The 126,234-nt window shown below is 49.5% G+C and overlaps 5 protein-coding genes across 8 annotated transcripts; 4 read left to right on the top strand and 1 right to left on the bottom strand.

The window, feature by feature from the left end:
* Positions 1-2,315: 2,315 nt before the first annotated feature.
* On the top strand, positions 2,316-5,858 carry Prg2 (proteoglycan 2, pro eosinophil major basic protein). The gene is made up of 6 exons (XM_057755534.1): positions 2,316-2,355; positions 3,156-3,246; positions 4,181-4,485; positions 4,832-4,963; positions 5,401-5,512; positions 5,688-5,858. Exons 2-6 carry the CDS (start codon positions 3,168-3,170, stop codon positions 5,744-5,746), a joined length of 687 nt encoding a protein of 228 aa, XP_057611517.1. The 5' UTR covers positions 2,316-2,355; positions 3,156-3,167; the 3' UTR covers positions 5,747-5,858.
* A 5,668-nt stretch (positions 5,859-11,526) lies between these two features.
* Prg3 (proteoglycan 3, pro eosinophil major basic protein 2) lies at positions 11,527-16,467 on the top strand. The gene is made up of 6 exons (XM_057755702.1): positions 11,527-11,535; positions 11,905-12,039; positions 12,512-12,795; positions 14,942-15,073; positions 15,793-15,904; positions 16,324-16,467. Exons 2-6 carry the CDS (start codon positions 11,979-11,981, stop codon positions 16,380-16,382), a joined length of 648 nt encoding a protein of 215 aa, XP_057611685.1. The 5' UTR covers positions 11,527-11,535; positions 11,905-11,978; the 3' UTR covers positions 16,383-16,467.
* A 5,235-nt stretch (positions 16,468-21,702) lies between these two features.
* P2rx3 (purinergic receptor P2X 3) lies at positions 21,703-54,405 on the bottom strand. Its single transcript, XM_057755499.1, has 12 exons — positions 54,287-54,405; positions 46,005-46,140; positions 45,596-45,667; positions 45,324-45,387; positions 44,689-44,782; positions 44,369-44,446; positions 43,529-43,670; positions 42,956-43,092; positions 23,444-23,537; positions 23,123-23,188; positions 22,275-22,352; positions 21,703-21,829 (listed from the first exon to the last, which is right to left on the bottom strand). The coding sequence occupies exons 1-12, from the start codon at positions 54,403-54,405 to the stop codon at positions 21,716-21,718; spliced, it is 1,194 nt and encodes a 397-aa protein (XP_057611482.1). The 3' UTR covers positions 21,703-21,715.
* Positions 54,406-56,271: 1,866 nt separating this feature from the next.
* Positions 56,272-66,505, top strand: Ssrp1 (structure specific recognition protein 1). Its single transcript, XM_057755488.1, has 16 exons — positions 56,272-56,408; positions 56,858-57,033; positions 57,430-57,615; positions 58,775-58,880; positions 59,156-59,346; positions 59,446-59,780; positions 59,866-59,994; positions 60,233-60,454; positions 61,104-61,176; positions 61,568-61,706; positions 61,975-62,020; positions 63,500-63,629; positions 64,813-64,983; positions 65,100-65,188; positions 65,651-65,837; positions 66,046-66,505. Exons 2-16 carry the CDS (start codon positions 56,980-56,982, stop codon positions 66,115-66,117), a joined length of 2,130 nt encoding a protein of 709 aa, XP_057611471.1. The 5' UTR covers positions 56,272-56,408; positions 56,858-56,979; the 3' UTR covers positions 66,118-66,505.
* A 910-nt stretch (positions 66,506-67,415) lies between these two features.
* Tnks1bp1 (tankyrase 1 binding protein 1) lies at positions 67,416-92,597 on the top strand. 4 transcript variants are annotated; one of them, XM_057754690.1, is made up of 13 exons: positions 67,426-67,512; positions 67,848-68,017; positions 70,270-70,369; positions 71,361-71,985; positions 73,427-73,496; positions 77,067-78,449; positions 80,710-82,799; positions 89,161-89,530; positions 89,774-89,924; positions 90,029-90,165; positions 91,159-91,316; positions 91,533-91,608; positions 92,195-92,597. In XM_057754690.1, the coding sequence occupies exons 2-12, from the start codon at positions 67,853-67,855 to the stop codon at positions 91,591-91,593; spliced, it is 5,310 nt and encodes a 1,769-aa protein (XP_057610673.1). In that variant the 5' UTR covers positions 67,426-67,512; positions 67,848-67,852; the 3' UTR covers positions 91,594-91,608; positions 92,195-92,597. The 4 variants fall into 4 exon arrangements, with proteins under 4 accessions (XP_057610675.1, XP_057610673.1, XP_057610674.1 ...); XM_057754692.1 differs by lacking the exon at positions 67,848-68,017 and having other exon boundaries at positions 67,416-67,512; XM_057754691.1 differs by lacking the exon at positions 67,426-67,512 and having other exon boundaries at positions 67,895-68,434.
* The last annotated feature ends 33,637 nt before the right edge of the window (positions 92,598-126,234 follow it).

Below are 126,234 nucleotides of genomic sequence, written 5' to 3'. Positions count from 1 at the left end.
TTCTGAGCTAATGAGGTTGTGGAAGATTTCTGTTTCTTGTGGGTATGGCACTGAGGTTCCTGATTCCTCACTGGCTGCAAGAAGGGCTTCTATTAGGTCCTCAAGACTGCCCACATTCCTTGTCATGGTGCACTCCACTCTAGAAGCCAACAACAGGTCCCTTGTGTTAAATATCCTAACAAGAGATCTGTGACTCCAGGAAGAGCCCAGTAGCTTTTAAGGGCTCATTTGCTTAGACAAATTCACTCCATATGTCTTTCTGTTCCTCCTACCTACCTCTTTTCCTCTTTCCTCCTGTTTTCCTCTCTCCTCCCATCTGGTTTTTCTCCTCTCTTCCATGCCCCTTTCCTCCCCTCCCTCCCTCCCTCCCTCCCTCCCTCCCTCCCTCCCTCCCTCCCTCCCTCCCTCCCTCCCTTCCCATCCTTCCATCCATGCTGGGGACTGAACCCAGGGCCTCATGAATGCTGGGCACCACTGAGCCACAATCCCATCACTATCCCCATCTTAAAATTAGCTCTGCTGTAGAGTATATAACACGACCACAGGAAGAAAGTCCACATCAATAGTTCCAAGGATTTTTGTAGAGTATACACACTGGGAGGTGGGAAGGGTGAAGATCTTTAGAGAGCATCGTAGGATTCTTTTCATCACAGGAGCCTGGAAAGTCATTTCTGGTTCTTAAGGAACAAACCATTTAGTAAAGTTGGCTGCTTTTTAGACTTTCGATAGGTCATAAAAGAACCTATCGAACATCACACACGACCTATCTATGACTGTAGGCTTTATGACTCCTGGGGCATTTTTCAGTGTCCAGGTTAAGAAGATATGTCCAGGTGCTGGGAATGCAGGGGCATGCTGGTGATGCTGATGAACAGACAATGTGAGTGATCTATGTTTGTGTGTGTGGATGTGTACAAGTGTGCGTGTGTGAATATATAGATCAAGGGATATTATTAGTTCACTTCCCTTTTTAAGGATTAGGGATGGGAAGATGACTCAGAGGGTAGAATGCTTGTAGTATAACTAGGGGACCTACCTCTGGATTGAGTTTGGTTTTTGAGCATGCACACATGTGCACACATATAAACATATGTTGCACGCAAAGATTAAATAAGCCAATATTTCCACACACAGTATTGAAATATGCAAAGTTTATAATTATGAAGGTGGTAGATTGGCCAACCAAGGTGTCCAATTCTGAAAGCAAGTAGATGGCTGTATGAGAATAATTTCTGTTCATTGAGTTCCTCAGCTCGGTGACTTCCAGGCCCATCTTCATCACCATAGTCTGGACACATTAAATGCTCTAGAAAAACTAATTAATCAGAATTTCCCAGAGAAGGTCTTATGTGTTTTAAAAACATCTTTAATACAGATTTTTCCACAGATAGACTGTAATCCACAGGGCCATATAGAGTAATAAAAGAAGGAATAACTGCCTCCCTTCTCACTCATGGAGGCCACCAAGGTCCAGACTGGTTGAATTCTTTGCACATCTAACTATGGTCTCGATGAAGACTCACAGGAAGGAGCTGCCCAGGTTTCTTCTTGGAAAGCTGTGTTCTCACACTGAGTATTTTCTTCTTGCTGGTGTGGAGGCAGCACAGGCCTATGGTCTCAGTAGTAGAGAAGCTGAGAAAGGAGGATTACCACAGGATTGAGGCCAGCCTGACCTACATAGTGAGTATCAGGCCAGCCAAGCCAGCAAGACCTTGTGTCAAAAACAAAAAGAAAAACCAGAGCGGCAAACAGAGGCAATGAACAAAGAAACACAAGCAAAGCCCTCAGATGTTTTCCTGTCTGTCTTGCTTTCTTCCCTTCCTGGTGTGGTCTGCACACAGCTCCTCGGGCTCAGAGGCACAGGGGTAGCTACAGGAGATTCTCTACAACAGATGTGACACATTTTAGTCGCCGTCCCAGGGGTGGGTAGCCCAGTTGTTGAGATGGTACAATCAACCAATCAGCAACTTTGTGAAAGTGCCTACATTACAGGTACTTTTCTGTCTAACACAACGGTCTACAGAGAGGGATGCTGGTCAAAAGTGAACCTTTAACTCTAACAGACAATGAATAGGCTCCCCCAATGCCTCAGGTAAAGTGGGGAAGCCTTGAATTGGGGGGAGAGTCAGAACTCTTAGCTCAGGCCAAGAACTCAAGGCTTCCCTTCCCCACGTGTGGGGGAGTAGACTCCTCAAAGAAGTGAAGAAAGGGCTCTTATCAGCCCACCCTCTCCCTCTGATTGAGGCAAACCCTCCTTTGGCCAGGGGACTTCCTCCAAGGCGCCTATAAATGTGGCTGTGAGATGGGCTGAGGGAGGACCCAGCTTTGGAAACCTGACACGACCCAGGAAGACCTGTAAGTGTTCTCTCTACTGGGGATGTCCAGCTTCTGGGGAGGACCCTGATGTACGCAGAGGGCTGTGGAAGGGTGGCAGGCTTTCATGGGGCTTTCAGCTTCTGCTGGTGCTAGTGCAGTGATCATCACTTCTGAGCAACAGGCAAACTCTCCTCGTCAGGATGAGGAAAGGAGAAAGCATAACTGGCTTTGGGGAAGGAACCCACGATTTAAGCCCCGTGCATTTCTAGCAAGCTCGACAGTTGTTGCTTCTCCGTTCACTCATATTGCAGATGCTGCCAAGCTCATTAATGTAAACAAAGGAATCATCAATCAATCAATCACTGATCTTGCTTGCAGGCTTACAGGAGAGCAAGGCTGAGCTGCTTCTTATGGTCTGCTTCATTTTGTCCCGAAAGGACTTCTTGGGGCTGGGCTGGGGCTCAGGCCGTTGAATGATTGCTCAGCATGCAGCCAGCATTGGGATCAACTCCCAACAAAGCACAAACCAGGTGTGATGGTGCAAGCCTGTAATCTCAGCACTTGGGCAGCAGAGGCAGGATAGCCAGGAACTCTATGCCCTCCTCAGCTACATATTGAGGTCCAGGATGCTTAGGCTACATGAAACCTTGTCATAAGCAAAGCAAAACAAATGAGTTCCTTGGAACAGCATGGACTAGGCTCAGCCTTAGCTCTTCTGGGTCATTCTGAGTTCTTGCCTTCTTTTTCCACACTCCCCTCTCATGAGTCCAAAATGGTCTGGCAGTGCAGTGTGTGTGCGTGCGTGTGTGTGTGTGAAACATCTGTGTTCTCTATTTCAGGACAAAGCCAAAATGAAATTCGCTCTACTTCTGGCTCTTCTAGTCGGGGGCGCATCTGCTCTTCATCTGAGTGAATCATCAGGTCCTTCAGGTTTGCTCTTCCTCTTTTGTTCCTGTGTGTAAAGATGATGGGAATCACATGATCACTGATCATCCCCAGTTTCAGAACCCCTGTACGCTAGGGGTACAGGTGTTGAAATAAGAGCGGCGGGGCTGTGTTCCGCCACCCGGCTGCCCGCACAACTAGCTTATTCCCCGAAATAATTACACGGAAACTGTATTCTTTTAATCACTGCCTGGCCCATTAGTTCCAGCCTCTTATTGGCTAGCTCTTACATATTGATCTAACCCATTTCTAATATTCTGTGTAGCACCATGATCTGGTGGCTTACCAGGGATATCTTAACCTGCTTCTGTCTGGAGTGAGAGAATCATGGCGACTCCTGACTCAGCTTCTTTCTCCCAGCATTCTGTCTGTTTACTCCACCCACCTAAGGGCTGGCCTATAAATGGGCCAAGGCAGTTTCTTTATTAAATGAAAGTAATTCCTCCATCATACAGGGACTCTGCAGGACTCCCGAGAGCACCTGTTATGTCTGTAGTCTTGATTCTGTTGTGGTATTTCCAATTTTGTCCTTTTTATATAATTCTAATGATGTCTGCAGTAACAATGCTTCTTTTCATTTTGAGTTTACTGGGGATTTTTCTCTGCATGTTATGTCCTTTAGGCCCTAGATCACCCTCACTGGAATTGTATACCAATTTTACACACAAAGAAATAAAGTGAGTTGTTGCTGTATCCAGGACCCAGACCCAAAAAGAATGGACTCTAAGCTACTGTGGCTAGCCTTCTTGACCTCGTGTGTGAAATAGGGTGTCTCCTCATGGAGATGTGCCTGTGGGTTCATTTCTTTACAGGCAGGGTTTTGCACACTGGTGTTTGGAGTGGGGTAAGAGATACCCATAGTTCTAGGGAGAATAGGGGAAGGTGCCAAGGAAGGACACTTGAATTTTCTACTTGTCAGGGCCTGAAACTTCTGACTTCAAAAGTCCTTTGGGAGATGACAACTTGACTAGGGATGTGGAGATCTCAAGACCGGAAGTAGAAGAGTGTCCTCCTGGAGAGGAGCTAATATCACTGGAGGAAGAGGAAGGTTCTGGAAGTGATGACACTCCTGGTGTTGAGGGAGCTGTCTCAGGCCAGGATATGGCTGATGAGGATTTTCAGTGCCCCAAGGAAGAGGATACAATCAGTCTGAAGGGCAACCCTGGATGTAAGACCTGTCGGTTCCTCCTGGTGAGGCGGTTTCTAAAGTTTGACAAAGCTCAGGTAAGTGGCTTATGACTGAGGCTGAGAGCAGGGACAGACAGGAGACATGCCTCCATTTCCCACAGCAGTCCACACCAGCAGAGTGTGGGGTAGAGGGGTGGAGGTGGGGCATGTGGAAGCATTTGGGGGGGTGGGGCATGTGGAAGCATGTGGGGGGAAGGGCGTGTAGAAGCATGTGTTGTACTTTGCTTGCTTGTTTTCTAATGGTTATGGAGGGAGGGGAAAGAGAATAGGAGGGAGGAAGGGAATGGATTTTGGAGACTCAGAGACCATGGCTGTGATCATGGGAACTGCTGTTAAAGGGGTGAGGGACCTTCCTTTCTTCCTCTTTTGTTTTGTTCTGCAGTCAGTTTGCCGGAGATGCTACCGGGGCAACCTTGCCTCCATCCACAGCTTCAGCATCAACTTCCAAATCCAGGCTTCTCTCAGGGCACTCAACCAGGCTCAAGTCTGGATTGGAGGCAGGATCAGAGGCTTGGTAAGAGGGGTACCAAAATTAAACGGGAGCATCTCTTCACCCCATCCAGTACCAACCTTTCTACAGCTTTGTCTGTATTCCCCCTTTACTGTCCCCCAAAGAGCTGGGGATAGAAGGCCACTCACACAGGACACTGAGGTGCCACCAAGGCTTTAGAGTCAGGTTTGAGTCCACATTCCTCTCAGCCTCTCTATCTTTGTGATCAGGGGGCTGTTTCCTGACCTCTAGGTTGCACCTGGTTTCCCTGGCGCCATTTCTTGTTCATGATGTAAGGATGATCATGTCATAGAGAGGCAGAGAATGGTGGCGATCCCTATGGGCCAATACTTCAGCTAGTCAGTCTCCGTTATGGCCTTGTGGTCAAGGACCTTAGGGATAGTGCTAACTCCGTCTCTCCCTCCCTCCCTCTGTATCCCTTGGCCTCCTCCCTTCTCTAGGGTCCCTGCAAACGCCTTCAATGGGTTGATGGAAGCTCTTGGAACTTTGCATATTGGGCTTCTGGCCAGCCCCGCTGTGGTATTGGCAGATGCGTGACTATGTGTACTCGAGGTGAGGTTGGTTGGCTATGGCAAGGGAAGGGCTCAAGAAAGAGTGCCAGGAAGTGAGTCTGGTCACTCAGGGAGAGGCTTTCTAGGTGAGGTGTAGGGCTGGTGGGAACTATGAGCTTCCTGGTGTCACGTGAGGGTAGACACAGGACTGAAGTTCTCCTGTTCTCCCTTCACAGGAGGCCACTGGCGTCGATCTTTGTGTATCAAGAGACGTCCCTTCATCTGTTCGTATTGAGCTGGTCCCAGCCAGGAGTTCAAATCCATGCTCTTCTGGGCAACTGCCTCTCTTTTCCTGCCAGATGCCCCCTTCTTTCTCCTACCTACAATAAAACGGCTTTACTGAACCAGATTCCCTCTCTCTTGTGATCGCTGGTAGCTCGGTCTCATTTTGAGTTTTCTGCTTTATCATCTCGTCCTGCCTGTCAAATAGGATGGTGCAGTGGGGTGCATGAAGCATTCTGACAGTAGGAAAATGTGTGCAGGTGGCTCTAAAGCGCCTATGGAAGACCCAATGACATAGCTTCTGTGTATGGGGTACTGCCAGGACCCCGCCAACAGCTTCCAGACATGTGACGGTTTTGAGTGAACTCTCACCCACACCAGCTCTTCTTTCCTATTGTATTAGTGGCTTCCCCTGTTGCTGTAACAAAATATCTGACTCCGGGAGACAGTTTACTTGAGTTCATAGGTCAAGGGTACTGTCTACTATGGCAGGGAAGTCCTGGTAGCCAGGCTCCAGGCGGGTGGTTACATTGTATCCATAGTTAGGAAGTAGTGGGACAAATGCTCAGCTGCAGCTAGCTTCTTCCAAACGCAACCCAGGATCCAAACCCAGGGAATGGTGGGTCTTTCCAGCTCAATTGACCCAATCAAGATACTCCCTCCCAGACTTGTTCAGAGGCTAGTCTCCTAGGTAACCAGAGAGCCGGTTGACACTCAATAGTCACCATCGGGCCTATCAAGCGGAACAAACACATAGCATGTACTGGGCACCATTTCTGTTACCTATTAAGGTGGCTGGCATTACAGCAGGTATTTTATTGGCTGCGTGCCTCTCCCCAGATGAATCTTCTCTTCCTCTAGCAAGGTTTCTGCACTTCCCCAAGTTAACTCTAGGATGTGGACTCAAATCCTTGTCTCAGGCTCTGTTTTGGAGAAAACCCCGTATTAAACTCTTTATTATGAGTCAAACTCTCAATAAGGTCTGGGAATCTAAGGCGCAGTGTGTGTGTGTGTGTGTGTGTGTGTGAGAGAGAGAGAGAGAGAGAGAGAGAGAGAGAGAGAAAGAGCATGAGCACGTGCTGGTTGTAATCAATGATTGGGCCCTCACCTGCTGTGGCAAATGTCTTGCATTGATCACATTACGCCAGCAGTATCATTATTTCTGCCATGCAGAAACAGGTTCAGAGAAGTTATACAGGGATGAAAGACTTGCTCAAGACAGAATAGCTGGCTGTTTCCAAGGTGGAGATTTGACTTTCTCAGCTCCAAAGCCTGCTGCTTCTGTATCTATTGTTTCCAAGCCTGTAAGTCTTGAGTGATTGCCTTCACTCTTGACTTCACCTTGGGGCATAGAACTCAGCCCATCTGGAGGCAAAGAAGCCTGGTTAAAGACAGGGAAGGACAGCTTTGATATTACCAGGGAGCTAAGCAGGATGCAAACGAAGATGTGGAGCTTCTGAATGACTCAGAGAAGGAGGACCATTTGCTCAATGTTTGTTACGCTGTAAGCTGAAAATGAGACAGAGCCACATTTTTGTTCATGCAACCACTGTGTCGTCTGCTGTTGGTTTTATCTATGGTCAGCTTCAGAAAGTCCATATGTTTGGCTCTTTGTTTGGTGCTGGGAGGATACAGCTGAGGCACCACGAGCCCTCAGGGATGCCATCTTCTGCTGTGGAACAGCACTGTTCTTGTTTGACTCTTAATAAAGATTAGGAGGGGGGCTGGAGAGATGGCTCAGAGGTTAAGAGCATTGTCTGCTCTTCCAAAGGTCCTGAGTTCAATTCCCAGCAACCACATGGTAGCTCACAACCATCTGTAATGGGGTCTGGTGCCCTCTTCTGGCCTGCAGGCATACACACAGACAGAATGTTGTATACATAATAAATAAATAAATATTAAAGAAAAAAAAGATTAGGAGGTGCTGGGACCATCAGTCTGTGGTAGAGCAGCTGCCTAGTGCACATAAAGCCCTGAGCAGGCTTCCAGCTCTGACACAAATGAACGGATTAAAAACTGCAGGAATAAGACACGGTTCTCCCCACCACCATCACTAAGCATTGCTATACTCTGGGTTCCAGGCTGAGAGTCAGGTAGACTTTTCGGTCTTGCTTCTCAGATTTGGCTCTCTTAGCGGGGTTTGTGGCACCCACTCCATCAAAGTCTTTTTAAAGGATGCCAAGGAAAAAGCAGGTGGAGGCTCCAAGGTGGTTTACTATGTTCTCTACATAGTTTTGGTCGTGCTTGTACAGGTGCAATGACTATAGTTTTCCTGCCCAGCTCACTCACAAATACTCCAGGTGTTCTCATCAGTGAGTAAGTATCGGTCTGTGTTTGCTCAGGAGGCTGAGCTCCTAAACACTGCTCTGACCTGGGGATTTCATTCCTTCTCACACTGATGATGAGAATCATCCTTTTGGTAAAATGGGGTTGGACTTGTTGTAATATGAGCGGCGGGGCTGCGTCCCCGGCACCCGGCCGCCCGCATGGCTTATGCCCCAAAATAATTACACGGAAACTGTATTCTTTTGAACACTGCCTAGCCCATTAGTTCCAGCCTCTTATTGGCTAGCTCTTACATATTGATCTAACCCATTTCTAATATTCTGTGTAGCACCATGAGCTGGCTTACCAGGAAAGATCTTAACCTGCGTCTGTCTGGAGTGGGAGAATCATGGCGACTCCCGACTCAGCTTCTTTCTCCCAGCATTCTGTCTGTTCACTCCACCTACCTAATTTTCTGTCCTATTAAAGGGGCCAAGGCAGTTTCTTTATTACTTAACCAATGAAACAACAGATAGAAAGATGACCCACCTCCATCATGGACTGAGTTTTAGTACAAGATGAATATCTAGAAATCCACATGAAAAACAGATTTATTATTGTTACATAAAACTGTTTTTTAAAGTGAAGTGAGTCTGGGGATGAGCATAGTTGGCACGGTGCTTGCCCAGCATGCATGAAGCCCTGGGTTCTGCCCATGGCACCACACAAAGCAGGAGTGGAAACAGATGAATCTAGAATGGCTGAAAGACACTTAAGGAAATGTTCAACATGCCCATCCATCAGAGAAATGCAAACCAAAGCAACTCTGAGATACCATCTTACACCTGTAAGAATAGTTAATATCAAAAACACTGATGACAGCTTATGCTGGAGAGGATGTGAGGTAAAGGGAACAGCCCTGCAGTGCTGGTGGGAGTGCAAACTGGTACAACCGCTTTGGAAATCAGTATGGCGATTTCTCAGAAAATTAGGAAACAACCTACCTCAAGAACCAGCAATACCACTTTTGGGTATATACCCAAAGGATGCTCAATCATATCAGAAGGACATGTGCTCAACTATGTTCAAAGCAGCATTGGCTATTGGCAAGGTTATTGAAGTCATTGGAATGCCTTTTTTTTTTTCAGGACTTATGTGCAAGGAAAACAGGATCCGTGTGAATGAATAAATAGGGTTGGAGAAGACAGAAATCCAAGAGGAAGGGCAAGATGGGGTGCGTAAGGGGCACAAAACCCTGAGTTTCGGCTGGTTTCTGTCCTGCCATGGGATCTTGGGCAACTCCTTTAAGCACATGGAGATCTGTAAAGAGAAATAATGCCTGCAGAACTTATGAGCTATTGGCCCATGAGAAGAGAAACCCCGGGACTCATCCCAGCCATCCAGTGAATTGCCACCTCTGTCATGGGCTCCACGGTGAAGGAGAGCAATAGGGAAGGGTGTCTGCTTCTCCTTTTCTCACTGGGGCAATCTCAAACTTGAAACTTATAAACCAAGTTTTATAGGTCCTAGAATTGACCAACCTTCCTGTTGTCAGGTAGATAAGTGGACAGTCTGGTCTGTCGGGTGGAGAGATAAGGGCCAAGACCGTTACTCTGAAATCAGGCCAGGAAATGGCCTCTAATTACAGGTCCCTTGGGAGAGCAGAGGAAGTCAAGGCATGCATAGCCCATCTTGCCCTGTAGATAATTTGTGTCTGCTTCTTTGGACGTGTATACACACAGCAAGTATGCACTTTCCAAGATAACACCTCCAAACTGCATCAACCTCACTTCCAACAACCCACAAGCTCTTGGCAGGAAGATATGGCAAAGCCAGGTCTACACACTCACTTTTTTCTCTTTGGGCAACAGTGAATGAACTGGAGCTTGGTTATTTAAATAAAATTAGTCATTGTGAAAATATTTGCATTCAATTTGATTTCAAGAAAGTTTGCATTAAAATATTACTTATGCTTAATATTGAATTTTTAGTGTCTTCTTAAATTTGTGGTCAGAGATGAGCGTTTCATTGCTTGATCCTACTCCTAACCCTGTTAGTGGCAGAGGGCTGGTAGGAGGTAGACAGTGAGGGTGGGGAGGGCAATGTGGTCTCCATGTTGACCGGAAGACCTAACATGAGGGTTTTCATCCCAGTTCCTGTTTCTTTGCCAGTCCTGGAGCTGCGTTTAGAGGTTGGGATGAAATGATGTCGTCTAGGCCAGCGGTCTCTAAATGATCCGAAGGACATTAGGAAATGAAACATATGGAAATGGTTTTGATGGCTGCCTACTCAGTGTGTGTGTGTGTGTGTGTGAGAGAGAGACATCAGACATCTCAAGGATACAGACAAATAGTGCTATTAAACTTTAGATAATGCATAGGGCAGCCCCCACAACTAATACATGGTCCTACATATTAAGAAGATAAATGTTGAGAACCTTATGCAGGTCCATAGTACAGAAGAAACCACATACATATTGAAGATGGAAACCACAAAGGTCCTGGTTTGTGAGGAGGGAAGGAGGGAGGGAAGAGTGGAAGGGATGGAGAGAGAGAGAATATGAGAATATTTAGGACTTAGAAATCCTTGCCCCTTAATTTCTTATGAGTCTTAGTTAGGGTTTTTATTGTTATGATGGAACACCATCATCTAAAGCAACACAGAGAGGAAACTGTACACTTCTATATAACTGTTCATCAGCAAAAGCAGTTAGGGCAGGAACTCAAACAGGACAGAAACCTCGAGGAAGGAACTGATACAGAGGCCACGGAGGGTGTAGCTTCCTGACTTTCTCTTCATGGTTTGCTCAGCCTGCTTTCTTATAGAACCTAGGACCAGCAGCCCGGAGATGGCAGCACCCATAATAGGCTGGACCCTCTTGCATCAATCACTAAAAAAATGCTTGCCTGCAGCCTGATCTTACGAAGGCATTTACCAGTTGAAGGTCCCTCCTCTCAGATGATGTTTTTGCCAAGTTGACATAAAAATTGGTGACCTTTCCTTCTCTGAAGCCTATTGCTTACATCTGTGAAGCAGGGAAATCCTACAGTCTCAGTGGAGATGGGTGAAGGCAGGCATCAGGGGTGTGCTGTCTATGAAGCACCTCGTGGGAGTGCTGAGACTACCTCCTCTCTTCCTCCTTCCTGCACAGTTCCTACTGCTCCTTGAGATCTGCACATCACTTCCTAGAATCGTCACTTTGGAAAGCTGCTTCTGAATTAAGGGGTATAATTCAGGCTGGGCACTAATTAATACTAATTACATTATCATGTTATACATGCCTCTCAAATAAACTGGTGCAGACGGGCTTCTACTTAGGGCAGCAAGCTCCAGACAACAGGACTCTGCTGTGTTAATAGAGAGCAGGGTCTGGGGTGAACAAAACTGAACAAATTTTTTATCAGTTCCATTATCCCCAAGCCTGGCCTGGAGCAATCACCCTGGCCTCTTTCAACTTCCCTAAAAACACAGTATAAGGCTGTTTGTGCAGCAGTAGCCACACAGCCACTGAGTGTGGAGACCGCAGACTCTCACTCGGTGAGTGTTGTGCTGGGCCAGGATCAAGGAGGAAGCAGGAGGACATGAGCAAGCAGACAGCTGGGGAGCCTGTTCTTAGGGTCACCACAACTGCCTTCATTGCCTTGTCTTTCCCCACATAAGTGAAGTCAGTTCTGACTCGGGAATGGTCTGTCCATGCAGGTCAGGAATCTGGGTAGAGTGTTGTCTTAGAGAATGGCCATGGAGATCTTAATAGGGGTTTCTGCAGCTCAGTTGCCTATCCTGTCCACCCCTGACTCCTGTTTCAGATTTTTAAGCTCAGGGAAGAAGAGGGAAAGGAGAAAGAGGAGCTCTCTGACTCTCCCTTTAATCGGGTAATTAAATGACAAGTATCATGTCATGCACCAGAAGCTGTGTTGGACACAGACAGGACAGTTGTGAGGACAAAGGCAGAATTGCCTCTACTGCAAGATCAAGAAGACATGAAACAGCCCCTGATCCTGTCCCTTCTCCTGCTGGGGACAGTTTCTGCTTCTTATCTGGGTAAGTCCTTCCCTTTTGTTCCCATCGATCATTCTCCCTTCCCCTCTCTCCCACCCTTTTGGTTGTTGTTGCTGTTGCCATAGGGCCAGGGTCACAGAGTGTTCTTTTAGGTTGTTCACTCATCTCTGGTTAGCTATCTCCCAGACCCAGAACTGGTTCCTTCAGAAGGAAACAAACAAAACCAAAGCACCTATATTATAAGATAAAGGGCCAGTGATCATTTCAGGCTTCTCACACAAGGTCTTCCCACCCATATACAATACCTGTGGTGACCATCAGTCAGAGTTCAGGCTATTGTCCATCTATGAATCTGGTGTGAGACATCTCTTTTTGCCCAATCTAGAGGAAGTTTCTTCTTAGTGTGTGACTCCAGATTAGGACTCAGGAAAGCTCAAGTGGACGCTTAGAGCTGTCTGAGGTGCTGGAGGAAGAGGGACTCTGATGTGATGGCACGTTACCATCTTCTTCCTAGAGACCACTCATCACCATCAGGAGAGCCCAAAGAGAGAGTCAGACCTGTGGCAGGATGCAGATGGTTCAAGGGATCAGGGAAGAGATTTGACTTTGACCCCAGAGACAATGTGGACAGAGGGAAAGGAGACTGAGGGTTCCGAACAGCAAGACATCTTTGAGGATGAGGAGTCTGACTCAACATGTCCCAGAGAAGAGGACATAGCTCATTTGCAGGGAACTCCTGGGTGCAAGAGATGTCGCTATGTGCTGGTGAGGACTCCCAGGACTTTTGATAAAGCTCAGGTAAGTGATAGGAAGACATGGTGAAAGGTCAAGGAGAGGGAAAGGCACGGTGTTAAAACTTGTTCTGTATACATTTAGAAAGCTGCAGAAATGCCTGGTGGTCTTATTAAGATATAGGAATTACAGCTCCACCTTCACAGTCTTTGAATCAGGAGGCGGGGGTGGGGGCGGGTGTCTCAGGGAATAAAGATCTTCTTGGTCTGAGGACTGCAACTTTAGAACCAATGATCTGCATTTCACGGAAGAGGAGGTAGAAAATGTGTAAGAGAAAGATGTTGGGGGTGGGAATTGGGGTGAAGTGAAGCAGTTTCTTCTAGACATGACCGAGATGTTGCATTTGTAAGCCCAGAACAGTTTCAATTGCCTGTGCAAGACAGGATCAAGCCAGTCAACATCCCATGTGGGTGTGCAGGGGTCCACAAGCACCATCCCTAGGTGACGAGTTATTGGCAATTGATGACTGCTAAAGCAGAGAAAGTCAGTTTTCGTTAGGGTTTGGTCACTAGTAGGTTGACTATGGCCATGCATCTAGGGGCAGTCATTAATTAGTCTCAGTGGGTCATATGTTTACTAAAGAGAGGCTATGAGGATGGAAAGATGTGTGTGTGTGTGTGTGTGGTTCAGGAAGAGCTAGAGGAGGGAGTGGGGAGATTAATATGATCAAAACACATTATATGCATGTATGAGAATCTCAGGGTAAATAGAATATTGTATTAAACCAGATAGAGCATTAAAAAGCAACTCCTATAAGAGGGAAGAGTCAAAATGACAGACATACCCTTCTGTGCCTCACTCAGATCTGCCGTGTGTGTGTCTGTGTGTGTGCATGCATGTGCATGTTAACTAGGAAGTTTTAAGATCTGACAACAGTGCTGGATGAATTTTAAAAGAGTAATCTTACCCCCAACAAAGAAAAGAAACCACTGTGCTAAAACAACACTCCCTTCCTTGATTGACAATTAGTTGTTTTGTGGGTGACTCTCTTTACCTTTCAGAGATCAGGCTCTTCCAAATAAAGATATATAGCTGCCCCTTAGTCTCCATGGGATGTCGGTCTTAGGACCCTCCCAATGGACACCAATGTCTATGTTCAAGGTGCTTACAGAGAAATGGCATAGTATTTGCATATAATCCTTGCCCATTCACCTGTATTTTAAACTTTTATGTGTGTTTATTTATTGTGTATTTGTGGGGGTGCACAAACTATGACACATACATGTAGGTCAGAAAACAGCTTACAGCAGTTTGTGTTCTCTTTCCTCCATACGTGATCTGGTATCAGATTCATTTGCCACTCACTGAGCCCTCTCGTTACCCCTCGTGTGTTCTTTAAGTCATCTCTAGATTATTTATAACACTGCGGTGTAAACGCCGTGAGAATAGATCTTATACTTTATTATTTGGGGACTAATGTCAAAGGAAAGAGTATTGCTCAGTGTAAGCATAACTAAAAATATACCTTTTTCAGGGGCTGAGGAGATGGCTCCGGGGGTAAAGTGAGCTTGTTCTGCAAGCATGAAGGCTTGAGTTCAAATATCCAGCGCTTATGGGAAAATCTGGATATGGCAGTGCATGCCTGTAACTCTAGCACTAGGGGGCAGAGCCAGGCAGATCCTAGAAGCTCACTGACCAGGCAGTCTATCCTGTATACTGCTTCAGAGAGAGTCCCTGCTCAAGACAGTAAGGCAGAGGGTGACAGAGGACACCCCACCTGATGTCTTGCTCTGTCTTTTGCATGTGCAATCCACACTCGCATGCACATGCATGCAATACTCCCAGAGCCCCACATACAAACATACAGACATTTTCAATGTATGGTTGGTTGAATATGTGGGCAAGAAACCCACGGCTATGGAAGGCTGACTGTATGGTACCGGGGCTTTTTAATTGTAATGAAGGCTGGACGAGATTATGTTTTTGAATTATCATATGGAACAGTCTGTACGTGGGGGCTATAATTATAATTAGGATTACTATTTCCTATAAGGATTTCCTGACCACTGGCAAAGGAGCAAAATATAGGCTTGAGGGAAGCAAGTGGGTTCCTTATGTTGAATCTGTGAGTAGTTGTAGGGATCTTTCTTGGCGATTCAGGATCTTGAGGCAAAAGAGAGTGAATTCTGTCTCCCATTTCTCCCCTCTGCAGTGCGTCTGCAGGAGATGCTACCAAGGCAACCTTGCTTCCATCCACAGCTACAGTTTCAACTTCCAAATTCAGTGCCTGGCCAGGAAGATCAACCAGTCCCACATCTGGATTGGAGGCATCCTCAAGGGCTGGGTAAGTTAGGGCCCAACTCAGTATAGAAAGCTTGGACTGTCTTGAGGGCTCATTCACCGACTCCACAGTTAAGGTGTCCTGTAAGTGATAGGCAAAGAATGCTGGAGTTGCCCTGCACCGTCTTGGGAGAATTGATTACCCACACCTCTCACTAATTCCATTCAGCAACTTCAGGTTTGTGCTCAAAATTAACCATGGGAAATTTACACCAAGAAAACTGGCAATTGTTATCAATTGCTGTCACTGCGACAAAATGCTTGAGAGAACCAACTTAAAAGGAAGAAAGGCTTATCTTGACAAAGTTTCAGAGGCTTCAGCTTACACTCACTTGAAGGTGTTGGTTTGGACTTGACACACAGTATGTCATGGTGGGAGTGTGTGGCAGAGAGGACTACTTACTTCGGGTGACAGGGACATAAAGAAGAAGGAAAGGGTTCAGCATCATCACTTGGTAGCTTGCTAGAGATGCAGAATAATAGGCCCATGCCTGAGCTCCGGAATCTGAGTCTGCATGTCAATTATATCTGTACAATTGGGGAAACCTGCCCTATATGGTGTCTGGGAGCAATGGTTATTTTTCCATTGCATCCCATGCAAACACTGAGAGGTGGGTGATGAGAGCATTTGGCTTCTTTCCAGGCAGGCAATGTGAGGGGTCAGCAGTGGCATGGATCTTCCTGCCTTCTTTGGTTCTCTGATCCACTTTCTCTCTTCTCTAGTTCTTCTGGAAGAAGTTTCGGTGGACTGATGGGAGCTGTTGGGATTTTGGAAACTGGGCCCCAGGACAGCCTGGGAATGGGGGAGGACACTGTGTGACTCTGTGCACCACAGGTGAGAGGAACAGGCTCCAGACAAGGAGATGCATTGATAGAGTAGAATTTTAGCTGCTGTTGCTTTGAGCTGCTTGGACATAACTCTTCAAACCTACTGACTCTATGTGGAGAACTCAAACTTGGTCTGTGGGGAGAACTGAGGTACACAGACTTCTCAGGGCAAGACCAGATTATGGGATAGTGGGGGAGCTTGTGGAGGAGGTTGCTGGGAACTCTGTACATCCTCTGATTCCCCGTGGACAAACTGGAATGACTTAAGAGCAGCAGTTGTGAATGTAAGGAGTGGATGCAGGCACTGGTGAGGGCTGAGACAAAACGCGAGCTTCTGATTGCAGATGGTGGGGACACCACTTTACTGCAGTGGCTGAATGCATGCTAGAGCACGAGGGATGTGATTTACTGTGTTCTCTGCTATAGGGGGCCATTGGCAAAGAGCTTCCTGCAAGACTCGCCTGCCTTTCATCTGCTCCTTCTAAACTGGAGGAAGACCCTACCTCGGAACCTCCTGTCTCCATAGGCCTGGATGCTGGTGTCCCATCCTGTGGCATTTAGTTCTGTCTCCTGCCTCTCTTGGTCATAAAATCAGCTTCCCTCTGCATTTCCTAAGTCTTGTTTCTTTTTTCCTTCCCGGAACTCACTTTGTAGACTTGGCTGGCCTCAAACTCACAGAGATCTGCCTGCCTCTGCTGGGATTAAAGGCGTGTGCCACCACTCACAACAAGTCTTGTTTCCTCGTTGCCCTTTCTGGGAGACTCCTGCTTGTTGGAAAAACCCTGGAAGTGCAAGATGATGGGGCTAGGCAGCCTGCTGCAGGTGGGGGGGCAGTGACAGAGCTTGGGGCTTGGGGTGGCCGCACAGAGTCACCCAGAAGCTGAGCAATGCTCTCTGCAGTCTCTTTTTCACCTGAGAGGAGAGCAGAGATCTCTCTGGTGGGAGGCTCGTCCTGCCTTTGCTTGGTCTCATTATGAGGGGGAGTTGAGTGACTTTCCACAATGGAAGAGATGGAGCTTTCTCAAGATCTGGTATGCAATAATGAGATGAATGTGGGGGATACTCTGGGGGTATGGGATAAACCCTCTGTTAAAGAGGTCTGTTCCTCTAGTGCAGTGCTTTTCTCTCATCCAGCAACCGCTTCCATTACTCATTCTCCCAGGCCCCTTGGCTGTCCTGAGAGAGGTGGCCCTCTCCTCCTTCATCACCCACCCTTTCTGTAGAGAGGCCATGATTCTGAAGGGATCTGCCCTCCACTCAGAAGCCAAAGGCAGGAGACTGGCAGCAGCACAGACCCCACCCTTAGGTCTATTATCTTGGGCCTCAGCAATCCTTCACTTCCCGTTTTCAGACCTGGCATGACAGAGGGAGTATCATTGTTGCCTTTAACTTTAGGCCAGCTAGGACCCTGGGCTAATGCAGAAAGGGTTTAGAGTTGACAGAACAGGAAGTTCAGAGTTGAGACTGGGCATTGAAGGGTATAGAGAGAACCTCAAATTGTACATGCGTGTGTGTTTATCCACAATTTCTGTACATGTGCTTGTAAAGGTGTACACTTGTATTTTTGTGTATGCATAGATGTACATATCTGTGTGTGAGCCTACATAGGTGTGTGTGTGAATGTATGTATTAGTGTGTTATGTGCACACTTTTGCACCTCTCTGCGTATTTATGAAAACTTGTCTTTGGATGTGTTTGCCTGTGTAACTTTACACCTGTATGTACCTGAGTCTCTGTACATACACATGCATATTTACCTGTGTCTTTAGTCATAGGTATGTAGGGGTGTCTGTGTTTGACTGTGTACAGGTTTATGTTTGTATGTGCATCTGATGCAAAATGGCTTGAGGCACAAAAATACTAGTATCCCACAAATTCTATCTCTAAGTTTACTGGATTTGAGGGAACAGAACAGGAATGGGCACGGTCCTAGACAATGGGTTGAGGAGAAACAGTAGAGATAAGCCCTTCAAACGTGGAGGTCTCTGACCATGAATGGATAAGCTCTGGTACCAAAACACCTCACTGATGGTGGATGCCCAGGGTCTGTCTTGGTAGAGACTGTTGCCTCAGCTCCTAATCACAGCATAGAATCCTGTCAAGAGGTGAGGCTGTTTAGGAGTGGGGTGCCATGTAGGTCCCTGCATTGAACACTGCAGTAAGTAGACTCAACTCAATGCTTCTAAAGATAAAGTGGAATTGCTGCAGGGAGTAAGGAGATGAGCACTAAGGAAGACATTTCAGGGGTACACCAAACTCCCCCTCCCTCCTCCCCTCCTTCCCTGACAGAGAACGGTGTCTAACTGAGGAGTCCAACACCCTGACGACCAGAGCCATAGGCACTGGTGTGTGTGTGGGGGGCCAAGCTCCTTGTCTACTAAAGCCTCCCTAGGACACGCCTAGCTAGTCAGATGCTCAGTTCTCTGGCACTGTTTCAGGAGATCACAGTCTGCCCTTGTGTAGAAATTGTACAGTTGTGCAAAGCCTTCCACTCTTGCTTAGCTCTTGACTAAAAGGTGAATAATCTTGAGAGAAGGCAGTCCCTAGAACCCTATCAATTACCATCTCCGGGAGGCTGACTGGAAACTCGCTGAGAACAAGGTGTTGTGAGGAGGAACACAGAAGGGGAGGGTACGAGATGTCAGGGTATGGTAGGCATCTGGGGGAGGGGAGGGAAGTGACAGCTGTGTCCATGAGACTTGAGAGAGGACATCCTCGGTATTCCTTCAGTAAATTGGCTCTGCAACTTGTTCCTGAGTCTGGCCAGTGCGGGTCTAGGTACCAGATGGTTCTTATAGTTCTCCAGGTCTCCGTTTTCCTGCCACGGGGAGTCTGTGTTTCTCACCCTGCCTAGCTACTCCACAGAGGTTTCTGTTGGGACTAATTGAGTCCTGGCCTTCAGCTCTTCCCTGTCTAGAGCCTTCTAATAGAAGTTACTAAAAGCTGTGCCTAGCTTAGAGGATCAGAGGATGGGATTTTCATCTGTTGGCCATTGACTGCAGGGTATTCAAGCCTCCATGGTGCTATTAAAGGAGGGTTTTGGTACCAGTGTTTGAAGGTCTGTGTGTCGGTCTGTCTCTGCGTGTGTTTCCTCAACCTCCAGCCCCTTGCCCGAAGCTCGCGAACTGGGTTCTAGCGCATAGAGTGCAGACCGGGAGGGGATTGGAGCCCGGTGCACGGCAATTTCACTAGTCACCTCAAGGGGATTTGGGGGCTGGAGAGATGGCTCAGCGGTTAAGAGCATTGCCTGCTCTTCCAAAGGTCCGGAGTTCAATTCCCAGCAACCACATGGTGGCTCACAACCATCTGTAATGAGGTCTGGTGCCCTCTTCTGGCCTGAAGGCATACACGCAGACAGAATATTGTATACATAATAAATAAATGTTAAAAAAATGTTAAAAAAGAGGATTTTGCTTAGCCCAAGTGACACATACAGATAAAAGATGAGCCAGCAAATTTCCTGACATCCCCCAAAAGAGAGACCATGGATGCCAGCAACTCACATCCCAGCAGACAGACCACAAAGCCAGCACCTCGCATCCCAGCACATGGACCACAGAAGCCAGCATCTCACATCCCAGCACATGGACCACAGAAGCCAGCATCTCACATCCCAGCACATGGACCACAGAAGCTAGAATCTCATATTCCAGCAGCATACATCTGGGTTCACGTCAGCTCCACTTCCATTCCTTCATCTTACTCAGCCTCGGTTTATTTTGTAAAATGAAGATTGGATTAGGGAACACCTGCTGTACATCTAACCCACAGCCTGCCAGTGGTGAGCCACCCCACCACTGAATGGCAGCTTGTATGCTGAGCAGTGTGGCCTCGAGAGTGAACACGGCTTCCAGCTCTAGGACTATTTGTTTTTCTACCAAACACAAGAGTAACAAACCCCAGGACCCTCAGCAGGTGTGGCCAGGGCCTGTGTGACGACGCTGGTGACGGCGCTGAGGAAACACAGGGTATCAGATACAAGCTGGCTGCTGTGATTTCTACTATTAGCCTACAGCTAGCACACAATAGTGGACTTGATTCAGACAAAGGGAACAGATAATGGGGCTTTCCACTCACTGGAAGGTCCAGAAGAGGTGCAGACTCCTGGTGGGGGTGGGGAAGGGTTATCCTAGCCTGGGGTACAGTTCCCTTCCAGGACACAGTGTCTCCATCTCCTCCTGTGAACTCAGTCTCAGCTCAAGGGGGGCCTGTGTGCCTCCTTATCAGAGTATGTGCTATGTCCCTAACTGATGTCTCTGCTGGAGATGAAGCCTGGCCAGGTCTCTGGATGCTGGTGCTGGGGAGACAGTACCCCATTGCCCATAATGATGGGGGCTGTGAGCAATCAGAATGAGGGAAGGGTTGATGAACCTGGAGGAGGACTCTCATCCCATCTCTGCCTGGGATGGGGATCATTGTGGTTGAGTCTGCCCAGGCATGCCTATAGAAACCTCCCCACTACCCTTCCCCACAGCTCTCTGTACTTTCTGGTGAGGGGCCAGCCCTCTGTCTACATGTATGCTTATCTCTGCTAAGACCTTACCATCATGCCATGTTCCCAGAGGAGACTGGCCCTGACACTAAGGAAACTTGTACCTCAGGCCCACTCATTAGTACGAACCTCTCTGATATCTAATTCTGTATTTCCCCAGCTGGGTGATGGCACTTGCCTGTAAATCCCAAAACTGGGGAAAGATTGAAGGAGGAGGGCTGTAAAGCTAAGGCCACTCAGGGATACACAGCAAAGTCCTTTCATCAAAAACCAACCAACCAACCAACCAAAAACTTACTATGCAGCCACAGATGAACCTTCCATCCTCTCTCCACCTCCTGGGTGCTAGGACTACGGGTGCGCCACCATACGGTGTGTATAGCACTGGACATGGGTTCTAGACAAACACTACCTACTCAGCTACATCCCGAGCCCCTACCTGAGGCTTTTCCAACAATGCTTTAGACAAGGACAACTGATGTCCTGGGGCCTGGTGCTAGGATCCGCAACCACTTCTCAGCTGTGTGTGTGTGTGTGTGTTCTATCTGGATTCTGGAGCGAGGGTCCGGATGTGTGAGGGCCTAACTGGAGAAGGAAGGCCTGTTCCTCAGCTCGGGCTTGAGATACGCAGCGAGGCAAGGAAAAATTCACTGGCGGTCATACCTCCTATTTCCTTCTGAAGCTGGACTTGGCCCGGTCAGAAATGAGAGTTTGTACTCCATCTCACTGGGCTCCCCTAAAGTCGGGCCTGCATTCCTGAGAAAGCTCCCTGGTGACCTGGCCACAGGAAAGGCAGGGAAGGGCAACTGACCCAAAGGGCAGATAACCAGGGAGCTCATTCTCCCCCTAAGGATGTGGGCAAAGGACCCGGGTAGAACCCTCACTTTCTGGCCACATGGCCTGGGGCAAATGACTCCGTCTCCCTGACCCTTTGCTTCTCTTCAAAAACATAATGGAAACACCCTATAGGATTATTTCAGGACTCAATGAGATAACGTGTATGGAAACGCCTGGTACTTGTAGGCTCCTATGGGCGTAACTATAGCAACCATTTTCTCTATCCTTTGGAAAGGGATGAATTCTGCTGTCCCAGGACCCTGGGAAGCAGATGGGAGGCATGCAAGGGGTAAACATGAGACTCGGGTCTTAGCGGGAAGCACTACCTGTCTGCTGAACAGGGGGCCTGGGTACCTGGCTGTGGTCTTTGGGGTGAGCAGCAGAAATGAGAGCCTGTCTCCTCCCCCCATCCCACCCCTTTCTGCCCAGACAGAGTGGCGTGTTGGAGGTTCTGCAGCCTACGGGTGAGTGGGACCCTGGGAAGAGGCCCTAGTGGCCGATGGAGTAGGCCCCCGAGTCTGTGGACTGCTTTTCCACAGTGGCCTGGTCGCCGGGGAACACTGGGTTGGCAGACACGGTGCCCTTCAGTGTTGTCTCGTTCACCTGCAAGCACAAGAGTTGGCAGTGTCACGTCTGACGTCGGGCAGGATCTTCCAATGGGACCCATTTGACAGAATCAGAAGCTGGGGTGGGGTGGGGTTGCCTGGCCATTAGGGGAGGTGGAGTAAGTCTCTGAGAGCCCAGGACTTTGCAGGCCCCCCAAGGGAAAACTGTACCCAGGCCATGTTCAGGCAGCTTCTATTCTGCCCCAGAGGTGGACATGTGACTGTAAGCGGTGGGAATGTTGACAATGACCCACAGAACCAGCCCCTCCCAATTTTGTGCTTGTAAGGAAAGGGCTGGTGTCTATGTGCAGATACACCCAGCCCAAAGTCCCCAAAGAGTCCATTCTTGGCCCAACCCTCTCTCGGACCCCGCATACTAATGGAGGCCCACTGAACTTCCGCCATTGAGAGCCCGGGGTCCTTTGTTTTCTGCCCCGACTCACCTCCTCAAACTTCCTGGCTTTGTAGTGATCAGCCCCTTTGAGGAAATTGAGCAGGATGATGTCACAGAGGACAGTGCCCTGGAGAAAGAGAGAGGCAGTGCAGGCTTGAGCAGAGCTCGGAGATTGGCAGGGCTCAAATGGCTCCTGCACAGCCCAGCTCTTGGCTAGGACGATCTACAGCAGACAGTGAAGCGTTGTGGGGGAGGGGGCGTGAAGGGGCTGAGCCTTCCAGAGAGACCCGACTGTACAGCTCTCAGAATATTCCCAGAGGATCCTCAGGGTCCTCTATGGCTCACCTTTCTAGCTACTGAGAAATGCCCTTGGATCACAAGCACTAAGGGCGTGAAGGAAGAAACAGAGCTAGGGGAGGAGTCTTCGGGATGGGCCTTTGTCCCCCCATTTCCTGGTGACTCTGTTCCTCACTAAGGCATCCCAGGACTGTGGAAACACAGAGTCTCTCCCTCCCTTCATGGTGAGAAGCAAGATTTTTTTTTTAAAAAGATTATCTATTATGTATACAGTGTTCTGTCTGCATGTACGCCTGTGGGCCCAAAGAGGGCACCAGATCTCATTACAGATAGTTGTGAGCCACCATGTGGTTGCCGGGAATTTTTGATAAGACAGAACCACCTGAAAACAGGAAGGCAGGAAGGCAGGAAGGCAGTCTCTGGAGCCCATGAGCCTTGGGAGGTAATGATGGGAGATGCCCAAATCAGAGCTGCTTAGCAGCAGGTGTTGGAGCCCAGAAGGAGGGCTTAGCTGAACTATCTGATTGCCCCGTGCCTCGCTTGGCCCAACTCTGGCTGCCTGGGAAGAGCCCAGGAAGAGCCTGGGAAGACTGAACTTACCACTCCCACAGAGGTGAAGGCAGCCACGGAGCTGATGATGGTAGGGATGATATTGAACTTGCCAGCCTGTACGGATAAAGAGCAAGGCCTGAAGACAGAGGGACCAGCAGCGAGGGGTGAGGGCTGAGGATCAACCTGGGCTCCTGTGAGAGAGGCCATGAAGCCTGAAGGGTTTGTGGAAGGTCAGACAGTTCCGCTCTGATGGGGGATATGGCCAGTTGGCCTGTGGAAGGCCACCGCCCCGAGAGCCTCTTCCAAGGCCCAAGTGCAGGCGTGGGAAACCTCCCCTGGTCCCCTCATCTGCTGGATCCCAGGACTCACGTTCCCGTACACCAGCACGTCGAAGCGGATACCGAAAGCCTTCAGGAGAGTGCGGTACTCGCTGCCATTCTCCATCTTGTAGTACTTGGCAAACCTGGAGGCCAGGGGTGAAAATGGGTCTGTCTGTGAGCTCTCCTGCCTGAACTCTCAGGGTTCTTTAGAGCTCGACAGCCAGTATCAAGCAGCTGATGGTTGGTAAGATGCCTGCCATAGTTCTTCCTGCACTCATGTGGGGACTCCAACGGTAGACTCTGGGGTCAAAACCTAGAACCTACCTATGAGTGTGTGTGTGTACCTATGAGTGTGTGTATGTGTGTACCTATGAGTGTGTGTGTACCTATGAGTGTGAGTATGTGTGTACCTATGAGTGTGTGTGTGTATGTGTATACCTATGAATGTGTGTGTGAATGAGTGTGTGTGAGTATACCTATGAGTGTGTGTGAGTATACCTATGAGTGTGAATGCAATCGTCTATGCATGTGTGTAGCTTGAGGTCAACATCAGGTGTCTTCTCTGATTGCCTTCTACCTTATCTTTGAGACTGTTTCTCAGTAAACCTGGGGCTCCTCAGTTGGCTAGATGGGCTAGTTAGTGAGACCCTGGAAAGCCCCATGTCCATCTCTCCAGCACTGGGACTATGCACGTGTGAGTGCTAGGAATGGAACCCAGGCTGTTAGGTTTGAGCAGCAAGTACTCTACCCACTGAGCCACCTCTGAAAACCTCTCTCCCCATGAGTTCTATGTTTATGAAAGCTTGAACTACAGCTGACCACAACTGGCCTCAAGCTTCTTTAGTTCTATTTGTTTGGGTATCACGGGACCCAACTTTAACCTACCTGGGCTCAGAGCCTGACTCATATAACTGTGGACCAGTCTTTTAATCTGTCTGAGACCCAGTGGCTGCATCTTGAGGGGCAACAACAGTTCTGCTCTATAGAAATGCAATGAGAATTGAAAACACATGGCCATGTTCTAGAACATCCCTGGGCCCATGAAACATATACTAGTGTTGGCCATGGTAATTTGCAGAAGAAATATGCTTACACGAGAACTGAGAAAAGTGTTTCCTGACGCCTCACCTCATTCCACCCTTGCCTCCATCCCATAGCAGAAGGAAGTGATTTTCATATTTTCCAAGGCTCTGTGAGGTTGAATGACTCACCCAGGATTTCCTACTGGAAACTCAATGCTAGATCTGCCCAAGTCCTTTGCTTTGTCTTTTGCTCCTCAGCTCTGGCTGTTGGGTGCCTTTGTGGCGAGCTCGGGGCTTAGAGGAGCAATCACATTCCATTCTTCCCACTGACTCAGCTGGTGCCCACACAGAAGGGTGGTGTTCACACCCCGATTGGCAGACGCCTATGATGGGAGAGAGTTGCCTGTGGTCTGGCAGCTTGTAATTGCTGGACTTGGGATTGGAACTGCACTGACCGTTTGGACTCTAAATCAAGTGCACTTCTCCCGATATGGCTCTGCCTACCACAGGCCAGGCTCTAACATCAGCACAGTGTAAACTCCCTGGGCAAAATCCCACTGCTGTGAAGAGGGTTCCTGATGTCAGGACTCAGTGAAGCGATGGAAATGAAAGGGCCCAGAAAGTTCTCGGTGTGAAGCTGAAGCTGCGCTCGCTCAGTGCTGGCTACTTCCTCTGAATGAAATGGTTGAGGCGGGAGAAGGAAGCGTCAGCCTGAGTGGAGCGGAGCTGGAGGACCACAGGTGGGGGAGGAAGGTGTGATGAAATGCTGGCCACTGCTTTGGCTGCCTTTGGGGAACTCCGGACTCAGGCAGAAATGAGTCTGGATTTACAGTCATGCCCTGTGATGTTCCTAGCCCTCAGGGTGTCAGCTTCAAGTCTATAAAGATGGGGTGCTCCTGTCCTGTCAAAGCTCTGCTAGCAGTAGCAGGTGAGTACTCGCTGAGACCGACTCTGAACGCCACTGAAATCCTGCAGCAGATATTCTGACCGCTGGACACCGTCTTTCTCTGCCCAGGGAGCCTGTCTCTTGCCGCTTTTGCCAAGCAGTCTGCTCAGACTTTAGGTGGGTTCATCCAAAGGAAGAACCAACAGGAGAGCAGAAAGAATGGGGTGTTTAGTCTGCTCAGCCTTCAGCAGTGGCTTAGCTCCCACACAGGCCAAGGGCTGATAGAGCAGCGTCAGCTTCGTCTGGATTCTGTGCTTTTCTTCCTTTGCCTGCCCATGCTAGCACTGGGACAACAGCTTCCACAGCTGGCAGTCTTGGTCCTTCACCATCCAGGTTGGCTCCTCTTGGCTCATGTGTACCCTTGTGCATTGTTTCTTCATGGAATCACACCTTCTGAGGCCACCCATGCCCCCTTGAGATGCCTACTCTAACTGTCCCCACTCTGCAGACAGGGAAGCTCAGGCCAGGGGCTTTTGTCACCAGGAAGCAGTACAGGAAAGTTCAGGCAGCAGGCTTCTGCCCGCACCCGTGCCTGGGCAAGAGGAGTGCTGCACCCGCCACCAAGTAAGGCTGAGAACCTTTCAGTGGAAGCATTCTCGGGGGTGCCTGATGCGAGGTGTTCCCTGTGGGTTCTGCAGTTGAAGGGACAAAGCAAGGGAAGACGGGAGAGTTCTCCAGAGACTGAGACCCAGGGTAAAAGTGACAGTGACCCAAGGGGATGCTGAATGAAGAACAGCCACTGAACAGGAAGGAAGGAAGGCTCGGAGGTCAAGGAAATGTGTGGGGAACGAGACCATCTTTAACTCTGGTAAGTAATGTCTGGGTAGCAGTGGAGAGCTCTATTCAGGTCAAAGCAGAGCAAAGTGAATCCAGCAGCAGCAGGGGGATGATGGAACGAACTGCAGAAAGGGAAACAGTTCTATAGCTATGGCGAGACCCAAGAGCCCGGATCTTCAAGGTGACCTCCAGGGATATCTCAAAGAAGTGTTTGAAATGAACAGAAGATTTCAGACACCCATGGCTTTCAGGCTGCCTTGAGGGTATGTAGATCAGACAGACCACAGTGTGTAGATTAGACAGACCGCCGTGTGTAGATCAGACAGACCACGGCCATCTCAGCACCCACTATTTATAAAGCCCCAGAAATACATGCAGAACACCTCAGCTAACTCATGAATAATGCATGGCTGTTGACCCATTTTACAGATGAGGGAGATGAACAGGTAACTTGCTTGAGTCAGGATCCTGATGACTTCTGAGTCTATGACTTGGAATCTCTGAACCATCTGTCTTCAGCTGGCTGTTAAGAAAGCAGGGCATCCTGGTGCAAAGTCCTAGAGTTCTTCTAAATTCTATATTCTCACATCACTGGAGGATTCAAGGTCCCTGTCACTGAGTTGCACTCATAGCAACTGGGCAGGGGGAGTGGGGACGAATCACGGATGTTTGGGTAGGGCAAGGGTCGGGCCTGCGGTCCTGCAGCCTTCGTGTACAGCCCAAGGCTGCGTCCATGACAAGAGCTCTGACATGGACTCAGAGAACAAGAAGTTGGCAGCCTGGGCTCCACTGGTTAAATTTATCCTGGGAAAAAATGTGAAGGGAACAGGGAGAAAAATCAGAGCGGACTTGGTTTTCTTCCAGCACCTGCCTTCCAAGAGGCAATAAGCGTGGTAAGATCATTATCTCACCAGCCACCCACCCTCAAGGAGGCTTGGCAGGGGAGGCTCCTCTTCCTGCTGGGAGGGAGGAATTGCAGAGCCCAGGGAGGAGGGTCTAGGCTGTGAACAGGACCAGACTCTGCTCTAGTGAAGCCAATGAAGATCATGGAAGCTGTGGCATACCTGAGGCAGGGGATGACTCAGGGCACAGGGGCTTGGAGTATGATCTCTCGTGAGGCACGCTTGGACCGTATTTCCCAGTCCCTCGTACCTAGCTGGTGCTCCATCACTGACTCTTCTAACGGAATGAGGATGGATGTGAGGCTCGTTACCGTTGGCTACGATGGTTCACTGCAGTGTACCTTCTGTGTTCTCCTTTTCCCCATCTAATGACTAATTGTGAAGGAACCAGGGGAGATTGATGAGGCAATCCTGGAGGAGACTAAGTCGAGATGACAGCAGGCTAGGGCCCAGAATAGCCGCACAAAGCCCTCCAACATCACTGGCCCACAATGTTAAGTTGCCGATGAGATGAGAGGACTGTTTGTTATAGCAGTTATCAGTACTTACTCTGACTGTTACATCCTCCCCACTAGCTTTATCACTGAGAAGACTGAGGCACAGTGAGAAGTGCTTTTCCAAAGGACAAAGAATAAGTTAGAGCTGACAAGGACTGCATCAAATGGGTCATTCCGAGGGATAAGCCCTCTAAGAAGGTCCGAGATCTGAGGATGCTACTTGGCTCTTCTTAAACCAGCATTTTGTCCCTGACAAGACACTCAATCTCTCTGAGACTTTACCTTTACTGAAAGGGGGCGGGTTGTGGGGAGAATGAATTAAGAGAGTGGAGTGTCTTATCCTAAGGCCAAGATAAAGAATAGCAGATGCCTTTAACCCCAGCATTTAGGAGGCAGAGGCAGGCGAATCTCTGTGAGTTTCAGGCCAGCCTGGCCTACACAGTGAGCTCCAGGACAGAGCTATGTAGAGAGACCCTGTCTCAAACAAACAAAGATTGGGTGTGCTATGACAGCAGGTCAGTGGGTCTATTGAACATCACCTGTCTGTCACTATGTGATGTCTCATGCTGCCTCAGAGCTCTGACAGCAAGAAGACTGTCTCCAGATGTGTCCCCTCTACTCTGACCCATCTCCAGATGTGTCCCCTCTACACTGACCCATCTCCAGATGTGTCCCCTCTACACTGACCCATCTCCAGATGTGTCCCCTCTACTCTGACCCATCTCCAGATGTGTCCCCTCTACTCTGACCCATCTCCAGACGTGTCTCCTCTACTCTGACCCATCTCCAGACGTGTCCCCTCTACTCTGACCCATCTCCAGATGTGTCTCCTCTACTCACACTCAAAATCACAAGTCAAACGAGCCCCTTTCTTTGTCCATACCCAGTTATGGTATTGCTATTAGTAACAGAAAATGGGACAGGGCAGCCAGAATTCTAGATTGTTCTCCCGCTCCCTGATTTATCTCAGGTCCTGACTCCGGACAGTACTTGTGCACCTAGGAGGATCTCTTCCACTTTCTGGTGTCTGGACCCCTGGTGTCATGGACTGGGTTGCACAGGAAGCCCAGGAGAGCCGCTCAGAGTGGGAAGAAGGGACCCCTCCACCTGGAAAGGGGAAGGCTGGCCTCTGTAGATCCCCATTCTCATCCCTCTAGTCTTGAACTTCTTGGCTAGGAAGTGCGCTTGGTGATAAGAACACTGCCACTTGACACCCTGGCCTGGAGTTCAGGCTCTCCTAACATGAGCCACAACACACGTCCTCCCCACCCCAGCACATGCCTGCCTTCTCGTGAGTCCCGAACATGCTCCACATTCAGACCCTGGAGCTTTGGCTCATGCTGTACCCCTTTCCTCCCCTCTCCACTCCGTGAATACCTTATCTATTCATTAGGGCCCAAGCTCAGACAACCTCTCATTTTTTCAGTGGTCAGTAAAGGCTTAGAGCACCTACTGGGTGCTGGGCACTGGGCTAGGTACCACGGATATGCTGATAAGCTCTATTGTTGTTAGAGGGAGAGAAGTGTCCATCACAAAACCCAAAACAGGGCACAGAGAAGCCTGGGAAGCTGAGGCACACCAGTCTAAGAGCACAGGGTCGCCGAAGACTTTTGGCCTAGGCTCGATTTCAGGCAAAGCTCGGGTGGGCTGGGCGAGAGGCAGAGGCGGCAGTCCTGGTTAAGAGAGCAGCAGGCTCTTTTGTGGAAAGGACATGGTGCTTTGGAGAAGCTGAGCGTGCGGCTGGACTGGAAGGTAGGGATGGACCGAGGTGCCTGTGGCTGGATCCGCCTGCTCTGGCTAGGTCATCACAGCGAGGGGCTGAGCAAACAGTTACTGGAACAGCAAATGAATTTCTCGATTCTTAACCACTCAAAGACTGAGTTTCTCAATGCCAGCCCCTGGGCATCCTTCTGCTGGCCCGGCTTCTCCAGATTCTCCCAGTTTGGCAGATGGAACTAGGATGGTGGTAACAACATGCTGTTTTCTCTCTCAGACAGAAAACATTTAGATCCGGCAGCTGGCTAGGTGGGAAGGTATGTGCCACTGGTGGGGGACATGTTGGGAGGAGAGAGGACATAACGCGTGTGGGACACTTACACAAGTTCAGCCCGGTGGGGAGGCTTCACACTCAGGACTGCCTCTGATAGCCCTAGGTAGCATAGGGACTTAGACCTGGGACAGTCCTGGAGTCTGAATTTTTGCTTTGCTACTTGAAGTACTTTATACAACCGTGCAAACTCTACACCCCGCCCCTCCACACACAGATCACTTCCCTGTCTGTAAGGTGGAGACATCAGCATCTGGTGGCTGAGGGGATTAACTAGTGATGGGGGGGGGAATACTTAGGGAGAGCCAGAAGAGGAAGAAGGGAGAAATAACACTAAGGATGTTTTTAAAAGCTATAGGGAAGCACATTGCTTTAGAAGCTTACTTAAAAATACATACATAACATGTGTATATATACATATATGTACGTGATAAATGGAGTGATAATGCTTCCCACAAGAGCTATAGACTATCTAATAAAAACCCCAGTGCCAGGCATGAGAAACTCCCTTTGAGTCCAAGAGGCTACTGCCATTGTCCTTGGTGTCTTCTAGAACATGAAAGTAAGATCCAAGTGCACTCTGAACACAGGACTTGGAAGCTAGAAGCGACCCGGAGCCTCTTTCCTGAAGACTGTGGCTCTCATAGTATCTGAAAGTGCAACACAAGTCGCCAAAGGAGAAAGGCCATCAATAGTTCTACCCTCTATAAAGCCCATGAACCACAATGACATCATGGCAAGGTACCCTAAAAGTGAAATAGTGGTGCTCACATCTTGGTGGCCAACAACTGTCTGTCTGGACTTAAGGCTTGCTGAACAGGAAGGAAATCACGCCTCATGCTGTAAGCCTAGCCAACCACCCAGAGCTAGTGAGGTCACAGATTTCAGAGGAGAACCGACCACAGCCACTTTTATAAGCCAGGGTATTTCCTCACTGTATTCTAAACACCAGTCCCGACATCTACAGGTAAGTGTGGCTCTCAGCTCTCATCTCAGGAGTTTCTTTTTGCAGCAATAGAGACCATTACAGAGAGCCACAGCTAGTCAAAATAGAACAGCTCACTGTGGGTGCCTATCTCCAACTGATACAGCTACAACACAACCCTTATATACACCTAGTGCTCAGAGGACAGCATGGAAGAGGGGACTGGAGATACTGTGAGAGCTGGAGGACCAGGACTCCTGCCTGAGATAGTTCTCTAGACACAGAAGCTGTATGCATGGAATCACAATGCGATTGACTACACAAGACCTGCATAATGACACCAGCTGATGCGCCAGTGTCAGTGGGGAAATTTTACAAGGCCTCCCCACTAGGATAAAGCGTTGCAGGTTATTAATTGCTGCTAAGAGACAACCAATCAATTTCCCCAGGAGTTAGTTCCCTGATATGTTGTTCAGTCCTAAGTGGCCATCCTTAAACACACGTATGTATGAGCAACACAAAATTGATTCAGTAGGCCGTGTGTGTGTGTGTAGCCTGTTTATTTTCACTTCCTTTACTTTTTGTTTGTTTATTTTTGAAACGGAGTCTCGCTGTGTGTCTTGGCTGGCCTGGAACTCTCCGTAGACTGGTTGTGGCACTCTTCCTGCCTCTGTTCCCTGAGAGTTGAGATTACAAAGTGTATACCACCACCCCAGACTATTTGTGATTTTATAAGCCACAGAAAACCAGAAATACTATCAGGTTAAGGACATGGTGGAGATCCTAACTCAGGCTGTTCAAATCCAAGGTCTACGACTTCTCTAAGACAGGAACTAAAAGGGAGTTGAATACAGCCTCAGAGGAGGCAGAGAGTTAACCAGATGTTTCCAACAGCACCTCAGCTGTCGAGAAGAGCACCCATGCCTGTGACTTGATGATGCTTACGTATTAGAGAAACAGCTCCAGCAGGTGCCAGTGCCGAGCTGAGAAGAGGAAGAAGGAGAGAGGAAACAGGGCTAGAGCTGTCAGAGATGAGAGGCATCACTACCAGGCCAACCTAGAAAGGCTACCGATGCCAGACACAAGCAGGAAGTTGCTGTGTGGTACTTCTCTCTTCCCTTTTGAGCAGTGGTTCTCAGCCTGTGGGTTGTGACATCTTGGGGTCGGGGTCGAATGACCCTTTCACAGAAGTTGCACATCAGATATTTATATTACGAGTCATAACAATAGCAAAATTACAGTTATGAAGTAGCAATTAAATAATTTTATGGTTTGGGGTCACCCGAACATAAGGTACTGTATTAAAAAGTTGCAGCATTAGGAAGGTTGAGGGCCACTGAGCAGAGCGAGTCTCTCTTCTCTGGGGTCTGCTGTCTTGGTCTCTGGCTTCTGGAGATGTGGCTGATGGGAGGTACTGGCTGGGGATCAGAAGGCATGCAAGAGGAAAAGGTGGGCATTTACTCTGCCTGCTGCTTCCCAGCCCTGTCTTGCTTTTCTTAGTGGCTGTGTCTGTTTGTGATGGCTGCTCCTGCCCGGAATCCTGGTCTAAACCACGTGCCTATTCCTCCCTGCAAATCTACAGTGGCAATGGCTGTCTGTGTTCCTCCCTGTCTGCTGCAGCTCCCATGTTGGTGCCTTGGCTGTACACTTCTTCCCAAGTCTTGGCTCAATGTGCTTTCTTACTGAGACCTCCACAGAGATAGCTGTTCCGTGAGCAGACAGGACAGCCCGACACTGGACCAAATTGAGCCGTTTTGAGGCCTGCCAGTACGGCGAGGCTTCACGCGTGTTCCCTTGTGCCATCAGCGGGAACGGATAAAGGATGAGTAAGTACGAACGCCAATTGCTGTAATAAATCATTTGTCAGATGTGCTTCTGTGGGGCGGGACTGAAGCTCCGTCCCAGCGTGGCAGGGCTATAAATAACAGTGCACACTTCAGCAGCCCCAGCTCTCAAAGCCTTCCCTGGTCCCAACCCTATTTGTGTTAATTTAGGCTGTCAGAGTTCAAAAGGTTTTATAGCCCATTTTACAGCAAAGGAAACAGGCCCACAGAGGCTCTGAGACTTGCTTTCAGTCGCACCAAGTGTCCCTGATTTGAATCCACTTCCTGGATTCTAACTACCTCCCCTTTGTTTCATGATAATGGTGAGGAGAACTGTTATTAGGACAGGGTCTCACTATGTAGCCTAACCTACCCTGGTTGACCTGGAGCTCACTATGTAGACCAAGATGATGTCTAGTTCATCGAGTTATGAATGCCTCTGTATCCTACAAGTTAGGTTTAAAGGCAGATTGATTCTTTTTGTTTGTCTTCTGTAGGCCAGCCTGGCCTCAAACTCAGTATGTAGCTGAGAATGTGCTGTGGGATGTCTTTCTGTATGCATTTACTATGTTACAATGAAAACCTCAATTTTTGGTTAGCCAGAAGAGGGGGAAATGCTGTGGGATGTCTTTCTGTATGCTATGATATGTGTTGTTCTCATTGGTTGATAAATAAAGCTGTTTTGGCCTATGGCAAGGCAGGATAGAGTCAGGCAGGAAATCCAAGCAGAAATACAGGAGAAGAGCTGAATTTAAATGTAAGAGTTAGCTAATAATAAGCCTTAGTCATGGGCCAAGCATCTGTAAGTGATATTAAGTAAGTAATATTGGAAGCTGGTGGGCAGGAGAGAAACTCTAATTACAAAAATGACCTTGAATTTAGGATCTTCCCCTCTACCTCCCAAATGATTACAGGTGTGCACCGCCATGCCTGGTTTTATTCTGTGTTGGGCATCAGAAAACAGAGCCTTATGTATACTAAGCAATCTACAACTGAGTTACATACTCAGTTTCATCTTAATTATTCTTAGTCATCCTTTAGTAGTTCCAAGAGGTTGATTCTAGGAGCCTTGTAGACACCAAGACCCATTTTTATAAGGCTCAAGCCCCTTATATAAAACAGCATGGTATTTGTCTAAACTGTGCACACTGTCCTGCGTCTGTCATATCCTCCCTAGATAACTTATAAAACTCACCAGTGTGTATTCTGTGCAAACAGTGGTCATGCTCTATTGTTTAGGGTATAAGAAGGAAACAAAGCCTGCTCTTCTTTGGGGCAGGTATAATTGCTTCCTCAAATATCTCTGATCTATGTTTGGTAGCATCCACAGATGTAGAACCCACAGCTAAGGAGAGCTGCCTGCATTTTCCCGTATAAACAGGTTTTCTATTTGGGTTTAGGTTTATCGTTCTCTTGATCACAGGAACTGGCCTCATTCCACTCTCCGTCAGCCCCGCAGCTCAGCATGTGAGAGAACCAGCAGCTGAAAGAGACCTTCAAAGCCATCGCCTCATTATCCGCAAGAGTTTTCACTCTTGAGGCCTCAATACTCCTGTACAAGGAAGCATGCAGCCAAGTTTAGCTTTGAGTAGTGCCAACCATTACAAGGGCTTCCCCATGCTGAGCTGACACTCAAGAACGCTTGCTGAATGGAGAAACGTTTTTTTATCACCAAGCACAAATCCCTTGGAAGCACTCATATCTGTTTAGAAATGATTTGTCCTCCCATAGAGTAGTGGGAACTCCTTCCTAAACCAGGACCCAAAACTGTTACACCAGCAGGAAAAACAGCAACAAATATGCAGGATCCGGGTTGACTTGGGAGGGAAATTTTGGGTCTGGGATTTGGGTTTCTCTGTGAAGGAGGTGCTGTTCTCAGCAAAGCTTTGCCTGCTGGGAAGTAATTTTGCCAGCTGAAATACACTTTTACAGTTGATTCTGTACAGATAGGAAAATATTGCCTGGCAGTCTCTTTGCATCTGGGACGGGGGCCACATCTTTAGAGCCTGCTTGGACTCCTCCCCTGGGAGACAGGCCCAAAGCCAAGCTTATTTATTTAGTCTATGGACCTGATAAACTGCAAAAGCACCCATTTAAAAAGTTGCCTGTTGTTGATGTTTAAGAACACATCCTGAGCTGACCGTGGTAGTCTGCACCTGTCATGCAGCCCTAGGGGAGGCAGAGTTACTGGGAGGTAGCAGCTAGCCTGGCTTGCATAATGAGCTGCAGGCCAGCCTGGGCCACAGGGAGAGGCAGGGGCAGGAAACAACAGTACTGGTCCTATAGTTTACTAGCAGCTGCAAGTGCAGGCTGTGGGGCCAGGCTGCCAGTCTCTGAATGTCTTCCCTGGAACTATATAAGGGTATGTGGCTTTGCCGAGGTAAAAGGGACCACCCAAAACCCAGAGTCTCTCAGAGGTGAAGAGATAACCCCTTTGGCTCTTTGGTCAGCACTCAACAAGTTTTAGATGATATTTTCTATTAGTAACATTGCTTTCTGTGCTGACAGGCTGGACATGGATATTAGAAAGGGCTATATGCACCCGGGACCACTGGTCCACTGACATGGCAAGAAGGTGAGGAGGAGAGAGGACCATGGGAACATGCAAACACCCCATGGGAGAGGCCTTCCCAATAATGGTTTTCTGTGGAAATGACTGAAGCAGCTGCCTTTGAAACCCAGTCTCTGTGGCGTCTGAAAGCAGGGAGGGAAATCCAGATTGCAGGGAGAGAGGTGAAAGCCAGGGCCCACTTCAGCTCTGTCTGTCAGCTGGCCTGGGAGCTTGGTGAGCTGCGTGCTGTGAAATGCAAGGGGAACCAGCCAGATCCTGAGCTTCAGGAAAGCTGCCACGGGTGGTTTTCCAACATGGAAAGCCTGCTGGAAACACCTAGCACAGGAGGAGTATCTAGCAGATGAACAAGTGCCCCCCCCCCCTTTTTTCGGTCCTAGACACCAAGAGAGGAAATCCAAAACTGCGTTGTCTTTTAGTAGCAATGCTGTCTTAGGAACTCTGAGAGCGAAACTGAGAAATCAGACATCATTAAAAGTGAGTCTGTTCCCTTCTCCCCAGCTGTCAGCACTGGGTATGTCCCTTATGGCTACTGTATTTGTCTGTTGCTGGGCCAGTCACATAATGGTTGAGGGTATGCCAGAAGAAATAACATAGACCAGGCTTCTGGCTTTGAGGCTCATTGAAGTTGGGTCATTTCTGAGTGGGAGGGTGTGGTGGTCTGTCAATGAGGTCAACGCGCCAAGCGTGAAAGGGCTTCACAGATTCAACATTAAGAACTTCTTTAAAAAGTAAAGATTTATTATCCTTTTATATATACATTGGGGTTTGTCTGATGGACGTCTGTGTTAGGGTGTCAGATCCCCTGGAACTGGAGCTACAGACAGCTGTGAACTGCCATGCAGATAACAGGAACTGAATCCAGGTCCTTTGAAAGAGTAGCCGGTTCTCTTAACCACTGAGTCATCTCTCCAGATGAGGACCAGAGGGAGTTTTTGAGGTGTTCAAAGACCAGGAGTTTTAGGTTGCATGTGTATAAATGTATAACTGACTGAAAGGACGACCCTCCTGCCCCAGCTGCCATCTACGGCGCTAACTTCCTGTGAGGGGAGCAGGACTGAAGGCAAAGGGACCCATGTTGCTGCCCTGTGTAGCTCTTGTAGACAAGTATCCCTTAGAGGCACACTATGGACTGAACCCAGGGCCGTGCACACGCTAGGAAAGGGCTCTACCACTGCGCTACATCCCTAGCCTAAAAAAAAAAAAAAAAACATATTTTAATAAAACTTATATTTGTAGATAAAATAGCCTCTAAGAACAAAAGCAGCAAAATTGCTCATGGCTGGGAGTACACAGTCTTTTATTGGGCAATGGTTCATGCTTTCACCAGGGTTCAGAGACCTCCACAAGGCAGCAGAGGGACTTTGACTGGACCTCACACGTGTCCTCTGACCCTAGCTTCTCCCTGCCTCAGTGGGCTGCTTTGCCTCTGTTCTGGCTGCTGGGGCTTCGCTCTCCATGCATGCCCACATCTCTAGCTCTAGCCCCTTTCCACAGGTCCTGTAGCTCCCTGAACCCTGCCCACATTTTCAAAGCAGTATCTTTATTAAGCTTTCCTCAAAATACCTAATTTGGGTCTGTCATTTGCTTCCTGCGAGGCCCGCATAGATACGGTGTTATAAATCTGCCATTATCATCAATGCCTACATACACACATACACACACACACACAGACACACGCATACATATACACACATACACACAAACACACATAATACATACATATACACACATACACACATGCACGCATGCACATACATACACACATACACATACATGCATACACATACACACACGCACACATGCACTGTACACATACGCAGACTTGCTCTCTCTTGGCTTGTAACATTTAATCACTAACAAACACGTGTGCCTCACAAATTCACCATGCAATACGACAATTAGCCCAATTCAAAATACTGAGCTGAATTTTCAGAGGGAATTGAGGAAAATTGAAGGTATATACCTGGGATGCAAGGTCCCACCCCATTCCTGTGTCTAAGCTACAGGATGCCACCTCCTGCTTCTGGGGGGTCCTTTGTCTGTAGACTGTTGAGCTGTTAGTTCTTTTTTTTTTTTTTAATTTATTTATTATGTATACAACAATATCCTTTCTGCATGACTGCCAGAAGAGGGCGCCAGACCTCATTACAGATGGTTGTGAGCCACCATGTGGTTGCTGGGAACTGAACTCAGGAACTCTGGAAGAGCAGGCAATGCTCTTAACCTCTGAGCCATCTCTCCAGCCCGAGCTGTTAGTTCTTATGTTTAGACACGGCGACACTTTGTCCACCACACACCCAGACAACCCTATCAACTGCACTCTCTATATGCTTGGAAAAAAGCTCCAAAAACAAACAAAAAACACTAGGAGAGCCTTAGAATAGTTAACTATGCAGAATAGACAAATCTAGGTATAAAAACCAAACATTCTTCTGACCAAACTGCAGGTGGAGAAAGAACAAAAGCCTTTAGAAATCACACAAAATTTTAGATGGAGAGAACCAAGTCCACTAGGTAAGAACTGAAGGGAGATGTACCGAGGCCACTTTTCTAGTAACTGGATCTGACTCATGACCAACAGGACACCTTATGAAGTATCCTCTTGCTTGGGACTGTGACTTAAGAAAGCAGATGCCAGCGTCTTGGACAGAATGACCTCTACGGATACACTAAGATGCTCTCATGGTCTTAGACCAATCACCTCCCCTTCAGAGCGTTTGTTTTCCCTCCGTAAAGGGACAGCGTTGTCTAGATGTGCTCATGGGATCTTTAACACCTAGACCATCTCAAAATCAATGATTCTGCAGGCAAAGAGCTGCACAAAGTGGGGAGGTAGGGGCATAAAAATGAGCCGCAGAAGTAATTAGCGATGGAAGTGCAGGTCTCCAGCTGCCCCTGGGTATCAGATGTGCAGCGAAAAGCAAGGCCAATCTTGTCTGAATAATTCCACTCTCTCCAGAGCAGACGGCAACAATAGAGTGGGGAGAAATCTGGCTTCTGTTGGAGGGGAGACGGATGAACTTGTTTGAGAGGCAAAAGGCCAGACTGTGGATTGGGCCGCCGGCATCTGCTAGTATTTTCACTCCCTGGGAACCCAGGGTCTTTGTTTTTCAGCAGGGTGGAAAGAATCAACCACCTATGCATGCTTTACTGAGGATTCATGAGTGTGAATGCCACAGCTTTCCTGGCTGTGGCAGGCATCCCTCAAGAATATTTATCCACATCCGGGTCCCTGCATGGACTGGATGTGTGAACTCAGCGAGCCTGCCTTTTCTCGTTAGGACTGGAGGGATTGTAACATCTACCCTCTAGGATGGGTGAGGAGCAATCAGACACACAGCACGCTATGCACGTGGGTAATGAGTGCCCGCCCTACTGCTAAGTGGCTTTGTGAGGTTCAAACATCAACATCAAATCACCTCGTCATGGAAACTATGGCAAGTGCCCTCTTCTTATCTGAGCATCCAGAAAGGCGATTCTGTGGCCTTGAGTGTCAGTGTGTCTACCGCTGTATGAGAGTGGCCGGTGGGGACCCGGGTGGAGGGAAGAGATAGAACTGTGCCCTGCTTGGCAAGGATGCCAGATGTCTCCTGAAGGCAGTTTTCTTTGGCTCTCTGAAGACTTTACCCGGGTTCAGCTGGGTAGCTTTGCCTGCCTTGTACTTCTGGTTCTGTTACAGAGCCGGTTATTTGGGTTCCTCAGAGAAGCCCATGCCACTCAGGTGGCTCCCCTAGATCCTGATGATTACACTGTGGAGTCCGGGGAGATCCTCTTCCCAGTCTTGTCCAAATAAACAATCTAAGCTATCTTTATTTTGAGACGTGAACTCATATAGCGCAGGCAGACCTTGAACTCTCAACGTAGCCAAGGATGACCTTGAACTGATCCTTCTGCTTCTGCCTCCTGAGTGCTGAGGTTACAAGCAAGTGCCACCATTTCTGGTTTTAGGTTTTGTGTAACTTCTTGAGGTGGGGCTGGAGCCCCAGGCTTCTTGTGTGTTAGGACCACACTCCACTGACTGAGCTACATCCACACCTTCAACCAAAGCTTATGTTGAACTAAGTGTATCTCCGGTCCTATTGTGCCTAGCCAGGGCACAGCCACTGCACAATCAGCTGGAGCTACAGTACTCCAAAGCAGCTCTTCCTCAAACGAAAGGTACTGTTCCAAACTGCATGACAGCAGGAGGTGGGGTCTTCACAGCAGACCCCAACTTCACACAAGCGTTCTGTCATTGGAGTCGTTTAGAGGACTGAAGGCTTCCTAATGGCCAAAGGGGAGTTATAATGTGAAAACTTGTATTTGAGATTGAGAATTTTATTAAAGTATATAACTATTTTAAGCCACCATACAAATATCCTTTGTATTGATCTCAGTGAGATGAACTAACTGAATAAATATGCCAATTTCTTCCAGTGAGCCAAACAGTATTTTTAACCTACTTTAAAATATGTGTTGTTTCCTAGGGTTTTTCAAACTCTGGAGTTGATTATGAAAGCAATTTCAATTTTTAAAAATTCTTCTTTCCAGAGAACATACATATATATTTTAAACTACCAAATGGAAAGCCTAATGGGAGGGGCCATTATTTTTTAAAGTTGCAAAGTAAGGTGAAAAGGAAAGCGGATTATTGTGATGGTTAATAACGACTGTCAATCTGATCTGATTTAAAACACCCAGGGCGCCAACTTACGGGCATGTCTGTGAGGACTTTTCCAAAGAGATTTAACCGAGGAGTGAAGACCAACCCTGAATGTAGACAGTACTATCACATAGGTTAGAGTGGCCACCAAGTGAAAAGGAGAAAGCAAGTGAACCAGCAGTCATTTCTCTGCTTCCTGACTGAGCATGCAATGTGACCCGCCACCTCGCACTCCTACCGCCAGGCCTTCTTGTCATTATGGATTATGCCCTCAAACCACAAGCCAAAAAAAAAAAAAAAATCCTTCCTTCCTCATTTGCTTTTGTTGTGTATTTTGCCACAGAAGCTAGAAAAGTAGTTAATGCAAGAAATTGGTATCAGGAGCAGGGTTACTGTTGCAATAAACATAATCACATGGGGTTGCGTGCTTTTGGGGCGAGTTTGCTGGAGGAATGCAAAGAATGTGGGACTCCAGACTAGAGAAGCCCTAGAATGACATAAGAAGAGAGAGTAAAGGGCCACTGTGTGTCAGGGCCACTGTGAGAACACAGCAGGAACAGCAGAAAAGCCTGGCGTGTGCAGTAGATGAGAAAGGAGTACGGCAGGTTTAAAGCTGAAGACAAAGCAGATGTGGAAAAAGCTAGAGCTGCTGTATAAATCAATGCCACTCAAGAGAAACTGGTACCCTAGGGCAGTAGGAAAGGCGAGGTCTCACTCACAGAGCACTTCAACTTGTGAAAATGCAAATTCGCTTGAAAAAGAGAAAGCCTACATTTAGAGTGCTAATCGCCAGAACCAGAGGGCCACATAGGAAAGCATTTTTCCCAGGGTCTGCCTCCAAGGCACACCAAGGTTGCCATACTTTTGTCTGAGGGCTTATGCTACATCTTCATCTGGCAGCGCAACTTGGCAGCATTTTCCATGAGGCACTGGTTCTGCAGGCATGGAGGAGTCACAGACGCTAACACCAGAGTTCTAGAAGCTACTGAAGCCAGGCAGTGTGGAGCTGGGTCAGGTCAGACTTGCTGTGAGTAGGCATTAAGAGGCCGTGGCATGAAGCTGAGAAGGTGAAGCCTAAGTTGCAATGGAGACCCCAGGATATTGGAGATGCTAGCAATGGGGAATGCGTTCCAAGAAGAACTGCAGCATGAAGCAGAGCTGGCCTAGGTGAGTCTGTGTGTATGGTAGGCACCAGAATCAGAACTGCAGCCACCCAAGAGAACTGCAGCCAGACAGTGCCATCAAGAGCCCCACATCCCAGACTACAGGGTTTGGTGTCGGCCCTGTTGTGATCCAGTCATACCTTGCCTGAGTCTTTGCTTGTTTATTTCCATTCTTCCTTTGTCAGAAGGAGAATGTTTTCTTCGTGATATTGTATAAGAGAAGTGTACGACTTGAAGGCTTGATTTTTATAGGGACTCATATATATGACATTCCCCAAATCTCACAAGAGAATGTATTTAAACTTCTGAAATTTTAGAACTGTTGAGATATTGGAGACTTTTATTTATTTATTTATTTTTTTGGTTTTTCGAGACAGGGTTTCTCTGTGGTTTTGGAGCCTGTCCTGGAATTAGCTCTTGTAGACCAGGCTGGTCTCGAACTCACAGAGATCCGCCTGCTTCTGCCTCCCACGTGCTGGGATTAAAGGCGTGCGCCACCACCGCCCAGCCCTGGAGACTTTTAGAAATGAACTAAATATATTTTACATTACAAAATGAACAGGAGATAGGGATCAGGGATGCAATGCTATGATTTAAAAGTGATACGCTCGGGTGTCAAGCTGATGAAATGAAGACTTGTGATAGTTAATCCTGATTATCAACTTGGCCGGACTTAGATTCACCTAGGAGACACACTTTTAGCCTTGTGTGATGGAGTGTTTAATTCAGGAGGAAAGATCCACTCAGATGCGGTGGCTGAGTTTCAGAGGAGTGTAGAGCAGGCAGTGGGTGGAGTATCTCTGTTTCTTGACTGAGGATGCCATGTAACTAGCCACTTTACGCTCATGATGCCATGACTCCCCTCATGATGGACCTGACCCTCAAACTGTACCAAAACAAACCTTCCTGCTTTAAATTGCTTTCTTCTGGAATGTTTTCACAGGAGGAAAATGAATAACTATATACAATGTAGCATTACACTGAAGACTGCTACAAGGTGAAGCTTGAGCAACAATTCTTCACATCTGTAACAAATGTATACCCCATTGCTGCAAATTCGTTTTCTTAACTTTCTTTTTTTTAAGCATATAACGTTGTGTACTTAATCAGGGTCCTTCCGGGAATTTGGGATTAAGGCAAGGACTGGGGATATAGCTTATTTGGCATAAGTGCTCAGTTCATAGGCCCGGATATCTGAGTTCACGTTCCCAGCACACATGTAAAAGCCAGATGTATGGCACAGGGATCTGTATTCCCAGAAGCAGAGACAGGGAAATCGCCACAAGTGTATAGGCCAGCTGTCCTGATGTGTGGGAATGAATGAGTAGGACCCTACCTCAAACAAGGCAGAGAACAAACATAGTTTGTAGAAAATTGAGAGTTTGTTCTCTGATCTCTGAACGTATATGTGTACACACATGCGTGTGCGTGCGTGCACACACACACACGAGAGAGAGAGAGAGAGAGAGAGAGAGAGAGAGAGAGAGAGAGAGAGAGAGAAACTCCGCCCTTTGGGTGGCTAAGCATATTCTTCCAGCATTTCACAGATGGGGACCTAACAGGGAAGAGGCCAAGGACTTGTTCAAGGCCCTGCTGTTCCAATCAGTTCACTCTGGGCTTCCTCTCTTTCCCTTTTGCCTAGTGGGAAAACTCCCCCAAATAAAAGTCCTTCAGGCCCCACAGCTATTTGGAATACCAATTAGATGATATTTAAAAACCGGTTTTCCCCCAGAAGAGCATGAAAAGAACTACTGATCACTATAGCTGCTGCCTGTGAATCACGGGATTTCCTGGTTTTAGAGAGAAATGTCAATTTCCCGTTTTGGAAGAAGAAACTGTGGCAGATAATGCGCTTACTGTGGGAGTGAGAGCCTCGGAAAATTCAGGCACAGGGCAGGGAATGGGGCTGGACATGAACCAGGCACACCAGTGTCAGGGACAGAGCTAAAAGCAAGTAAAAAAATGACAGAAACGAGTACTTCCAAAAACCTTGGCCAGCTGGTGTGACTACTGTCCTCAGCAGATCCCAGGTGGTTGGATTCCTTTTAATGGCAGGAATCCACACCTCACACCACAATTCAGGGATGGCCAGCTCTCAGGAAGTCCTCCCCAAGCTTGAACTGAAACCTGGTGGGGACCAGACGAGGCACATGAGGCGTTCCCTTCCCAATGTGCATTTCTGTTTGACAGGAACGTCTTTAGAGCTGCCTGTGGCTTCTGCCCCTGCTCAGCCAAGGAGGCTTACCTGAAGTTGTAGCCAGGGGAAACGCTGCTTTTCTCAGACACTCCATCCAGCCGGGTGAAAGAATATTTGGGGATACACTGGTCCCAGGCCTTGTCCAGATCACATACCCAGCCGATCTTAATGCCCAGAACGCCACCCTGAGGAAAGGGCCAGGTATGAGCTCTCCGCTGTCCTCAGTCAGGGCTGAGGGTTTGTGGAGAGGGATTTCTTTCTCTTCTCTACAAGGGAGGTGGCAGTAGGAAGGGGGTGACCTTAAGGGAGGAACTGGGAGTCTCAGAGTCTCTGAGAGACAACACAGGAGAGAGAGAGCACTGTTGCAGATTGCTTTCCTGTGGTATGGTGCTTTTAAGAGACCAGAGGCTTCTTCTTGGGTAAAATGGGAAACTGAGGCTTGGGGAAGTAGAGGCAAGATCTCTGGGGGAAAGATGGATAGGATTTGGGGATCTGCATGTCTGGGGTGCTTCCACCAGAAGGCATTTACTTCCCAGAATCCCTGGGGCTATCCCTGAAGTCTATGGGAGTGCTGAGCTTTCTGGGTAGGTAGTGGGGCATGGACAAGAGACAGGTTCTCACCGTGCGGGCCAGCTTGGCAAAATCTTGCCCAGCAAACTTAACCACATCCCCTACCCTCAAGATGGGGCAGAATGGGGCCTTTTCAGGGTGGAAGCGGCATGTCTTTATGTCCTTGGCTGTCAGGTTGGGCAGGAGGTTTCCCCTGGGTAGGAAAGAGGAAACAGGTGAGGACCAGAATTAAAGTAGAGATAGTTATGCCTAAGTTTTCTCCAGTCTTCTGGATGCTTCTGACCCTCGACACAGAGGTGGGGACATCTACTTCCACCATTGCTCAGCCCCTCCCCACCTACCTCCCTTCTCTCCCCACATGGCTTTGTAACCCTTGTGTTCCATCTCATGGCAGGGCTAGGAATGTCTTGGCCAGGGTCTCCAACTACCAGGCTGGGCTCCTGGTGACCAGAGTCTCTCCTGATTGCTCTGTGCATCTCCATGGTGCCTGGCAGGGTCCTTTGCACAAGGTTCACTGCCACTAGGTAGTTGCTGAACGTATGAGCCAATGTAGTAAGGGCAAACTAAGACAAAGCAAGCAAGCAAACAAAACAAAACAAAAAAAACCAAGCAAACCAACAGTCTCCACTTGAGGGCTGTAGGTGGCAAGAAATAAAAGTGACAGACACTTCACACCCCAACTGCAGGTGGCCTCCATGTCCACAGCCAGGCCATGCTGTCTTTTCTCTGATGCAAGAGATTCCTATGTGGGTTCAAAGCTCCAAAGCAGGGACACAGGCAGAAAAATTTGCTATGTGACATTTGGGATAGGAGCTCCAGGGAGTTGAGTAGATGGAGAGAAAGAGGGGGGCCTCTGTGGCAGGCTGAATGAGGGGTGAATCAGGGACTCACTTCTCGAAGTTGAAGAGAGGGAAACGGATGCTGTTCTTGATGAAAATGGTGAAGTTCTCCGCTTCCATCATGATAGGCCTGCGGGCGAGAACGGGTGACTCAGCTCTCAGGAGAAGGGAGACAGGGGGCTTTTCTCGGGAATATTCCTTTGTGGGTGCCTCTGGAAAGGAGACATAGATCAAGGGCCTATGGGAGCAAGGGTGAGAGGCAGAGGCAGGGCAGGGAGATGACACCCTAAGAGAACATTCCCACTCCAAGAAAGAACATTAATTGGGGACAGGCGAAGCCCTCCATATGCTTGGGGATGCTCAGAGCCTTACATCTCCACGGTGTCCACTTCGGTGGGGCACCAGCCCTGGATCTCACAGGTCCGGAGAACAGAGCTGTAGTTCACACAGCGGCCAGTGAGGATACCTGGAGGTGGAACTGCATGTCAAGGTGGCTTCCTGACCCTTGCCACTCCCACCCCCCCATCCCCGTCCTCACCAGGGCCCCAGCAGGTGAGCGAGGCAAGCATGTGTCCCAAACACCCCAGGACTCTTCTTCCTTGCCTCTTAGTCTGAGCATCCCTTCTTCCTAGAATACCCTTCACGAAGCTCCCTCCATGTTGCCGAATCTTCCCCCAACTTCAGGTCACCTCCAGGAGGGCTTTGGAGCCACCTCTCAGAACCATCCTTGTTCCCTCTCCTGGGCTCTCTGTATTTTTTTAATACTACTTGCTACTCTACGCTGCCACTGCAAAACCTAGACTGAACCCTTGGGGCAGGAACCATGCACCTCCACAGCCCTGACCGCTTCTGGCACCCAAAAAACTTCTTGTAACACTGGCAGAATTCCATAGAATAGGCTTGCCCCCTTTCCTGACTTGGGCTTATCCCCATGGAGAGTTCACTGCATTTAAGAGTCCCATGAAGGCTTGGGGTTGGGGTGGGATGGAGGAAAGGGCTGCACTCACCCCCACCCGGGAAGCGCTCAGGCCCACACTGGCTGTCAGACACACAGCGGTACTTCTCCTCATTCTGTGGAGAGACAGGGTCACAGGTGTATGAAGGACCCTCCCTTGGCCCTGGGTCAGCCATTTGTTCCCATTGCCTCCCCCAGGTTCCCACAGCTGTGGCTTCTGGTGGGTGGCAGGTCCAGTCGCAGCTCGGAGGCTAGACCAGGGGCCTCAGTTCATACCCGCTGCCTTGCTTCTGCCGGTACGCTTCTGTGACCTCTTCCACTCACCTCTGGACAGAATCCTTGCATTTGATTTTCAGTGACGATCATCTTGGTGATGATGACAAAGACGGAGGTGCCCTTGGGAGGAGAAGGGAGAGGGAAAAAGCCCCGTCCCAATCTGCAGGGCAGGAAGTGATTTCTGCTCTACAGAAGAGGAAGCCGCAGTCTGCCTGTGATTTGGCCAAGGTGGCAGAGCTAACAAGAGGTACAGCTGGCATTCAAACTTTTCCTAACCACCTGGTGTCCCCTCTTGCTCTCCTTCTGATCGCTCTCCATGAAAGCACAGATGTCACAGGGCTGGGGGGTGGGGGAGTCCAGCTTCTTTATGTCCAATCCCCCCCCAACAGTGCTGTAGCTTCTGCCCCATGCTCCCCAGATGTGGGCATGCACATGTCCCTAGGGTAGGGCACCGTACCTGGGGTGGGGTCACATAATCTGAGACATCCATGACTCTGTTGGCATAGCGTCCGAAGCCTTTCACCTTCGTCACTACCGAGGACTCAATGGCGGTGTCCCGCACTTGGTAGGCCTTCTCGTGCAAGAAAACCCACCTGCAGCAGAGAATGTGGATAGGGAAAGAGCCCACAGGCTCACGAGACGGGGTGGGGAATCCTCCTTCCTGCCAACATTAGAGTTGTAGGGGTGTGCTTGGCAGGGTCATGCGTTGGGATGAGAAACAGGGACGAGTTCTTGGTTAGTTAGCAAGTCTTCATAACCAGCTCCGGTGAGCACGTCTGGGCTTCTTCTAATTGTTCTCCTATGAAAACTCTTATTATTCCAACACATACCATATGGAGTACAGCGTGTGCATGTCTGGAGGTCAGAAGTTTGGTGCGGCCTCCCTTCTCCTACAGAAGTTGATATTGGTTCTTTTCTTTTTGAAACAGAGTCTCACTCTAGTCTGGCCCTGCCTGGACTAGAATTCATTTTGTAGACCAAGCTGGCCTTGAGCTCACAGAGATGCACCTGTCTCCGCCTCCCAAGTGCTAGGATTAAAGGCGTGAGCCAGCCGGGCAGTGGTGGCGCACGCCTTTAATCCCAGCACGCGGGAGGCAGAGGCAGGCGGATCTCTGTGAGTTCGAGACCAGCCTGGTCTACAAGAGCTAGTTCCAGGACAGGCTCCAAAGCCACAGAGAAACCCTGTTTCGAAAAACCAAAAAAAATAAATAAATAAATAAATAAAAATAAAGGCGTGAGCCACCATGCCTGAAATCAGAAGTTGATACCGAGACAGACGTTTGGGCATCACCTCTATTGCTGTCCACCTTATCTTCTTGGAAACAAGGCCTCGCTGAACCTGGTACTCGGTGACTGGCTAGGCTGGCTAGCCATGAGCACTCTACCTACCTGTCTACCTATCAGCACTGGATTACCAGTATGCACCGCCATGCCGGGCACTGCTTTTCTTAAAGACCGCACCAGGGACTCTAGAATGCTAGGAAATTGCTCTACCAATGATGAGCTACAGTCCCAGCCTATTTGTGATTGACACATAGAAAATGTCGAGCTATGTTTGACTCCTTAGGAGGAAGTTCCACCCCTTGTGGGCTACATGCGTGGCAAAAAGTAAGTACTGCTGATAACAAGGTTTCCCCTCTAGCAGGCACCAAGGAGAGTGGAGACAGAGGTCCCCGGCTGTAAACCCTGAGCAGCCCAAGCTTTATTTATGGTTGTGCCCTGCGTGTCAGGAACACAGCAGACATTCAAGAAAGAAAACAATGAAAGGTCCTTGGAGCGGGCTTCTTGGCAGTCTTCACCCAGCCAACACAGGCTGAGAAATTAGGAGGAGGTGGGGGTGTGGGCAGTGGTGGTGCCTTTGCCTGGGCGGCGAACACCACTGGGGAAATGGGGACACTAATCTTATTCCTTGCATTGTGCTTCCACCTAGTGGTCATTACCTGTCTTTCCATAGTTTAAAGCCGTCATATGACCTTCCTTCCATCTCACCTGCTTCTACAGACCCTCCCAGACCACCCTGGGGTAAAGGAGAGACTCAGACTGCTGACTCCGCCCATCTGTGAAGGCCCGCCTCCCCGTGTGAAAAAAGCCACCACAGCCCTCAGGGTGCAAGGTTTCCAGTCCCTATACCTGTCCCAGCCTGACACCTGGGCCTGGTGGCACACTGGAAGGTCAATGCAGTTACTGTCTTTATTGTCTTTATTCTGTAGGTGAGAAAAATCTATCAAACAGGTTTGGGAAAATTTACACACACTCTACAACAAACTGGTGATTCGCTAAATTTTGGTAACCTTATCATCATCATAATCATCATTATTACCACTGTTATGGCTGTTGTGTTGCGGTGCTAAGGATGGAACCTGGGGCCTTACAGGTACTCTATCACTGAGATATACTCGTAAGCCTGCTGACCTTACTTGACCACAGAAGCTGTTTGGGAGAGAGAACTTAGGACAGTTGGCCGAATCAGACAGAATACTTCGGGAAGGCTGGGTTAACATCATTATCTGCCTCTACCAAACGTTGGGAAGGCACATCAGGAGATGACAGAAGGAGTCTGGGACAGTTTAGCTCAGAGAATGCTGTGGGCACCCCTGGGGCAGCTGCAGAGGCAGTACAACCCCTCAGAGGGTTGCGAGTGTCCAGCCCAGGAATTCCTGTCATTAGATTGGCCATGAACTGCTGTTTCAGGAGGTGATGGACACTACATGGCTGGCAAGACTGGGAAGCTTGCTTTTCCGTGTTTTGTGTAAGATGAGGAGATATTTTTCTTGGGTGGAGGTTGGACTGTATGATCTTGAGGTCCCTATACTGTTAGAAGATTGAGAAGGAAGCAGCGTTCAGGTCACTAAGGGAGGTAGAGTCACTTGGAGGATAGACACACTGTTGTTTACAGCAAGCGTGGGCTGGTCTTTGTGAGGTCTCTTCGTTTAGTGAGTCATCCAGTACCATACCTATGACGGGGCTTTACTTACTGAAGTTCTCTCTCTCTCTCTCTCTCTCTCTCTCTCTCTCTCTCTCTCTCTCTCTCTCTCTCTCTGTGTGTGTGTGTGTGTGTGTGTGTTTGTATGTAATTCCTCAGAAGCTATCTACTTTTTCCTTGTGTGGGAGTGAGTATGTGTATGCCATGGTATACGAGGGGAGGTCAGAGGGCAACTTGCAGTTCTCTTCTTGGGGACTTAACTCAGATTTCCAGGCTTGGTGTAAGGTAGCTTGACATAAAGACTCTTGCTGGTATAGCATCTATCTGTCTGCCTGTCTATGTACCTATCAGTCTATCTATCTCTCATCTGTCTGTCTGTCTATGAATCTATGAATGGCAAGGTCTCTCCCTTTTACCTGGCACTCACCAACTAAGCTACATTGGCTGGCCAGCAAACCCCAGAGACGCACCTGTTTCTGTTTCTCCAGCCCTGGGATTAGAAGAATGTGCAACAATGCCAGGTCTTCTTCACACACGTTCTGGGGATTAAACCTAAGTGCTTGTGCTTGCGAGGTAAGCACTTTATGCAGTCAGTCATCTCCCCAGCCACTCCGTTTTAATATGTAATTGGCGAGCAATCGTTTTCTGTATCTATGGGACATACTGAGAATGTTTTGGTGCATGTATACATTAGAGAATGAGTCTATTAAACTGATTTGCATAAGCATCTCTTTATACTTCTCTGCTTTTTTTGTAGCATCATCCTCTTGGATTCTGAATGCTTTCTTGCATGAGAGCAAGAGGGTGGAGTTGCAGCTCTGCCAAATGGCTCTGAACCTGTTACCTGCTTTATTGTGGCTGCCGTGTAGCAGCCGGTAAGTTGATTAATGCACCATTAAGCGTTATCCACATGCTTGTAAAATGCTCTTCTGAGCACCACGCCTTTAGAGAAGTCTGCAGTGCTGTCTGCATTACTGATCTTTCCATAGTTTCCTTTTTTTTTTAAGGGGAGGAATTTCATTAAGGTCTCATTCACCATGTTATGTTCTAACGGAGACGAAGGCAGCATCTTGTTACAGGATCCAAGGAAGTTATCCGAAAGAGAGCACCATTAGCTCATGGCCTTGTGCCCTCTGGAAGGATGGGGAATGAGGTCTGGGGGCCTGACTCTCTAACTCAGCTAAGATGCTGGCTGCTGCTGAACACTTATCAGAGAGTAAGGCACAGTCCACACGAACTTCTGGAACTCCGGGGAGCCTTGTCACAGGACTGACGTGCTTCTAGGTGCTGAGCTAAGGAAATGGTTCTCTGAGGCCAGTACCCCATCCTTAAAGCCAAGACACATTTGTAGATACAAAGAGCATTCAGACTATCATATCATATACCAAGACTATGACACTACATGGACCCAGTCCATAAAGCCTTTGTGAGACGGCTGGACATGACCATTGTGCGACAATTGGGAAACAGATACAGATGGGTTTCTGACCTGCTCAAAGTCACGTAGCTGGGAAGTGGGTTCCAAACTGGAGTCTGCTCTGGACCATTCCCAAGCACACCATTGTAGGGTCTCCAGCTATATCTCAAGTAGGATCCCTGCTTCACTGAAGGCAAAGCATCCCCTAACTCAGAAAAGTCTCAGAGGAGGGGGCTTGGGGTGGAGAAACAATTAACCAATCTCTTCTTCCTCCTCTTCCTTTAAGACTCCCTGTATGCCCAGTAGGGAGGAGAGGCCACATTAGAATTCTCTCTGAGTTAACAAATGGAAGAATTTCAGTGGCCCCATGGGGCTGAGAAGTCATCGGGGTAGCTAGCAATGGGAGGTGAGGGGTTGCTTCATTTCCAGAACAGAGGGGCTGAGGCTGTCTCTAGAGGCCAGGGCTCAGGAGATGCAGCAGGACTAAGCCTCTGATTCTTGGCATTTACTCGGCTGCTCTGATTTCTTTTTTTTTTTCCCCTTGCATTTCTGGTTCATTATTTATAGAGCGGAAGGTGGTGGCAGCTCCTTGGCAGGTGGGAAGTGCAGGAAAGAGGCCCAAGCAGCATCCCAAACCCCTCCCATCTGCCCCCAGAGAGGCAAGGAGGAGGAGGAGGCCAGGGAGTGGGTGTGAAATGTGTGCAGTTGTATGTGTCAGAGGAGAGGGGTCATTTTAGGAAGGTGTGAGCTGGGTAGAGGGAAAGTCGGAGGCACATCAGGGAGTCGAGGAGCAGTAATAGTTATCACACGTAACACTACTGAGTCACCGTCTCCGAGAGGCACCCAGCATGTGTCATCTCTTGTCCACGACAGGAGGTGCCCTTACACCCCTTTCCTAGACCTTGTGGACTGAGACTCACAGGTCTGTGTCAAGGTGGTATCAAAGCAGGGATGTCAAGCCATGGAGTCCCTTCATCCTAAGGCTGTGGTATAGGAAGAAAGCAGGCAACAATGGGTGTCACTTTCCTTGTATCTAGAGGATGAGGGATTCCAATTGATCCTCCAAGGGTGTCACCTAGTGTGCTGACAAGGAGTCTTGGGTGGCCGTGGTGGAGCACACCTTTAATCCCAGCATTGGGGAGGCAGAGGCAGGTGGATCTCTGTGAGTTCGAGGCCAGCCTAGTCTATAAGAAGTAGTTTCAGGACAGCTAGGGCTATTACACAGAGAAACCTTGTCCCAAACAAAACAAAGGAGCCTTGGGTGCCAGCAGCATGGTATCCACAGCCTCTGGCACACTTAGGGCGGGTGAAGGGTCTGGGCAAAGTGTGTCAAGCCCAGCTGGCAGATGATTAGGTGGTGTGTTGCTGTGAGTGTGTAAGATGAATACTTGGTTCACGTTACACACTTAGGTAAAGCTGTGTGTCCTGTCTCCCTGGCAGGAAGTTACAGGGGAAACACTGAGGAACTAGTGAGTGCGAACACCACAGCAGTCAGTAAATATCCTTTCAAGGGACAGCGGCAATTTGGCTCCTTGTCAAGCCCAAGTCCCTGTGGTGGACGGAGAGAGTGGAAAGCCCCCCAACTCTGTTGATCTCTGACCTGTACACATGTCTATGCTCTACTATCTCACAAAACGAATAAAATGAAATGCAAAAAATAAATAAATAAAACCCTTTCAAGTTCTATTGAGTCTAGGTAGTGCTGACTCTCCTTTAGGCTCTCGCTCAGCTGCATCTACTCCTGTTAATCCTTGGCACACCAGGAGGCTCAGATCTCACCCTAGGACTCTTCCCTAGTCTCAGTCACACATAGGCTGACGGGGTAACTTCTTTCTCACTCTTTACTGTCCTGTGAAAACACAGGCTTCTGTGGGACGCCAGGTCTGACCTCTGTGCTTCCAGGGGTCTTCCTACGCGCTAGCCTCTACTCCCATAGACTCCTTTCCCTCCTCCCCCAAGACCAGGCTCTTTCCCTCCACAGAGGTGGGTTCTCTCTGCCTCGGGACTTCCTTCTGCTTATTTCGCTGCTCCAACCCATCCTTCAGAACCTGGGCTGGTTGTGGCATTTCCAGAAAACTCCCCTTGGGTTCTGGATGAAGCCAAGTGCCTCCACAGTGGCAGCGCTTCTGGTGCTGTGCATATTTCGGACACCGTTCACACTTTGCATTTGTCTGTGGGGATCACTGGGTGAATAGCCACTTCTTGCCACATTCATGGGTGTGATGTGGACGGAATAAAGACCCTGTCTGCTCCTGTCCACGGCTCTACCCTCAGTGCCCGATGCCTGGCACGGAGAGATACTTGATGCCTTTTTGCTAAATTAATCACAATGGATTCATGAAGTCACATGGTGTCTGGGCCCCTATAAACAGCTTGGGCCGGGGGGCTGGGCTGCCGAGCGTGCTGATGTAACTGCAGGGCACGGGTCCACGGGGAGCTGTCAGGCTGGCAGATGGATGGGGTTGCATATCAAGACGCCAAAGAGCCTCTCTCCTGCTCCCCTGAGCAGGCTGGACTCCAGTCCCCAGCACTGGAGAAGTCAATCTGATCTCGATGAGGGGCAGCCAAGGGCAGTGCAGGGCTGAGGGGGGCTAGGCTAGTCCAGGAGACGCCTGTCTCTGTTGTCCATCAATGCCCTGCCTGGAGCCAGGAAAGCCGGGCCAGGTTAGGAATGCGCTGAAACAGCTTTTGTACTCATTTGGACCAATACAGCATCCTGTGACTATCAACAATTAAGGCACCGAATACATGTGTGAGCACAGAAGACTTCAGGACTAACTCTGAGGCTCAGGATGTAGCTCAGTTGGGAGAGTGCTGGGTTCAACCCTCCAGCATCATATAAAGGATGTGGTGGCCCACACTTGTAATTCAAGGTCATCTTCACCTATGTAGTAAATTTAAGGACAGTCTGGAATACATGAGACTGTGTCTTAAAAAACAAAACCAAGGCCGGGCGGTGGTGGCGCACGCCTTTAATCCCAGCACTCGGGAGGCAGAGGCAGGTGGATCTCTGTGAGTTCGAGACCAGCCTGGTCTACAAGAGCTAGTTCCAGGACAGGCTCCAAAGCCACAGAGAAACCCTGTCTCGAAAAACCAAAAAAAAAAAAAAAACCAAACAAACTAGGCAACCAAAAAGGAACCAATTTCAAGCCACACTTTGGAGACAGGGATACGGAACATTTCTCTACATCTTTCACAAAACAATATAGGAAAGGAGTTTCAAGGCCATTTAGTCCTACTCCATAGCTTGGATTCTTTCTAATGTCCTCACAAGGCTATATAGCCCTGTTATACATGGGGATACACACATCCAACCTCTCCACATTGCTTCACCTTTCAGCTCCAGCCCACAGGCACACAGGATGTACTCTTTGATTTGCCTGAATTAACTCATGACCTAGTCAGTGGCTTTCTGTCTTTCATAGACAGACTCATTGTCTCAAGGAACAGCAAGCGACCACAGACCCGAAAGCCAGGAAAGAAAACCCTTGAGGTTTTTCCCTGCACTTCCTGGTGCCGACCAGGGTGTAGTACTGACCGCAAGAAGGACAGACCTGTTTTCCTCCCAGCCATTGTTTGCTTGAACCCCTTTGTGTGTGTGTGTGTACGTTTGCGTGTGTGTGTTGTGTGTGGGCATGTGCGTGCGTGCGTGTGTGTGCGCGTGCGTGTGTGTGTATCTTGCTGACCTTTGAGCAACCCCTAGCATGAGTCTTACTGCATAGAGTCAGGTAGAGGGGAGATTTTATGCTTTTTAACAATGGATATCATTTCTGCATTCTTGAGGGAAGAGCCCCACACTAAGTCAGGAAAGGTACCTTTCTCTTTAGCAGACTCTTTCAGTGAATTTATCTGTGCCTGCGCCTCTCTCTACCGTGAGGGGCACTTTCCTCCTCTGTCCTGATCTCCAAGAACAAGGGGTTTTTGCCTTTTTTAACCTCTCACCATCTAGTCCATGGTAGGGAGGAATCCCCAACTCTATATGAAGCCCAGAGCTCTCCTTTCCTCCCCAGCCGGTTCTTTTCCCACACAACATCAGCCCATTTCCCTGGTCCCAGTGCCTCCTTCCTGTGCTCCTGTATCTGAGACTTCAAAGACTAAGGGGAGCGGAAAAGTGTGCGGAGGGCTCTGTCCCCTCACCGCCCCCTCTTTTTTGGGAAGGACCGTGTGGGTCCTTAAATGCCTAGGGAATGCACCTATCCTTGAAGCGTGTGTCTAGACTGATTTTCCAGCCCTGGAAGAATTACTGGGTAAAATAATCCACCTGAAGATGAGACTGGATGGGAGTGGCAGAGGGCAGTCCCGAGGAGAAGCTCTGGAAGCTGCAGAGCAGTCTTGGGAGAGGGATGGAAGGACATCAGGTCGCTCTCCTATCCCGGGACCTGAAGGACCATGGACTCACCCCACAAAGTAGGAGATGATCAGCAGCTGGACGGCTCGGTTGATGATCCCGATGGTCCAGCTCTTCACAACCACCGACTTGGTAGTCTCGTAGGTGAAGAAGTCTGATATACAGTTCATATTGAGAGAGTGCTCACGTTCACTCAGAACAGCCAGCCGTAGATGGCAGTCCAAGGAGACGACCTCAGGACAGGGAGACCAAGGCCTGGAGTGGGTCGCTTAGTGGGACTTGAGGAATGGATCCTGTAAGCCAGGCAACTGTAGTCAGTGCGGTCTCTCTCCCCTCTTGACACTCTGGCGGCTGCCAACTGTCTAGGGCCAGGGCGGACCACCTTTTTATTCGTCTTCTTCGCTCCACTCCCCTGTGATGTCACAGCAGGGGTGGGGTCTCCAATCCCGGGCTCCAGATTGCCTGGGATGCAGCTGGCTAGGGCCCTCTGGGACTCGTGTTTTATCTGCACTCTGTCTACTGCTTCCATTCTGTTCTCTTATGCGGTGTCTCCACCACACAGCTCACCAGCTCCTCCGTATTCTCCAAAGCCCCTTGTAAGGGTCCATTCCTGAGTTAGCTGATCTGCCCTAGCCAAGGACTCCACTGCTGTGTGTCTGCTGATTTCTAGCTAATAGCACAGATGGGGAGAAAGAGTTCTTGGGTCTCCTGGGAGGAAGAGTCACATACCCCCTCCTCTCTGCCCTCCAGAATCTCATTATGTTCCCGAGCTGGTCTCAAACTTGTTTATGTTCCACACTCACAATCCCCCTGCCTCAGTCTCCAGAGTGTTGTGATAACAGGTTTGTACCACTGCAAAGCGGAAAGTCACTTAATTTCCAACTCCAGTTGGCAGGGGTGGTTGAAACTCTTCTGGATGTACAGAAATTACCAAATTTCCTTTTTTTTTGCCCCAGGTTATTTGGATCTTTTGGTAAGGTACCTGCTCCTGAAAGTTTGGGGCTGTTTTAACCATCTTCCACAGTTTCCTCAAATCCTGGAACTGTGCTGCGTTAACAACAGGTTCTCATGACATGTCTTAAACCCAGTTTGAATTAGCTAAATAATGCTAGCAATAGCAGTATTTAACGCGGAGGTTAAAGGCACAAGTTCTAGAAGCCAAGAATGCATTTTGACTGTCTCATATCCCAGGACCGAGTTAGCAAGTCAGTGCAGTGATTGTCGGGAAAACCGCGAGTTTAAATATCCTGTCTTTATGCAGGACACGTTCTTTCAATTCCTCTAAAGGTTGGACCCTCATGGTTACAATGAAAGGCTGATGTTAAGGATTCTGAGTTCTAGGATTCTTTTGTAGGCCTCACTTTTCTCATCTGTAAAATGGGGAAGGGTGAGAGAAACTCAAGCACCTTTTTCAGACCCGGCTTCAAATTTTGCAAGATGCACCCTGGTGCTATGTGAGGCCATCTGGGTTCTGCCAACTCAGACTGATGTGGTTTCAAGTAAGTTCTAGCTCAAAGGTAAATCTGACACCAGCACTTGAACTTAATGCGGCCATCTGTCAGGCTCTTCTGGAGAACCCACAAATTAGGGATATGGATGGGATGGTGTTGGCGGTGGAAGGTGAACTTATCTCAGAGAGGATCTGATGCACTTGCCAGGGTACAGCGGGAAAGCAAGCCGAGTCACCGACTCCTGCATTCCCTTTGCAGCAAGTGGGGGCGTCATTCTTGCCCACAGCTCTGTATTTTTCTGGTTCAACAGACTCCTTCCCAGACTATTTTACAAGAGGGAGGGACGTGAACGATTCCAACGCACAAACAAACCTGAAAGCCTGATAAAACTGCATAACTTTTCCTCGGAGTCTACGCTTTGCAGAGCGGCTTGTAACTTTCTAAGCGGAGCTCCCATCTGCTAGCTAAGAATCGCTTTGATTGCAGAAGGGGACCGGGAACTGACGCTCTAGGCGCCGTCCCGTTGGTCGGCTCGGCGGGCGTCCTTCTAGCCACGTCTTCCTCTCTATGATCGGTGCGCGACTTCCGGTGGCGGGACGCGGGACCGCGCACGCGGGAAAAAGCTTGCCCGGCGGCCCCCTCCCCCGTGTCCCTGCCTCCTCCCCCGCGTCCCCTGCGCCCATAGCCCGGGCGGTGCCGTCGCGAGGCTGCAGGTCCAAGAGGTGGGTGGTCGCGATCCCGGGGTCCCGGGTGTGCACGGGTCCCGCTCCCCCGCGGGACGCTCGAGATGGGTCGTTCCGCGTTCAAATTCGCCGGCAGTGGGCGAATCCATGTTCCAAGGAGGGGGAGCAGCATGGGTCCAGGGGGCCTCGGGGTGGTGGGATCGCTGGGATCCGGACGCTGCCCCCTGGGCACAGCGGAGGTGCCCTCTCCGGGCTGGTCGCGGGGTTCCGCCGATTGTTGCCGTGCCTGTCGGTGGAACGTCCCGAGAGGGTGTCGGTGGGGTGTGAGCGCCACGACAGGCCTGGTTCTGCACCTAGGGTCCTGGGCCTTGGCCCCGGTCCCCAGGCAGTGGAGAACTTGAGACTATCCAATCCAGACACAGCTCCCCATGGGTGTGCGGAGTAAGGTGGCGCCTTTACTTGTTTATCAATCTCCTTCCCGAATTCAGATTCCCACCCTGCTGAACATCTTCACATCTACTCAGGAAGTGGGGCCCAGCTCCCAGAAGAGGGTTCGTCTTCTCTGGTGCAGCCTAGGGCTCTGTGCTCAGGCCACCACGGGCAGGTGACTATGGCAGAGACACTGGAGTTCAACGACATCTTCCAGGAGGTGAAAGGGTCCATGGTGAGAATTGCTTGGCCTTTTATTAAAGGCAGAGAGGTTGTGAAGAGTTTGTGTCCGTTGGCAAAAGCTTAACTCTTGACTACTGTTTTGGAAATAGTGTATCTGGTGTTTCCTCAAGCAGAGCAGCAGCAAAGTCTTAAGAGTTGTGATCCTGAGTTTGAAGAGACTGCCTGTGCCGTTCTGTCTTGAACCCCTGTGTTAAGAACCAGGAAACTGGATCTCTTACAGGTCTCTGGGTGCCATGGTCAAGCTTGCAGTCTCGATTCGATGTCTCTTGTCTCTTGATCACACTACTTGTTGCTTTTCAATTGATGAATCTGTTCAGCCTGCGACACCACACCAGTGAGGGGTCAAGTCGACCTGGTACACACTGCATCCTGTTTGTGTTTTGGGCAGAACGATGGGAGGCTACGATTGAGCCGCCAGGGTATCATCTTTAAGAACAGCAAGACCGGTAAAGTGGACAATATCCAGGCTGGAGAGTTGACAGAAGGAATCTGGCGCCGGGTAGCCCTGGGCCATGGACTTAAACTGCTCACAAAGAATGGCCACGTCTACAAGTATGACGGCTTTCGAGAATCGGTGAGAGATATTGTTGCTGTGACCCTCTCCTTTTTTAAAAAACTGTCCTGTCTTGTTTATTTTTAGTCTTCTAGAGGCAGTTGGTACTCTGATAATCATGTCATTGCTCATATGGGCTCCTCAGAGCAGGACTGCTGGAGACTATTGAACCAAAAACTAGTGTTCCATGTTTTGTGAATTTCTTTGTGCCTGGACTCTGGGTTTATCTAACATCTTAATATAAATAGTGGTTTCACTTGCTGCTTTGTCCTGGTTCAGAATCTTGAGTCTAGAGCTTGGTGCTCTAGGAATTTGTTTTAACATTTTGAGTTGCTTGGTTTTAATATCCACTTTCATCAAAAGAGCACCTGCACAGTTTAACACTCTGCCAGGTGATTTCTACATCTGGGAATGGAAGTTCCTTTACTCCTCTCCTAGCCTGGGACATTTTTATCTTTTTAAAAAATTAGTTATTTTGCTGGGCAGTGTTGGTACATACCTTTAATCCCAGCACTGCGGAGGCAGAGGCAGGTGGATTGAGACCAGCCTGGTCTGAGAGCGAATTCCAGGACAGCTAGGGCTAAACAGATAAACCCTGTCTTGAAAAAAACCAAAATGAACAAAAACACTAAAGCTAATTTTTATGTATATTAGGCTTTGCTGGCATGTATGCCTGTGCACCATGCACATGCCTTGTGCCCTCAAAGCTCAGAAGAAGGCATTAGGTCACTTGGAATTGGTTACAAACAGTTGTACACAAGCCACCGCCATGTGGGTGCTGGGAATCGAACCTAAGTGTTTTGCAAGAACAAATACTCTAGACCACTGAGCCATCATGTCTCTAGCAATGTTTTAAGCAGCTGGGTGGTGGTGACACTTGCCTTTAATCACAGCTCTCCAGGCTGATCTGCAGGGTGAGTCCAGGACAGCCAGGGCCGTAAGACAGATAAACCCTGTCTCTGAGAGTGTGGCTGAGGGCATCTGCTCTCGTAACAAAGTAAAATTTGTTTTACAACAGTTTCTGAGTTGATGTGCTAAGTTCCTGAGCACAGTTTTAGCTGTGGTTTCTGATAAAGGATATATCGCTGAATTTTTTCTGAACTAGAGATCTCAGGACTTTTAAGTTGTGTTAAGGTCCAGAGGGTTTACTGGGATTTCACTTTCTCCTTACAATTTACAGGAGTTCGAGAAACTCTCTGATTTCTTCAAAACCCACTATCGCCTTGAGCTAATGGAGAAGGATCTGTGTGTGAAGGGCTGGAACTGGGGGACGGTGAAGTTTGGTGGTGAGTGAGGAAGATTGAGGTTTGGGGAGAAGGTGGGGTGAGGGCTTCGGATGGTACCTTGCTTAACTCTTTGCCCTAATTTCTAATCCCAGTTTGTGTGTCTAGCTTGTATTATTTACCTAGCGTGTCTAGTGTAGCAGGCACTGTGCCTGCTTGCAGTATGGCGTGAACGAAGTTCCTCTGGTCCTCTGTCCTCACGGAACCCAGAGCTGGTGGGCATGCTTCTGCAGACTCCCAGGGAGCAGTTTGTGGCTTGAATAACCCTTTTCTCACAGGACAGCTGCTGTCTTTTGACATTGGTGATCAGCCCGTCTTTGAGATCCCCCTAAGCAATGTGTCCCAGTGTACAACAGGCAAGAATGAGGTGACCCTGGAATTCCACCAGAATGACGATGCCGAAGTATCTCTCATGGAGGTGCGCTTCTATGTCCCTCCCACCCAGGAAGATGGCGTGGACCCTGTAGAGGTGAGGCTTCTGCTTGTTGGTCCACTGGGTACTGCTGAGTAGGATTCGGCTGGCTGGCCTGGGGGTAGAGGCTGTTTGATTTCCTGTGTGTGTTTGCAGGCCTTCGCCCAGAATGTTCTGTCAAAGGCAGATGTGATCCAGGCCACTGGAGATGCCATTTGCATCTTCCGGGAGCTGCAGTGTTTGACACCTCGTGGCCGTTACGATATCCGGATCTACCCTACCTTTCTACACCTCCATGGCAAGACCTTCGACTACAAGATCCCCTATACTACAGTGCTCCGCCTCTTCCTGCTGCCCCACAAGGATCAGAGGCAGATGTTCTTTGTGATCAGCCTGGATCCCCCCATCAAGCAGGGCCAAACCCGGTACCACTTCCTGATCCTCCTCTTCTCCAAGGATGAGGACATCTCCTTGACTCTCAACATGAACGAGTAAGCGTCTCACTGAACTTGTTTCTTGCGGCTGTCCAAGCAGAAAGCCAGCCTGCCTCAGGATCTCGTCTCGCTTTGTTGACAGGGAAGAAGTGGAGAAGCGCTTTGAGGGTCGGCTCACCAAGAACATGTCGGGGTCCCTCTACGAGATGGTCAGCCGAGTCATGAAAGCACTTGTAAATCGGAAAATCACAGTCCCAGGCAACTTCCAAGGGTACGAATGGGGGTGGAAGTCCTGACCCACTGAGGATGGGGTGGGTGGGAAATGTCCTGCACCTTAGTAATAAAACCTTTCCTGTGATGAGCACCCTCTAATGGAAGCCCGGGTGCACTTCTTATAACTGCCAGCACCTCTGTCAAAGCAATGTAGTGGGAGTGACTTCTGAGGGCCTGGATGATACGTTGCCATTGCTGTGGTCAGTGCTGACCGGGCCCCTTCCATCCTCCATCAGGCACTCGGGAGCCCAGTGTATCACCTGCTCCTACAAGGCCAGCTCAGGACTCCTGTACCCGCTGGAGCGGGGCTTCATCTATGTGCACAAGCCCCCTGTGCACATTCGCTTCGATGAGATCGCTTTTGTCAACTTTGCCCGAGGCACCACGACCACTCGCTCCTTCGACTTTGAAATCGAGACCAAGCAGGGCACTCAGTACACCTTCAGCAGCATTGAGAGGTAAGAGCCGTCTCCTGTTTCCTCCTGCTGTCCTGATCCTGATCCCACCTCTACTGCGAAGCTCAAACTAGCCTTGGGTCCTCTCTGGGCCCATGATTGGGCTTTTCTAGCTAAGTTGAATTTTCTTCAGGTTCTTTGTGATCTGGTCTTTTAAGTAGAAATGTATTCATCTTTTTTTTTTCTGTCCTTAGAAATTTTTTTTTTTTTTTAACATGGAAGCTGTGTGTGTTAGTTAGCTCATTCTCCTCTTTTCCCATGGTGGAAATATTATCTCTTCCTTTCCTGGAATGAGCTTCGTGCTCAGGAACAGAGCAGCTAATGTTTATTGAGTACTCACTCAGCTGTGAGTGAAACATTTTACAAACATCTTCGTGTTTAATCCTAATTACAGCCCTGCAAAGGGTGAAATGCAGACCAGTAAAAAAGATGGAAACCTCCCTTCCCACAGTGCCCCACTGTGGGTCTATTGGTAACTACCTAGACCTACGCCTCTTCTGTCCCATAACTCTTTAGGGTGTGTCTAACCTACCAACGTCCAGGTTGGTGTGGTCATGAGCTCCACCTCCACCCAACCCGTTGGTATCAGAACATTAGTCTACCTAAGTTGGTTCTAACCATCTGGTAACGACACGTTTGTCTCCCCTCGCAGGGAGGAGTATGGAAAGCTGTTTGATTTTGTGAATGCCAAAAAGCTCAACATCAAAAACAGAGGACTCAAAGAGGTATCTGTGGGCAGGACACACCTCTCTCCTGTTCTTTCTGTAGAGGAGAAAGGAGCAGAGACTTGGTGGCCTCTTTTTCACTCTTTCTTCTCTTCTTACCCTTATAGAAAAAAGAGGTGCGTGTGGCTCCTTCCCCTTCCTGAGCAGGTTCTCTCTGCATGGCCTTAGATCAGTCTGTGCAGCCTCTTAGGAGCCCTTGTGGGGCCAGGAAAGGGAGGGGCTTGGATACACTCAGTTTAGTAGGCCCTGCATGTTGGCTGTGTGGACATTCCTGCTCAGGGGCTCCTGGGAGTGGCCGCTCTGGTTTCACAGGTATGGGGAAAGGCTTTGTGGCGTGCACAGGAGTTCTGGCTCAAATATGATGGCTGAGTCTCCTCTCTTCCCCGGCTAGGGCATGAACCCAAGCTACGACGACTATGCCGACTCGGATGAAGACCAGCATGATGCCTATTTGGAGAGGATGAAGGAGGAGGGCAAGATCCGGGAGGAGAATGCCAATGATAGCAGCGATGACTCAGGAGAAGAAACTGGTGGGCTAGCCGCTGTGCCGGGGCCTGGGCAGTCAGGTTCTACCCTGTGCCTAGGCTGGTGTCTGGGTGCGGGATGGGCTAGCCGCTGTGCCGGGGCCTGGGCAGTCAGGTTCTACCCTGTGCCTAGGCTGGGTGTCTGGGTGCGGGGTGGGCTAGCCGCTGTGCCGGGGCCTAGGCAGTCAGGTTCTACCCTGTGCCTAGGCTGGTGTCTGGGTGCGGGATGGACTCCACTGGAGTAGAAAGTGATGCCGTCTGTGCTCTTCCTTAGATGAGTCCTTCAACCCTGGTGAAGAGGAAGACGATGTGGCAGAGGAGTGAGTTTTGATTGGACCCCACTGGGATGAGATCATGGCCTATAAATTTAAGGGTTTCTGAGTATTTATCATGTCCCTGTTTTAGCCAGTGTTCCGAGATGGAAAAGTGACCTCCCATGAAGTGAGACATGAAAGTATTTTTCAAGGTGTCAAGGAATTTATTAGTGCATAGCATGCTTTAAAACCAGAGACATGGAAAGAGGCTGGGGAGGACAGCTAGAGCTTCTGCATGTGGGGTGCCCTTGCCTGCAGGTGACCGTATAACAGTCGTGTGTAGCTGTGTGCTGTGCCGGTCAGGACTCCTGATTGTCCTGTGCAGGAGGGACTCGAACTGGCTCGACAGGGCTGGGTGGTTGTCTTGGTTCCTGTAACTGGAGAGTGCAGGGATGTAGTTAACCTTAGGGCCCACTGCATCTGCCTGCTCAGAAGCCGTGAGGAGTCTTTCTTGCTTCTGACTGTATTATTCTTAGGATGCTTGCTCCATGTCCCTCAGAAGGTCTAGGTAGGCTGAACGTGGTTAGCTTCATACCCAGAAGCCTCTCTTGGTGAATAGCACAGCGGACAGTGTTGTCTCTGCTCAACTGCCTTTTGGAACTTGAGATAATATGTTCAGGACTCTAATGGGTCAGAGCCACCCTCAGACCCTGCAGTTGGAATGATTCCCCCTCCTTGCAAAAAACAAACAAACAAGTAAATAAATGGAACTATTGATCTGGAAAGATTGGGCACCGAAATCAAAACCCAACTGTGAATGCCCTTCAGAAGCCCACTGGTTTGCTGCAAAGGTTGAGGCACAGATGCCGATGAACCTCGGGAGCCTGTCTGCAGGAGGCAGGTATCTGCAGCTGCGTGCGCAGAGGAAATGGCGGTTTATTGGACAGGAAAGTCAAGCACAGGGACTGGCTGCAGTTAAGCTTGGTTTCTTCCCTTTCAGGGCTGTCTTTTTCTCAGGTTGTGGTATAAACTGAGGTGGTTTAAACCAAAGGGGGAGGTGCAGTAGCCTAGGTGTGCTGGCAGGCCCACAGGAGACAGTGACCCGACAGGCAGAGGTGGGGCAGAACCCACCAGGGTTAGAGCAGAGGAGCCCACTGAGGCGTTTGCTCTTCATTGATTGAACAAACAAGTAACCCTGTGTGGTACTGGGTCTGGGAGAAGGACTGTGAAGCCATGTTCATGAAAGGCTGGAAGCTGGGGTGGCAATGAGTGGTGCAGACTGTCCTGGGACTTACTCCCTTGGCCCTTTCTGGGCAGATGTCTAGATTCCTTTTACTTCTGGCCGGGTGGTGGTGCATGCCTTTAATCCTAGCACTTAGAGACAGAGTCCACTCCCAGCAGGCCCTGTCTGTGAGTTTGCGGCCAGCCTGGTCTACAGACCCAGTTCCAGGATAGCCAGGGCTATACAGAGAGACCCTGTTTTGAAGCAAAACAAAAGATTTGTATCCTGCTGTCCTTTCCTGAGTCTAAGCTTTACTCTGGCAGGTTTGACAGCAACGCCTCTGCCAGCTCCTCCAGTAACGAGGGTGACAGTGACCGAGAAGAGAAGAAGCGGAAACAGCTCAAAAGGGCCAAGATGGCCAAAGATCGCAAGAGCCGCAAGAAGTCTTCAGAGGTATAGACTAGCTGTAGGTTGTGAGAGAGTGCGTGAGTGTGTGTGTGAGAGTGTGTGAGTGTATGTGTGAGAGTGTATGTGTGTGTGCATGAGTGTGTGTGAGAGTGTATGTGTGTGTGAGTGTATGTGTGAGAGTGAGTGTGTGAGTGTGTGAGAGTGTATGTGTGAGAGTGTATGTGTGTGTGAGTGTGTGTGCACGAGTGTGTCTGTGTGTATGAGTGTGAGTGTGCGTGAGTGCATGTGTGAGTGTATGTGTGAGAGTGTATGTGTGTGTGTGCATGAGTGAGTGTGAGAGTGTGTGTGAGTGTGTGTGTATGTGAGTGTGTATCCACTTTCTATTTCCTTTCTCCTGTCCACTCCCAGCAGGCCCTGTTGGTTGTACTGCCTTTGTAGGCGAGTGACTTTGGCAGATAACTTGTAGGCTTTCTTTTTTGGTCCTGAGATACTCTGTTTCTAGAAGATCTGGGTTTCTTGTTTGTCTAGTTTTAATATTTTCTGACAATCTTGTACACACATTTGCTGTACTGCGATTTTATTATTCATACCCCATTTCCCTCTGTTCCCCTCCATTAACTCCTTAGCTAGCCCGTCTTTTACTTTCATGTCTTGCCTCTGCTTTGCATCTGGTGAGTTTAGTTAGACTTGCTTGGATAGCACAGGTGAGACCTTACCAGTGCTGTGCTGCTGAGGAAAAGAACTCGTCTTCTAGCAACTACATGCTAGCTGTATGTAGCTCCTTAGGAGGGGTGAGCCTTGTGGATGCCTCTCCCGTGTACGCTAGAATATCAGGGCCCAGTCTTGTGTGGGCCTGGGACAAGTACCCCTAGCTGCTGATAGTCACAACAGCCATGCTGTGTCTGGGTGGCAGAGTCCATAGCTCTTGCCCTCTTCTTGCCTACCCCTTAGCTATATCCCCTGGCCCTCGATGATACAGATGTTCCGTTTAGCACTGAGCGCCCAGCCACTGATTCTCAGCACAGTCTGAATTGGGAGCCGTCCTGCCTCTCCAGGGATTCTTGGGGAAGGAAGAAGTTGCCTGACTTGCCCTTAAAGCTGTTTCTCTGTCACCAGTGCTAATCAGTTCTTCCTGCATCTCCTCGCTCCCCAGATGGTCTCCTTGGGGAAGCTTGGGGTAACTGTGATGTGTGGATGGCTGACGGCATTTGGGTTCTTTCTCACATAGGGGAAGAAGGGTAAAGATCCAAATGCCCCTAAGAGACCTATGTCTGCATACATGTTGTGGCTTAATGCCAGCCGGGAGAAGATCAAGTCAGACCATCCTGGCATCAGCATCACCGATCTTTCCAAGAAGGCAGGCGAGATCTGGAAGGGAATGTCCAAAGAGAAGAAAGAGGCGAGTAGCCGTGGATGGGAGGGATGGCGAGAAGGGCTGTGGGGTGTGGGGTGTGCGCCCATGGAGCAGCTGTGGGTCCAGATGTGCTGGCCTCGGTCTGAAGGACTGTTTGACAGGAGTGGGACCGCAAGGCTGAGGACGCCAGGAGGGAGTACGAGAAAGCCATGAAAGAGTATGAAGGAGGAAGAGGAGAATCTTCTAAAAGGTGAGTGTTAGGGACAAAATGGCCCCAGGAACTGCTTTTTCCAGGTTAGAATCGACAATTGTACATGTTTTCAATGGCGGTAGAGTAGTGCTTCTTATGCCATTGCCAAGTATGGGTGATGTATGGGGTCAGGGCATAAATAAGACCCAGTTTTCTAGATAGTTATATCTTCAAATACATAATGGGAGAGTTGAGAAAAAAGTATTTTCATGAAGCTTAATTAAAAATCCATATGACCTTTTAAACAGAATAAAAGTGTCAGGTAAGTTTTGTATGAGTTGCTTCAGGCTGTGACCCTGGCTCTTCCTGGGTACTCAGGTGTGACCCTTTCCTTTGTGCACTCTGGTGAGACCAGTGTGGCCAGTACTGGGAAGAGTCCTCCTTCAAACCGGGAGAAGTGCGGCCTGTCTGATAATATGGGGAGGCTAATGGCCTGACTTCTTTCACACTTTCCTAATCTAGGGACAAGTCTAAGAAGAAAAAGAAAGTAAAAGCAAAGATGGAGAAAAAGTCCACACCCTCTAGAGGCTCGTCATCCAAGTCTTCATCACGGCAGCTGAGTGAGAGCTTTAAGAGCAAAGAATTTGTGTCCAGTGATGAGAGCTCTTCAGGAGAGAACAAGAGCAAAAAGAAGAGGCGGCGGAGCGAGGTGCGGCAGAAATGTGGGGTGCAGGGGCACGTGAGACGGGGTGGGGTTGGTCTACAAGAGGAACGAGTTAAGAGTGGACAGGTGGATTTGTGAAGTTCCGATGAGTGCCGGAGCCATGGGAGGAACTGGGCATTAGGGACCTTTACCAAAAACTGGCTGGGAAGGTAGCTGGGCATTACTTCTTTACCTAAGAGACTTGGTTTTCCAGGACTCTGAGGAAGAGGAACTAGCTAGTACTCCACCAAGCTCGGAGGACTCTGCCTCAGGATCTGATGAGTAGAGGAGGATCCGTCCTTGCCCTGTCGCCCATCCCACAGTCCTTGGATGCTGTGCTATCTGAGCAACTGCCCTTGGTGGCTTCTACTTCTCTGAGGCATCGAGGGGAACACCTAACCTCTGCTGCTGTGCAGAGATGGCTCCTTGTGATCTGGGGACAGACTGGGTAGGAGTGTGTTCTGTCTGCTACAGTGCATTGAAGGATCCAAGTCCTGCGCTCACCTTCCTGACTGCGGGGAAGAAGCTGCTTCCTGCCTTGTTCAAGCGGCTGAAGCTGCAGCACGGGTGGGTCGTGCAAAGTCAGGCCTGGAGCTCCTAATTGGGGCCTATTTCTACTTTTATTTTGTATTTCTGGTCTGTGAAGTCAATTTAATAAACGGAACTGACTTTGGAAATGATGTTCTTATGTCTCCTTTCCCACTTTGCATGTGGTGTTTACCTTTTATCCTGACAGGGCAGGGCTGTGCTGCCCAGCCGGGAAGCAAGTCTCTAGGTACATCCTGTTCCTGCCCGCTGGACAAGCGTTGGTTTTCACCCTGTCTGGGTGGAGTGAAGAAATGAGTTCTGATCTGATTAGGAAGCCTCTCATAGTTCCACTCCATTAGCCGGCTGCGGGGGTGGGGGTGGGGGTGTTACTGAGAGCTATCCTTAATCACTTTACAAGTCAAGGGTCTTACAAGGCTTGAGATAATAGAATGAGGATCGACTTTCCTTTCTAGTGTAGAGAGTGGAAACCTGAGTCAGGAGGATGAGTTGTGTGAAGTTAGGCGTGAGAGGAAGGGAGGGCTACAAAATTCTGTGTTTGGGAACTGTATCTCTTTTAGATAAAGAGATCTTAAACACCTAACATGAGGGGAAAAGCTACCCCACTTCACACTGTGTCCCTCAATCTCAATTTATCCACGTGGGGTGGCCACGAAGCTTGCGCTCCCAGGAAGGCTCAGGTGTAACAGGAAGCCTCTTCAGTCCGCCAACGGTTCCCTTCGTGCTGCCCGCGCTCTATGGTGCTGTAATAAGCGTAGGCTCAGGGAAAGCAGTCCAGGGCGGTTTCCTCTCTAGGCCGTCATCTCGGTGGCGCTGGGGTAAAATTGCGTCAGTTTCGCCCAAGTCTGAATCGGGACCGGCCCCTTATTTACAAGGTCATGAATAATTACGTCCGAGCTGTGCTTGTTTGCCTACGGTGCGGCCGGACTCTGCCTCAGCTCGGGCTTCCCACTCCCGGATCCCTACATGAATATTCATGAGCGGCCTGGGGGCGTGGCGCTGGGCGGGGCTAGGGGAGGGGCCTCGGGGCTTGCACCGTCTCGGTCCCGCGGTGACGGTGGCGGCGGCGGTGGCGGCTGCAGCGGTCACTGGCGTCGGGGTGCCTAGCTGAGCGGAGCCCGTCCCGGTGGAGCGCGTGAGTGCGGCGGCGGCGGCTGGAGGGGGCGGGGTCCGGGGATGGGGGCGGGGAGGGGCATGGAAAGAACCGGGCACCTAACAGCCCGGATCTCATGTTGGGGCGGCGGCGGCGGCGGCGAGGGGGGGGGTGGTCACCAGGAAAGTTTGCGAGGGCCTGGGGCGCTGGGGACGCGGGAACGCTGCGGAGCTGGCGCGTGTGTGCGGGGGTGGAGGGCACTCGTGCCGGGAGCCAGAAGAAAGCGGGGAGAGGCGAGGGTGGGGCGGGGCCGGGGGCGGGCCGAGCGGCTCGAGGGATCCCCCCCCGCCCCTGCCCTCACTGGTCCCCTTCCCCAGCTCCCATGGCACGCCCCCAGCCACCCCAGGCAACCCCCACAGTCCGCGTCGCCAGTCCGCGGTCTGTTCCTTCGCGGGCCGCTTGGCATCTCGCGCTGTCCTCGGCTGCTACCGCCCCCTCCTTCTCCGCCCTCGTCTGCTCCTCCTCTTCGGCTGGCCGCTCGATGTCCGTAAGCTCCCCACGGAGGCCCTCGAAGCAGCCCCTTGCCCTGAGCTGTTCCGTCTTCCTGCTGGCCCTCCCTCTTCCCACACTTAACCCTGTTGGTCGCACTAGTCGCACGTCCAGCGGGAGACCTTTAGGGACGACCCTGCCTGCCCTTAGGGTGCTTGCCCAGGGCTGAGGCTACCCAGCTCCTTCCCATCCTTTGGGGGCAGCCTTTACTCCCAGGGTTGTCTGGCTCGCCTAGACCATTAAGGGTGCGGAGTTCTTGAGGCACTGCGATTCTGCAGCTTGTGGCCATGGCCTTGGTTTCTTGGGGCTCCTGGCTGGGGCCTCTCTGCTGTAGCCACGTCCCCTGTTGGGGACTCGAGCCTGTTTTCCTCTCTGCAGCCTCTTATAACCGCAGAGGTGTCCATCAAGCCTGCAGGTGAGAGGGTTTTCTGTTCTGGACTAGTTTTTTTCTGTTTCTGACCACCCACACCACATCCCTTGTAATGATGTTCAAGGACAAGGAAACAATCTTGTGTATTTTTAATTTTATTTTTTTCCTGTCATTCCCCCCACCCCCACGCGTTATTCTCCCACGTACCAGGGATACAGACCGTGGTAATTGGCTGGTCAGTGATTGACATTGCCAGAGTTTCTCTCCGTGCCCTCTTTGAAATAAGCTGGGACAGGGTCAAGGAGGATAGGGGTGTCTTTTGCAAAGACTGGGCACCACAGGTCGTTTTAGAACTGAGAGCTGTCTTCTCAGACCAGCTGGAGTGGGAGCGGGACTTTAGAGAGGGTTGGGTTGCCCTCCAGGGCTGTGTGCATTCCATACAGGGCTGTGTGAGGCAGCTTCCCCCTTGCTTTTGAACCAGAGGGGCAGTGCTCACGATTCACCAGGCTGCAGAGCCTGAGGGGGTCTTGTGGGTAGGAGGTTGCTTCAGCTGCCAGGGTGGGAACTGAGGAGGTGGCGTGCCTGAGGAACCGGTGACTTTTGGGGATGTGAAGGAATGGTCTAGGAATGCAGCCTAGGGTAGGGGGAGAGGTATATAGATGGTTACCAAGGGCACTGAATGTAAGTCACCTTAATAGTGGCCAACTGTTACTCATCACTTCCCTGCTTGGGATTTTGCATGCATTGTCTGGCTTGAAACTCAAGTCTTAATACCGTCTTTTTCAGATAGGGAAAAGTCGCACAGTTCTAAAGTGATATGCCTGCTTAGCGGTTAAATCTTGTAATATCGAATCCAGAAGTTCCTGTGACAGGTTACTACTGTGTAGTTATCATCTGGTTTAATTTCTTCTGGTCACTCAAAACTCCTTCAGTCTGTCTCCAGGCTAGGGATTCACACACATTTCCATTTCACAGGCTATCGGGGACCCTCCCTGACTGTCCTAGAAGGCAGAACCCTGGGGAGTTTTCCACCAAGTCAAACCCACCACCCCCCATGTAATCAAGCCCAGTCCGTTCTCCCTGCCCATCCTGGGCCGGCTCCTCCTTCCCTTTGGCTAGGCCCTGGAAATCCAGTGGGAGGCCATTGCTATGGTAACAGGACTAGGCCCTGGCTTTACCTCATCAAATTCCAAGCTGAAGCCAAAACGATTGAGAAATTAAAGGGAAAAAAATGTATTCCAGATGTTTACTTTTTATTTCTTATTTCCCAGTGTTTGGATGAGACAGCTCTGAGAGAAGGAGGGGGGGTGCAGGGATGTGGAAGGAGAATGGGGGAGAGGGGGTTAGGGAGCCACTCCCAGCCATAGGGGGAGGGAGGAGACTCGGAAGAGGGGGGCCGGCAGTGGGGCGGAGCCCCAGTTTGGGGAGGAGCGGGTTTTTCCCGTCTCCCATGAGGTGATTCCCGAGACTTGAGACTTTCAGGCCCTCTTGCCCCTCCTGGAGTGCAGATACCTTTAGTGGGGCTGCCTGACCGAGAGGGGTGTCTTGAAGACTGTAAGTAGGGTGTCACAGGAGGGAGCTCGGGGGTGGTGTGAGTGGAGGTCGCTCTCTGATGCTCCCCGTCTTTGAGGTTCGGAGCCAAGAGCTGGAGAGCTGTAGTAAGGATGTGGCTGTGGGGACCTTCCGTACCCCTCCTGTAGGGACCTCCTCGACCTCCTCCTGGAGTTAGTTCTCTCTCTTCCTGTCCCACACAGCCTGGGTCAGAAATAGACTTCCTCGGCTAAGCCTGTTGCCTCGCCCAGCCCCTTTCCTTCTCCGCCTCCCTCTTTCCTGGATCTTCAGCCACCCCAACTTAACACCGCTTCCACTTTCTCGAACAGGGTCTGCCACCTGTGATGAAAGTCGGGGAAACCACTGCCATGGCTTCCCCACTGCCCCAGGAGATGAGGGAGGAGCTGGCGCCTGCTGGCTCTGAGCCAGGTACCAATGGGTGATGGGTGCAGGGTGGGGCCGGTGACTGGGAGGGTGGAGAGGGCAGAGGCTGCACCCCTGTGCTGTCCTGCCAGGTAACTGAGTGACAGCTGTGTTCGGTGAGAGGCAGCAAGGGTGGAGTAAAGGGCCTTGGGAGCTGGGAGAGTGAACGAGAGCCCCAGCGGGTGTGGACGCAGAATCTTTAAGATGGGTCCAGTAACTTTGAGAAGGAGACACTGAGGCACAGGAGACATGGAGTGCATTTCTTTCTCCTTGTCTAGACTTCGTTTTTTCTATTAATGCTTAGCTGAATGAGTGGGTGATACGGGATTCTATTATAGAAGGGCTGTGGATTTGAGTAATCCCCAAGATCTTTTATTTGGCATTAGAGTGCCTTATATACAAGGCAGATTTCTGGTCTTTTTTTTTTTTTTTCCTGTGGCAGATTTACTTCTGTTTGACATAAGTCAATAGTAAGTTTGCATTCCTGATCACGAATCACATGACATTGAGGAGGTAGCCTGGGAGTGTGCAGGGATACGGGGGTGGCGGGGGGGAGCTCACTTAGGGTAAAATCTTCACTGTGGAAATAGGGTCCACAGGGCTCTATAAAGAAATAGAACTACACTGGGTACTGGGGCTGACTGCTTGGTGGGCTCAAACAGATGAATATCCTCATCTGCTCATTTATTTATTTGATAGGCGTCTGTGCTAGGTGTAAAACAGGGTGCTAGAGAAATCAGGTGCCGTAGCACCCACAAATAGCTTGAATTTTTAAGAAGGGGAACGGGTGAACACGGAATGAGTTTGGAGAAGGTAGGCTGCTTCTGGGATGTGAAGAATTGAGGCAGGTTTTCATGGAACAGGAAGCACATACTTGAACCGGCAAAAATGGGAGCTTCCTGGAGTTGGAGGCTGGGAGATTTGGTACAGCAGGAGTCACAGACATTTCTGTTCCACCATCCTCCTGACAATTCCAATGAATCCTTCCTTTCGATAGGTGACCCTCGGGCTAAACCACCTGTCAAGCCCAAGCCCCGAACCTTGCCCAGTAAGCCAGCTCTGCCCGCCAAGCCCAGCCTCCTGGTTCCTGTTGGACCTCGGCCTCCTCGGGGTCCCCTGGCCGAGCTGCCTTCTGCCCGGAAGATGAACATGCTGGCAGGACCCCAGCCCTATGGTGTTAGCAAGCGTCCCCTCCCGTTCGCACCAAGGCCTGCAGCTGAGGCACCTGCCGTAGAAGTTACCCAGGAATTCGGGAAAGAGGATGCTGGGAAAGAAGATTTACCCCCCTTAACACCCCCGGCCCGGTGTGCTGCCCTGGCTGGTGTGCGGAAGGCCCCTGCCCCCTTCCGTCCCTCCTCCGAGCGGTTCGCCACCAGTACAGTAGAAGAGATCTTAGCCAAGATGGAGCAGCCTCGGAAGGAGATCCCTGCTAGCCCTGACCGCCTCTGGGGCTCCCGCCTCACTTTTAACCACGATGGAAGCTCTCGATATGGCCCCAGGACCTATGATACCCCTGGACCCAGAGAGGATGATAAGACCACTGGCAAAGGACAGTTCCAAGAGGGGACAACGAAGTCTCCAGCAGAGTCCCAGGAAAAATGGAGCAAGACTCCTGAGGAGAGGTGAGAAGTCTTGAAGGGGCCAGGGAGCAAGCGGACTCCAGTTAATTAGGTGAACATGGGCCAACCGGTCTCAACCTCAGAGTATCAAATGGTGATGGTATTGTGTTCGCTCTCTTGCTCTCTCTCTCTCTCTCTCTCTCTCTCTCTCTCTCTCTCTGCGTGTATGCATGTGTGCACGCATAGTGCCGGGGATTGAACCCAGGGCCTTGGGCAGGTGCTTTATCACTGAGCTACAACCCCAGCCAACCATAATTCTCTTTATAGATTGGGTGCGTGGCGGGCCAGAGAAGCATAGGGTTCAGTAGATCAGTGTGTTGTCCACGGAATGCATCCATACCCATGCTCCTTGGAAGAAGGGACTGTTAGGTCTGTTTTAGAGACTGGACAACGCCGGCTCCAAAGTGACTTACTTCCTCCAGCCTCTCAGTTTGAATGCTGGTGCGCATGATTCTAAAACCCGTGATCCATCTTACCTGCTTGCTCTCATGGTCTGTAGGGCAGAGCCCTAGCCTATGAGGACCGTGATGGGAGAGAGTGGACAGCAACAAGTCTTAATGCAGTTTCAGCTAATTTCTGCATAGAGATGTCTTCCATTTAGAGACCTTTTCCCCATGGTGTATTGCTTACCCGTAGCTGCCCTGCATGTAAAGGAAACCTGGCTGGGAGGTGCTTCTTGGGTTAGTAGCCACGGCATGGGGTGGGAGGCGAGGGATTTGGCTACCCAAGGCTGGAGAGAGCACCAGCCCGAAGCCTGCATAGTTAGTTCCAAAGGTTGCCTTTTCTCTCCCACTTTGGAGGCCAGACTTGTTGTGGTCTGGGCTGAGCCAGTAGCTGAAGGAAGGCCCTGCCCTGCCCTGCCCTACCCTGCCCTGCCCTGCCCTGCCCTACCCTACCCTACCCTCCAGCTTTCCCTTCTCTCACCTGAAAACACCTGGTGGTTGGGCTGGGACATTAACCTTTGCATATCCAGGACCAGGGCTGCTGAGACTCCCAGCCTGGATTCCTCCTTCCATCCGTGACGTTCAGTCTTGGAAACCCCCACCCCTACCCCCTTACAGTCATTCAAGAAATATCAGTAGGGCTGCCAGGACTAGGTACATTCTAGCAACAGAAGAAACTTAACCCCTTAGGGACTAGGAGAGGGAGACATTGTCTTCTTAGGAACCCCTGAGTGGTCTGGAGCCATGTGATATTTCTAAAAGGGAGGGGGATTTTAACCTTTGTATGCAGGAAGGGAAGGAAGTTATGTCCTGGGCATTTTCTCTCTGGACACCACCTAGCTTCCTTATCCCAGGTTCCAGGCCAACCTCAGGAATAACCTCAGGAGTAATAAACCCTGGGGTGTTTAACCTTTGGGTACTGTTAAAATTGCTTCTCCCCTTTTCTGTTTTGTGATAGACTTCAGCATTCCTTATCTCCCCTCTGTCTCCCTTCCTCTCAGGAGCATCACTTCTAGCCCGGCAATGAACGGGGACCTGGCTAAGCCGACCAGCTCTGAGCCACCTACTGATGTGAGTTGTCTTCGTGTCGTGACCACAGTTGTGGTAAAGTAGAGCGGACGAGTCGTCTGAGATCACCTCTTATGCTTTCAGAGTTTAGATGGGGAAACTGAGGCCCATGGGCTTGCCCAGGGACTGGCCTCCAAGACTCAGATCTTTTTTTAAACTCCCAGCCAGTGTTCGTGGTCATCAAGGTGCTTATGCATGGTTGATCATGTGGTTAGGGCAGTACTCATGATACCTGTGATAACCATAGCACCGACCAAGCCCCTATGTGCCGAGCATGTCCTAGGAACATTAGTTAATTTAGTCCTATTGGCACCTCTAGCTAGCAGGCCTTGTAAGCACCTTCTGAGAATGCCAGGACTTGGGCTAAGTAACTCACGTGACCTGAGGCAGGACCTGAAGTGTCTGACTCTAGAATCCCACCTGGTCATACTGCTACTCCTGGATTCAGAAAGAGGAATTAACTCCTGTTAATTTCTTCTCTCCAATGAAGTCTAATTTCCTGAGCAAACTGTGTTAAAAACGGCCTTTGCATTGAGAGCCTTTGTCAGCCAGAGGCTGTCCCATGTGCCCGGGAATGGAGCTCTGGGTCTGTGTAATTGTATGCTATATGTTAGGACATCAGGGAACAAACTGTGCATTGTGCTGCTGTAAGGCCCTCACCTTTCAAAGGGAGCCAGTCAGAGACTAGGCTAGACGTCCTGGAAACTGGCAGGCACACAAGGTGTTGCACACGTGCTTGGAGAACTGGGAAGGTCACATGCCGGTGAGGATAGCGGGAAGTCCTCACTGCATAGGTCAGGGAGTGAGCCTGTGAAGTCTGAGGAACAGCATTTTTGGCAGAGGACTCTGCAAACACAGCAGCAAAGAAGCCAGAGGTCTGGGGGTGCAGGAGAGGAGGACTGGGTAGTAGTGACACCAAGAAGCAATAGTACTAGATGGCAGAGGCTTGAAGGCCTTTGAGGACTTTGACTTGAGCAAGGAGAAGCTACCACTGAGCAGTCTGAAGTCAGAGAAAACTGCCTTAGTTGGGAAGATGTCTTGCTTTCTTCAATAAGGGGCTGCGGGGAAGTCCAAACAGCAGCAGAGATCAGTGAGATGATGTTAATGGCTCGGCTCCTAGAGGCAGCTGTTGGAGCTGGCGCGAAGTAGTTGAATCTGGATTGAAATCTGCAGGTGATAAAGAGGGGATATCCAGAGTCTCTTGAGGAGGGAGCGCGCAGCATACAGGAATACCCCATGGCTGTGGCCTTAGCATGGGAAGGATGAGGTTCCCACGTACTAAGATGGGACTTTTAAAGGCAAAGCGTAACTAGGAGACATATGAGGAGTTGGCTTTTGCGTTTGTTGAGATCATGATGCTCTTTAGACGTCCAGACGGAAATGTCAGCTGGGTGACTGAGTAGAGTGTGATGACGTTTAGGGGAAGGGAGTGTGTTTGAAGGAAGTCTCGGAAGTGACCAGTGTAGAGACGGTGGCTGAGACTGGTTCAGGTCACCAAGGGCGCAGGTGGAGACAGGGAGGGCAGCTCCAGGGCCTGGACTGGAGGGTGGGGCAGCAGCTGCCAGTCCCTCCGTGGGGTTGCCTCTGGTTAGCATCAGTTGTGTTTTGCTACAAGGAGGTCCTCAGTGACCTTGGCAAATAGGAGTAAGACGTGGTGGAGAAAGCCTCTTTGGAGTGAGTCAGGAGAGGTGGGCTAGAGGAGCTGTGCATACCTTCAGGTAGCAATACTCTCTGGAAAACAGATGGTAGCTAGAGAGAGATGTGGGGCCAAGAGCCATCTCTCTCTTTTTCCGTCTCTGTCTCTCTCCTGTTTCTGCTAAGACCGAAGAAAATAGAGCAGTTGGTGTGCTGTGGGAAGGATTGAGGGGGAGGGAAAAATCGATGTTGGGGAGAGAAGAGGGGTTGGCCTTAGCCTGGAGCAAGGACACTGCCTGGTCACCGAAGGGGAACCAAGCCCTCAGGCTGCCCGGCTCCTGGTGGTGGACAGGAAAGGGTACAGAATGTGGGAGTTCTCTTCTGTTCTGAGGGAACCGGAAGCAAGGCCATCATCTGAGGGGCGATAAGAAGGAGGTGTTAGAGGTTTGAGGATAGACTTGTAAATACATTGTTTGTGGGGGTGAATGGGAAGTAAGTTCAGTAGGGTTGGTGGGCACCTGGAAAGCAGTTAGAGGTCAGTGGCCTCTGCTGTCACTGTATTTTTCTCCAGCCACAGCTAACTCCCCAGGTGCCAGGGTTGGCAGAGAACGTTTACATAGCTTTAGAAAGTAAGGTGAAGGGGGCAGCGAGGGTGCCAAGGATTGTGTTGTACAACGGCAACTGTTGGTGGGAGTGCCAGAGAGTTGAGGTCTGGGAGGAGGGACAGGCTGTGAGGAGGAAGTAGGGTGATTGACCCTTGCTTCCCAAGGGGGTTGAGGAATGCCAGAGAGCTGGGAACGTGAAAAGAACCGGCAGGACAGACAGGAAATGGGACGGACTGGTGCAGACTTGAGACTAGAGGCAGTGGCGATGTGGTTATTGGGAAGGATTGGCACTAAAAGTTTGACCCCAGAAGAATGCAGGGCACCGAATCAGAGGGTAGGGAATCAGGATGCTGGAAGACTTGACTCTGCCCTTGAAACCACAGGGATGGTAAAAGTGATGCCGGGAGGCTTTCGCTAGTCCAGGGGCTGCCATTTTCAAGAAGTAAGTGGCTGTCAGAAGACTGGCAAAGGGGTGGGGCCTCAGGGTTACAGTCCAAAGGCACCAGTGTGGGAACTAGATTATTGCAGAGACGGAGAGTGGGGCGGGGCTTGAGAAGAAACAGAATTCGTCCTATCACTCAGATGCAGCGGACAGTGATATTGGAGGCTAGAGGTCACAACCTCCAGTGGTGGGCACAGAAGTTGGGGCCAGTGTCAGCATATCTGGGTTCACTTAAACTGCTTGGGCACAGCAGAGTGTCACAGTGTGAGAGAACCGGGGGCTTAGTGTCGCTTCTGCCTCCTCTCTCTGCTCACAGTAACCACAGCTGGCTTTTTATTTTTAAAATACCCCGGGCCCAGCTGCACAGGTCTTGTTTACTCCTTCTCTAACTCTGAGGTGGACAAGACTCTGTAAGAAGGAGGCGTCCATCATTCTTTGCTTGAATCCCTGGCATTGGGGCTTCCTCGGGTAGTGCTGAGACCTGTGGGCGCACAGAGCAGAGGCTGGGACTTCATTCCTCTCTGTGGTGGTGCTCCGGGAGATGGATGCTCTGGGCTTGGAGTGGACCGGCAGTCCCTTTTGTTCTGAGGCAAGCCGATTCCCTTCCAGTTATGCGTATCTAGGTGGTCAGAGTCCCCCTTTTCTTCTTCCATTTATAAAACATGTAGCCTCTTGGAGAAGATGCTTAGGTGCACCTTGGGGTGGGGTTTGAACCCCTGAAGTATAAGAATGACGTCAGGTGAACAGAGCTGGGTACCTTTTCCGGGCAGATGACCGGTGGAGGAGCCCAGTGTGAATTCACCTCCTGGGCCTTTCCCAGCTGACCCGAGGTGTGTGTGAGCTTGGACCCAGCTGAGGAGTGACTGACAACTCTTGTTCTTTCTCCTGTAGGTTCCCAAGACCTGGATCACCCCCAGTTCAGACCCCATTTCAGAGCACGGAGGCTGTACCAGCACTGTCCTCCCTGCTGACACCTCCGTCCCGGCCTCCGTCCCGGCCTCCGTCCCGGCCTCCGAGTCTCCCCGGCTTTCAAGCCACCAGAGCTCTCCCCACCATTCTCAATTTTCAGAACCCCCAAGTCCTGCAGCTTCTGAGGCTGCCATTTGCCCCCATGCGACTCCAGCATCCTCCAGTGCAACCTTGCCCGATGAGCATCCCCGCCATCCCCCTAGCTCAGAGCTGCCTACTGAGGCAGCCCCAGCAACCCTCAGACCCAGTAGCTCTCCTGTGGAGACAGTCTCAGGGCACCCCAGCCCAGAGCAGCCCCCAACTGTCCTGCCTCAACCACTGATGGAGGGGGCTGAGCTGCCAGACCTTACACGAACGTTCCCATGTGGGGAGGAGGCAGTAGCCAGTAGTCGCACAGAGCCCTGTCCCAGCAGCCTGGCTCAGCGCCGATTCTCAGAAGGGGTGCTTCGGCCACCTAACCGGGACCAAGAGAAACTGGGGGGCTCGCTGGTTGCTCTGCCGCAAGACCAGGGGAGCCAGTCAGCCTTAGATCGTCCCTTTGGAAGTGGCACGGAGTCTAACTGGAGCTTGTCACGGTCATTTGAGTGGACCTTCCCCACAAAGCCCTCAGGTCTGGGTGTGTGGCGGCTGGATTCCCCACCCCCATCTCCCATTACCGAAGCCAGCGAAGCCGCAGAGGCCGCTGAAGCCGGCAGTTGGCCTGTCTCTGCCAGGGAAGAAGGAGTGTCCCAGCTGGGACCAGCCCTGTCGTCTCCAGAGAGTCCAGGGAGACCTATTTCTGGGGTTCAGGAAAGTGATCCAGGTGTCTCCCTACCCCAGAGAGATGATGTAGAGAGTCAGCCTCCGTCCCCGGCTGTTCTTTCCTCTACAGTTGAGGGGTCAGCTGGAACACCCTTACTGCAGGCCGAGGAGAGCTATGAGGACCAGGAGTCGCTGGCAGGGCGGGAGTCTCCCATCGCTTTGACCACCAGGGAAGCAGTCCTGCCTGTTCTTGAGCCAGTCCTGGGACAGCAGCAGCCGACACCCTCTGACCAACCCTGCATCCTCTTTGTACCTGATGTACCTGATCATGGGCAGGCACTGCCTTCGGAGGAAGAGGTGGTGACCCTAGGCTGGGCAGAGACCACCCAACCCAGGACGGAGGCTCAGGACCCATGTAGGGTGTTCCCAGAACCGACAGGCCCCGAAAGCAGTTCTCGCTGGCTGGATGACCTCCTGGCATCACCGCCACCCAACTCCGGCAGTGCCAGGCGGGCAGCTGGATCTGAGCTAAAGGATATTCAGTCACCAAGCACCTGCTCGGAGGTACGGAGGACGTAGGGAGGGATGAGGCGTCAGGGTTCTCTTAACATGGGTATTACAGAGTAGAAGGTAGCTGTGGACCCAAGTCCCATATTTCTGCAGTTGATATCAGAGCCGTATAGGGTAGCGCTTACGGTTTAGCTGTTTGCGTTCTGGTCCTGACACCAGCATGCACTAACTGAGCCATCCTAGGAGTGAGCCTTAATTGTAAGCTTTGTCCTTTTATAGAGATGTGTGTGCGTGCGTGCATGTTCACACCTGTGTGTGTGTGTGTGTGGGGGGACATCTCTATAAACCTTTTTTTTTTAAACATTCTGCCTTCATATATGCCTGCGCGCCAGAAGAGGGCGCCAGATCTCATTACAGATGGTTGTGAGCCACCATGTGGTTGCTGGGAATTGAACTCAGGACCTCTGGAAGAGCAGTCAGTGCTCTTGACCACTGAGCCATCTCTCCAGCCCTGTTTACCATATTTTTTTAAGACAGGGTCTCACTGTTCACCCATTTACCTAGGCCGGCCAGCCAGCCAGTGAACTCCCGGCATCCTCATCTCCCTGCCTCCGCGCTGCAGGGATCGTAGACACAAGCCCTGTGCCCAACTCTTTTGGGTACTGGGGGATCTAATTTTGGGTGCCCATGCTTGTGCTGCCAACACTTTTCCAACGTCGCCATCTCTCCTGCTACTGTGTTTGCCTATAATGAAGTGGAGAAAGAGCTCAGGCCCTGCATAGCCTTTGCGAATCCTGGGAGTATTATACAAGGGAACACCGTGCAGACTGTGTGGGTGCCTGGGCTCTTCTGACAGCAGAGCTGTGTTTCCTGGGCTCAGCGGCTCTACCAATTCCTTGCCCAGGTGTAACCGTGAGTCAGATACCTCTCTCCCGTCTGCCTCAGAGTCTGTGTATGTAAAGTGATTGGCTGGACCGCAGAGAGCCAGAAGACTCAATGAGTCAGGACATGTAAAAGTACTGGGGCTAGTGTTAGTGTTGGGCTCATTATAAATAGTTTATGAGCGTTGGCTTTACAACTGGAATTACTGTTGAGTTCAAGATCTGTTTTGTAGACCAGCCACTGAAGCCTGGAGGAAGTGGTGTCCTGTACAAAGTTACCCAGCAAGTTGGTAGCTGGGCCTGAGCCAGGACCAGCCCAGTTGTCGGCTCTGTGCCTTTTCTCATGCCAGGCTGCCTCTGCATTGAAGGGCTAGGGATCCAGGTGGCTTTTGAGACAGATTTTTCAATCCTGGACTGGACTGGTTGGGGTGGAGCTGGAGGCAGGGAGGAGCCCCTGGAGGCTCTCTGGAGTTTTGTAGGAGGAGGGAAGAGGAAGGGGTTAACAGCACTCTGACTCCTGCAGTAGGTGTGTCTGTCCCAGGATGTGAGTGACTCAATTGGCTTCTGGGCGGGGCTGCCAGAACTGCAGCTGCTCCTAGGGCAGGAGCAGGGCCAGGGCTGGCGGGAGCCAGAGCCGTCGGACAGGTCCTGGCTAGGGGTGCAGCCTAGCCCTGTCCTGGTACCTGGCTCACCCAGCAGCCCCAGGGTGGTCAATAGGGAGGTGTGGGGCATGGCCTGGCTCGGGGAGAGGAAAGCCAGTATGTCTGTCCTGGAACGGCTACTGGCCAACGCGGCACTGCGGGACGAGGCTGGCAGGCTCCGGAGCCCCGAGCCCCGAGCCCTCCCGCCCTCTGGGGTGAGTCAGGGAAAGTTGGGTGGGGGTGCAGGGAGCCTTGTGCCCTGAGTTTTCTGGGCTGGCCGAAGGCGGAGTCTTCCTGGGGAAGGCTGTGTAGAGGGAAAGAAGGGCCTGGGTGCTCCCGGGGGCTGGAAGAGCTCTGGGTGGTGCTTTGCAAGGTAAGTTGCAGATCCGTTGCCCTTCACCAACGGTGTGCCCCCTCCTCCCAGTCACACATTTAGGCCTCTTCTTCAGGCTGGGTTTCTCCTGGCAGCTAGCCAGGTCTTGCCCAAGGGCTGTAAACATGATCACAGGACTGTCTAACTGAGTGTCCATGTGTGCCAGGCTGTTCAAATGCTCCCGACTGGTCCTTTCACGCAAGTCACATGGAGTAGGAATTACCTGTTTAAGGTTGAGGATCCTTAGGCCTAGAGGAGTTCAGTGATTTACTCAAGGTCGCATAGCTGAAATCTGGGCATCTTTCTTCTGCCACAATGGGGCTCTGAGGCACTAGGTAGCCATCTTTCTCAAATTGGGTTGGCTCCTCAATTAACTCTAAGCCTTCTTTCTCTCTCCCTTCTCCCCTCCTGTTTTCCAGGGCCTCCTTGGCTGGGCCCAGAAAGACCTGCAGAGTGAATTCGGGGTTGCAGCTGACTCACACCCCAGCAGTTTCGGCCCTGCTAGCTGGTCTCAGGATGCTTCTCAGAACTACAGCCTAGGAGCCCAGAGCCCTGGTGGAGACCCAGGCCTCGGGAATAGAGACTGGAGCAGCAAGTGTGGGCAAGGGGGCACCAGGGAGTGGGCCAGTAGATGCAGCCTTGGCCAAGAGGTGATAGGAGCCAGTGGCAGCCAGGATGAGAGCGAAGTGTCTGTCCATGAATGGGCAGTGGGAAAGCCAGCCCAGCTTAGCACTCAGGACCCAGAGTCTGATGCACAGGAATGGGAGTTCAGGAAGAGGGACTCACAGGGCACTTACTCCAGCCGTGACAAAGAGCTCCAGGATCAGGAGTTCGGGAAGAGAGATTCCTTGGGATCCTTCAGCGCCCGAGATACAAGCCTTCAAGACTGGGAGTTTGGGAAGAGAGATGCAGATGAGAAGTGTCAAGAACTGGGGATGAAGGACCTCTCTGGTGGCTACAGCAGCCACGATGCTGAGAAGCAGGACCGGGAGTTTGAGAAGCGAGATTCTGTACTTGACATCCGTGGCAGCCCGGCCACAGCCCACCAAGACCAGGAGTTCGGGAAGAGTTCTTGGCTGCAGGATTACAGTGGCGGCTCAAGGGCCCTCAGCTTACAGGACAGAGGATTCGGGGCACGCACCCTGAGCTCCGGGTTCAGCCCTGAGGAAGCTCAGCAGCAGGATGAGGAGTTTGAGAAGAAGACCCCAAGTGGTGAAGACAGGTTCCACGAGGCCAGCAGGGACACGAGCCACCTGGAGGAAGGAGAATCTGGGGACCTGCTGAGCCCTAGCACACCAAAGTTGCAAGATGGGGCCGTCAGGCAGAAAGACCAGGGCAACTGGCAAGATAGTGGTTCCAGCCAGGAGATCACAGGGCTGCAGGGGAGAATTCAGGCAGGAGGAAGTCAGAGCTCTGGCAATGTGGACTCGGAAGACAAAGAGAGAGGGCAGCGAGGCTGGGCTGGGGAGTTCGCCCTTGGTGTTGCAGGCCAGTCGGAGGCAGCATTTAGTCCCGGGCATCAGGATTGGAGCAGGGACTTGTGCATGGAGGCTCCCGGGAGCAGCTATAAGTTTGGCATCATTGGCGATGACAGAGTGAGTGGAGCTGGCCTCAGCCCTTCTGAGAAGATGGGAGGTGGTCACTTTGTGCCTCCTGGAGAGACAAAGGCCACGGGGGCCCTGGACTGGACTGACCAGCTAGGTCTCAGGAACTTGGAAGTGTCTAGCTGTGTGAGCTCCGAGCGCCCAAGCAAGGCTGGAGAGAATGTTGTGGGACAGATGGGCTGGTCAGCCAACCTGGGCTTAAACAATGGGGATCTGACCCGTCATTTGGGCACTGGAGGTTCTGAAGAGCCCAGGGGAATGGGGGTTGGGGAGAAGGACTGGACTTCTGACGGTGAGGTGAGGAGCAGGGATTTGTCAGGACAGGGAGAGAGAGGAGGGCACAGCCAGGCCAGAGAGAGTGGTGTGGGGCAGCCCGACTGGTCAGGTGTGGAGGCTGGAGAGTTCCTTAAGTCAAGAGAGCGAGGAGTTGGACAGGCAGATTGGACACCTGATCTCGGATTGAGAAACATGGCCCCGGGGGCAGGCTGCAGCCCTGGAGAGCCTAGGGAACTTGGAGTGGGTCAGGTAGACTGGAGTGACAACCTAGGTCTGAGGAATTTGGAGGTGTCCTGTGACCTAGAGTCGGGAGGTTCTCGGAGCTGTGGAGTTGGCCAGATGGACTGGACCCAGGACTTGGGACTCCGGAACCTCAATCTCTGTGGGGCCCCAGGTGAAGTTAGGGAGTGTGGGGTGGGGAGAGTGGGCCCTGGCCTAGAGCTAGATCCTAAGAATAGTGGCAGTTTGTCCCCTGGTTTGGAGAATGAAGACCCCTTGGAGACCAGGGAGCTGGGGGTTGGAGAAACAAGTGGTCCAGACATGCAAGGTGAAGGCAGCTCATCACCTTCCTTGGAGACCCATCCTGAAGACACTGGAATGGATACAGGAGAAGCCCCAGGCTTAGCCAGGTAAGGTACTCCATCTGGGGACCGGGAGGGAACGCGCAATTGCTCCTTAAATGAGGGACCCCTTTTAGGAGGGAAAGGCAGTTTTCCCTGTGGACTATGGTGGGAAGGGGAGTCCTCTAGGGCTGTGAATGTCAGCTTCACATTTTACGTTTTACGTTAAACTTGGAAACACAAAACTTAGATACGTTCTTTCTTGGGGGATGAATGTAAAACTTGAGGTACTATTTTGCAACTCGTGTTTTGGGCTGAGTTATGACTGTCTAGGGGAAGTGGAATCTGCCACATCTTTGGTGGTTTCTGGTAAGTTGTGTGTGTATGACTGTGGCATGCGTGCGTGTGCAAGTCCACTTGTGTGTGGGAGCACACACATACAGGCTTCTGTGCTTATGACATGACTACCTCTGCTAGTATTTCTTTCACTGTATTTTTGGGACAGGTTCACTTGCTGCTCCGAAACTTGCCAAGTAGGCTACGCTGGCAGGGCCAGTCAGCCAGTCAGCCCCAGGGGATCACCCTGTCTGTCTCTGCTTCCCCAGTGCTGGGATGGCAAGCGTTACCAAGTAATCTATCTTCCTGGTCTAGTTTCTGATGAGCTCTGTAGCCCTCAAGCTCTGATGCCAAATGAGCATGCGTAGGTAGCAGAAGGCGACCCGTGGGTGGTGACTCTGGTTGTCTGGCCAAGGGGCTGGGACTAAGTGACCTAACCTGCCTGTCATGAAGCCCAGAAGAGCAGTGGTCAAGGAATCTGAAGGTGTTGAGAACCAAGCCCCAGCCCTGTGACCTTGACCCCAACCCCTCCTTCCCTTCCTTCCTCTTTATTTTTTGAGACAGGGTCTCTCTGTGTAGGCCTGGGTGACCTCAAACTCTCTGTGTGTAGGCCAGGCTGACCTCTAATTCAGAGAGATCAGCTTGCTTCTGTTTCTCAAAGGGATGCTGCCTGGGGAAGAGGACTTTTCTTGGGGGGCAGGCTGGTAAGATGGATGTTCTAAAGCCAGCAGAGGTGGTTTCACACCTGGAGGCGAGGGCATGAGAAAGGCATGGCGTGTCTCTCGTTGATGCTTTCACCCGCCGAGATGTGGCTTTCTTCTCTCCAGCGTGTGGAACTCTTTACCTTTTCCAGTTCCCGAGTGGGAGCTGAGGGAGGTGTTGGGTGGGGGCTGTTCTCGTTGGAAGGGCAGATGGCGGTGGGAGGAGAGCTGGAGGGACCAGGAAGGGGCTAGGGAGGCTCTGAGTGGGGGTGAGAGAGACATTTGGCTTGGAGGTGGAAGCGGGAGAAAGCATAAGGTTAGGAAGGGAAGCCGAGGAAGGGTGTTCTCAGGTGACTGGGCTGAGGATTGGGGGGCAGGGGACAAGGAAAGGGCGTAGGTTGCAGTCTGTATGGGGTGGAAATGTGCAGAATTCGATGTTGGTGGGAGGGCCCTGTGAGCCTGGACTGGTGTTGGGCTCTGATCTCCTGTTTCTGCTGTTGAGCCCGGGAGGTCCTGGTGTCTAGACGTGGTCCAGTCCTGACACAAGGGATCATGGGTTCTGTGCGCCTGTTCTCATTTTTCTTCCTGGGACTCAGCCCTCTGCTTGAGTGTTCAGCGATGCATTGATCTTCACAACTGCCCTATGCATCAGGAGAGGGATTCTTGTCTTGTTAGAGTGAGATGGTGTGACCCGCCTAAGGTCACAGAGGCTGCAGTGTGCCTCCTGACTTCCTTCGTTAGCTGCTTTCAGGCATGGCCACTGTATTCAAAACAGATTCCTCAGGAGTGGGGGTCTGCCCTGCCCTACTGGGGTTAGCTCCTCAGGAGGGCGAGTGGCCTTCTCTTCTGCTGTTTAGCATGGAGGGGCGATGCTCCCTGAAGACGGACAGGACAGTGGATGACTTTGATGGGGAGGCCACCTGCATCTCCACACCCCAAAGCACCGTGCCTTTCTGGACATGCTACTATGATCCCTCTGGTGTTGTCACCCAAACTTAGAGTTTAGCTGGAATGCAGGCAGCTGAGCCTAATTGTATGTAAAAAAACAAAAACAAACAAAAAAGCAAAAACAACCAAACCAAAAAGCACATGTTTCTTGCACAGCTGGAAGGGAAGGGAAGGGAAGGGAAGGGAAGGGAAGGGAAGGGAAGGGAAGGGAAGCATTGTTTGCTGGCTCTTGTGGATGCCGTGTTTTCTGATGCGTGACCTGAGGAAAGCCAGTCCTATTTTTGGAAGGAGCTGTGAGCTCTGTGACCACGCACGGGAATGGGTGTGTCTGATAGCATATCTAGGACTTGAACCAAGTTTTCCAGACTTCCCTGACTAATGCCCAGCAAGTTGGTGCTGTGAGCATCTGACCTGGGGCATTTGATGCACCGTGAGATGCTTATCTTCCAAGAAAGATTTAGAGATTGCCTCTGTATCAGGAAGTCCTTAAGAATGGGTCAGGGTAATCTGGGTTGGGGTCTGTGTGCTGGTCCCAATGTTATACCCATCTCTGTGACCTCAGGCAAGTGACCTGAGGCAATGGCCTTTTCTCCTCAGATGTCTTTGGCTTTACCTTAGGACCCACATCCTCAGATGTAAATTGAGAATTTACTCCAGGCTCTCTTGGGGTTTTTATGAAGAAGCTTAACACAGATTGTCTCTGCTTCCCCAGTGCTGGGATGGCAAGCGTTACCAAGTAATCTATCTTCCTGGTCTAGTTTCTGATGAGCTCTGTAGCCCTCAAGCTCTGATGCCAAATGAGCATGCGTAGGTAGCAGAAGGCGACCCGTGGGTGGTGACTCTGGTTGTCTGGCCAAGGGGCTGGGACTAAGTGACCTAACCTGCCTGTCATGAAGCCCAGAAGAGCAGTGGTCAAGGAATCTGAAGGTGTTGAGAACCAAGCCCCAGCCCTGTGACCTTGACCCCAACCCCTCCTTCCCTTCCTTCCTCTTTATTTTTTGAGACAGGGTCTCTCTGTGTAAAGTGATTGATACAAATCCTTCTTTTCCTGTGGTAATTACTTTAAAAAAAAAATACTAGTCACCTGCATTTGCATCTGCTTTGCAAATTTGAATGCTGGAGACATTTCTGTTGCGGTCCTCATGTTGAACAAACACATCCCTGATGGCAATCATTGGTTGGATGGCTGGCAGGAGTAACTATGACAAACTAGTGTGGAAGTGGGTGGCCTGAGTTGTTCTGGATCAGGGCCCTCTCACCCCAGCGAGAGTGCTGCTTTTGTCTGACAGAGCTGGTCCAAGGTCCTCTGTTTTCTGGCCTTTGGGTCATCCCTGGCTCCTGTCCTTTGGACTCAACAATATAAAACCTTCCCTGCCAGTTTGAACTCTTTGTAGGATCCACGAAGACTCAAAGATCAAGTCCAGCTACCTCATTTCATGGATGGAGAAACTGAGGCCCAGAGGGGGGAGTATTGTGAGTTCCTTTCTGTCCCTATGGGCCCTAAGTTCATTGTCCTCTCTGAGTTCCTCCCCAGTTTCTCTCTGGTCTCAAAGCCAACTGTGTCATCCCAACTCCGACCTTGTGTTCTCTCTTAGAACCTTCGACACGAAGACATGTTGCAGATTGTCCCCTGTATTTGCATGTGAAGCCGTAGTGGAGGGCAGCGTTGGGCAGAATAGGTCATCCTTAAATTGGGCAGCATATGGGAAAGGTGTAGGTGAGGCATCATCTTGGGCCAGGAGCCTCTGATCAGAATGACAAGGACTATCGGAGCAATATGTTTATCGCATATCAACCACATTGTGGGCACCTGTTTCTGCCAGGAAGCCCAGTGAAGTTCTGGGATTCCTTTTGATTCCCATTTAACAGAAAAACTGGGGCTTGGATGGGTCATACAACTTGAGGCCAAGGTTGTCATAGGTGTGGTAGAACTCAATTCTGTAGGCCTAGCAGGCTCAGCTCCCAGCTTCCTCCCCTTCCTGTCCTTCCAGAAGGCTGCCCCTAGGTTGTGGATACGCTGGGATCTCAGATGCAGAAGGCAGAGGCTCTTGGGTAGGTGTACCCTCCATTCCACCCATTGAGCCCACTCCGCAGGGTCCTGACAAGTTCTGCTCTCCATGGACGGAGAGTAGATCTTTCCATCCCTTCTCAGTTGGTCCACATCTCTTCGGCTGCCTTGTTGTCCAGGCTGGGTGGGGTCCCGTTGCTCCTCTCTTGCCTCCTCCCTGTCTCTAAGCTGGCTTCAGGGTCAGCTGGGTTTGGCTGCCATCCAGGCTCTTGAGTCCTCTGTGCTGTTTGCTGTACTGTGGCCTCTGCCTCCTTTTCCCTGCCTCTCCCTCCCATGCTGCTTTAATTTCCATCTGTCAGCAGCTTATGGAAGGACAGACTGACACATTTCCCCCTGCCCTGTCTCATCTTCCTGCTCAGGCTTGACTCACCGGCCTTCTACAGTATCACAGTTACCCAGCAGTCTGGCTCTCAGGCATTGCCCGCGAGCCTTCACTACCCCTGCGTGTGTCAGGGTGTGGCTTTGTGGGGGGGTGTGTGGTGGGTCCCAGCACACACCCAGCCTGCCCTAGGTGTGTGATGCGTGAGCATGTTTTAGGGAGTAGCAGCTGGACATGGTGTGGGTGGTGCCATCCTGGCATCTGGGCTGAAGACAATGCTGTGCTGTAGTCTAAGGTGACTGACCCTGCCTGATGTTTGTGTGGTATCATCTCTGGAACAGAGGTACATTTCTGGGGGCACAAAGATGAAAAGGATCTCCCGGACAGGCAGTGGAGGCAGATACTTAGGATTGAAGGTGGTTGGGGCTGTAGGTTAGAGCTGGTGTAGGCTGGAGTCCATAGCTCTCAGAGTTGAAGAGCTGTGTTAGCAAGATGGCTTCCGAGCATGATGTGGGCTCTGCAGAGGCTACTAGAATACAGCCCTGGAGGAACATCCTGGGGGAGGGGAGGGCACTATGTGTTCGAGATGGCCATGTTCTGCCCAGGTTCAGTGAGCCTGGGGATACAAGGTGAAGGTGTGCAGGGGCTGAGGCTGAGATGAGGGTGAAGGCACATGGGCCGACTCCTGGCTCGTCCCATCCAGGCACATGCTCCGAATGGTGCTGGAACCACGGTAACTTAGGGCAGCAGCGATAGGTGGGATTTCTGGGAATATCCTGAGTACTGGATGCTGTGTGGACAGGCTTTGGTTTGTTTTCTCCCTCGCTAGGGACTCTGTAGAGGCACGCAGAGTATTTACAGGCAAAGGGCTTAGGTACAGATGCCTGTCCTAACCCAAAGATCTAAAGCCCAAAATCTGAAACTTGAAAAAATATTTCTTTAGATTCTAATTATTTATTTTTATTTTTTTTTATTTTGTTTTGTTGGTTTTTTTTTTCCTTTCAAGACAGGGTTGCTCTGTGTAGCCCTCACTGTCCTGAACTCACCGAGATCCGCTTGCCTCTGCCTCCTAAGTGCTGGGATTAAAGGCATTTGCTACTACTGCCTGGCAGACTTGCTTATTTTTTAATTTTATGTGTATGGGTGGTTCATTTGCATGTATAGCTGGGTATCATGTGTATGCAGTGTCTGTGGAAGCCAGAAGAAGGCGTTGGACCCCCTGGAACTAGAATTGGTTGTCGTGTGGGTTCTGGGAATTGAACCCAGGTTCTGTGGAAGAACTTTCAGTGCTCTTAGCCACCAAGTCACCTCTCCAGCACTGTAAAGTCTGAGCATGTCATCTCATAGAAACCCATACTTGGCCCCAGTAACGGGTTACAAGGTACAGATAAACCAAAATTGCCTCAAAATTGCCTCACGTCTACACCTGTGAGGTAAATATGAGACACAAAGGAATTTTTGTTTAGGTCTTGTTATCCACATAGCTCCTTACGGGGCTTGGAAGACAGCTCAGCCAGTAAAGTGCTAACAGAGTTTGGTCCCTGGAACCCAGTAGGAGAACTTGATGTGGTACCTGTGACGGCAGTGCTGGGGAGGCAGAGGCAGGAAGGTTTCTGGGACTTCCCGGCCTGCCGCCTTAGCCTACTTGAAGAAAGGTCCAGGTCGGTCAAAGGGAGCAGGGCAGGTAAATGTGTCTTAAGTCAATGCTTGTCTAGCCAAGTTTGATCTCTGGAGCCTACATTGTAGAAGAAGAGAACTGACTCCCAAAAGTTATCCTTGGAGACACACACATGCATGCGTGCTTGCACGGGGCAGGAATGAGATGGTTCTTTGACCTCACCACACATGCATTGACCCACAAAGAGATCTCGTTTTATGCATGTGCAAATATTTCAAAACTTGGAAAAGTCTAAATTCTAAAACTGGAGCCAAGCATTTTGATAATGGATGCCCAGCCTGTCGTGTGATATAAAGCCTTGTCCGGGGCCTTCCGAGCAGGGAAGAGAACTGCGGTCTCGCTGGCGACTGACCCTGGTTTCTGGCCTGTCCCTTTTGCAGCCCCAGCAAGTGCCTCGCTCGCTCCCCACCTTCTGGCTCCCAGAGCCTTCTGGAGGGGACGATGGCAGCCAGCACCTCAAAGGCAGCTGCTCAGAGGGAATCAGCCACTTCAGGCCCCAGGGTTCTGCTGGAGGAAGAAGGAGCCGTGGCAGGTGCTGGCCAAGGGGAGCCTGAAGAGTCTAGCCGAGACCCTTTGCCTCCCTCGAGGCCTCAGCCTGATGGCGAAGCCAGCCAGGTGGAAGAGGTGGACGGCACCTGGAACCTTACAGGGGGGGCGAGGCAAGATGAGCAGGAGTCAGCCCTGCCCCCCCGGCGGCCTCCCAGAGGACCTCTGCCTAGCTGCCCCAGTGAGGACTTCTCCTTCATAGAGGTCAGTGGAGGGTGAGCTTGCAGTGGTAGTTGGGTTGTTGGGGGCTCGGGGTAAGTGGGTGATGGAGTCAAAGCCCCATTCTCAGAGCTTTTCTGAGTGGTCGATGGGAGACACACACAGTCTGGGGTGCCTCGTGACAATGAAAAACCCTCCTGGGGTCGTGTTGAGGGGCTCCCCTCCTGGGGTGTGGTGATGCAGGACGTGGGTCAGCGATAGCGATGATGTTGGTATTGTTTTGAGCAGGACACTGAGATCCTTGACAGTGCCATGTATCGGAGTCGTGCCAACCTAGGGCGTAAGCGGGGACACCGGGCCCCAGCCATACGGCCTGGGGGTACCCTGGGCCTGTCAGAGACAGCAGACTCGGATGCTCGGTTGTTCCAAGATTCGACAGGTATGATCAGTGTATTGAGTGGGGTCTGTGTTGATGTCAGGGTTTGGGGAAGCGTGGTGTGCCTTGTTGCTCAGGTTGTGATACCTTTCCCTTGACATCTGCAGAGCCAAGGGCTTCCCGGGTGCCATCTTCAGATGAGGAGGTAGTGGAGGAGCCTCAGAGCCGCCGGACACGCATGTCCTTGGGTACCAAAGGGCTGAAAGTTAACCTCTTTCCTGGCCTGAGCCCATCAGCCTTGAAGGTACCATCAAATCATTCAGCACACACACCCGGCCATCTGGCCTGCCAGTCTTGAACCCAGCATTTCCTTCCTTCCTTCCTTTCTTCCTTCCTTCCTTCCTTCCTTCCTTCCTTCCTTCCTTCCTTCCTTCCTTCCATCCACACCCACCCGTCCGTCTGTTAGGCTGTCCGTCTGTCCATCCACCCACCAATCCCTCCATCCATCCACCCATCTATCCATCCATTCACACTCCCACCCACCTGTCCATCCATCCGTCCGTCCATCCATCCATCCATCCACCCCTTATTTATCCATCCACCAATCCATCTGCCCATTCATCACCCCATCCATCCATCTACCAACATCCGTCCCAACATCCGTCCCTCCATCCGTCCATCCCTTCTCCCATCTCTTACTGTGCTAAAGAGGATTCCAGAAGGTTCTCTTTGTTCCTTGCTCAACTTGGTTCAGTGTGCCAAGTTTGATGGAAGATGGAATGGGATATTCTTTCGACTCATCGCCTCCAGGGTGTTGTGGGGGTTGGGGGGCGGGCATGGTCCACACACATGAGTATCTCCTGTGAAGGGAGATGCGTAACTGCAAATGGGGAGTTCAGCCATGGACAGGACCGTTCGGTAGAAGGAGTTATTTCCTGACTGTAGCTAGGCATGGGAGGTGGCTCGGGCATAGTTTCTTCTAAGCAGTTTCTCTTAGCCTTGAGGTTGGTGCAGGAATTGGCTCTGGGGTAGAAAGGACATTGCCTGCAGAAAGGGTAGACAAGCAAAGGTGTATGTGCAGGAAGTTACCGCTCTTTGTTTAGCCTAATTTATTGAATTTTGTCCATCTGATATCTTTCTGATGTTCAAGTGTGAGAGTATCAGCTCTGTGGGAGGCAGATCTTTGACTTTCTGTCTATGGAGGAGTTCAAGCCTGGTTCTGGGCGATGTACCCTCTTTGTAAAGGCCTGGCCTTCTGAGTCTTGCTGCCTGTCCATCTTTTGTCTGTGTCGCCCAGGCTAAGCTGCGCTCCCGGAACCGCTCAGCAGAGGAGGGGGAGGTGACAGAGAGCAAATCAAGCCAGAAGGAGTCCTCTGTCCAGCGATCTAAGTCCTGCAAGGTCCCAGGGCTAGGGAAGCCCCTCACATTGCCCCCTAAGCCAGAAAAATCCTCAGGGTAAGTCACTGGGTTCTATCTGGGTATCTCCTGAGCTTCAGGTGTTATCTTGAGAAGAGGAAACCCGCCTTGCAGAAATAGAAAACTGAGGTGGGGAGTACATTGAATTGCCTCACATTAAGTAGGGGTCGCAGGCCTGCAACTGAACCCCAGGCTGCCTCTCCTGGCCGGAGGGTAGATCTTCTCACCTTGTGACCTTTGCACTCTGTCTTCCAGGTCAGAAGGATCATCACCCAACTGGCTACAAGCCCTGAAGCTAAAGAAGAAAAAGATCTGATCATCGAGGGCCAAGGTAAGGCTGGGCTCCTGGGCCTGAGTGAGAGTAGGGCCCTGTGTGGAGAGCTTGGGAGGCCCTGAACTGTCCTCTCTCCTAGCCCTTAAGGCTGTCCTCTTTCTGTGAGAGGCTGGAAGGAAGCAGGAGAAACCAAATGGAGACTTGGTTGGGTCCCTTGGCTCTTGTAGGTTTGTTCCTGGGGCTGGAGTAGATCCTGGGATTGAAGAGTGGAAAGCACTTCCATCCTAGCCTGTGCCCCTGTGAGATGGGATGGTCCTCCAGCTCCTGTGCTTAGCCTACACTGTGCTCCTGTGAGCTGGGACGGTCCTCCAGCTCCTGCACTTAGCCTGGCCGGTCATCTTCCTGTAAGCTGGGATGGTCCTCCAGCTCCTGCACTTAGCCTAGGCTGGTCCATCTTCCTGTGAGCTGGGATGGTCCTCCAGCTCCTGCGCTTAGCCTAGGCCGGTCATCTTCTGGTCATCCAGCCTACACAGTTCAGAGCTCCCATGTATGGGGCTCACACGAGGGAATCAGGATGGCCACGGGGCCTAGGAAGCAGAAGCCTTGCCTCTTCTCTGACCTTTGCCCCCTCTCCCAATTTCAGGTCCTTCCATCTGGCAGTCTCAGGCAGTGCCATTCCTGTGGGGTCCCCAAGTGAGGAGACAGCTGGAGCCCCACTAAAGGCTCAGACTGCAGCCCCCCTCCCCTCCCCTTCTGAGGAGAGTCTGGGAGGCACATTTATGCACTTTGTATCACCGTCCCAACTTCTTCCAGCCCGGATTCTCTGACCTTCCCTCTCTTCCCTTTACCCTCTACGCTTCCTTCTTCAGCTCCCCCTGGGTTTTCTTTTGATACCAATTTATAGCATTTTTTATAAAAGCCTTTGATTTTTGTAATGGGTGGGCCCTACCCCAAGCCCCACCCTACCCTTCCTGCCAGGTGCCCCACAGAGACCAATGACATTTTACCACTTGAAACAATGAATAAAGTTTTTTGGGAATTGGTGTTGTGCAGGACCGTGGTATGTGGCGGTGCTTGTATCCCCCATTCTGGTGCAGCATTTGGAAAACGCTACATCTCCCCCGTGTTGGTGCAGCCTGTCATTCCTATGACAAAATAGTTAAACAAGCACCTCCAGGGAGGAAAACTTACGTTGTCTTACGGTTTTGTTCTGTTGTGGAGGGGTGGGCAGGATAGAACAGAGCAGGGACATTATGGTGTCTAGGAAGCAGAGAGAAACCCCTTTATTTTTGTGCTAGCGGGCGTCCCTCTTGTTTCTATCCTACCTGGTTCCAGCCTGTTGGGTATTCCGTGGTCATTCAGGGTAAACCTCCTTCCCCTTTCTGGAAATGCCTCCCCAGACACAGGTGTGTGCTGCTGATCTAGGCTCTTCTCTAGTCAGTGGGGTGATCGAGGCTTTTCTCTAGTCAGTGGGGTGATCGGGGCTCTTCTCTAGTCAGTGGGATGATCTAGGCTCTTCTCTAGTCAGTGGGATGATCTAGGCTCTTCTCTAGTCAGTGGGATCAACCATGTTCTCTGTGAGCTCACCCAGACACTGGACACGTCACTCTTTCCACTCTCTTGACTTCCGTCTCTACAGGATGGTGTAGTGGGTTGGTTGTTGTTTCAAACACCGCCACCCTGTCTCAGTAGCTTGACACAAAAATGTTTATTTCTTATGGTCCAGTCAGTCAATGTGGTGACTTGTGTTTCAGTCATTGGAGTTCAAAGTCCTTCCTCTGGTAGGCTGACCGTTCGTAGGACCTTGGAATCCTGCCAAGCTTCCAGAGGCAGCGGCAGGGAGTCATTCTTAGTCACCGTGGAGGCCACTCAACCTACTGTATTTTGTTATAGCAGCTATAACAGCAGCAGGTTGAATGACCTCTAAACGAATTTATTTCTGATGGCTTTGCAGACTGGGAAGTCAAATCAGGGTGCTGTCAGATGCCACGACTAGTGAGAAGTTAATTCATGGTGTATAAACGGTACCCTTCCGTAGTGTGCAGACACAGTGGACGTGACCAAGCGGCTCCAGGGCTCCTTTACGATCTGCGGATCTCATTTATGATGCCTCTTCTCTTGGTCACTTCCCAGAAGGCCTCTTTTTTCCTCACACCATCAGCTTGGAGGTTAGAATTGCGCCATTTCAGCGGCAGACATTCCAGGCTTGCATTTCAGTCACCCAAGGTCTTTTCTCAATATCACTTAATCAGATAGCATGACAGTTCAAGGTGCGCTTTATCCTGAGGCACATCGCTCTCCAGCTGTGAGTCCGTGAAGTCAGACATTTATTTTGCTTCCCAAATACACCACAGGACAGTCATGGGCTAGACATTCTCAGTCTAAAGGGAGCCATCAACAAGAAGGCAGGCATAAATCATTCCCAGCGTGTCTAGATGAGCGACATCTAGACACGGCATCCTAGACACTGTACGGATATCTCGTGAGGTCCATGCTAACATCTGCATCACACTCTGATGGTGACTCCTAAATGTACCACACCTTCCTTCATGGCCTGTGACCGAGATCTATCATGCTGGGGAAGGCGGAGCAGAGCAGCAGGGCCCATGGTGTCAGATTTGTCGCACAGAACAGACCTGGAAGCAAGGACAGCTGAACCAGAACCAGGTGCAGGCTCCAATTGCAGAAGCTCCAAGCCTTCAGAATAACCCCTTAATCTGGGAAGAGAGTGCTCGTGTGTGTGTGTGTGTGTGTTGGCGGCGGTGGTGTGTGCGTGTGTGATACATTTCAGATTAAAAACTACAACATCTAAAAAGTTTATCCTTCAACCCTTTCTTTATTTACTATATCTATTAAGCAAAAGCCAAGTTGTATCTTCAACACTCTGCTTAGGACTTCTTCAGCCAAACACCCTGTCTTTTCGCTTGTGCCACTGATCAAGCAGCTGTCTGTCGGAGGGATTCCTACAACTCTGCTCAGGGGTACCATTAATTGGCTTGAATGGCTCCCAGAATGAAGGAAGCTCTTCTGCGTTATGATGAGGGATATTACAAAGATCGTCAATAAAGGGGCTCGGTCTGCTTGCTCCGGCTGCACGGCCGTGCTGGCCAGCGTTGCATAGCCAAGCCAGATGTCTGAGATTGAAACAACAGCAAAAAGCGTTTATTTTGGTCCATAGTTCCGGAGACTTCAGCCCATGGTTACTTGGCTTGTTGCTTAGTGCCTGAGGCCAGTATTAAATACATCATGGGTGGGTGGCAGAGGATAGCAGCCTGTCTCACAGTGGACAGGAAGAAGAGGGAAGAGGGGAGAGAGATACAGACCACACACACATGCGCGTGCAGAAGCACACACACATGGGTGGGTTAGGTGGGGTGGAGAATGCACTTGAAACAATGTGTACACTTCAAAGGCTTGCCCCTAATTGACCTACTTCCGAATAGACCTCACCTCCTAAAGTTGCCATTGTCCTCCAATAACCCACTGAGCCACATACACATCAATAACTTAATCTACCGATGAGCTTATAGCCTTCATGATATAATCGCCTCCAAAGGTCCTACCTACAAATACTGTGGTACTTGGGACCAGTACTTCGTTGTATGAGCTTTTGGAGGTCCATCAGATCCAAACCACACAGTTACTCTCTAGGAACCTCCATGAGTTCTGCTGCCGAGAATCTCTAATCCCTATTTTTGTTTTCGTTTTGTTTGTTTGTTTTCGGGTTTTGAAACAGGGTTTCTCTGTGCAACAGCCCTAGCTGTCCTGGAATTAGCTCTTGTAGACCAGGCTGGCCTCGAACTCACAGAGATTCGCCTGCCCCTGCCTTCTGAGTGCTGGAATTAAAAGCATACTTTCCCACCTCCCGGCTCTATTTTTGTTTTTTTTTTGGTTTGTTGTTATTGTTGTTTTTGAGACTTCATTGTATAGACACCTCTCAGATTCTTCAGCATTCCTGTCTTGAAGGGTAAAGCACAGGACCTCTGGAATGAAGCAGGTCTTTCGACCTCCAATCAGACAAAGCAGGTCAGGTAATACTTTTATGGCCACTGAAAAGCTGGGGAAGGTGAAAATTTCTGTCTTGGGGAGGAAGCAACAAACCAGAAACTGTGGTTGAAAGCCAAAATATGTATGTCATATCACAACCTGCTATAGAAAATACCTAACAGATAGCATATATACAATAGCTCTCAGAGTTCAGGAGGCTAAAATGCATAAGATGATTCAGGATCTGGCGAGGACCCATTTTCTGGTTCACTTCTTGCTCACGTGGAGGGAGCAAGGCAAGCGTGTTGCCCCTGATAGAGCCCAGTCACCCTTCAGGAGAGGTCTACCCTTGTGAGCTAATCACCTCTCATGAGGCTTCTCCTCCTATTTAGCATCACACTGGAAATCTGAATTTCACATATGAATCTTGGGTCTGAGGTACAAACATTTGGAACTTAGTCGAGACCTAAAATAGACTGTATTGGGCAGGATTCAACTCATGGCTCTTAGAAACTGCAAGGCCAGTTGGGTAATGTAGTTTCATTATGTGGCTGGAAGCTGGACGGGTACTGAAGAAACATCATCTAGAGGATTGGTTCCTGAGGCCCTTTCAGGTTTTTTTCGGGCATTCTAGAATGACAGGCGTGGTCTGTTCTCACCTTAGCCCCTACCTCTGACATCGAGCTGTCACTCAGACGGTTCTCTGTCATCTATACCTCCACACTATCTTTTTAGAGCCACCTTTACTCCAGTTTGGTACTTTGAGTCCTGTACCTTGAGTTCCTGCCTGGATGTCCCTTGCTAATGAACTATGACCTGTAAACCAGAACCCTTTTCCCTCCAAGTTCATTTTGGTCAGTGTTTCATCACAGCCCTAGAAAGCAAACTGAGACGAACGCACTCATAAAACGTCTCGACGTTCCCAGAATCCCTGCTTTCAACTTCCTAAAGTAGTTTTTTTTCTTAAAAAGTTTAGAATGCATTTCATCATGGCACCTTCATACGTGTGTCCGTGTGCTTTGCTCTCTGCATTGCCCTTCCCTGTCTCCGAGCCTCTTTCCTTGCTCCAGCTGGGTTTTGTCTCCCTCCAGTCAGTGTTCCCTTCTGTGTCATATAATCTGTTATCTGTTTCCCATCTCTTCTTCCTCTCCTATCATCCCTATTGGAGTTCCATGACCTACACTCACATATGAAGTGTTGATATGTATGTGTTCATGTGTGTGCTACACTTACATAGGAAGTGTTGATATGTATGTGTTCATGTGTGTGCTACACTCACACATGAAATGTTGATATGTGTATGTGTTCATGTGTGTGCGGATGTGCGTGTGTATATGTATACGGAAGCCAGCGATTAACATTAGTGACTCCGTCAGTTGCTCTCCACCCTGGTTTAATGTTAGTTAACTTTATGCGTATGAGTGTTTTGCCTGCATGTATTTCTGTGCACCACATGTGTGCCTGGTGCTGGAGGAGAGGATGTCAGCCCTCCTGAAAATGTAGGTACAGGTGGTTATGAGTCACTAAGTGGGTGCTGGGAATTAAACCCAAGTCCTCTGCAAGAAGAGCAAGTGTTCTACACTGCTGAGCTATTTCTGTAGGCCTCTCCTTATGTTTTGAGACTGCCTCTCTAGCTAAGCTTGGAGCTGATTCAGGGAGAACCACAGGCCAACAACTCCGGGGGTCCCCCCCATCTTTGTCTCCCAGCACTAAGATTACAGAGGCACACTACATGAGATCAGAACTCAGGTTCTCATGCTACGTTGCAAGTACTTTTACTGAGCGTCTTCTCCCCAGCACATATATGTAGACAATTTCAAATTTAGGTTCTGCATACGAGAGAAAAGATGTGGCCTTTGCATTTCTGAATCTGGCTTATTCACAGAGTGCAACGATTTTCAGTGACAATCCATTTCTTTGCAAAAGTCATGATTCAGTTTTTCTTTGCGCCTGCATAAAATTATCTTGTGTTGCTATGTACCACATTTTTCTAAAGCCTAATTCTTTCTTTCCTTCTTTTCATGTTTGTTTTCATGTGTGCATGTATGAGGACACGTGCATACATGTGTGTGTGTGTGTGCACATGCATGTGTGGAGTTCTGAAGCCAAAGTCAAGAATCTTCCTTATTGCTCTTCCGCCCTATGTTTTGGTCTCTCAATCAGTTCCCTGGGCTCACAGACTAGTCTCGGTTGCCAGCTTGCCCTGGGGATCCCGTCTCTCCTTTCCAGGGCTGGAATTGCAAACATGGCCACCCTACATTTACCTGGGCTCTGGGGCCCCAAACTCCTGTCCTCTTGGTGGCAAGCCACTTAACCCCTGAACTATCTCCTCAATCCTTAAAGAATTAATTCTTAATCTTCACTGTATATCACCGATTAAAAATGCACATTCCAGAACTGGGGAGATGATTAATGGTTAAAATACTCGCCAAGCAAGTTTGAAAATGGGAGCTCATATCTCAGAACCTCCTTAAATGTCTGGTGAGTTTGTTATCTCACCTGTAACTCTAGTCTGGGAAGGTGGAGACAGAATCTGTGAGCAAGCTGGCTGTATAGGCATGCACACGTATCCACATGGTACAAACATAAACAGGACAGTGGGGAAAGAACGATGCACCTTTCTGGGCCCACCCCCAGGGTTCCAACCTGGGAAGCATGTTTAAGGAATTGTGCATTTGGGGAAATCTCCGAAGTGGAGGAGAGAGTGGGCTCTAAAGGGGCTGCCTGGCAGCGTTCCTGATTGGCTTGAATCAGGCAGCAGCTATGCCAGTCCTCCCAGGGCCTAGCATGGCTGAGCCCGAGTGAGCTCTGTCCCATTCTCTCCCACCCCTCCTCCCTGTAGGAGCAAGACTGGCAGGCACCCAAGCCAAACACTTAAGACTCATTAGGGGAACAAATGGAGCCTGGGTCGATCTCGGAGCCAGAGTGGGTGCTGGGAGAAAGGCGAGGCAGGAGCCCCTGGAGCAGAGGCTCAAACTTTCTTTCTGTATCAGGGAATAACTTAGGGCCTTTGGTAGGAGTCAGGGAGAGGAGATCATACTCACAGTGCTGTGGCGTAAAGGGAGGTGTCTGCAATGCTCCCAAGAAAATAACTGCCCCGGGGTTCTCAGGAGTGGCTTCAGAGGGCCTTATAAACTCATATTGGGGAAGATTTTAGACCATCAAGCAAGTTGACCAATCAGTGTCAAGGGTGGCTCTGGAGACAATTTCTAGAGAGATGAATGAGCTCCCGAAGTCACTGGACCACTTTGAAGGCAGCTGCTCAGTGTGTTTCTAAAAACAATCACCGGGTCTCTTACCAGCTAGAAAGCTGGGCTGTTCTTCCCCTGGGCTCCTGCTGATAATGCAGAAAGGGAATCTGGCCCTAATCTCATTACAATTAGAAATGCCTCAAACCTTTCCTCCAGCTCCTCTGCTTCTGAAGCCCTTGCCAAAAAGAATGCGCATGTGCGAGCTGCGCTCTGGTGCGGTGGGTGATGCTCTCAGAACCGACCGGCAGGAGTCTCTGCTGCCCTTCCACGTTCCCAAGATCTCAAGACACTGCTGTCTGAGGAAGCTGGCCTTGTGGGTCCTTTGTGGGGGCAGCGGCAGGGTACTGTGAACGTCTGAAGGATTGCTGCACGCTGTGCACCCCTTCCTTCCTCTAGCATCATGCCTCTGAGTTGTGGTCCAGCTCTGTACTCTGGTCATACCTTGTTCCTTGAGAGTTAGTGTAGAAAAAGTTGTCCCCACCCCAGACGGTTCAGAAGGAGTTGTGAACGGATTAAACTCACAGCCTTGGGAAACCTCCTGGAGCTCAACTTTGAAATGGGTACGTACTGGGTGTGGTGGGGCAAGCCTGCACAGGAAGCATTTTGGAGGCAGAGGCTGAAGGAACAGATGTTCAAGGCCAGTCACAGTCGATGGGGAGTTCGAGGCCAGTCTGGGCTATTTGACACTCTGTCTCAAAAGACAAAAGAAAGTAGCGACACTGAAGAGATGAGTCAGCGGTTAGGAGTGTTTGCTGCTCAATCCTGAGGACCATTGTTCAGACCCACATGGCTGCCTATAACCCCATGTAGCATCCATGTAACAAACGGGGCTTCCTGACACCCTCCTCTAGCCTTTGCTTCTGCATGGGGCACAGGTGTGGGCATCCACCCACCCACCCACTCACACATCAATAAGTCAAATAAAATTTTTGGCAGAAATTGATTGATTTTTATTTTATATATATGACAGTTTTGCTGGTGTGAATGTATGTGTACCAAGTGCATGCCCAGTGCCTGTGGGAGAGAGAGGAAGGTGCTGAAACCGGAGTTACAGATGGCTGGGAGCTGCCACATGGGTGCTGGGAACCACACCTGAGTCCCTTGTGAGAGTAACAAGCGCTCTTAAATGCTGAGCCATCTCTCCAGTCCAATAAAGTAAATCTTTTGTTTGTTTGTCTTTTTTTTAAATTTTTTTTTTATTTTTTGAAACAGGTTCTCACTACGAAGCTCTAGCTGTCCTGAAATTTACTGTGTGGACCAGGCTGGTTTTGAACTCACAGAGATCCTTCTGCCTCTGCCTCCTGAGCATTGGACTCAAAGATGTACCTCACCATACCTGGTCCAATAAAGTAGTACTTTAAAGAAAAGAAACAAAATGCGAGAGATGGAGAGATGGCTCAGTGGTTAAGAGCACTGGCTGCTCTTCCAGAGGTCCTGAGTTCAATACCCATGGTGGCTTACAACAGTCTGCAATTTCAGTTCCAGGGATCCAATGACCTCTTCCGGCCTCTATGGGCACTGCCCACATGTGGTACACATGTATACATGCATGCAAAAAAGACCAAGCCGGATGAAAACCCCAGCTTTGATGAGGCAGGGCTAGCTGAGGTGCTGTTGGCAACTGATGGCTTTTGCAGGAGAATCAGTTCGCCTCAGGGATGCAGGCCAGGATAGTCTACCCATGCTCCAGCAGACGGCTCTAAGGCCGTGTACCTAACGGCAGCGATAGGTGGGCTCCGTGGACTTTTTAAAAAGAGCACATGAAGCTAGGAGGGGAAAGTGGTGGTCGTTACATGCATACATGCAATTCTCAATATAAAATAAAATGGCTAAATAAAAAAGGAGTGGAGAGAGTGTTAGATTGACAGGACTGATTGAGATCTGAAAGACAGTGAACCCAGTCCCCAAGGTGGAGCATTGGCTCTGTTCTGGCCTTATAATTGTGAGGGCTGGGGAGCAGGGGGAACCCTCCCACCAACGAGTTCTATGATGCTGATCTTTCCCTGGAGGCTGGGGATGTGATTCTGTTGGGAGCTGATTCGGTGTCTGGTCCTTCTGAGCCAGAAAGGTTGGCTCACCTGAAAAACCCTTACAGCAGCTGCTCTGACGCCTGTCTGTCCCCTGTCATTCAGTGCCCATCACAGGGAGGGAAAAATGCTGGTAAGTTGCAAAGGTGCTGCACCCTCCCTTGCTGTGGGTGTCAAGCCCTGGTGGCCAGAGCTGCCTGGATGCAGAGTAAGTTTTGATTGCAGCCCAAGGAATGACTCTAATAATACTTTTATTTATACTGCACTCTGTCTCCTATGTTCTAACCTCCATTCATTAATTTTTTAAAGCAGTTTTTATTGACTATTTTTCTGTTGACTAGCACAGAGTCTATTCATTGTTGACAATGGAGGAAGCACTCGGAAGAACTAAGGAGATACTGCTCGAGCTGGAGATGCAGCTCAGCTGGCAGAGTGCTTACCCAACATGAAACCCTGAACCCCATCTCCAGTACCCCCCAAACAAGGTGAAGGTGTATCTCTGAGCCCAGAACTGGGAAAGTGGAGGCAGAAAGATCTAGACTTGAAGGTCTTTCTTGGCTGCATAGTAAGTCTGAGGCCAGCCTAGGCTTCATGAGATAGTGTCACAAGAAAACAAAGTAAATAATTAGATGCATAAATAAATTGGCTATAATCTCACCACCAGTTATACTGACAGTATTTTTCTTTTAAAGAAAGATACTTTTATTTTGGAATAGATTTAGATTTACAGAAAAGTTGAAATGATAGTGGAGAGTTCTAGCCTCAGCTTTCCCTCATATTAATATCTTATACTATCATGGTATACTCATTACAACAAATAAAGCAGTATCAACACATCATTGCTAATTGAAGTGTATAATCTATTTACATTTTCTTACTTTCTACACACTGTCCTTTAAAAAAGAAAGACATTTATCTTATGTGCATGGGTGTTTTGCTTGCATGCACTGTTCCTTTAAAAAGAAAGACTTTTTATTTTCATTTTATGTGTGTGGGTGTTTTGCTTGCATGCCTGTATGTGTACCATGTGCATGCAGTGACCCCGGAAGTCAGAAGAGGGCATCAGATTTCCCTGGGGCTGGAATTACTGAGCCATCATGAGGGGGTTGGAACTGAACTCCAGTCCTCTAGAAGAGCTCTTAACTTCTGAGACCTCTTTCCAGCTCTACCAAACATCCTTAAAAAATGTTTCAGAATCCTATCTAAGATAGCACATTAAATTTAGATGCTGTGACTCCTTAGATTTGACTGCGACAGTTCTCAGCTCTTGTTTTTTTTTTTTTTGGTTTTTCGAGACAGGGTTTCTCTGTGGTTTTGGAGCCTGTCCTGGAACTAGCTCTTGTAGACCAGGCTGGTCTCGAACTCACAGAGATCCGCCTGCCTCTGCCTCCCGAGTGCTGGGATTAAAGGCGTGCGCCACCACCGCCTGGCTCTTCCTTGTTTTTGATGACTTGGACACATTAGTAGAATATTCTTCTATTTGAGTTTGTCAGATTTTTTCCTGATTAGACTGGGGTTGTGAGTGGTTGGAGTTGAAGGCAAACCATTCTATCTTCCATATCAAAGGCACCTGCCGTCACAGTGGCTTATCAGTTGATGTTACCTGGACCAGCTGACCTGTGGAGTATTTGCTAATATTTCTCCCCGTGAAGTTATTCATCTTGTCCCATTCATTCATATATGTGTATGCATGTGTGTGTGTGTGTGCATATAATAAGATCTCATGTAGCCTCAAACTTGTGATATAACAAATGATAAACTTCTGATCCTCCAGCTTCCACCCTCCAAGTGTTGGGATTGCAGGTGTCTGCTTGCCTGGTTGGGTGGCTCTGGGGATCCAGCCAAGCTCTGCATGGGTATTAGGCAGGTGCTGTATCAACCACTGAGCCATCCTGCTGGCCCCATACTGTCCTCCTGAGGAAGAAGTTATAAAGGGCTAATATTTCCATGCATTTACTTTGGGTCTGAACCACACTTCCCACCCACACTATTCTCCAAAGGAACAAAATTCCACCAGACATCTGTTCACCCCCTGCATCCATCCATTTCGCTGATTGCTTGGGCCTGGGTTCCAGTCTTAATCCTTTAATCTTCTTATTTCTGGTGGTTACTACGTGGAGACACCTACAGTCATTCTAAATGGGTCTAGGCTTAGTTTCCTCATCAAAACCAAAATTATCCAGCAGTTTCGAGGTGCCAGGCTCTGTGCTAAGTGCTTCCTTCTTTCCCATGCCCCCCTTATCTACTTACATCTGACCCCAGGTTGGATGTAATGCTTCTGCCTTCAGTGGGGCTGGAAACTGTGATATGTGGTGAAGTCAATTGTATAGTCTACTGGTTAGGCTAGGCTTCAGCCCTTGGTCTGTAACCCCAGTGGCCAGCACCAAAACATGCTGCAGCAGACAGGTTCAGAGAAGTCTAGAGAAGAACAATTATTCAGGTCATTTTTACCTCCATTGCTCTCTCGCATCCCCTCCCATTCCTGATAAACTTCATCTTCTTGTTTTGGTTTTTTATTTGTTTGTTTTGAGATAGGGTCTGTCTGTGTAGCCCTGACTGTCCTGGAACTCGATATATATACCAGGCTAGCTTCAAACTCACAGAGATCCACCTTCCTCTGAGGTATGTGCCACCGTGCCCACGGGGGTGGGAGACTTGTCTTTTGAAACAGGGTTTTACTAAATAGCCCAGACTGACTTAAAACTCACACTCTTCCCGTCTCAGCAGGGCAAATGCTGGTGGTCCAGGCCTGTCCGTACCGTGATGCCCAGCTTGTTATTCTTAATGAGAAGGAGTTGGTCACTCATAATTCATAGGTGTCTTGTTGGCTATGTTTATGTTGAAAAGAAATGCTAAATTTCAGAAAGAGATGAGTGAAACTTTTATAGCCCTCTTCTTAGCTCACACACACTGAATTCTTAATGTAGACTCCAGATAAAGAACCAAATTGGGGGAATTCTTGGGGTCCTTTCCAACTCTAGGATTCTGAGTCTGACTCTGAGGTGTCCCAGGTGTGAGGAGAGGAACTCTGTTCTTAGGATTGTAGCCCCCAGACACACTTACAAAAGGCCTCTCCAGTCATGGCCTATCTTTCCTGCAGGGCCGCTGGGTTCCCAGGTTGAGAGCCTTTGCCCTCCTAATCAATAGCGGCCATGGGAGATCTATTGACTCAGATCTTTGTTTTCAGGGAAACAAACATCTTTCTCTCGTTAACCCCAGCCAGCCTGGTCCCGGGCAAAATGACTTCTGTGATTTCGGCTCAGCATGAGTGTAGAAGGAGCTACGGGCTGTGTTCCGCCGCCCAGCTCCTGGGCACTGGCTAGCTTTATACCCGAAATAACAACACACAAATTGTATTATTTTAAACACTGCTTGGCCCATTATATCTAGCCTCTTCTTGGCCAACTCTCACATCTGTACTAACCCATTTCTTTTTTTTTTTAAATATTTATTTATTAATTATGTATACAATATTCTGTCTTTGTGTATGCCTGCAGGCCAGGAGAGGGCACCAGACCTCATTACAGATGGTTGTGAGCCACCATGTGGTTGCTGGGAATTGAACTCAGGACCTTTGGAAGAGCAGGCAATGCTCTTAACCTCTGAGCCATCTCTCCAGCCCCCTGTACTAACCCATTTCTAATGATCTGTGTAGCACCACGAGGTGGTGGTCCTACCAGGAAGATTCTAGTGTACATCCATCTTGGGCTGGAGCTTACTCGCCTCCACCCCGGAGAGGAGAGGCATGACGTCTGCCTCACTTCCTCTTCCTTCCAGCATTCTGTTCTGTTTACTCCACCCACCTATGTTCTAACCTATCAGGCCAAGCAGTTTCTTTATTAATTAACCAATGAAAGCAACGGATATATGACACTCCCACATCACATGAGGGTGAGCTGAGTAAGAGAGGGGTATCTTCGGAAGTAAGAGGAACACTCACCAAAGACCAGGAACCATCAATGCCAGACTTCCACCTGAATGCCAGGCTGATTTCATCCATTAAAGCACTGAGCTGTTAACTAGACCTTTCTGGTCTCCAATATTCCTGTTCCTCTTACTTTCTAGGGTCCCAGAGGATTCTAGCAGTTCCTCTGCACACGGGTGAGGGGAGGCCTTTTTTCCCCCCACCTCAGGATTCAACATTCCCTCTTCCCAATTCTCCTCTAGTGCCTGAGGGCACATAAGCATCTGCCAATCTTGGGTGAACACACACACACACCTCTTCCTGTTCTCTTCCTCTTTCCTGCTTTCTTTTCTTTCTCCCTTCCTCCCTTTTCCTCCCTCCCTCCTTCCTACCTTTCTATCTTCCTTTTTCCCCTCCCTCCATCCCTCCCTTCTTTCCTTCCTCCATCACTTCCTCCCCTTTTGAGACACTGTTGTATAGACCAGGCTGGTCTCAAACGAATAATCCTTCTGCTCCAGCTTCTCACTGATGTCATAGGCATGTCACATTAAGACACGAGCACAGTCCTACAGATTTGTAGTGTTTAGGGACAGCTTTACCCAGACTGAGAGGGAGCCGTTGACTCAAGCTTTAGGGAATGGTGGAACAGCGGTAAGGGCCTCCCCGAAGTCTGCTGTGCTCAACGCCTGGACATCCTGCACTGCTATCATAGACAACCCATATCTCTGTTTAAGTACCGCTCTTCCTCAGGCTTTTGCTTTGTGATCTGCAATCTGTAGAGCAGCACTAATTCTTCTGACCCTAGCACGGCCTTAGAATTTGCGTAGGAAGAAAATGAACACACCAAAAAGTATGCTATGGGGTCTAAGGTGGGAAACCCTGCCAGGAGAAGCTGAGCTACTCATCAGACGTCCAAGTTCAATCCAACCCACTGTTTGTTTTGTTAGTTCATCAATTATTCATCCTTGGGAGATGGCAAGGAGCCAAATACAGTCATGTCTCAAAGGTCAATCTCTAGTAAGGAAGGTGCCGATGGGAGATAAACTAAGATATGATGTCATAGACCTTAGAACGGCAGCAAATGTATTGCCGTCTCCTTGCTCACGGTTTCACTTTCCGTATGTTTGTCTATCTGCAGTGGATTGTGGTCTGAAAATAGCAAATGGGAGATTGTAGAAATAGATAGGTCATAAGCTTTAAATTGCATCCCAGTCTGAGTAATAGTGTGAAGTCTTGTGTAGTCCTGTTCCATCTTGCCTGGAACGGGCATCCTCTCTTTGTTCAACATATCCACACTGCAGGTACTACCCACTGGCTCATTGTGTTCACATAGTCTTTTATTTTACTTACTAGCTCACAGTGGAAGACTAGGGATGCTGGTTGTTTAGATGTGCCAAGGAGATGTGCTATGAAATGCTTCCTTTAATCTTTGTCGTCATAAGTCGGTGGGAGAGTAAAGTGTAATGAAGTATTTTGATTTTGAGGGAGGAAAAAATGTAACTTTATCATTGGATGCTATCATCATTCCATTATTATTGCTATTAATCTCTTATGGTAAATTTTATTGTACACATATGAAAATGCAGAGTTTGGGAGTGCTTGTTGTTTCAGGCATCCATGAGGGGCCTGGGAATATGTCCCCATGGATAAGGGCCTGAGAGGATGGCTGTAGCAAGGAAGGCCTGGACTGCGGAGTTAGTCATTAGGTCAGAGGAAGAGGGAGGGAATAGTTCCCTGAGAGGATTGATTCAGCTTCTACCAAAGTTGGGTGTGAATATGTGTCATTCTCAGAAGGCAGCGACAGCATTAGGTTGTCAGGGATGCTATAACAAAAGGCTCCAAACTTGATAGAAACTACTTCCCTGTGACTCTGGAGGTTTGGAGTACAAGAGCAAGGTGTCCCTAGGCTGAACTTCCTTTGCAGCCTCTCCACTTGGCTTTCAAAAGGCTGGTTTCTCTTTGTGCATCGTGAGGTCTCTTCCATGTGTGTGTGTGTCCAAATTTCCTTGTTGAATCTGGAGGAGGCCCATTTTAGTAGCCTCATTTAGTGGAGTCATGGCTTTAAAGGTATCGTCTCCAAATCTAGTCACATGTTCAAGGACTAGGGGTTGCAACATATTAGTTTTGGAGAAGCTAACTGAGCCTCCATCAGGGTGACTGTGGAAGAGGGAGAGGTGGGCCTAGGTGGTAGTCACAGAGCAGAGTTCCGGGAGGGAATCCCTTGACTCTCTGGGTTGGGTTTCACACTTTAGGACTTAAAGATGCCTGCTGCTGCTTTGGCCTGGAAAACCTCATTGGAAAGCAAACAATCCCAGCTTCCTGTCTGCTATACTCTGGCCGTTCTGGGAGGCACAGGATCTTTCAAGCATATGGCCCCTAACGCTGATCACAGGAGCCACGCCCCAAGGAAGCGTCGGTTTTGGCCCTCTGCCTGGGCAGTATGGGATCCTTGCCCAGATGGGTGGGCCCTGGAAGCTTATCAGAAACTTTCTGGAAACTCCCACTTCACAGACGTGACTGCACAGCACCCGTGCTGAGCAGTTTTATGGGTGTAGAGAGGAAGAGGAAAACCAGGAACCAGACTTCTGCCTTCTGTAAATTCCCCACGTCTCAGAAGGTCCAAGGCCCCACACCGCTGCCCTTGGGTCCATTTACCTTCTACTGCCTCACTGACTACTGTTTTCTTTCTCCATAAAATGAGGGTCAGGCTAACACAACTAAGGGCCTGGATCTTCAGGTGTGTTTAGACGCTGAAACCCAGAGGAAGAGGTGGTGAGGGAAGACTTTTCCACTCTGGGTGGAGGTACCCTAAATTCTATATCCCAGCCAAAGTGGGGAGCCTTGGGAATCTGCTTTCCTAAGGTGTGTAAGGCTGGCTGGGGGCTAGGATGGACAGAGATGTGTGTTGGCTGTACTTTTTTTTTTAAGCAAAAAATATTTTTCTTAGTTCTTTGTGAACTTTGTACAATGTGCTTTGATCTTATTTATCCTCCATTTTCCTTGGTTCTTTATTTATTCTTGCACAGTTTTGCACATAGCAGTATAATATACCTTGATCACAACCTTCCTTCCAAGACTGTCTTGTATCCACCCCCTAACATACACACTTTTTGTTTTCTCTGGAGGAGAGTGAACCCAGAGCCTTGAACACTGGGCATGTGCTCTGTTACTGAGCTCTGTCCCCAGCCCTGTCTAAAGCACTGGTATTTACAGAATAAAGAACAGTGGATGCTGTGTGTATTTCAGTTCAGAGCCTGGTCGATTCCTCACACACAAATACAGTAGTGTAGCTACCGCTGCAGGATGGCTTGGAACGGACCAGCAGCTCAGCAAGCTGCCTCCTTTGTACCTTGGGGAACAGCTTCTGTCTTTCGTTGGAGGCTGAATAAAGGGATCATTTGGTGGGTACTCCTTCACTTCTCAGTTTGGTTTTAAGGTGCTGGGAGTCAATGTTAAGAACTTAATCGCAAACTCGTATGTTGATGCTATTTGGATGTGGGGCCTTTGGGAGGTGGTTAGGATTAGATCACCCAAGCCATCATGCTTCCCGTGTCTCACCGCCATGTAAAGATGCACCAAGAAGCTGGGTAGTGGTGATACATGCCTTTAATCCCAGCACTTGGGATGCAGAGACTGGTGGATCTCTGTGAGTTCAAGGCCAGCCTGGTCTACAAGACTTAGTCCTAGGACAGGCTCCAATGCTACATAGAAACCCTGTCTTGAAAAATAAGCAAAAAAGAAAAAAAAAGATGACAAACAAAAAACAAAAAGAAAGAGAGAAAAAAAGAAAAGAAAAGAAAAGAAAGAAAGAAAGAAAGAAAGAAAGAAAGAAAGAAAGAAAGAAGAGCCTCACCCTTGGATTTCTCAGGCCCCTGAACACTAGGACCTAAGCTGTAGGAAGCAGAAGCCCCGAGTACTGGATTCCTGAGTACATACATAACAGTATGTATTGCTGACAGGGGCACAGCCATAACAAAGACCAAAGCCTCGAACCCACGGGATGTTGGCAAAACCACTCCCCATATGGGCCAGGCTAAGAGGGATGTTGAGAGCCTTCCTAGGGGTCTGAGTGCAAGCAAGCAACCAGTGTGTATCAGCTTTAGCTTCTTCCTCCAGGGTGTTTGCAGCCTGAGACTGCTCACCTGCAAAGACCCCTTACCATTCCACCCGAATGCACACAGCCTTCTTGACCCCAGCTTTTTGTTCATGCATTCAATCATTCTTCATTTCCTCAGTAACCCCAGACAGGGTTCCAGGACTCAAGCCATGTGGTGGCAGCACTAAACATACCTTATCTTTTAATATAAACGGCACATTCTGTAAGACAGCTACCACCTCAGAAGTCTTAGTGTCTCCAAGGTCGCAATACTGTGAGAGCAACTGGATGGACATGTCAGTCATGCATAGAAGCTTTGCAGATACCAGTGTTTGGGACTTCTAGAATATTCAGGGATGAGCTCCAGACGATCCTGACCCCAGAATCAAGCCATCCTCCTGGTCTGTGACATGAGGAAGCAGAGACATGTCATTCTTCTGCCCATGCCGTCTGTGGTCTGTCCAAACCTCTGATCCACAGCATACAGGCACATAATACAATGACTTCTTAAGCAGCTAAACTTTTGGGTAGCATTTGATGTGCATAAAATAAGATAGGAATAGGATGACTTCTAGAAGGGCCAGAGTCTTCTTACTGGGTAGAAAATGGAAAAACCCCAAACCAAACCAACACAGTTGATCTTCTGAGTCTTCTCTCTGCTTGCTGCACCCTCTGGCCTCTCCTAAGAGTTTCTTATCACTTTTAACTCAATCTTCTTGTGGTTAGTTTTGTCAACTTGGCACAACTGGAGATTTTTTTTTGAGAAGAGGGCACCTCAGTTGAAGAATTGCCTCTCTCAGATTGGCCCTTGGGCATGTCTAAGGGAATATTTTCTCGACTAATGATTGATGTGGAAGGGCCCTGCCCAGTGTCCATGGTGCCACCCCTGGGCAGTTTTTATATGCAAAATACGCAGAGCAAGCCACCGGTAGCAACCCAGAAAGCAGCATTCCTTCATAGTCTCTGCTAAGGTTTCTATCTTGATGAATGACTGACTGTCCTCTCCAGCTGGTCTTGGTCAGTGTTTTGTCAGAGCAGAAGAGATCTGGAATACCTCTGAGCGCATGGCTCAGGGAACAGAATGCCTCACTCACAAGTCTTTGTCTCCTTAACAGAGCTCCTGAAGGGAGGGCTCATAGGATGCCTGTGCAGCCGAGCTGGGGACTCGGTGCTGGGAAGGTTGGCCCACAGAGACAACCTCCCCTCTGGCCAACAGACAGGAATATCACTCAGGGAGAAGGACTTTGGTGCCTTGAATTTCAGAATTCTTTTCTGAGTGCTTAATTTTGTGTCCGTCTCTTTTCCCGCATTATGAGATGCTCCCTTCACTATATAGATATGACCAATATCTATGGTCATATGTGCTAATATGGCACTTAGATGATGGCTGGTATAGTGGCTTCTTGATTGTTGTCTCTGTCTTAAAATAATAAACAGTCCTGAGTGTGTCTAGGACTGTAGCGAAGACGCTCAGAGAAAATCATTCATTTGCTGGGTGGTTGTGTAGCCTTTATTAACGTGTTGACAAAGCAAAACGAAACCAGAGTGTTTGGCATTTATTACGGACTTTAAAAATGCTGTGTGAATGTGTATTGTGTGTGTGGAGGCCAGAGGTCAGTCTCTGGTCTTGTCCCTCTGTTGTAATACGATGTTATGCTCTCTGGACTCCTCTGGGGGGCCCACCACCCAGCTCTCAAATGAATCACACATGGAGTCTTATTCTTATTCATAAATGTTCGGCCTTAGCTAGGCCTGCTTTTCTTAACTAATTATCCAGTCTACCCTTTGGCCTCTGTGGTTTTTCCTGTTCTCTTTCTTCTTCAAATCTAACTCTTACCCCGTGGATTGCTATGTAGCTGGGTGGCCCCTGATGTCCTCCTCCTTCTCAAGCTACTACTCCGAACCCTTTCTCCCAGTTTTTTTCCTTCTATATATCCTCTCTGCCTGCCAGCCCCACCTATCCTTTCTCCTGCCTCATTATTGGTGTTTCAGAGCTTTATTAGACCAGCAGGTGTTCGAGACAAAGTATCACAGCTTTACAGAGTTAAACAAATGCAGCATAAACAAAAGTAACACACCTAAAAGTAATATTTCCAACATCCCTCAAGGTGTTCACATTTTTTTTTTTTTAATAACGGTCTCCAGTTTTTACCTGAAACTTGTCATTTAGCTACGGTGGCTAGAAACTGAGCCTTGGGATCCACCCATCTTCCCCTCCCCAGACCTGTGTGCGCCTCCACACCTGCTTTTTCCAGCCCATTTTTCCCTCACAGATGAAGACAAGCCTGAGGTCAGGAAGCCATTAGACATGTGGTACCAGTTTGTGTCTGTTTATCACCAAAGTGCATGCTATTTTTCTACTGTCTGTATTTGGAGCAGGTGACCATGGTTCTGAATGCATGACCTTCAAGGCTGCCTGGACTCACAGTCGTGCCTTAGGCTTACGTAGTTGTGTCTCTTACACAGAAACACAGCTCCTGCCTCAGTGAGTCTGGGTGTGCCGGTGCTGGCCAGGGAGCTGTTGCAACCCTGAAGAGTCCCTGGACACTGGAGGTTGCAGAATTGTGCAGCTGGCCTCCTTCCAAAGGGCACTGTGTTGAGGCCCTCATTTCCATGATCCCCATGGGTCAGGAGGGATTGACTTGTAAGCTGCTCTTCCTTTAGACAGGGCTAGGAGTTGATTTAATTTATCTTAAAAAAAATAGCATTAAGATAGAAATTATGTAGCACCTAAAGCACCCATTGAGAGTGCATAACTTGGTGGCATTTGGTATAGTCACCAAGTGCTACAGCTGTCACCATGAAGCAACAGTAGTAAATTGGGAGTAAATTGGGAGTGCGGGAGTCATGGAAGAGGATAGAAAGGGAGAGGGGAAGAAGACATGGGAAAGGCGAAAAATATATAGCTCCACAAAAGCAACTAAAAAAAAAACAACAACAAAACTAACACACCATTTATTCTTCTAACTGCTAGATTAAAAAATCTAACTACATAAAAATTTAAAAATCACATTTGTTTATTTATTTATTGTATATGTGTTTATGTGGGGGGGTATGCACACGCCACATGTGGAGGCCAGAGGCCAGCTTTCAGGAGTTTGTTCTTTTCCGCCATGAAGTTCCCTGGCATGGAACTCAGGTTGCCAGGCTTGGCAGCAAGTGTCTACCTCCCCAGCTGGTCCTCAGCTTCATGCACATTACGGTATGTGTTAGAGTTTCAGTGCTTTTCCCAGGGTGAAGGTAAAAGGCTCCTGAAGGACTTGCTCATGATAGGCAGCGAGGCCTCTGAGCTACACGGCCAACCATTAAAATATGTTATTTTGCGATGGTCTTGCTTAGTGTCCCAGGCAGGCCCTCACATACAAAACTTTTGCTTTCAGCTCCTGGACAACACGTACGGCCACACTTGACGGCTTCATTTCTTTATATTACATCAGCGGTCCCCAGTGTGACTACCCCAGAATCTGCTTCATGGGGGATTGGGCTGCTTAGAAAAAGTCAAGATCTCCTGAGTAAATTGGGAACATGGGGACCTTGGGGGAGGGTTGAAGGGGAGGGGAGAGGCTGGATGGGGAGCAGAGAAAAATATCAATTAAAAAGAAAAAAATGAAGAATGTTTTTCTTCTTTTGGCGTCTACTTTTAATCTTACTCTCATGAGGCAGAGGCAGGTTCATTGTGAGCTCCAGGCCAGCCTGATAGATGTAGCAAGTTCCAGGACAGCCAGGGCTACTTAGAGAGACCCTGTCTCAAAACCAACCAACCAACCAAACAAACAAAAAAGGTAATGCAAACGTTGTGTGTATCGTTCTGTGGACATAGATGTTGTACAGGCAAATACCTGGGGATAGAATTGCTGGACCATATAAGAACTCTCTGTTTAGTCCCTAGAGCCAGGCTGGTTTTCAACAGTTGAATTGCCTTTCTGTTCCCACTGGTAGTATAGTGTCCAGATTTCCCACGTCTGGCTTATCTATGGGTTCATGTTTCACCAGAGGTTAAGGATGCAGATAACCTTCTAATCTTCTGGCAGGTCTTTCATGTGCCTTCTTTAAAATTTTATTATAAGATGTATTTATTTTTATTTTATGTTTATGGATGTTTTGCCTGCATGTAGGTATGGCTACCGTGTCCATGCAGTACCCCCAAAGGTTAAAAGAAGGCAGTGGATTCCTCCAGAATTAGAAATTGTTGTTAGCTGTCTGGTGGGTGCTGGGACTCGAACCCAGGTCCTCTGCAAGAGCAGCAAGTAATTTTGTATGTTTATGTGTTTAAGATAGGTTCTATGTCTTAGTTACTTTTCTAATGCTATGATAAAACACCACAACCAACATGACTTATAAAACAAAGTATTTAATTTGGAGACTTATGGTTTCTGAGGGTTAGAATCCTTGGCCATTATGTCAGGAACCATGGCAGCAGGCAAGTGGGTATGGATAAGGGAGCAGTAGCTTAGAGCTTACATCTAGATCTATAAACACCAAGAAGAGAGCTACTCACAACATCTCCTCAACAAGGCCACACCCCCTCATCCTTCCCAAACAGTTCCACCATCTTGGGTATTAAAATATATAAACCTATGGGCACTACTCTTGTTTAAACCCCCATAGTCTATGACGTAGTCTTGGCAGTCCTAGAACTCACTATGTGGACCAGGCAGGCCTTGAATTCACAGAGATTTCTTTGCCTGTGTCCCTGTGTGCGAGAGTGCACCTGCAGACAGCAGCAAGTGTCATGTCCCCAGCCTCCTGCTACGTCACTGGAGAAGGAACGATTCATAGTCTTTGCTGGTTCTTCCTTTCATTGTGAGTGTAAATTCTTTATATCCTTCCCCCACACGTCCCTCATGTTGGATTACTTCTAAGGCTATTTAGAAAAGGCCATTTCCTAACTTCCTGGTTCCTGTGTTTACTGACTGGAGAACTGACAGAAAATAAACATTGGCTCGTTCGACAGAAAATAAACATTGGCTCGTTCGTCCGTGGGCACAGCCTTTTTGGAGGCAGGCCTGGTGGTAGTGGAACAGACAGGCCCCTCCCATTCCCTTCCCCCACCTCACTGCTTGCCAGTTTTCTCTGTGTCAGAAGGGTGGGTGATCTCAGGGTGCAGAGTACAGGGGACTGTTAGTGTCACCTGTGGGATTCTTTCCTCCCTCCCAAGCCTCAGCTACCCCCGAGAGCTGGATGTCTTTCCTGTCTCTCCCCCTCTCCTCTTGTTTCCTCTGAAAACTATCCTGAAAGGAACACTTTTGAGAGTAACTCAGGTGTGGGACCATAGGGCCACCCGGTGGCCAGGAAACTGAGAGGGAGGCCTGGGGGATGGGCAGCGTGGCCAGTGCTGGTTCTCAGACAGAGGAAGGGACATTCACTTCTCACAGGCAGTGAAGCGGGTGAAGTGGTCAGGCTGTTCCCTGACTAAGGGCAGAGTGTAGCCCTGTGAGGCAGATCACACCCCGGGGAGGAAGGAAGGGACAGTGGCCCCTTTCTGTCTCTGAGAAGGATCTTGGCAACAGCACTCGGTGTTTATTAAGCTCTAATGTTGAGCCAGGCACAGCGCTCAGCAGTTTGTGTTCCTTATCCATTTAAATCCCAACCGTAACCCTAAGGGCTAGGCAGTGTGTCTGTATGTCATTGGAGTGGGTAAACTTACCAGCCACCACCCAGCAAACAGGTGGCAGAGTGGTCTGATTGGAATATCTGCACTTGTAAACTCCTTTTGATGCTCAGAGCACCCACGCTCTGGAACTCACAGCCGCCATATGCTTGTTTCATACTGTCATGGAAGGTAGCAAGAGGCCCGAGCGTGGATTAGAAACCTGGAGCTGAGAGTTGGGGAGACAGTTCGGTGGATGGAAGGCTTTGTGCAGGACAACCTACCAAAAAAAAACCAGGCACAGTAGAGTGTGTTTGTAATCCCAGCAGTCATACGGGGTGATGGGTGGGGGAGACAGGAAAATCCCTGAAGCCCATGGGCCAGTGAGTCTAAGGTAGGCAATGGATAATGACAAGAGACCCTTCCTCCAACAAGGTGGAACCTCTGAGCCTGTCTTCTGACTTCCACATGTGTGTCGTGCTGTGGGAATGCCTGTGGTCACATACATGAGAGCAAATGCTGACACAACATGATAGAAATTAAACCAACAAACACACAACAGGGACAGAGGAGTGCCTGGCCCGCGCAGGTTTTGTGTGACGTTAGTCCATTACATCATCCTTCTTGAGGTTTCTGTCCCATATGGAGACGACGTGCCTAAGTCAACAGGGTTACTGCGAGGTCAGATGAGATTGTGGCTGGGAGTACGATTTGTCCACCCCAGCGGTTTGAGAAGTCAGGGGTTGTTATTCTTCTTACATTGTTCACTTAATTCAGGTCACATCCTGTCATTAGCAGTCCCGAGTCTCGATGATAGGAGTTGTGAGTCTTAGCCAGGAATTCAGTGTTGGCTGCGTCTCCTGGGCGAAACTCAAAACAACGATCATGGTGCCGCCCAGGCACTGGCTTTAGAGTCTACTTTAAAAGTAACGTATTCCTTTCATGCATTTATTTCTTTGTGTATCTGTTTGCGTGTGTGAGCATGCGTGGATACGGATGTGAATGCCTGTATATGCTGGTGCCTGGGGAGACTGGATATCGGGTGTCTTTCCCAGTTGCATCTCTGCCATATTATTCTAAAACAGGGTCTCTTACTGACCCTGAAGCTCCTTGCTTCCACCCGGCCAGCTGACCTGCCATTCACTGCCATATTCCTGTCCCTGTCCCCACTCTCCTACATGCCAGGGTTGCGAGTGCACACTGCCATGCCTGACTTTTTTTGTGTGGGTACTGGGGATCTGAACTCGGGTCCTCAGGCTTGTGTGGCAACACTTTACTGATTGAGAGATCTTCTCAGCTCCAGGTCCTGGAGCTTTTAATTCTAGAATCTTGTCTCTCTCTTTTTTTTGTTGTTTGTTTGTTTTTCAAGACAGGGTTTCTCTGTGGCTTTGGAGCCTGTCCTGGAGCTAGCTCTTGTAAACCAGGCTGGCCTCGATTTGCCTGCCTCTGCCTCCCAAGTGCTGGGATTAAAGGCATGTGCTACCACTGCCCAGCTGAATCTTGTCACTTCTTCCTGATTCCTCAACAACAAGTTTGGATCTTGGCTTTTTTCCTCCTCTGTTGATACCTTGGTACCTGTGGGCTGAAATGTCCAAGCCTCACCTTTCCTTGATCGTAACAGGTGCAGGATGGTTGCTTGGGACCAAGATAAAACATATTCATCAAACACTCACTAATACACTGGTTGGGACTGTGACGTGTGAGCCGCGATGACATGCATGTCCTCTAGGGGGAGCCACCTAGGGCTCAGTGCTTACTTTTCTTCCATTCCCTGTGTTTCTCTGGAGGATGGAGTTACTTGGCTCACACCAGTCTGTGAAAGCTGAAGGTACTGAGAGGAGAGTTGGTTTGTGCCAAGCATAGCCTGGGATTACCCCACCAGGTGTATTTCCCTTTGTTCGGCTGTACAGAGGGAAGGGGAGGGGGCTACAGCTCCTTACACCTCTCCTGGAGTGAGATGGGTGATGGAAAGAGAAGGATCCCCTGGATGCTTAGAAGTCGGCCAGTCAGCCTGGAAGACTCAGGCAGAGACAACTCCCTGGAAGGAGATTGCGGACTCCCGAGAGCTGTCTTCTGGGCCCCATGCACACTTTTGTGTACTCACACATCACACACACTGTTAATAATTAACAACAGAAAAGGAAATGCAATGACAGGAGGCTGGAGACGTGGCTCAGCAATCAAGAGCATGTCCTGCTCTTGCAGAGGACTGGGTTTTGTTCCCAGCACCCACGTAGCAGCTTACAGCTGTTTGTAGCTCCCATTCCAGGGGACCTGGCACTCTCTTCTGACCTCCGAGGGCATCAGGCACTCATAAATGTGCATATATACATGTGGGCAAAGCGCCCACACACATAACATAAAATAAGTAACTCTAGAAAAATTAAAAACGTTTAGTGAGAAAATAAAAGCTAAGCGTATGAAGAATAATAGAAGAAAAGAAGCCTGAACGTCAGAGGAAAAGGGCTGTCAATCGAAGACATTTTGAGAATGTAATATTCACTCACCCATTAGGTATTTACTGAGCATTGGCTACAGGCCGTATAATGTACTAGGCACCAGGGATGTAGAAGTTCCCACAAACGGTGTGGTCTAGAGATGCCAGGAGCATCGGCTTTCTCAGGATGACCGGTGCAAGGAAAGAGAGGCATAGGACGGTACCGATCAAATGATGGGGGAGCCAGGTGTGGTTCTGGGACCAAGGGAAGCTTTTCTGGGGATGGGAGAAGAGCAGCGGAGGGAGAACCCTGTGACTGAAACACAAGGAAGGAGGGGGTCTGTGAGAGGTAAACGGGGAGGAGCAGCACCTGTGGGTCCTTAGGCCTCCATATTGTAGTGGTTACTTTTGCATAGTTGTGACTGGAACACTGGACATAAATAATTTAAAGGAGGAAGGATTTTTTCCCCCTCACAAACTCAGAAGCCACTTAGTACCATGGGCAGAATGTCATGGGAGTTGGGGTGTGTGTTCAAGTCATGGTAGCTGAGAGAGAGAGAGAGAGAGAGAGAGAGAGAGAGAGAGAGAGAGAATGTGTCCTGACTCCAAGTGACTCTTTCTGTAGTTGACTCTGCTTCCTAAAGGGTCTACAACCTCTGAAAAACAGTGTCCCCAGCTGAAGACCAAAAATACAACCCATGAGCCTGTGGCCACACTTCACACACAAGCCGTAATGCTGTGCCTTTGATATGGTCTGGAAGAATTTGTAAACGGGCCATGGGACAGGAAGAGAAAGCGGCCTGTGTAAAGAAGGGGTTGAGAAGGAGCAGGGCCCTGGTCTGGAGTTTGACTGGAAAGGCCAGCCATAGCCAGCTCATAGATCTGGCTGTTCCCGCCAAGAGCTAAGACATTCTCTTGCTGGTTCTTGTCCCACCCCTAGCCCAGTGAAAATCATAAAACCTGTGGCTGGAAAGATGGATGGTTCAGTAGTCAAGAATGCTTACTGCTCCATCATAGAAACAGAATTCAGATGCAAGTACCCACTTTGGGAAGCTCACAGATGTCTGTAACTCCAGTGCCAAGAGGGTCAACACCCATACACATACAGACAGACACACTCGCGCACACATAGAGACTCAGACAGACAGACAGACAGACAGAAATACAGAGGCACACACACACAGTCTGTCTTAAACCATCATCACCCGCATAGGTCCTCTTCCTCCAAGCAGTACTCCACTAACTATTGATGAGAAACCAGCTGGCTTCAAATTGAAAGGTTTAAACCACAACGGTTAGTCATTCCTCAAAATTCTGTGAGAATTGTGTGGAAGCTCCAAGAAGACCAAGTGATGTGTTTGGCACCTTGATGCTCTTCCATCTGCCTTGTTCTCTCTCACTGCCTTAGGCTTCCTCAAGGAGGGTGAATCCAAGGCCAAGATTTATGCCCCACCTCTAGGTATGTGACTTCTGATGAATGTCTTCACTTTGCTTTTCATAGGTTCAGGGTGAATGAAATTGTGTGTGTTTGTGTGTGTGTTTGTATGTGTATGGAGAGAGAGAGAGAGAGAGAGAGAGAGAGAGAGAGAGAGAGGTTTTTCTATGTGGGAAAAGGATTTGTTATTAATTTTACATCACCATCAAACAAATGACTTATCCCGTTGTTTAACTGAGCAGTGCTCACTGTCCTTAATGTCATGGCTTATTCATTTCGGAGGCTTTAAAATCACTCTGAGTGTCATTTTCCCCATCCATAAAACAGGATTATGACACTCTCTTGGCAGGCTTATGGGGACGGGACAGTCAGTAAACTATAAACCACAATGATTAATAACCTCCATCTCTCTGTGGACATAGATGATGGAGGGAGAAAAAGGTCTTGGGAACACAGGTGAGGGGAGAAAGAGTGAGAGAGAAGTTCAGGGCTGGGAACATGGGTGATGGAGAAATGGAGGGAGGGAGAAAGAAAGGGAGGGAGGGGGCCTTGGAGCACAGGTGATGGGGAATGGAGGGAGGGAGGGAGGGGCCTAGGGACATGGGGCTTTGACCTCTGATTTCTTCGTGTGCACTGATGTGCTGGTGAGTGATGAGGGTGCTTCACCTTTATCATCACAGAAATGGGAGTAGTGAACCTGGAGAGCGGTTTAGTGTTGACCTGCGCTTGGTTCCCAGCACCTACACAGAGGCTCACAGCCATAGCCTTCCCAAACAGGGCAGCCAGCTAGGCACTGGGATCAAGTGTTCAAACATGGGCGCCTTTGGGGGGACATTCCACATACAAACCATAGCACAGCCCTACTGAGCGCTTGAAATGTGGCTCTATGCCTGAAACATCAAATGTTTTTGTAAAATTAGTCTTGGGATTTATCTGTTTTTATTTTGTGTGTATAAGTGTTTTGTATGCATGCATGTGTGTACATCACATGTGTGCCTGGTGCCCACGAAGGTCAGAAGAGGGCACTGGATACCCTGGAGCTGTTAGCTGCCGTCTGTGTGTGTTGGCGATTGAATCCAGTTTTTGTAGGGTGTGTGTGTGTGTGTGTGGCGTATGAGTCTATAAAGGTTCCTATGTGTGTGCACATGTAAGTAGGGGTCAGAGGTTAATTTTATAAGGCATCATCACTCTTCACATTTCCACCTTATTGTTTGAGTCAAGGTTGGTAATTGAACCTGGAGTCACCAGCTGGCTGGAGACATCGCTCTCTTCCTCCTCAGCATTGAGATCACAAGTGTACACCAGCACACTTGTGTAGAAGAACATGAATAAAGTAATTCCACACTAGCTCAGAATTGAGAGTAATAAAGGTTTTATTTAGGGGAGCTCACAGATTACAGACCTCTGTATGAACGGGGGAACAGGAACCGAATCCAGCAGCCAGGAGAGAGAGAGAGAGAGAGAGAGAGAGAGAGAGAGAGAGAGAGAGAGAGAGAGCGCGCACGCACTTGCGCGCACCCAAGGCCACGCCCAACCTGTTCCAGCCTCTCAAAGGACATCAGCTGAAGGAGGTTCCCCAACACACCACACTTGGTTTTTCATGTGAGTGTTAGTGATCCAAACACGGATCATGTTTACGTGGCACGGACTTTAGTGACAGAGACTTCTTCCCAGCCACCCTGATCTAACTTTGTTTTTGGAGTTGGGAGTTTATCTCAGGACCCGGAGCACGCTAAAGCACACGGTGCACCCTGAGCAACATCCTCAACTGTGAGTTAACAGAAACCAGAATGTCTCTCCGCTTCTACCACGTTGGATAGAAACAGTACTGAGCTGCGCTGCTGCCTCCGTAAGGTTGCATTCCTTACATCATCAAGGATGAGGAGACAAGACAATCCTCAAACCGTCGCAGCTTCCAGCCACAAAGCTGGTACCCCCATCAATGCTTCGGTGGCAGTCCCAGGTTTTGTCCTAGTCCTGGCTCTCCCCTGATAAATGGACAAAGGATAGGCCCGTAGCCTCCCTTTCCTGAGAGGTGCCAAAGAGTGAGTCTTCCTGCGGCAGTAGATGGACCTCTTGCTTTTTTGGTGAGAGGTTAAGCACCCTGTTCTACTCTCCCCTCCCCACCTTGTGGCATGAAGACCACGCCGATTAGCCTCCAGTTCTACTTCCCCAGATAGGCAGAAAGAAGCTGAAGCAGAAGCTGTACCAACTGCTGTGAGCTGGAAGCCAGGCTGGCTGATGATCAGGGTTTAATTGGCTGAAATAACTGCACACAATCATCTTTCAAATGATAGTGGTTAAAGCCCAGGCCTCAGTGCTGATTATTCAACTGCCCCGCTTGAGCTTCCCGTTGCCAGCTCAGCCATGCCAATTAGGATGCCGGACTGTGTGCGTGGCTTCAGCAGCTCTTACCGAAGCTCTGTCCTGCTGTTGGCTCTCCAGGTGATGGAAGAGGCAAGGTAGCATTTGGGGCTTAGCTCTGCATCTCTTCAAAGACACAGATCACTTCTCTCAAAGGCAATGTGCTTAGGGCAGGGGTGGGGATGTCTCTCAGAGGTTTTGTAACACTATGAAATGCTCCCAGACAGTAGTGATGAGAGGGTCTCCATAGAGATCACAGACAAGGAGATACTGGTCCTAGTTGATGAACGACCATAGTATAGCACTTTTTTTTTAAACGTGGAGACATGTTTCTTTGTGTGGAAAATGGAAGACACTTTAAAAAAACTCTATTTTGTGTGTATGGGTGTTTTGTTGCAATGCCTGGTACCTTAGGAGCCCAGAGAGGTCATTGAAGACCCTAGAACTGGAGTTACAGACAGTTGTTAACTGTCATGTAGTTCCAGGAAATTGAATACAGTTCTCTGCAAGAGCAGCCAACTGCTGAGCTGTCTCTCTAGCCTCCATGAAAAATGGAGAATGCCCATTTTAAAGGTGTCTTGGAGTGAATTCTATTAATATAACTTAAATTATTATTATCATTTACAATTTCCACAATGTCTGACTGGATATCCCGGGATATCAATTGCTTTGTTTGTGTTCAGAGCAAGGCTGGTTTGCTCTGACCTTCAGGGTTCTTAGCTGTCTCTTATCCTGAGTCTGACTGGTATTCTCGAAGACTCATTTCTTTGACTCTGACAGACATCTAATTGCTTTCTTTCTGATGAGCTCCGAAATCTCTGTTGCCATTGAGAATGACCTTGAACTTGATTTTGCCTATTTTCTGTTTCAGACAAAGCCAGTCTCTTTGCTGTGAGCTCTGAAACCTTCCTAATAGACTGTCTTTTCCTCTCACCAACGTCTCGAACTCTTTCTTCTTCAGAGCTCGGAAGAGGCAGTGGCCCAGTTTTCTCAGAGTGACAATCCTGATTCATCTGGCAGGGGTGGCTACCTCTGCTCGTCTTGACCGCCCCAACATGAGTCTCCATCTTAGAAATGAACCAGGTGAGAATAGTTCAACATCCTGCACTTATAGTCAGCTGTACTAGGCACACTCTGCTCCGTAAGGGAAAAGACTTCCCCTGGGAAAAGTCCTCAGGCTGCCAACGCAGAAGACACCCCCACCTTATAAACAATCTCAATTAAAACATCGACTAAACCGCTGTAGGGGGTGTTTAATTTCCTTCTTGTCTTAACTATCATGGCTCTAGGGAAAACAGTGTTTCTTCCTTTCATTCTTCTAATCATCGCAAAAAGATTTCCTAGGCCCACCAATAATGAAAAATCCACATATGTCCCAAGCCTCTAAATGTCCATGCCTCTCTGTCCACCTGGTATTTTCTCTCATTTGTTTGCTCTGTCAGGAAATCTGAAAAATAGCTGACTATCCATTCCCTTCTTAGCTGTCAGAATCTTGTCTGGAATTTTGTGGTCCCCATCTGGATGGGCCCATGTTTGTCATCACTGAAGCTCATTTTCCTCTGTGAGTCCTTAGAGGAGAGGAGTTCTCAAGGTTCCGGCATGACTTCTTCCTTAATTACCGATTATTGAGAAACAAATTACTCCTCTGTGGAGCAGCTAAGAACAACAGGTGTTTACTGTTGGCTTACAGCTGCCTCAAGCTGCAACCGAGGAGTTAGCTGCGGCTGCAGGCATCTGAAAGCTGATGGGGATTGCGGAGTCTGATTGGCAGGATCAACTTCTTGCAGGATGTTTGACTAAGGTCTTCAGTCCTGGACCAGTCGTTGCCTGTAGGAAGCCTGTTTGGGATCCCTGTCACGCGTGTTCACAATATGATGGCTGACATTCCACAGAGAAAGTGATTGAGAGTGGACATCCAAGATGTAAGCTGAGTGACATCCATTATTTTTTCCACTCATTAGGTTCAACCCACATTCAAGAGGACAAAGACACTCCCATCAGGAGGCAGGGATCATTGAGCCAATTCTCGATGCTACCAGACACAGACACCCTTTTCCTTCTTACCTTTTCCTAGACCCCTATCTCAGAGACATTCAGGCTTTAACTACCAGTCATACATGAGAGGAATGTGATTCATGGGCAAACACACACACAGAGACTCACATACGCACTTGCACACATACACATACATACACACACATACACACAATTACACACACAGACTTTCTCTTTGCGTCCCAAACTTATCCAAATGATGAACTATCATTTCTCTTGGATTTCTTTCTTTTCTTTTTTTAAAATTATTAATTTATTTTGCATCCCGACTGAAGCCTCCCCTCCTTCCTCTCCTCCCACTCCCCCCCACCCAAATCTACCCCTTCTCTGTGTTTGCGCAGAAAGGGGCAGGCCTCCCACGGGCATTAGCAAAGCATGGCATATCAAGCTGCCCTAAGACCAAGGACCCCTCCAACCCCGTATTCAGACTGAGTAAGACAATCCAGTATAAGGAATCGGTTCCCAGGAGTCAGCCAAAGCACCAGGAACGACCCTACTCCCATGGCCAGTAGTCCTGCAAATAGACCAAGCCACACAACAGTCACATGTATGTAGAGGGCTTAGGTCTGTTCGTGCAGGCTCCCTGGTCGCTGCTTCAGACTCTGCAAGTTCCCACGAGCCAGCTAGCTGTTTATGTGGGGTTTTTCTCAGATGCTCCCGATCCTCCTGGCTCCTACAATCCCTCTTCCCTCTCCTCAGCAGGACTCCCCAAGTTCAGCCCAACGTTTGGTCCTGGGTCTCTGAATCGGCCTCCATCAGTCACTGGATGAAGGCTCTCTGGTGACAACCTGGGTAGTCACCAATCTAATCACAGCGTTTGGCCAGTCCAGGGTATGTATCCACTGCTGCCAGGAGTCTTAGCTGGGGTTGTCCTTGTAGACTCCTGGGAGTTTCCCTTGCATCAGCCTTCCACCTGACTCCATAGACCGCCCCCCTTCCAGTCATCCTTCTCAGCCCTCTCCCCCGCAGCCTGATCCCTCAAGTTCCCATGTCCACCCGCCCCCAGTAAGGTTCCTGAAATGTCACTTAGTTTCAGACCTGGTCCCGTTCCCTTGATCCTCATGTGTTAATTATGGTAAATGTTGAAGTGTGAGTCAGAGCAACAGGGCTTCACCGTTTTTTTTTTTTTTTTATTGCTGTTAATCATCGAAAATATTAGATGGGTGACCATCTTAGTTGGGGTGTACAATGGCTGTGAAGAGAAACAATGACCACAGCAATTCTTGTAAAGAACACATTTAATCGAGGGTAGCTCGCTTACAGTTTCAGAGGTTAGTCCATTGTGACCATGGCGGCGTTTAAGCAGACGTGGAGCTGAGACTGACACATCTTATAGGCAGCAGGAACTTGATTGACTGTCACACTCAGGGGAGGTCGAGCAAAAGAGACTTCAAAGCCCACCCCCACAGGGACATTCTTCCTTTAACAAGGCCACGCTTCCTAATAGTGCCACTTCCTTTGGGGGACCATTTTCTTTCAAACCACCATAGTGGCCCAGTCTAGTGGCTGTGCTACCTTTGTGGATGCTGTCCTTGTTGTGCCCATGTTCAAAGTGGGCTCATCAGTCCGCATCCATGTTCCAGTCTATCGTAAGGGGGAACCCAGGAAGTGAGAGTAAGCTTTCTTTTTGGAAAGGAAGTGACCCAGCAGAAGTATGTTCCACTTAGCTTGTCTCTTTGGTGGCCATCTCATTGTTTTAGTCTGGCTTTCCGGAAAGCAGTCTTCTGCTGAAAGCAGTCTGCAGTTGAAGCTCTTCCTCCTCCTTCTCCTCCTCCTCCTCTTCCTCCTCTCATCCTCTTCCCTCCTTTTTCTTTTTTTCCTTCCTCCTTCCCCCTCCTCTCCTTCTTTTTTGGTTTCCTAGACAGGGTTTCTCTGTAGCTTTGAAGCCTGTCCTGCAACTAGCTCTGTAGACCAGGCTAGCCTCAAACTCAGAGATCTGCCTGCATCTGCCTCCTGAGTGCTTGGGTCAAAGGCATGTGCTAGCACCGCCCCGCAGCAGCTGAGGCTTCTTATGAGGCTTCTTAATAAGAGTCTCTATCAAGAAGAATGAAGAAGAGAGGAGGAGCTAACACGGGCACATTGAATGGACTGTTTGGCAGAACAGAGACAGCAAACAGCTGTAGAAATTTCATCTGTCTACTTGAGTACCAACTCTGTTTTTCTGAGTTTGTCGGCAAGAACGGGGGACACCAAGCTGAGTCTGGCGGTATCTATAGAAGCATAGGGCTGAAAGCAAGAGGATGCGCGGCAGCGCCGAGGCGCGAGGACCTTTTGCCTGCTGCCCGCGGATTTATCAGAGCCCTTGCAGAGCTGGTACTGGAGAATGGAGAGACTGGGAGGATGTGAGAAACTGTGATAGTCAGAGGGAGGAGGACAGGGCACAGGTGTTTGTTGTTTCCATTTGGTTATACTTAAATAATCAAAGGATGCGTTATGCCCTTTTCCAAGTGTGACCCTCTTCATTTGGGTCCATAAAGCAGGCAACCTTGGCGCTACCCTGTCATTCCCCCTTTCCTTATGTCTGCATCTAATCCCAGTCTGCTCATGTCTCTCGGCTCTGAACAGTGCGCTCTTAATCCAGGCTGCTGTCATCTCTGCTGAATTGTATTCTTGTGATTGTATGCGCCACACTGCGCCTGTGGTGGACAGAGGACAGCTCAGATGTCAGTCCTTGACTTCTACTTACTTTGAAGAGGGACATCTTGCTGCTGGAGGCCAAGCTTGCTTGCTCACCAGATTCCAGGCGTCCTCCAAATCCCAAACCGATGTTGTCTGGCTCTACATAGGCTCCTGGTTTTCGAACTCAGGTCCTCAGGCTGTGTGGTAAGTGCTTTTCCACAGATCCATCTCCCCAGCCCTGAACTCTAGGTTGAGGCCAGATCTTGACTAGTATAAAAATCCCTGTAGTTAATATGGGAGCACAGATGTCTCTTCAGTGCAAGACCGATCTCCCTTCCTTTGGATGTGCCCAGTGATGGATACACTGGGCCACGGAGTAGTCCTCTTCTTTGTTTAGCGAAGCCCCTCTGTATTGTTTTCCATAGTGGCTGTAACAATTTGTATTCCTACCAACAGTGTGTAAGTGTCCCCTTTTCCCTCATCCTTGCTCACATCAAAATTTTTAAAGCTATGAAATTCATTTCAAAGAAATCATTAAAGGAGAAGTAGGACCTTTCCAAGGAATTCTTTATACTCTCTTTTGGAAGCACTGAGGATTGGATGGAGGGTCTAACACATGCCAGTAGACATACCATTTTCTGTTTTCTTTCATCCTGTTAGGTCACAGAGACTGTGGCCAGCACCAAAAGGCTCAAAGTCAGACTTTCAGAACTCTGCCTGTACTAGAACTGCATTAGTATCTGAAACGCACTTTTCTCCCCAAGACTCTAGGTCCCATGAATGCAGAGGCTGAGGTGGTGTTTTGACATTGCTGGGCTTAACCTGGGGTCCTTTGAAGAGGAGAAACAGGCGGCAGTGTTAAGTGAATGGCAGGGGCCTAGAACTCTAGCTCTCTTTGACAGCTGATCATCTCTGTCT

This window comes from Chionomys nivalis, chromosome 22 (assembly GCF_950005125.1).
Source record: "Chionomys nivalis chromosome 22, mChiNiv1.1, whole genome shotgun sequence".
NCBI classification, from domain to species: Eukaryota; Metazoa; Chordata; class Mammalia; order Rodentia; family Cricetidae; genus Chionomys; species Chionomys nivalis.
This window is presented reverse-complemented; position numbering and strand designations above follow the sequence as displayed.

Coding starts and splice junctions, on each gene's coding strand:
- Prg2 (XM_057755534.1), top strand. CDS start 3,168: ATGAAATTCGCTCTACTTCTGGCTCTTCTAGTCGGGGGCGCATCTGCT. Junction 4,486..4,831: donor TAAAGTTTGACAAAGCTCAG/GTAAGTGGCTTA, acceptor TTTGTTCTGCAG/TCAGTTTGCCGGAGATGCTA. Junction 4,964..5,400: donor GAGGCAGGATCAGAGGCTTG/GTAAGAGGGGTA, acceptor TCCCTTCTCTAG/GGTCCCTGCAAACGCCTTCA.
- Prg3 (XM_057755702.1), top strand. CDS start 11,979: ATGAAACAGCCCCTGATCCTGTCCCTTCTCCTGCTGGGGACAGTTTCT. Junction 12,040..12,511: donor AGTTTCTGCTTCTTATCTGG/GTAAGTCCTTCC, acceptor TCTTCTTCCTAG/AGACCACTCATCACCATCAG. Junction 15,905..16,323: donor TGTGACTCTGTGCACCACAG/GTGAGAGGAACA, acceptor TCTCTGCTATAG/GGGGCCATTGGCAAAGAGCT.
- P2rx3 (XM_057755499.1), bottom strand. CDS start 54,405: ATGAACTGTATATCAGACTTCTTCACCTACGAGACTACCAAGTCGGTG. Junction 44,783..45,323: donor TGAGCGCTTCCCGGGTGGGG/GTGAGTGCAGCC, acceptor TTCCACCTCCAG/GTATCCTCACTGGCCGCTGT. Junction 23,538..42,955: donor TCCCCTGGCTACAACTTCAG/GTAAGCCTCCTT, acceptor CCTGGCCTCCAG/GTTTGCCAAGTACTACAAGA.
- Ssrp1 (XM_057755488.1), top strand. CDS start 56,980: ATGGCAGAGACACTGGAGTTCAACGACATCTTCCAGGAGGTGAAAGGG. Junction 61,707..61,974: donor TGACTCAGGAGAAGAAACTG/GTGGGCTAGCCG, acceptor GCTCTTCCTTAG/ATGAGTCCTTCAACCCTGGT. Junction 64,984..65,099: donor TGTCCAAAGAGAAGAAAGAG/GCGAGTAGCCGT, acceptor ACTGTTTGACAG/GAGTGGGACCGCAAGGCTGA.
- Tnks1bp1 (XM_057754690.1), top strand. CDS start 67,853: ATGGCACGCCCCCAGCCACCCCAGGCAACCCCCACAGTCCGCGTCGCC. Junction 78,450..80,709: donor CACCAAGCACCTGCTCGGAG/GTACGGAGGACG, acceptor CCTGTTTTCCAG/GGCCTCCTTGGCTGGGCCCA. Junction 89,531..89,773: donor AGGACTTCTCCTTCATAGAG/GTCAGTGGAGGG, acceptor TGTTTTGAGCAG/GACACTGAGATCCTTGACAG.